This window comes from Eschscholzia californica, unplaced genomic scaffold (genome assembly GCF_041429995.1).
Source record: "Eschscholzia californica isolate CP2 unplaced genomic scaffold, dmEscCali1.0.p SCAF_5, whole genome shotgun sequence".
Lineage (NCBI taxonomy): Eukaryota > Viridiplantae > Streptophyta > Magnoliopsida > Ranunculales > Papaveraceae > Eschscholzia > Eschscholzia californica.
This window is the reverse complement of record NW_028238472.1, coordinates 48,783,705-48,896,480: the sequence shown is the minus strand read 5'-3', so window position 1 is coordinate 48,896,480 and position 112,776 is coordinate 48,783,705. Positions and strand designations below refer to the sequence as shown.

General features: G+C 36.4%; 10 protein-coding genes and 2 pseudogenes across 16 annotated transcripts; 5 read left to right on the top strand and 7 right to left on the bottom strand.

Moving 5' to 3' along the window:
- Positions 1–5,111: 5,111 nt before the first annotated feature.
- LOC147540052 (uncharacterized) lies at positions 5,112–8,707 on the bottom strand. The gene is made up of 6 exons (XM_086641343.1): positions 8,393–8,707; positions 8,248–8,301; positions 6,684–6,837; positions 6,292–6,389; positions 6,140–6,205; positions 5,112–5,469 (listed from the first exon to the last, which is right to left on the bottom strand). The coding sequence occupies exons 1-6, from the start codon at positions 8,513–8,515 to the stop codon at positions 5,428–5,430; spliced, it is 537 nt and encodes a 178-aa protein (XP_086497469.1). The 5' UTR covers positions 8,516–8,707; the 3' UTR covers positions 5,112–5,427.
- Positions 8,708–10,547: 1,840 nt separating this feature from the next.
- On the top strand, positions 10,548–13,337 carry LOC147540051 (uncharacterized). Its single transcript, XM_086643310.1, has 3 exons — positions 10,548–12,141; positions 12,220–12,310; positions 12,772–13,337. The coding sequence occupies exons 1-3, from the start codon at positions 10,694–10,696 to the stop codon at positions 13,294–13,296; spliced, it is 2,064 nt and encodes a 687-aa protein (XP_086499436.1). The 5' UTR covers positions 10,548–10,693; the 3' UTR covers positions 13,297–13,337.
- A 7,668-nt stretch (positions 13,338–21,005) lies between these two features.
- On the bottom strand, positions 21,006–22,607 carry LOC147540050 (RTF2 RING-finger protein). Its single transcript, XM_086639433.1, has one exon. It carries the CDS (start codon positions 22,330–22,332, stop codon positions 21,193–21,195), a length of 1,140 nt encoding a protein of 379 aa, XP_086495559.1. The 5' UTR covers positions 22,333–22,607; the 3' UTR covers positions 21,006–21,192.
- A 2,313-nt stretch (positions 22,608–24,920) lies between these two features.
- On the bottom strand, positions 24,921–70,406 carry LOC147540046 (Vps51/Vps67 family (components of vesicular transport) protein). The gene is made up of 21 exons (XM_086639428.1): positions 70,310–70,406; positions 34,548–34,912; positions 33,330–33,469; positions 32,591–32,645; positions 32,386–32,493; positions 31,978–32,076; positions 31,752–31,829; positions 31,418–31,495; positions 30,898–31,068; positions 29,908–30,008; positions 29,720–29,787; positions 28,867–28,940; positions 28,361–28,427; positions 27,720–27,835; positions 27,066–27,332; positions 26,839–26,955; positions 26,554–26,625; positions 26,410–26,460; positions 25,969–26,196; positions 25,708–25,884; positions 24,921–25,303 (listed from the first exon to the last, which is right to left on the bottom strand). The coding sequence occupies exons 2-21, from the start codon at positions 34,728–34,730 to the stop codon at positions 25,178–25,180; spliced, it is 2,376 nt and encodes a 791-aa protein (XP_086495554.1). The 5' UTR covers positions 34,731–34,912; positions 70,310–70,406; the 3' UTR covers positions 24,921–25,177.
- Positions 38,922–53,553, bottom strand: LOC147540049 (Tetratricopeptide repeat (TPR)-like superfamily protein). The gene is made up of 24 exons (XM_086639426.1): positions 53,047–53,553; positions 52,660–52,841; positions 52,486–52,547; positions 51,673–51,765; positions 49,406–49,478; positions 48,635–49,060; positions 48,463–48,527; positions 47,870–48,001; positions 47,733–47,774; positions 47,129–47,653; positions 46,713–46,867; positions 45,913–46,435; positions 45,442–45,504; positions 45,241–45,342; positions 44,417–44,737; positions 44,244–44,336; positions 44,055–44,156; positions 43,867–43,971; positions 43,220–43,353; positions 42,761–42,944; positions 42,522–42,653; positions 42,309–42,421; positions 41,621–41,702; positions 38,922–41,494 (listed from the first exon to the last, which is right to left on the bottom strand). The coding sequence occupies exons 2-24, from the start codon at positions 52,727–52,729 to the stop codon at positions 39,377–39,379; spliced, it is 5,715 nt and encodes a 1,904-aa protein (XP_086495552.1). The 5' UTR covers positions 52,730–52,841; positions 53,047–53,553; the 3' UTR covers positions 38,922–39,376.
- On the top strand, positions 56,240–56,972 carry LOC147540048 (SKP1-like protein 1A pseudogene; annotated as a pseudogene). Its single transcript, XR_015224969.1, has one exon. The product of XR_015224969.1 is annotated as an SKP1-like protein 1A pseudogene (transcript).
- On the bottom strand, positions 57,819–63,256 carry LOC147540047 (uncharacterized). Of its 3 annotated transcripts, none has more exons than XM_086639430.1 (13): positions 63,013–63,256; positions 62,765–62,907; positions 62,564–62,669; positions 62,402–62,477; positions 61,958–62,054; positions 61,678–61,780; positions 61,424–61,557; positions 60,538–60,712; positions 60,299–60,453; positions 59,367–59,576; positions 58,932–59,279; positions 58,690–58,816; positions 57,819–58,312 (listed from the first exon to the last, which is right to left on the bottom strand). In XM_086639430.1, exons 2-13 carry the CDS (start codon positions 62,876–62,878, stop codon positions 58,161–58,163), a joined length of 1,797 nt encoding a protein of 598 aa, XP_086495556.1. In that variant the 5' UTR covers positions 62,879–62,907; positions 63,013–63,256; the 3' UTR covers positions 57,819–58,160. The 3 variants fall into 3 exon arrangements, with proteins under 3 accessions (XP_086495556.1, XP_086495557.1, XP_086495555.1); XM_086639431.1 differs by having other exon boundaries at positions 62,992–63,199; XM_086639429.1 differs by having other exon boundaries at positions 62,765–63,245.
- Positions 70,407–70,898: 492 nt separating the features above from the next.
- LOC147540045 (SKP1-like protein 1A pseudogene) lies at positions 70,899–71,374 on the top strand (annotated as a pseudogene).
- A 7,681-nt stretch (positions 71,375–79,055) lies between these two features.
- Positions 79,056–84,828, top strand: LOC147540044 (SKP1-like protein 1A). 3 transcript variants are annotated; one of them, XM_086644097.1, is made up of 2 exons: positions 79,056–79,225; positions 84,525–84,828. In XM_086644097.1, the coding sequence occupies exons 1-2, from the start codon at positions 79,056–79,058 to the stop codon at positions 84,826–84,828; spliced, it is 474 nt and encodes a 157-aa protein (XP_086500223.1). The 3 variants fall into 3 exon arrangements, with proteins under 3 accessions (XP_086500223.1, XP_086500221.1, XP_086500224.1); XM_086644095.1 differs by having other exon boundaries at positions 79,056–79,250; positions 84,547–84,828; XM_086644098.1 differs by having other exon boundaries at positions 79,056–79,289; positions 84,598–84,828.
- Positions 84,829–85,632: 804 nt separating this feature from the next.
- TLP8 (tubby like protein 8) lies at positions 85,633–88,757 on the bottom strand. Its single transcript, XM_086639425.1, has 9 exons — positions 88,023–88,757; positions 87,796–87,910; positions 87,475–87,651; positions 87,310–87,365; positions 87,117–87,213; positions 86,695–86,784; positions 86,503–86,595; positions 86,270–86,337; positions 85,633–85,950 (listed from the first exon to the last, which is right to left on the bottom strand). Exons 1-9 carry the CDS (start codon positions 88,520–88,522, stop codon positions 85,875–85,877), a joined length of 1,272 nt encoding a protein of 423 aa, XP_086495551.1. The 5' UTR covers positions 88,523–88,757; the 3' UTR covers positions 85,633–85,874.
- Positions 88,758–93,261: 4,504 nt separating this feature from the next.
- LOC147540042 (nuclear protein) lies at positions 93,262–95,943 on the top strand. The gene is made up of 5 exons (XM_086638755.1): positions 93,262–93,684; positions 94,174–94,391; positions 94,508–94,636; positions 95,289–95,420; positions 95,628–95,943. Exons 1-5 carry the CDS (start codon positions 93,378–93,380, stop codon positions 95,739–95,741), a joined length of 900 nt encoding a protein of 299 aa, XP_086494881.1. The 5' UTR covers positions 93,262–93,377; the 3' UTR covers positions 95,742–95,943.
- Positions 95,944–96,682: 739 nt separating this feature from the next.
- Positions 96,683–109,833, bottom strand: LOC147540041 (nudix hydrolase 3-like). 2 transcript variants are annotated; one of them, XM_086638754.1, is made up of 22 exons: positions 109,616–109,833; positions 109,120–109,299; positions 107,908–108,123; positions 107,431–107,732; positions 105,992–107,035; positions 105,478–105,605; positions 105,158–105,239; positions 104,639–104,725; positions 103,961–104,067; positions 102,901–103,072; positions 102,287–102,510; positions 102,101–102,182; positions 101,144–101,209; positions 100,537–100,614; positions 100,359–100,454; positions 99,354–99,460; positions 99,052–99,220; positions 98,858–98,941; positions 98,555–98,649; positions 98,378–98,468; positions 97,614–97,760; positions 96,683–96,939 (listed from the first exon to the last, which is right to left on the bottom strand). In XM_086638754.1, exons 5-22 carry the CDS (start codon positions 106,208–106,210, stop codon positions 96,874–96,876), a joined length of 2,100 nt encoding a protein of 699 aa, XP_086494880.1. In that variant the 5' UTR covers positions 106,211–107,035; positions 107,431–107,732; positions 107,908–108,123; positions 109,120–109,299; positions 109,616–109,833; the 3' UTR covers positions 96,683–96,873. The 2 variants fall into 2 exon arrangements, with proteins under 2 accessions (XP_086494880.1, XP_086494879.1); XM_086638753.1 differs by lacking the exon at positions 107,431–107,732 and having other exon boundaries at positions 105,992–106,088; positions 108,046–108,123.
- Between the last annotated feature and the right edge of the window lie 2,943 nt (positions 109,834–112,776).

The following is a 112,776-nucleotide window of genomic DNA, read 5'->3' as shown; positions in this document are numbered from 1 at the left end:
AAGCTCGACCAACTCCCCTAATTAAATGAGATACCACTGACAATAAAGGAAAAAAAGGTCAGGCAAACATTTAACCGGAACATATAACTCGCCTAGTATTCCTGGTTTATTCAAGTCATTAGATAAAGTTTGAGTTATATTTTTTGTTAGATGCAAGGTTTAGCTTTTGGTTAGTTTTGGCGTGACAATTTATAATAGTCTTACAAGTTACCAAAACCTTAGTAAACGTCTACCGCTAAAAGCAATTTATAGATACACGTGATTAGTATTAAGTTTTTTTTTTGTTGAGAAAATTAGTATTAAGTTGGTCCAATAGAAAGCATGTGTTACAAGTTACATATAAATGTACTAGTAAAATGGTAAATAAATTATACGTTCTTTCATTAAAATATAATTTTCCTAATTACTTGTTATGATGACTCTAATGTCCGATCAGTCTGTTTTTTAAAGTTTCCATCGTGGGTTTCTGCATAATTCTTCCAATTTTTCCTTCCTCAAGCTCTCTAGAAACCCAAGCACTCTTGATCTTTTGTAGCCCGAAAGGACATATTGTGACATTATGTACTTATAAGAACCTGACTTCGCCTTGATTTTCACCCCTACTACCTTTGTACGAGACCACTTGAAAGGAAAGTTCCTTTCGCCACTACTTCGTGCAAAATTAAAACCTTACATTTCTGTAACAAAGTTGGTTAGATAGGCGGTGAAAATTGGTACGACGGACAATCTGGGGGCCAAAATAACTAGTGGTCATATTGGAGGGCCAAAATGAAAATAACACGAAAAGTTGAAATTAGGGAGAAATTAGAAGGCATTTACCTACCTCGCCTACTACTGTGGAGCCCACAACCAACCACTTTGATGACGAATTTCCGCCCACTTTGTTGATCCAGGAAAGAAAGAAAACTACCATTCCAAATTTCTCCATTGACCTAATTTAATGTGGTAACCTAAAGCCATTCATTTCTAGATGAAAGTTCAACTCTCTCCCCCACATTCTTTCCATTTTTTTCTCATATCACATTTCTAGATGAAAGTTCAACTTTTTTTTTTTTTTTTTTTTTGTCGAAAGATGAAAGTTCAACTCTCTCCCCCATATTCTTTCATTTTTTTCTCATATCTTCATTATTTATAGTAATTTATTTGGAGAGGAAAATTTGAGAAACTTACGAAATTGAAAATAAACTAAGAGGAGTTAATAATGAGAAGTCCAATTCTTTTTTGTCGCCAAAATAAAATTGATGTTCTGCTTTTATTTATGATCGTATATTTTATTCTCACATCACCAACTATTGTTGCTATGAGAAAAGTTTGGGAGATTTTGTGTTTATCCCATCACATGACGTGTCTAATATGTGTGATGTATATAATTGTAATAATTCATAAAAAGACTTAAAGGGTCCTTTGATACGCGAGAAAATATATGGGTAAGAAAACGACTTTCTTTCCCATTAGAAAGAAAAGGGATTTCTTACCTCAAAGTCATATTTTAGGTGTTTGATAAGATGGTAAGAAAAAGTAAGAAAAAGAGGGCCTTTAGACAAATGTTTATTAATTATGTTTTATTTATTAATTAGGCCTTTAACCAATCTATTATATAAAACAGAAGGAAAAACGATGACAAGGATAAACGTCCTTTTTTAATAAGGGATATTGTCTAGAAGCCCTTCTCAAAATTTAAAATATAGTCTTTCGTCGAAATAAAGTTACCTATTTAAAAAACAATAATCGTTTCCTTCTTAGAAATAAATAACTAATTTAAGAAAAAAAGAAACAAAATAAATTTCAAGAGTTAAAAATAGAAATTAAAATCTCTCTCTCAATAAAATAATAACTAATTTAAGAGAAAGGAAACAAAAAAGTAATACAAAAAAATAATAACTAATAAAAATCTCACTCTCTCAATAAAATATAACAATAAATTTCGTATCATTGATTGATACAAGTGTCCGTGCCCTAAGACACGGGGATATACCCTAGTATATAAATATTATGCCTTTAAGGGGGCCTTTAGAATCTAAGGGGGGGATGCCTATAGAATTTAGGGGGGTGGTTTGTAAGCAACTGTTTGTTAATTAGGTTTTATTTATTAATTGGGCCTTTAATCAATATATAAATGTTAGGCATTTAAGGGGTGCCTTTAAAATTTTAAGGGGTTGCCTAGTAGAATTTCAGCTTATTTATTAATTCTGTTTTATTTATTAATTGGACAGAGATGAACAGAGAGAATTACGGTAGGAGAGAAATAGAGAGAGAAAGTTACGGGAGGAGAGAGTTTTGAGAGGAGGGAGAGAGTGAGAAATCAACTTTCCCATCTAAAAGGTGGAAAAAAAATTAGACCATTTGCACACTTTTTTTTCCCATGAAATTGATTTTCTTACCCAAAGTGACCAACCAAACAACGGAAAACTGATTTTTCTGAGAAAACGACTTTCTTACTCACATTTTCACACGTATCAAACGGACCCTACGTAAAAAAAATGAGATTATAAAGTACATAGTGAGATTTTGGTCTAATAATAAATTTTGATGTGCAACCCCACAGACATCTCTTCATAGTTCTCAATTAATTATTTGGATAAAAGTCATTGTCTACGTATAGTTTATCATCTCCCATATTTTTTTTGATACTCTCATCTCTCATATTCAGGGGCGGCCTAGGCCCAAACTGTTTGTATTAGATATAATTATAACTAAAATGTCTACAAGAATTGAGCAATAGCGTAGTGGTTAAGATGTTTAGTAATATGGTAGCGGTCCAGTGTTCGATCTCTCCTAAAGACATTATAAATATTTTTAATGTTCAATTTTGTTTATATAGTAAAGAGGCCACATTTCTTAGTTTGGCTTTAGGCCTCGATAACGATTGGGCCGGCCGTGACCATATTATATGTACTCCTGGATGATTTTGAATTTTTACATAGTTCTCTTTACTTTAGAATGGCTACTAACAAGTAACAAATACTAGTCGATTGTCAATAAATGAAAAATTATCTTGACGTGCTCGTGTTTGGATTCTAATCATTGTAATTAAAAACAATTGAGTCTTGATCCAAAATTGTTAAATCCAAAGAAGCAACCGATTCAGTTAAATAAAGCATATTAGAGAACCAAACCACACTAAACCAAACATAAGAGTATTCAGGATCTGTAAATATTTATTTATATTATATGGAGTAACATGTTATTATATCACAGTATCTAAAAGGACTACTAACTGATTTATTTCTTTGGAATCAAACCTTTCTATTCTTTCATTATCATAGTCGGCTAACCTAAATGAGTCAAGGGTACATGGCTTAGACCCACTTAGCCATATCCAGCTCCGAATTGGGTAGATAGATTTTCACTCCAGCTAGGATTAGTAGGGCCCAAGTTAGACCAATTTATTTCAACTCTATCTGGATTCATGGGTCACAGAACCAGTTTGTTGAATGTCTAAGGTCAATAATCGAAGTAATCTTATCCTGTACATAAATGTTCAGTCTGTTACATATCCACTTCATTGTGGGAATTGCTAGAACTTGGACATTTAATTTGTTTTTTCTTTTTCTTTTTTTGTTGAACTGGACATTTAATTTGTTATCATGGATATTTTTAGATATAAATGAGGTAACAAATTTAAAACGAAATAAAAAAGATTTACCGTTCGCTAACAGGATCATTACGTTTAGGATCATTTGATGATCGTGACAAAATACAGGAGTGAAGAGTTCAAACAACAAAATAGGGGCTATTGAAGAACTAACTTAATAATTCATATAAAAATGATTTCTCTAAGTATTAATGTTAACATGATGATGAATTTAAAATAACCTAAAGATTAATTAATTTTTTCGATTGACATAATACCAACTTAAGGTTGGAGAAAGCCCTGAAAGCCCTGAAAGCGGCTATTGGACATGTTCATCCCAGTTTGAGCATTTTACTTCTTTGATTGTATTTCATAGTATAAAATAAAGAATCAAAGTGTAATCTTCTTTACTGTCCAACTTTGTCGGGTAGCATTTTAACCTAATTAGTTGGTCCTCATTTTGCTCTATTAAGTTCATAATGTTCTCAAAGTAGTTAGTAAAGAATTAATATGAGAGTTCAATTAAGAATACCATAAAAGTTAATTAGGAGTAAGTCTTAAGTCAATTTTATGATCTCATTTTGCACGTATTTTTTTGTTTTTAACTAAAATTTAACAACATGATACCTTAAAAAGAGTAAAAAATTAGTCAAGTTAAAGTGAGTAAATGGGAGAGCCATACTTTTTTTTGGAAGTCGACTACGATCTACGTTAGTCGTTACAATTGACATTGATACATTTCGATAACCGCTCACTCAACTCAAACAAGACCGGGTCTATACCCCAACTAGACAATGGCCTATACATAAACACCTTTGAACCACTGGACTACCAACTGTTGACGGGAAAGCCATACTTAATCATAAGAAAAACTAAGGAAGTAATTAGTCAAGATAGTGACCTAAGCCCATCCCACCAACTATCTCACCAACCCTTATCCAACTTAAGCTTTTGTCAGTTCTATTTTGAATGCATCACCAACTCTATAAATTGGATTAATTCAATTTTGGCCCCCCAAAATATGTCTTACACACTAAAATAGCCCTCTAAATATGTCTAGCTCCTAAAGTGGTTCATTTTTTAATTTACCTTCGTTGACTTTAATACTAGTTGATATATCTTTCCTTTTTCTTTATCTTTCTTTTCAAAAGTAATCCCCTCTTCAAATGCTATATCTCTTTCTTTGAACCTTTCAATTTTTTAGTAAATATGGTACTTCATTCGGTCGTGATTGTCATATACACCTTAATTTCGAACTCAATTTGGAAAGTAAATAAAATATGTGAAGGAGAAACAGTAGTTGTCCTCAAATAAGCTACCAACGTGGTCCACTCACATCTCAATTATTAATATAATGCTCTGATAGGACAATCATGAATCATCCACCAAATTTTGATTCATGTCTCCTTCGGAATCAAAGATACAGGATATTTCAGGCCTAAATCAAAAACTTCAAAATTGGGTTTGAAATTATAACACTTATGAGACCAATTAGATCTCATTTAACCTAGTCAAAATCGAAATACATCTCAGTAAAAAGCTAAAACTTTTAAAATCTTAACTAAGAAAAAGAGAATCCAAGTACATGGATATATCATTGAAGGAAAGAAGACTACTAAATTATCATATGAAAGAAGGGCAAACTCATTTGTTCTCTTACAAAAATAGAGTATCGTCACAGAAGCAGGCGAAGAAAAGTTTAGCGAAGAAACAAAACCTGTCATGACAAGATACTTCCATTCTTCAAGGTTATCAACTAACTAAGCAGACAACTGTTGATTCAGCTCCTCCATATTAACCTTCGTCTATAGGCAGGTAATACAATTTTTAGAACTAACAAGTCGCCAACATCATTAACGGAACAGAGGAACCCCTCCACCGGAGTATTCAACCTCCTTTAAAGTAAAAAAAAGAGAGAATGTCAAAATTCATAACTGTCAGATCTCACAAACTAAAATCTAAAGAATACTTAGAAGCAACTACACTTGCTTGTTCAGAAAAGAACCAGGTTATTGGATGTCTAAAAACCAACACTTACACTCTTAATATAAGAATACGGTGTTGCTGTGGATTATTATGAGTAACATAGCGACTTTCAAGAACTAAAGAGTGACCATTTAATCTCTAGATCACAATTCACAAATAAATGCGTAATTGACTATTATTTGTTCATAAAACCATTCAACGGCAAATAATGTTTTTCTTTTTCAACTAATTTGACAGATACTGAGTTATGTTCTTTCGATATGTTCATTCATAAGTAGACTAACAATATCATTTAAGGTCTAATCAAATGAGAAAGTTTAAGAAGTTAGATATCTGTCATCGTTGTTCTCCAAATGAAAATGACAAAAAACAAAGACCTATTTTCTTTTAAAGGGTTTCATATTTAAAGCAAGCTTCCAATTACACAGAATAATAATATATAATAACATAAAGAAACCCTTTGGTAATACTGCATGAATAAATACGGATGGGTAAACAAAAATGTAGCCTTTTCGCGAGTTCTCGACGAGGATAACAATTAAAAAGACACCTCACAAAATCAGGAATTATTTTTTTTACCTGAGCAGGAGGTAAAGAGGAAACCCAATCTGATGCATGAGTTGGAAGCAAGCCCAATGTGTTGAGCTGTCAAGACAACAATGTTCAGATTAAGATACTCGAAAACCAACGATTTATACAATATAATTACAAGGTTAACAGGATTATCTCACCTTCCAGATACCCAAGGCTAGACCAGCCAAATTCAGGGCGATGAAGACTAATTTAGGTGCCAGAAGATCTACTTTAGAATCCTTGTATGGTTCGAAAACTGCAAATCAATGTTAACACGTGTGTAAGAGATAGCTCGAAACCATGTTTTTCTTCTCAGTTTGTTTTGAATGACTAACCAAATCAATGACGAACGGAAATAATTCTTGCTTTGGTGGCAACTAAGAAAAATTATTTTTGACTCTAAATAAGAGAATACCCTTTTAGAACCTATGATATTTACTCTTCCCTTCACAGTTTTTAAAATAAGATAGTTAAATAGATTTAGATTGCAAGACATATGAAATTGAAACTGTAGCAGAAGATAATCGAAACTAGATGGTCCAAACCACACCTTTTCCCACGCCTTGAAGTGCACTAAGGGGCTGGAAGAGTGCTGAAAATGTGATGCCAATACTGAACAAATGAACTGTGCTTCCTGCCATCCACATCATGAATCCCATCATAAACAAATTCTTAACAGGAGCCTGGGCCACTTCCCATGCTTTCTGTCAAGGATGGAAGAGGAAATGATGTCAAAAGATGAAGTTTTAGGGCTGAAGTCAAACATACGAAGTATGGAAATAAAAAGATACATGATCCATTCAAATCTTATATATATCAACATAACTGCATAATCAACCACGAAACACACCCACAAAAAGGTATAACTTATCACTAGAGTTCCAACTGAAACTATGACGAACTAAAAAAAAGTGATCCCTCCTTTTTAACAACATAATTGCATAATCAACAATAAATCAGATTGCAGACCTTATTTATGATCTACTTGAGCTCAATAAAGTTAATAATACACAAGTAGAAGGCTCTGCAGATCAACCATTAAAGTGTTATCCTTCCACAAATTTCCAATCACACTCGTTCTTTCTGGTTTTTTATTCCTACATCAGAATACCAGATATGCCACTAAAAAGTATTCAATCAACCTTCTCAAAGGAGGAGACCACATGTTGCACTAAGTAGTATATTACGTAAACATGTTGGACTAAATTTCACTTTGGAACTGGCTAACTACAGTTACGGGCCAACAACCCTTGGCTCAAGTGGTAAGAGGTAAGTCTTCCAACTTAAAGGTCAAGGGTTCGAGGCACACGCTTACCAATTAAAAAAAAACTACAATTACAGATTAACGGATGTCGCGCTTCATAAATGCTTAAATTTGAGTAAGAAAAATAGTATTTAAGATGCAAAGAGAGAAAAAGAGCGAAATATATACAAATCTCTCTCTAAACTCTTAGTTAAACCCTCATTTCTATAAGATCATTTTCGGCGATTAGTCACAAAAATCGTTGTTATAAAGACTTAAAGATAGCTAGAAGTCATAGATATAATCAAGAATTCAGTTCATCAAATCAATTTCTACTCCTAGTCTAAGTTTAATCAAATGAATTTAGTCATTGACCTAGTCATAATGAACTCCAAAAAGTACTAAAACCTATGAACTTCATTCTTCATTCATGTGCTTTGCCAAAAGAGAACTAAGGGGAGGACTTAAAAGATTTCACCAAGGGTGAAGGTAGCCATGGCCTCTCCCGACCCATTTATAGTTCCGTCACTGGGTGAGACACATCAGTAAAGAGGAATACTACGATGAAACCTGATCACTACAATTTAGTATTTTTCATTACTAAAGTATCTAACCAACCCTAATGTTGGTTTTTTTTGGCAAAACCCATCAATTTCTACACTTTTATGACTTTTTTAACCTACAGAATAGCAGATTTAGTCTTCTACTTTGATTGGTATAAACCCTAATTACTATATACAAATACAATAACAGCAAAAAAATCTCACATTAATAGACATTAACAATAACAAAATTTGAATCGAGCTTCTAAAAGAAGAAAATGTAAGATCAAACAGCAGAAAGGAAGAAAAGAAATCTGAGAGTCAATTACCTGAGATTTCCAATTCGCTTCGGCGTTCTTTTGTCGAGTAACAGCTGATTCATCCTACAATCAAAAAACCGAATTTAACGAAAACATCAAATCTGATTACACTTAAAAGTTGTAAGATTTGAATCGAATAAAACAAGAGAGAAACCTGATCTGTGGAAGATGGAGAGTAACCAAGAGGATCAGGTATATCACGGAAAGAAGAGTGAGATGAATTTTCAGTGAAGTCGATCGCCCATCTCCGATTAACTATGCCTTTACCTTTTTCCATCTCTCTCTCTTCGTTTCTGTCTCTGTTTTTTTTTCAGGTTTTTTTCTGGTCAAAATAATATTTACAGAATCGGCTGTTATCAAAAAAAAAAATCGGCTGTTATCGCGCCACAATACCGGTTTAGGTCGAAAAGCATGAACTGTTTTCACGGGCAAACTCATTATCTCAAAAAACGGTCCTTCTAGTGGAATTGCACTTTTCAGTAAGGACTTCAAACTATTTGTTCTTTTTTGGGTTATTTAGTGAATAGACCCCAGTTATTTACCTATATTAGGGGTCCACCCCCAAAACGATAATGCTTTAGGGGTTACCCCCCATTCTCTACTTTTCCGTCTAAAGCCCGTTAAGTGGCGAGCGTGCCAGTCACGTGAGAATTTACTGACGATCTTGCCCTCCTCCAAATCAACGGTGTAAGTTTTAATTTCTTTATTTAATGTTTTCAAGTTTATCAACTACCCATATTTGGGTGAAAACGCGGGAATCACAAAACACAACTTCGACCAACTTCGACCCTTCGAAAACCCTAGATTTTTTTTGTTCGATTTCAATCAAAAATCGAAATAGATTGAAAGGGTTTGATGATATCTTCTTCCTAGCTCGTTCTCACCTCTGATTTCTCTCTCTACAACGATTCCTGAAGCTCGATAGTCCCTAATGGCAGAAGGTTCTTCACGAAGTGGGTTGTAAGTATCCTAAACCTAACTTGATGGTTTGTAAGTATCCATGAATCCATGAATTGTTAGTAGTAATTGTCTATTATGTTACACAAATATTAGGGTTTTTCGTTTAACATATAATTTTGTTAGTAGTGTTTAATGTTACACAGATATTAGGGTTTTTCGTTTAACATATAAGTTTGTTAGTAGTATTTAGTGTTTAATGTTACACAAATATTAGGGTTTGTTAGTAGTAACAGAGTTATGTTGTTAGCTTTCAATGTTTAACATAGGGTTTGTTAGTAGTAACAGTACTGTGTTGAATCTCTGTTAATTTCATTGTTAACAGAGACTTGAATTTCTGTTGAGTTTCATACATAATGTGATTTGTTTCAATCTCTATTAGGTTTCATTGTTATGGTGACTTGAATTTCAATGTGATTTCTGTTAGGGACCCTTTCTGTTAATGTGATTTCAAACAATCTCTGTTATCTTTCATTGTTAAGGAGACTTGAATTTCTGTTGAGTTTCATACATAATGTGATTTGTTTCAATCTCTATTAGGTTTCATTGTTATGGTGACTTGAATTTCAATGTGATTTCTGTTAATGTGATTTCAAACAATCTCTATTATCTTTCATTGTTAATGTGACTTGAATTTCTGTGGGTGGCTTTCATTGTTAATGTGATTTGTTTCAATCTCTATGAATTTCAATTAACCAGGCCTATGACAGAGCTTGGTTTTAAACCTCTTGTGGTACATTATGATGGTAATTGGAGGGTTAATCAGAAGTCATCAAAGTGGACTTGTGAAGACTATTTGAGGGGTAAGATTGCTCTGTTTGAAAAGGTTGATGGTGATGAACTGAATTTAATTGATTTGGCAAAAGGTATGGGGGAAAGAGACAAAGATTTAGTAGGGCATAGCATGGTGTTCTTCTACTTGAGAAAGGGAAAGAAGCACACTATTGAAAAAGAGTTTGATTTGCTGAAATGGTGGACAGAGGGTGATATAGATGAATGTGGAAGGGCCCAATTGTTCCTAGATCATACTCCACCCTTGAAGACACCAAAGAAGAAGGGTAAACAGATTGCTTCTGAGGATGGTCCAGAGTCTGATGATCCTTTTAATGAAGAGTTAGATGATATTCCAAATCTTGATGGGATAGATCCTATGGATGAAAACAACAATGAGTTTGAGATTCTTCTTTCTCAAACTTTTCCTACTGTTGTCATGTCTGCACCTCAAGTCCCTCAAGAGCCTCAAACTGAGGGAATACCAATTGAGTTAGATGATATTTTAGTGGAAGAAGAGTACTTTAGCTACAACTCATCAAGTGATGATGAGTATGACCCAACCAAAGACAGTGAACAGGATAGGTCAGATTCTGATGTTGAGGTAGTTGAACCACCATCTGGGGAGTTCAGTGACTTTGTCAAAGAATCCACCAATCTTTACAGTGAACAGGAGTCTTTAGAACATCAAAAGTCTGAGTTGCCAAGGGGTGTGATTACTGAAGGCATGAAGTGGGAAAATATAGTTGAAGCAAGGAAGTTCTTAAGAAGGTTTGTTGTTCTCAATAGATTTGAGTATAAGTACATAAAAAATGAGGATTACAGGTTGAGGGCTAAGTGTGTTAATGCAGATACTGGATGTCCTTGGTTCTTTTATGCTAGGAGAAGTCCAAAAGATAACTTCTCAGTGGTCTTGAAACAAATTGAGAACACACATACTTGTGAACATAACTCCAAATTGAAGAACAAGATGGCAAGATGTAGTTTTGTAGCAGAAGAGTTAGAGGATACTATTAGGGCACAACAGAGAAAGAACTTTAATCCTAAGAACATTATAGATGCTGTTTGGAAGGAGTTTGTTGTTAACATTAGCTATTGGACAGCTTGGAGAGCTAGAGCTATAGCTCTAGAGAGGATATATGGCAATTATGAAGATGGATATAAAATGGCACCAGCTATGTGTATGAGCTTGTTGCTTGCAAATCCTGGTAGTGTGGCTACTTGTGCAAGGCATGACATTGATCACAGATTCAAGAATTGTTGTATTGCATTTAGACCTTTTTTAGATGGTTTTGTCAAAGGTTGTAGACCTGTTATTGGATTGGATGGTTGTTTTTTGAAAGGGAAATATGGTGGGGTATGCTTGGCTGCAACTGCTTTGGATGGGAACAATGGTCTTTATCCACTTGCCATCTACATTTGTAACTCAGAGAATTTTGAAAATTGGTATGAATTCCTTAGGCAGATTGGTGACCATGTCAAAATGCATCCAAATCTTATCACTTTCATCTCTGATAGGCAAAAAGGTTTAATAGAGGCTGTTTCACAGATATTTCCTAACAACCCACATAGATTCTGTTTTAGACACATGTACAAGAACTTTAAGAAGACATTTGGTGGTGACCATCTCATGAATTTAGCTTGGTCTGCAGCAAAGGCATATAAGAAAGAGGACTACCAAAAGTGGGCTGATACAATGAAGAAAGATGATCAAAAAGCTTACCAATGGTTGCACAGAGTTGATGTTAGTTCATGGTCTAGGGCCTTCTTTGATCATAGAACAAAATGTGAGCATATTTCCAACAATTTTTCAGAGAGCTTAAACAGTTGGATTACAGATCTCAGAGATTTGCCCTTGTCATCTATGATTGACAAGTTTCATCTGATGTTGATGTCCTTGTTGTATGAGAGAAGGAAGATAGCTAGAACATGGGATCCAAATGGTATTGTTCCTAGAGCTCAAAGGGTGATAGATGGTTTTAAGAAGAGTATGAATAAGTTTAGGATTCAGGGAGCAAGTGATTATCTATTCAATGTGTATGAAGTGAATACTCCAAATAGATGGACAGTTAACTTGACTAATTTGAGTTGCTCTTGTTGTGTATGGGACTTAACTGGCATCCCTTGTATGCATGCTGTTCCTATCATTTTGCAAACAAGGATACCATGGGCAGAGTGAGTCTATCTTGTTTATGTTTGTTTCTCTCTTATTTGCCATTAAGATACTAATGTTATGAATGTTGTATTATCTAGGTTTTGCAGTCCTTTTCATAAAGTAAGCACTTATTTGGAGGCTTATAGTGGATTTATCACCCCCATGAAACAAATGCAATATTGGGGGGAAGTAAGTATACTAACTTTATCCATTTCATATTCATTTTAACTCAGAGAATTCATTTCATACACTTTGAGACACTTTACTGATTTCATACTTGAGACACTTTGAGACACTTTACTGATTTCATACTTGAGACACTTTGAGACACTTTACTGATTTCATACTTGAAACACTTTGAAACACTTTAAGACACTTTACTGATTTCATACTTGAGACACTTTGAGACACTTTACTGATTTCATACTTGAAACACTTTGAAACACTTTAAGACACTTTGAGACACTTTACTGATTTCATACTTGAGACACTTTGAGACACTTTACTGATTTCATACTTGAAACACTTTGAAACACTTTAAGACACTTTACTGATTTCATACTTGAAACACTTTGAAACACTTTAAGACACTTTACTGATTTCATATTCATATTTGAATTCATTTCATACTCACTTTACTCATTTCATAGTCAGCATATGAGGTTCTACCCCCTATCATACTAAGGCCTGCTGGGAGACCAAAGAAACAGAGGAGAAGAGATGCTGATGAAGGACCTTCACAGCCAAAACCAAAGAAAAGGTGCAGCAAATGTTTGGGGTTTGGTCACAACAGCAGGACCTGCAAGGGAGCACCAAAGTCAGGAGCAAGAGCACCAAAGCCAGGAGCAAGAGCACCAAAGTCAGGAGCAAGAGCACCAAAGTCAGGAGCAAGAGCACCACAGGCAACTACTTCACAACCAACTGCTTCACAACCAACTGCTTCACAACTACCTTCTTCACAAGCTGGGTCTTCACAACCACCAATTTCCCAACCATCATCTTCACAAGCTGGGTCTTCACAACCACCAATTTCCCAACCATCATCTTCACAACCTACTGTTAGGGCTGCAGGCACCAGTGGAGGACCTTTGACATTCTTTGGAAGGAGCCCAACTAGACCACATAGTCAAGTGTTTAAGCCATCCAAATTGGTACCAAAGAGAAAAGGAAAGTAAGTCTGACATTTGACCTTCTTAATTTGTGATGCAAATGGGTATGAACATCTTAGTATTTTGTTTAGCTTTTTTGGGTATATGGTATATGGTACATATGGTACATATGGTACATATGGTATGAACATCAAAGTATTTTGTCTAGCTTTTTGGGTATATGGGTATATGTTATTTCAAAACAGTATGGTATTATGTCTAGTTTATATGGGTATATGGTATATCCAAACAGGAAACTTTAGTACTCTGTTTCTTTTGGAAGTGTTTGAATGGATGATGAAACTACTTACATTACAATTCTTAAATGTGTTTGATACATCTCTTACATTTCATTCATGACTTTCTTACATTACAATTCTTAAATGTGTTACAAAAATCTTCTAAAGTAGTATTGATTACAATCTGAGTTTGGGTAGAAGAACTTGGTTGGTTTGAAGGTTTCTTATTCATTGGGCAATACTTCTTCCAATGACCAGGATCACCACATCCATAGCATCCCACTGTTAAATGTTGTTTTACATGATGTTTTCCAGACAGAAAGAGAGGTATTGCTTCATCTAGCCATTGAAAGCTATCACATTTCAAGTATTGGCACCTCAAATACTTCCTTCCAGGGTTCTTTGATGTGCTTGACACCATAACTTTTCGAATGCCATCACATTTTGCATTTGTGCATGATGAATACATAAATGGACATTTGAAGGCTTCATGTGATTTCACCTCACAAATTTGGCAGCTCATCTCCTGTGAAAACTTGAATATTATGACATTTAGAGAAGGACCCCCACTGTAAAATAACTATTTAGGGAAGGACCCCCAAAATAGAAGATCAAAAATGGCTTACCTGGTTCGCTTCTTCACTTTTAACACCTCCTCCCATCGTTTTAGCACTGTCTTTCGTTAATTTGGAGTAAGAAATTGTTATAAACCCTCAACCAAAAGATCTATTTATAAAGAGGATTGGGCCTCTTTCATTCGACCGTTGGGAAAGATTTGGTCAGTTCTGGTACAAATTTCAAACGGTCTTGAAGAGGGCAAAATCGTCAAAACAAACACATGTGACTGGCACGCTCGCCACTTAACGGGATTTAGACGGAAAAGTAGAGAATGGGGGGTAACCCCTAAAGCATTATCGTTTTGGGGGTGGATCCCTAATATAGGTAAATAACTGGGGTTCATTCACTAAATAACCCTTCTTTTTTTTTTGAGTACATTGAAGATAAATAAGTTACAAAGTCCCCCTATTTCAAGATTTAAATATTGTGGACTGAACATGAAGGTGCGAGATAGTGGGCGTCTTGATTGTAATTTCTACGACAGTAGGAGAGGTGCATGTGCCGGTTGTTCGTGCGTTCTTGAAAACTGTTAATTTCATTGTAAAGTCACCAAGAAATATCAGGATCGTCGTATGATAAGAGATCGACTAATATCCTAGAGTCCCCTTTGAGTATAAATAACTCCAGAAAAAAATTCACTCCACTCCAAAACCTTAAAAATTCACTGTGTAGAGTAGAGATCGGCTCTAACCTTAGGGGTTTAGTTTCAAGAACTCTTCTGTTTGAATTCCCGGCTTTGGCGACATAAGAGGCTTCTGTTACATATACGAAACACTAACCTTGATCTTAACGACTTTTTAAAGGCAATGTGTATTTTTGTTGAAGGCATTATGTTTATCTCCCAACACTTGGTCAAAACCAGTTGACCCACTAAAGTTAGAGGCAATGCTCTTCTTCATTCTTACAATGCCCATCTTCCTTACTCAAATTTTTTTGTGGGCGAACTAGAGTCTAGAGATGAAGCGGCAATCAAACAGAGTTGATGAACTAACAACACCAGACGATGAAAAGATGAAGAAAGTAAAAATCCTTGCAACAGAAGAAGAAGAGAAGGGAACAAGGTTTACAAATCTCAATGAAGATCTGTTGTTCAAGATACTAAAACACGTTGGTTCAATGTCTTTAGCTAAAGCGGCATGTGTTAATAAGCAATGGCGCATTGCACAAGATGAAAGATTATGAGAGATGATTTGTTCTCGACGCTGGTCTAAAAATTGCTCACCCGGAAATTAGAAATTCAGATCTTTCGTTTTGGATCGTGGTGACGCTGGTCTAAAAATTGCTCACCTGGAAATTAGAAATTCAGATCTTTCGTTTTGGATCGTGGTGGGTTTCGTCATCTTCACTCACTATGTCTCCGACCCAAACTAAAACCTTCTCGTCTTTGTCTTCGTCTTCTTCTTTGGCATCTGCTTCGGTGACATCCACACACCCACGAATTCGGGGAAAGATAAATATTTCTCTATCTCTTCTTTCTACTAGGTATTATGAGAATAAAGATAAATATTTCAAAATGAAAAGATATTAATTAGACTAGTATTAGTAGATGAATTAAATAATTAATTACGGTTTAATTTAGTTTTTATAGTGGATTCGATCTGAATTTTGTTTGGTGTTATATTTCAAATGTAATTTCTTTCTCAATTGATTCTTGTGTTTCTAATGTTGTGGATACATTTTTTGAATTTTGGGTTGAACCGTTGAAGGTCGTTAGCAGGAGGTTGTCGACTCTGACAATCTTTTGCCTTACAACCAAATTGCTTTTAACCATTTACGGAATCGCTTTTACTGAGATTGCATGTAATGACTTTAGGCTCTTTTACTGTGGTGACTACTTTGCTACACTAGTTCCAACATTTTGTTTCATCCACATGATCTTTTTTTATGTGGGTTCTATCTCAATATTTCAAAATTCAACTTCTAGATTTTTGTCCATATAGTGGAAAAGATGTATATGTACTATAAAATTGGAGATGTGTTGTAAGAAATTCGTCTTTTATCTGCTTTGTATGGACGTAAAGATGCAATATGTGTTTTATATTCTTTAATGAAATACACATTTGTTTTGTACTAAGAAGAAATATACGTAGCAACACCGGAGAAATGAAATTTAAGATGAGAGATGGGCCGGTTTTAAGTTAAGTATTATTAAAAAAAACAAAAAGAGAAAGGTATTCTATCATTCAACTCGACCATCATACATATTCAGAAAAGCTTTGTGTGAAACTGGAACCACTAACCATGTCGTTTATAAACTTCAAGCTAAAACCTTAACTATTGAGCGGAGAAGAGTGAGAGGAATTTTCAGTGAAGTCGATCGCCCATCGCCCATCTTCGTTTCTGTTTTTTTGTTTCAGGTTTTTTTTTGGTCAAAATAATATTTACAGAATCGGATATTATCGCATCACAATACCAGTTTAGGTCGAAAAAAAAAGAATTGTTTTTATGGGCAAACCATTATCTCAAAAAACGATCCTTCTAGTAAAATAACAGTTTTTCATTAAGGACTTCATGTGACGGCCCAAGCCCAACAGTTACCGATATTGTCATCCCTTTCGCCACCAGCCTCACAGGGATGGTATGAGGTTTTGTTCGTGGGGAGAGCACTCCCAGCTCCCCCAAAAAGCCTCGGCACTTACCAAGTTTGAGATACACCTATAGCCCAGGCTCCAAACACTCTCATGAGCGATGCGAGACTATCACAATCCCCCACCCTCAGCGAAGAGCCGTCCTCGATTCTGATATCAACTATGACGCTCCAAGCCCAACAGTTATCGATATTGTCCTCCCTTTCTGCACCACCCTCGCACGGATGGTAGGAGGTTTTGTTCTTGGTGAGAGCACTCCCAGCTCCCCCAAAATGCCTCGACACTAACCAAGCTTGAGCATACACCTATAGTCCAGGCTCCGGACACTCTCATGAGCGATGTGAGACTATCACACTTCAACTACTTGTTCTTTTTTTTTTTGAAATTAACAATACATTGAAGATAATTAAGTTACAAAGTCCCCCTATTTCAAGATTTAAATATTGTGGACTAAACATGAAGATGCGAGATAGTGGCGTCTTGATCGCAATTTTTACGGCAGTAGGAGAGGAGCACGTGCCGGTTGTTCGTGTGTTCTTGAAAACCGTTGATCTCATTATAAAGTCGCCAAGAAACCGTAAGATAAGAGATCGACTAATATCCTAGAGTCCTCTTCAGTTTGAATTCCCGGCTTTGGCGGCACAAAAGATCTCTGTTACCTAAACGAACCACCAACCTTGATCTTAACGACTTTTTAAAGGCAATGTGTATTATTGTTAAAGGCATTATGTTTGTCTCCCAAGACTTGGTCAAAATTAGTTGACCCAGTATAGTTAGAGGCAATGCCTATCTTCCTTCATCGTCTGGTGTTGTTAGTTCGTCAAATAAAACATCTCACTTTTGAGATTTGTAAACCATGTTCCTTTCTCTTCTTCTTATTCTGCTGCAAGGATTTTTACTTTCTTCAGCTTTTCATCGTCTGGTGTTGTTAGTTCGTCAACTCTATTTGATTGCCGCTTCATCTCTAGAGGCAAGGGACGTCGAAAGAAGGGGCGACATTGCAGAGTCATGTGGTAGACACTCAGACTGAAAGCTAGATGCCCAGGTACTAGAGTGCACTTGAAGATGACAGTGGTCAATGAGAGTCTCAATGAACAAGCAACCCGAGGAGGCAGAACGTGAAGTACAGAGGCACAAGGGTCTGGTTAAGTGGGGAGTGACATTGGAGACGAGTTGCTTAGCGATGATAACATTGCAAGCACATGGCAAAATATACCGTAGTAAGGCGTGTGGCGTGCGGTAGCGTCCAGATGTTAACTCGGGGTGAAGGCAGTGGTTGCCGAGGTACCAGAGTGATGAATTGTATCGCAGTAAGTGTACTGTGATGCGCATGACAAGATTGGTCACGAACAGAGGCGAAAGGTGACAATCGAGATGCCAACTCGTGGTGAAGCTGAAAAGGTGAGGTACCAGAGTAAAGGAACGACAAAAGCTGCAACGGAGAGACGAACCAGTGAGGGAACCAACATTTGAGGCTATAGGACAACACGAGGATGGATGGATGGTGGAGAAGGGCCATTATCCTATCGCATCGGAGGATGCATAAGATTGAGTTAATCCTGAGAGATGCCTGTGCGACGAGACTGCGTATAGTTGAGTTTCTACCCGACGAGACGGGTTAGTTTTGCACGAAGGTGTTATGCCGAGGAGACGAAAGGTGTTGTGGTAGCATTAGAATTTAGGCAGAAGATTGAAGGTGTACTCTGAAGTTGTCGATGAGGGCATTCGGCAAAGCTAGTGGGGGAACCTGTCACGACCACATATTCTTGGAGAAGTTTAGGTCGTGACGTGTGCTAGGATGGCACGAGCAAGCATATAGGTCGGAGGGCTGAAGACGAGGTCGAAGAGGGTCAAAAGCTTCCTTATGCCATGCACGGAAGGTGTCCGGTGAATTCAAGTCTGGAACAGGGACGAGAACGTCATTTATACGAACAAGTATGCCCGGTGGAAAGACTGATGTTTCCTTGTGGAAATAGGCAAAACACGAATTTTTCTACTATAGGAGGGGGTGGTTTCCCTTCCTCATATGCATCCTGCATATGGCAAGACCTCGTGGATGAGACGCTCGCCCATCTTAACAAGTGTGCACGGAAGTGAGGATCTCTGTGACGCAACACCCGACCTAGCATATGTCAGAGGACATGATGCATGGGTTCCTTGTCATAAGAAACGACATGGGACAGTACCTGGAGATAGGATACTGTGGGTTCTCTTGGGAGTGGGATTTCATGCGCTCGAGCCGAGTTGGGTCGTGCTACTTGCTATCCTCTACCATTGGGACGATTGAGCTATTCAAGGGTCCGACCTTGATGTGCTATGTTGGGCAGACATGAGCTAAGATAGCTTGTGGCACGACGAATACTCTTATGCCCAATGTCCGGATGGAAGTCGTGATATATGTGCATCGGATGTTTGAGACTAGATATGTGGCTTGGGGTGCTTGGCACTACTTTTGGTATCCTTTATGGTGGGCGAGAGTCTAGGACTCAAGAAACCGTTATACAGGACGGCACGAGCTATGCTCGAGTGTTGGGACACTATAGTGTCATGCCGCAACATTGGCGAGGCCAAGATGATTTGATGGTCGATATACTCCGAGATGTTCGGGAACGCTGGCTACGTACTAGGTGAGAGTGTATTGACCCATAATTCGTTAGGATTTGTTATTCCGCACTTCGGCCCGTGTGTTTTGAAAGTATTATGTCGGGTCGACCGAACGGTCCGTGACACTAGACGTCTAAGCATTTTTAGATGGGACAATTTTGAATGCACCACCACTTCTTTTAGCCTCGACAAGAATAGGTGATGGACTACTATTGCCACAAAACCTTCAAAAGAAATTAAGTTCTTCCTTCCATCACCACCACAAAGAGCATTACTCTCCTTTTCTCCCTCCCTCTCTCTCTACTAAGAACCAGCCTCCCTTCTCCATTCTACCCCATAAGTTCTTCCCTATCTTCCACCACCAACACAACGTGCATCTCTCTATAAAAAATCAGCCTCCCTCTTCTCCCCCATTCAGATGAAGGGATTTCTAAATTTGGTAACCTTCGACAATGAGATTCCTTTGTCTTGGGTTTCCATACAAACGAAACTCTAGATAACGAGAATTAGGGAAAGAGATGGGCAAGAAAGAGAGATGGGCAAGAAAGAGAGATGGGATAAAGATAGCTGGTGGTGGTAGTGGTCGACCAAAAGTGGTGGTGAGAGGAAAAGAGGAAGAAGAATTTATAAGAACTTTTTGAAGACCGTCGGCTAGCAATCTGCTCGCCACCCTTGAGAAGAAGTGGCAAGTGGGGATAGGCCTGGGGGCATCCAACTTGTTGAATTTGGATTTCCCAAACCCAAGTCTTGGATGCCCCTAAACCCAATAATGAACAAAAATCACCAACATTCAAGCATGTCAAAACAACAAGTTACAAGCACAAAAGGATTTGTTAAAGAATAGATAACCATAACTATGAATAGTTCACTTATAACTCTACCTATTCATATCCTAATATCTATCTAACCCATGCATTCTGAACTTTTTCTTTTCCTTTTGTTAGGACTGTTACAGAATTATCTAATTTTCCCCTTACAAGAATTAACCAAAGAAAGAAGCAAATAAAACCTTGTTTTCAATAATTCACCTTGGTTGGATCAGATTCTGTCCATACTCCCAACTTATTTCCAAGGAGCAGAAAACTTTCTCAAACTAGTTTTGATTACCATTATATAATCTAAGTCAGAATCGAAGTGGTGCCTTTACCACATATAGTAGACCGAAGCAATCCTCAGGAGTCTAACGTTACTAGATACTCTCCTCCCTTTGCATACCATGTACTTGATTTTCCGTACTTTTGGGTAGATTCGCAATCCAATAACCCAAAATTAGCGAACTGTCTTAATTAACCTAAAATCTTAGTGAAAATCTATCAATTCGACTAGTTGGGTAGCTAACTACAATAAATAAAATGATAATTTAGTTGCTAGAATGTAAGTTTTGTAGAGAAAGAATGTCTGCAAGTAGGTTTATCTATTATAAATGAAATGGTGCATCATAAAGAATATATATTGTCTAGGGAAATACTTCAAAACATAGTGCAAGCCAAAATGGCGTATTAAAGATGTATACCCTTAGCGTACCCGATATTCACATGGTAGCACACCACGTACCGGTACCCGTACGAGCGTTCCACACAGTAACATTGATTCTAATTACATTCTCATAAACCACTAAACAATAACAATCTAAATTCAATAAGCAATGATTCAAATTGCTGCAAAAGTTAAGTATGACAGATTCATGTTTAAACCATAAGAGAATTAATAACATTTCAGTGAAGAAGAATTCAACACATTCAAACTCAAGTTAAGATACAACCACAAGATTCGAAGAATATGATTTGATTTCACAACATTTAAACAAGGCTTGCAAATTAAACTCGAATGCTATAACTTTAAGAGAAAAAACAAGTAAAAGGCAATAGACGAAATCAGTTTCTACCAAGTGGAAGAGATCTGCACATATAAGTTTCTTTGAAATCTGATTTCTTCGACGAAGTAAAGATAGAAGCATATACCTCTTTTGTAGCATTAGCTGGTGCAGTATCAGAAGCTTTAAATCGTTTCTTCAACGAACCAGAACTTTTCGTCGTCTCCTTCGCCGAAGAACCCACATTTGTTGTAATCTTCCCATTTACTTCTTTTTTACCCAAATTAACATCTACATCTTTCTCACTGATCCCATGTTTCATCCCACTCAATCTGGTAGAAGAGTCAATTTCAATACCAATATTATTAACATCCAACCCATTTTTCACCTTCTTCTTCTCCTTCTTCTCCCTCAATTTCGCCTTCTCCATTTCCATTCTTTCCTTCAATTCTTCTACTTCTTCCACAGACCCATTAATCACAATCTTATCGAACTCCGAAAATTCTTTGTGACAAACAAGACAGGTAGAAGATTTAACTTCTTTCAAAGCTTTTGCACTCAAAATATGCCCACAAGTCTTCAAAGCAAAGAACTTGTACTTACCATTAAACTCAACCCCTGAAATTGGACACTGAAACTTAGTTTCAGAGTTAATTTCATCCCTCGAATTCTTCGACTTAAATGATAGCTGAATTGGAATCATATCCTTTAAACCCCTAATATGACCAAATTCTTTAGGTAATTTCTTCCCCAATAGAGCCTCAACTAAGGGTTCCTTGTTAAACAAATTCCCAATTCGATCAATAACACAAGGGGGTTTCAGAGGTTCGGATGAAAGTGAACAAGTAGTCCATCTAGATAACCTAGTTTCATTAGGATCAGCTTTATCAGGTTTTTTAACAGCGTACATATTAAGATAACAATCACGAGATTCAGCACAAGTTGAACCGCCATCACCACCACCACCAGAAACCCTAATTCGAAGAACTAAATTGGAAAAGGGTTTGACTTGTAAACTAGAAAGAGTAGAAGTATCTCGAAGGGGTTTTCCATGGAATGAGAAGTAAAGAGAATCTAGGGTTTGTGATGGTATGGTAGTAGGGAGAAAATTGAGTTTGAGATTATGAAAAGTTAGGTTAGGATTTACCATTAGGGCTTTAGATGGGAGTTGAAGATCTGGGGATTCAACGAAGATCTGCATATTGATCTTTTTGCCTTTCTGCTTGTTTCTTCTCTTTCTCTCTCTATCTGGTAGAAGAAATCAGAAACCTTTTTATGAAGGAAACGTGAAGCTAGAGAAGGACTTGAGACAATCAACCGACCTGAAGAGAAGAAGCAACAAAAAGAGAGAGAGAGAATTACCCTTTGGTGGATATCCTGTTAAGCCCACGAGATCTTCGGATCGAGTCTCGGTTGAAGTACTGTAGTAGATGTTGTCGAACTTTAGGCTCTTTGTTGTCAGGCTTTAGACTCTTTGTTGTCAAATCCTCTTTAATTATTGGTTTAATAGGGGGCTAACAACGGGTAGTCCAATTCCGGAAAGCGGAAGTTTCAGGTTTGATCTCATGGAAGTGCAAATCCAGGAATATTGAACTTGTGTATAAATAAAGTAGTTTCTATAGCCTTTAGGCCATTTGATTTTGCCGGATTTTAGACCAGTAGTAATTCGACAGTTACCGTGTTGATCACATCGTATCGATATATCAATGCCTTTGTAAAGGCACACGCTATTGGCGCCTCCAGTTTAAAAGAGTCTCTCAACATTTAGAAAATGGTCACAAATATTTCTAATAAGAACAAACACTCTCAACACATCTTCGTCGTTGGACACCCACTTTGCAACACATAAATTACAGGTTAAATTTTATGAAGTGAAAATCCAAGATTTAATAAATTTTAATATAAATAAAGTAGAGGTAAATTAGATGGATTTTAAACACCTTAAGATGACGTTCAAGGACATATTCATATAGTCTTTAGGACAAAATCAGACAATCATATTGCTTATTTATTCATGAATCTTGATGTGTCTTTTTGTATTATCTCTTCACGATGTATCAATATCTTATAACGATGACTCTTGTAGTCAATTTTCTAAAAATAAAACATCTCACTTTTGTGTTTGACTAGAAACGGGTGGGTTAGAGCAGATTCGTTTTAAGAAAAAAATGCCTCAGATATTATCTCAACATTAAATGCTTCAAAGAACTTTTCCACAGATATTCGAATTTGAGAGAAACAAAGTTTGTGAGTTCAAGATGCAACACAGAGATAGAGAAGAGGAAAGCAGAAAAATTGATGGTGATTTTGAGGTGATGATGTTCTGAGGTGGTGGTGGTTGGAGGCAGGAGCGAGCCCACATAGGGGCACGTGCCCCACGACCCTAATGTGACTCGTATGTGTTAAATTGCACTTGTCACTATATTATATATCTATAGTTTCACTTTTTAAATAGAATTCTTCTCTAGCTCAAGTGATGAAATGTTTGGATTACAATGTGGAGGTTTTGGGATTGACCCACACACAACTCTTTTTTTTTCCTGAATTTTCACTACTTACACTTTTTTCCTAGAAAGTCTACTATTTACGTTAGTTGAAAGTATTGTTTGGTTTAAGATGACTTGCTTATTGAAAATACTTTATAAAGTGCATGTTTGGTCTAAAATTGGGTCTTATAAATTGAACTAATTCAATTTTGGCCTCCTCAAAGTGACCAACTTAATAAAACGACTTCGTAGAGATGATGAGTTTTCTAAGTAACTTCCTTAATTTTGATTTTGTTTGATTTTTCAGTGACTTGTATTTTGGACTTCAAGATTGTTTTGTTACACGTTTGTTATAGTAAATATGTTATTAGAAAGAAAAGTTTATCTTTATTTTTTCCCATTACGATCACTTGCTCTTCATCATCTCCACCATCGTTTTCTTAATCTTCACCACTATCTCTTCATCCTCTCCTTTGTTTTTTATTTTGATATTTTTTGGGAATGCAGTTGGGGGAAAGATCCCCAAACCATGTTGATGAGAAAATTAGAGATTACTTGTTGTACGTCAAAATTACCATGGAATATCTAAACTATAAACAAAATTTTGTTGAAAATTTTGTTTTTTGATTCTAACCCTGATCGTATACTATGGAATTCTTTCACTAACTATAACAAGAAAATGCCCCCACTCATAAAATTGTCTGGCATCGCCACTACTTGGAGGTCAGGGTCATAGCATTTTCTAACATATGCCTGTAGGAGGCATATAAATTTTCTAACATATGCCTGTAGGAGGCATATTACAACATAAGTTGTTTTTTTAGGATGGTCCCAAGGATCTTTATATCCCTTGGGGCGAATTATAGTGCTCATCTAAATTCATGATGTAATACATATTATAATCAAGATTTTTTAATGTCATTCAAATGTAATTACTCTTGGAATCCAATTTGAAAATAAAAATATAAACAATTTTTATTTTTCGATCGAGATTCGAGAAACACTGAAATTAGTTTAAGCATTGAGAGGACTTCAATTGTTTAAAATAGAAATAAGTTCACCTGGACCGAGTTGAGCCACTCAAAACCTTTTTTTTTTTTTTTGAAACCACTCAAAACCTTTGTTCAAAGAAAAGATTGTGGGTTAAATAGGATAATGGTTTTCAATTTAATTTCTGGGTGACTTCTTTCGTGGGACGAAAACTAATCTCAATGCAAATTTAACCTGAAATATTCAGTTTTCGATTAAATATGGTTGAATGGGGAACCAAAAATATGGATTGACAATATTGTATAAAAACACATTTGTTAATATTACCGACGGACTTAACTGAATTGTGGAAAATTGAACATGAGTATTATATCCTACAAATACAAGTATTGAACATGGATATTGAACGAATTCAGTATTTTATCGATCTTTTGAACCAATCTGTTCAAGTATGATCCTTCATTTTGATGAAATTTCGAGAGATATCGAACACAAAGAAACATTTATATCTGTTAGTAACAAATGATGTTTTCGATTTGGTAATTAACAATGTCACCTGTCTTGGTTTGTTTATGAAGACATTGGGCTGTTATTCTGTTCTCTGCTCTTAGCCATCTTAGCTTGTATAAGTTTGTCTAGTATAGCCGGCTCCAGAGGAATCGGGTCGAGACACCTCTCAGCAGTGGAAACGGTTACCTGCGTATATACAGAACAAGTCACTCTATAATGTCTTCGACTTTTTTTCATCAACACTTCGTCCCATATTGACTTCCCGTAATTGGGTTACAAGTAGCACCTTTGTTTTATATATTGGCTACTGGTCGTAAGACCTTTTGGGTGGAATTCACGCCTAGGCTAGTCATGTGGGGAAGCCTGGGGTTGTCTAGTGTTAGGCCGGCTGGCCCAAGGCAAAAAAGCATCTAGTAGCATATGATACAGAGCTAAGTTGGTCACTGCGGCATATATCAGGCTAAGTTGGTCACTGTAGTGCCTAAATTAGGGAAAATGTGGCTGGTATTGGGAGGGATATAACATCAATTAGTACAGGACTAAATAAACAATTATTTTGATATTTAATAAAGAAAAAAGAACTTTTTTACCTCATCCAGCAAGAAGTCAATGGCAGCCTCATCTTCAACAATTTCTTTCAAGGGAGTTCTCAAAAACTGAAGGTCCAACTGAATTTGCTGAAATCCGCTTCTGTTGAAGGTCTGGAGACGAACAAATTCTTGCAAGCTTTTGAGGCTAAGCTTCACCATAGTTGAGACAACTGATTCCTGCAAACTCATGAGCAAATTCAGTCACTTGATTCCTTCTGATGAATACTTACCTCTAGTAGCATTATAGAAGTTAATTAGTACCTGGGTGTATTCAACTTTAGTGAAAATTTCCATTTTTTGCTTGAACAACTTTGCGAGATGGGTCTCCAGAAGTTGGCTTCTAGCCCGTTGAGCATTTGATCGGACAGTTTTATCTTCACGTAAAGTATTGCTGCGGGATGAAGCCGTGCTCCCATTGCTGTCAGACCGACGGTGTTTCCTAGGCCCTCCAGGTAGAATCTGCTTTACTTCATTCCTTATGCCTTCGAGCTAAAATGAAGATAAGTAAGAAAAAGGTTGTCACCGTTACATTTAGCTTAAAACCAACGATGATATCTTGATTATGCAATATAAAGTTTACGACTTTACGCAGTAGTCAACAAGCGTAAGAAGCGAAGAACGGAGTGAAAATAGCAAAATCACAATTTCATCCATGGGATTGGGAAAGCATCTCTACAACGATAAAAAGAAAGATTTGCAAACCTCTTGAAGAAGTAAATCAACAAACATGTGAACTTCTCGGGGCTCCTTGTGCTGAAATATTTGTCCACCACTAAGGTCAGAAAAGGTTACAAGTTTCACTAGCAATTCAATATTTCAAGAAAGAAAAATACAGAAAATACTTGCCTTGATCCAGTTAGGGGTTGTGAACCTTTTCCTTAGAAGAACTGATATTTTCTGAGTTTTCATATTTATGTACTGCATGAAGGAAGAATCAATTTAAACTTCTAGTATGACCAACTACTCTCCAGCCGCCAAAACCCACAACCATCTTTGAATAGATGAGACCTCTCATGGACCAATGGTTATGGGCTCTGGCGAGAAAAAGTGAAAGAAAGTGTAGAAGTAATTATACCCCAAGGAAAAATATATTAAAAAGTAATGAATAGAAGAAATTGGTTCTGTTCTTACAAGATGGAGAAACTTTTCGCCGGCTGCTCGAAATATGCGACAGATTTCGCCAGGAACAAATGCGGGTCCTTGTTCATAACGTCGATGCCCACCACCAGAGAAAGAAGCAGCTATTTCCTGATAAAACAAAGATGAGAACTTCTAGGTAACATAAAATCTAGGGAAGGAGCATTTGACCTTCTAGCTAATGCACAAAAAGAAACGAAAATAATCCACTAACTTCTTACCTCAGTAATTCTAGGAATAGCGCTTTGTTCTATAAATACAGCGAGCTGAGCTAGCACAAGAACTAATCCAGCAAGCACCTTCTCTCCTTTTGTTCCATCTTCTGAGCCTTGATTTTGACTAGTTGAAATAATGCCTCCTGAAATTCGAATGAAGTGATCATCAAGCTGCCTGAAGAAACTCTGGAAGCCCTCTTGCACCCAATCAATTATTAAGTCTCTTAGCTTCACTAGTAACTCTAGATTATCTTCAAGAAGCTGCCGAAATCCCTGGAGTGCATAATAAAGAAGGAAATCGAAGGAAATGTGAGTGCACATTATTTAACCGAAGGCCAATTTAGCAGATGAACAAGTTTGAACAAATAATGATAAAAAAACATGTTTAGAGAGTATACTATTACAAATTCAACCTAATTCGTAGTGAAATGGGAAAACTGATGTAATGACCATGTTGCAGTAACAAATGTTGACTGCTTGAAGTATAAGTTGCCATGTAATTTCCATTTCTGCTTCCTAGTTTACTACGTTGAAAGAAGTCCTTAACGTTTTTAAGAGGATCATGTATTGGTTTTTGGGAGGATCATCCATTGGACTATCTCCAGTTGGGCCACACAGGCCAGTGTAGGTACAGTGCAAAAGCTACCATCATGTGTTTACCAGTAAGACATCCATGCTTCCCTGAATCACTGTCTTTTTACTGCTGTCCAAGGCAACCTGCAATGAACACTCCTCTGTCCCTTCCTTTGGCTTGGTGTGTACTCTCATGAGGGCCTCTGTGGATTTAAGCAACAGCTCAAGTTAATATTAAATGTGTTCTAACAAAAAATGTGTCATATGAGACATACTTGGACACGGAAATGGATACACAAGTGAAAAGTACTGATCCAATTGACTTTATTCATTAAACGTTTAAATAAACCTATCATCAATATCTTCCATGGTAAATTGATCAATGTGAGATGATCTTTTTCCTGCAAGTTGTTGAGACACTCCTTATGGGGTCAGCAGGGAGATGACAGTACAATACGGTGCCTAGTTGAGGAAATGGTCTAATCATCATGCGTACCATCCAACTAAGTTCTGTTGTGACTGCGCAAGAAGTTCTGAAATGATGTTTTTTCACTGAAGATGATTCGTGTCGTGAGTAGAGTGTTGTTACATCTCCACGCGACCCCCAATAGACCACGTCATTACATAAACAAATGTCTGAATAAGACAAGGCACATCTAAACTATTTTCCTAGATTTGCTAGCATCGATTTCGACGAACCGCAAATATTTGAATAAATGAATAATCACCTGAAATATCTTGTAGAAGATGCGAGAATGCAATTGCAACATATTGCTTGGTAATATCTTGGGCAGCCTGAAAAGACACAAGTTCATTAGCATAATATCATCAACATATAGTGTTTACATTATGTTGTGTTGTATTCGCTAATTTCCGTCCGATGTTAAAATATTTGATCTTAACCCAGTAAAAACATTATAATCATAACCTAGACTTTTGTTATAGAAATGGAAAATAGTTGAAATCTAGATATGAAACACGATTTCAGATTTAAGGGGAAGGTCATATTGTTACAACAATTCCAACATAAATCAATAGGCAGTGAGTTCAAATATTCACTTAATAAACAAGCAAATAAAACTAAAGAGAAGCAATAACGACATAAAATCTGTATAAAGGAAAATTTGAAACTATAGTCTGAATTATTGAGCATAAAACCAAATGTTAATAAATATAATTTTGAACTGTGTAGAGCTAGTTATCAAGAAACCATGAGTAAAAAATTGTACAAGACCTGTAAAGAAAATTTTGGGAGATCAGCCTCGGATAATACTTCATCCATTTGTGTAACATTCTCCCAAAAAACTCCTGCAACCATCCAACATAAGACGATATCATGAAATAACACTAAATACTAGTTGAAAAAGTAAGGAGAGAGAGAAGATGAATGTAGCAAAATGTTTAGCATAGTCTTTCAGATGATGATGCAGGCGGAAGAACTTTTAGAATGAAAACCGTCAAAAGTAAAGTGAGCTAGTCAGCTAGATTGCATTGCATAATAAAAATTGAAAATAAACACATTATCATTTTCACACAAAATTGAAATCACTAAGCAATAAGCATAGATAGCGTGTGATTCACTTGGAACATTTTCTTTTTTATAAATCTTGTACTCTTCTGCATTTTGAATTAATTTATATTCTCCGCCTCTCCAGTACGTCTATTCTTCTATTATTCAAAAAAATTCTAAACAAGACCATAGCAATCAACTACCAAATTCTCTTATAAGAAAATACTTGCTCACTTGACCACATGAGAGCATTTAGAGTCTCCGTATATAAGCTTACAAGAGACCAAACTGGAAAGCAAACATTTCATACATTTTTAATTAATTCTTCATGACGCGTTTGTGTGCTGTGGGAAGGCAAGTAAAGTTGGTTACAAGAGTTTCAGTAATTGTGCCAGACCAAAGCTATACCAATACATGTCTGCATAAATAAAGAAAACCAAACGGAGTTGCTCTAATTTGTCAGAAAAATAAGACCGGAGTACCGGACTGGATCTATATGGAACTAGTTTATAAGTGAACATCAACAATTATGTCCAACTGACGATGAAATACTAATTATATGAAACAAGGTACTCACGAAGCATCGCCAATAGATCTTCTGAAGTAACGTTCTTCTCTAATCGATGTTGAATGGTCTTTGAGTGCCTTTTGGAAGCAAACGTCAAAATGATAAGCACAAAGCAGTGAGGCTCATAAACATTGTTGTCGAATAGACAAACAAATATTATATGAGGAAAAAAATAATATAATCAGCTATGGCGATACCTGGTAAATAGTTCTTTTGCAAGTTTAATGAGCTGCCCCTCTGAGTCTGGAAATATAACTCTATAAGCACGAACTGCTTCTGCAAAATCATGCATGGTGGCCTAAATAGAAACATAAAGTTAGATGATCCATTACCCTGACAATAACCTAGGTGTCTATTTAAGAGATAATGAACTCAAAGCTTTGATAATGTGATAGTGCGAACTATGCCAATGAAATGATACAGCAGAATAATAGAAATATGTTTGTTAAAGTTGAAATACAAGGCAGAAAGTTAATGCTAGTAGTAACTAGTAAGTTTATCGGCCAAAAGTTACCACAATGCCCTGTAAGGATTAAAGTGTGGTATTACAAACCAGGTCCTATTCATAATAAGGATACTATTGATTATGACATATATGCATATTAAATGCAAGTCAATGATTATGCCACTCAGTTAGTTCTTGGGTCTAGTTATCACCCATGGAATAGACTCCAGATTGTATTACAGCGTCAGCTGATGTAAAAGAATAAGTAAAGGCGGAGTTCAGCTACTCATTGTTAGTTTACTAGAGTTTTTATTTTTTGGATAATAGTTTACTAGAGTTTGTCATTGTTAGTTACGGCAAACGCAGATGTGAAGTTAGACTAGACGTTGTAAGGGATGGAAATGTCAATTGTGGTGGAAATGTAAATTTGGGCTAACAAAACCAATTTGTAGCTACGACCAAGACCAAGAACCACATAATTATGGAAGAGGGCCTTTTCTTTAGACTCTTAGTTTCTCTTTCGGTAGTGCTATTAAGTTATCTTATCGTCGAAGATTTTTTTTTTGAGAACGTCCATTAACCACCTTAATACATTTCGTGACATTAGTTGTTGAAGAAGACCAATTTGACTCTTCAATCTCTTTAATGTGTAGTCATATACACACTGAAAGAACATATACAGACAGGTCCCACCAAAACTAATTTTCCAGATGGAGTTGATCATATTAGGAAGAAATCCTACCTTGTGCATATGGGCATCAGTTGGTACAACAGAAACCACGTCGGAAACTTTTTCAAGTTTAATCGTTTGTCCAGCATCTAAATCAGTAGTCTCTACCCCGCTAGCGACAAGCTGGAGGTCCATGACAAAGTGCTCTAACTTTTGAAGCAGTTTTGTCTTCAAGCTGTCTACCTGTTTAGATAAGAGAAGAGATAAATTATCTTCTACATGGAAAAACTCAGAAACTGTACAAAGAGGATCTGAGGAGAGTACGAAAAAAGTTCCCAATGATGCAGCAACCAAATCCGTACCTTCGAATTCAATAGTCTTCCGAGGATTTTTTTTTTTTGAAAAAAAAATTTAAATTACACGAGATGTTCAAGCAAGTTAGTTTAGTATGTACCATATATTGATATTCTAGCAGCTTCTTTTATGTATTTTGATAATAAAATCGACTGGCCCAAGAACAATCTATCAATAACAAATGTTCATATTAACCATGTCTAAATATGTGTTAATAGCAGAAAAGTAAATTACCTACCGGAAAGTCCAACTGCTTAAGAAGCAATACAGCTTCTGATCTCGCTTCCGTAGGTTCTGAATCTGAAAAAAGTTTTTCCTGAGACCAACAAAGAGTCAAATGAGATCCCTCAATGAGCGAAACAAGAAATAAGGATACAGAGGTTTAGCTAACACTAGATGCATTATTCATGTCTTGAGTTGGGTGGATAAAACTTATAAGTGCTTTGCTGATCAAATCAAAAGTATGAGACTGTTGCAATTTTCTAAAACTATTCAAAATTCAAATAAATAGTGTATGCTTGTTGAAAAACCTTTAACCCAACACTAGCTAAAGAAGAAGATGGCTTTCTTACCTGCAGATTTTTTATAATAACGCTCATTGCTTCTTCAGATGCCCTTTTACAATCCTGGAAGGATGAATCACCATATGCCTATATGGAATAGTAGCACCATGCATGTGAGAACCAGTGCCATAATCTTGAGAATAACATCATTAAGATTTCAACAACAAAAGAAAATAAAAATAAAAAAATAAAGGAAATGACATGAAAAAGAGAAGGGCCAATCAGAGGAACTAACCTTAAAAATTGGCATCGCTCCAGTATAAAACTTAACTGCATCTACATAAGCTTCTTGCTTGATACACTTTGCAAGTCGAGTAGGAAGATCATATATGAACTGCTCTTTTCCACAGAAAGATGAAATTTTGGCTAGTATGCATGAGTAACATTCTTAAAGTTACATAAACTATATGACATTAGAGAAGTTTTACCAATCCAAATTAAGTGTTTCACGTGTTACTATTCTTTTTTTACTCCACTTATTTTTTTTAAAGGTCTCTTTTCCATCATGAAATACAATTTTGTTCCAGAAAGGCAGAAACCCCAAAAATAGTTCAAATATTGCTGCACTTATCTAATGACTGTTTTCAGGTTCCTTAATCTAGACGACAAGCTAAAAAATAAAATGATTGGGTTAATTTGATACCTGAACTTTCCGCAGAAGATTACGGGTACGATGAAGTTTCTCAATATGCTCTCGCTTTTCAAAAAGAGAAGTATTAACCACACCGCTTTTCGATTGGACGGACACAATCTGTATTATGAGAAGATGACTGGTAAATGTTTATTTTTAATCAAGATAATCAACCAACCCAGTTATTTAAGGAGGAAGGTGGTAATTGTCTGAACACCTTTTCTAGGAGCTGCTCCATGTTAACTTCCATACCCACAATGTTATTTTTCATCCTGCAGAGAAAGGAAACAAACTATTGTCCATGTTTATGTAGTATAAACTATTTATGTGACATACATTTACCAGTATCTCATTAAAAAACACTCTAGAAACGCCAACGAGGTGAAGCATGTGTTATAACTATTAGTCAGAGGGTTAGCAACATACAAGCAAGGGTCTCTAATGTCAGCCTAGCAAGGAGTTGTCATGGATACACGTGACACTCACTTCTTAGTGCTATGGTGAAATATGGACATTAACCCACACCTCCAAAAGACTTCTAGTTCTGGTACCAGGTTAACAATCAATTACTGTAAAAATTCAAAGACATTAAAAGAAAGTGACATGTATGAGAAGGTTAGGGTGAATCTGCTAGGAGTTGAGGCACACATACATAGACTGTACACACCGACAACTATCTCATGATCAAATCACATTTAGGGTCGGGACTATTCAGGCAGTTAGAAAACAATTTACTTCATAGTATATGTTGACTCCCACAACTATATTACAAGGGATATTCATAGATTTGTTGAATTTAGTGTAGTGAAGAGTGGGAGAAGAAAGGAGAGCTACAGATGTTAAACGCATAGTACTATAGCACAATCTATAGTTTTTAACTTCAATATGTTTGTAAAGCTTACAAGTAAAATTTCGGAATCCGTCATAAGAAAACGACTAATTTGTAACGTTAATACCTCTTAATCGTTTCAGTCGCACTAATAAACTTGTTATAGTTTTCGTATACCAGCATTTGCAAATCAGTATCAAGATTTTTTATTTCAGCAGCCATCTGAACATGCCTCTGAAGAAGGCCTTCCAAGTTCGACTTTTGAATCTGTAAATCGAGAGTAAATAAATGAACAAGCTTACCATTGAGAGATATAAACTCAGATAAACAGTTATTCCTAATAGTCCACTGACAAAACGACAAACACCAACAAATTATATCATCTGAGTAAGTGCCTCCCTATTCAGAGTGAAATCCCTGTGTGATAAAACTTGTATTCACTCTATTTGACAACTCCAGTAGAACAAAGTCCTTAGATCCTTATCTTCAACATATTGAAGTCTAACAAGTCAAATTTCTTTCTTTCCTTACCATCCAAAACATGGCATTTCGAATTGCTCTGCAAATGTCTGAACCTCTCATTTGTTAAGCTTTTAGGCATCCAACTCAAAATCAACTGGCAACGAGTGGAGAGGACCTAGATATTGTACTTGCGCGTCCAAAACCACATTTCTTGATTATAGTAGTGGGCCTATTCTTGCACGTCCGCTGACGTGGCTTCTTTCAGCCTATTTGACACGTGTCTTGTTGGGTAATGTGGAGCATGTTTGGTCGCTAGGACTATCATCTCGGGGTCTAGCTCTGATACCATGTTAAGTTTATCACCATCCAACTCAAAACCAATTGGCGATAAATTATCCCACTATCAAAATATATAGGAAATTTTAAGTATCAAATTCAACTATACGAAGTCGCCTCAATATCACCTAAAGTCACCCAGCTAAAACCGAAAGTCTCTGCATACAACCTCATAATTCCCAAACTTATGGGAAGTGTACTAAAATGTGTGTATGCTTAACCTTTCTGAACTCATTTAACCACTAATCAACATGATCTTTGAAATTACACTTAAAAGTTCACAATGGCAAGGGTAATCAAACCCTTCCTTTTAATATCAAAATGTGATCCGTATCAAATATAGTTCTTCATAATCTCTTTATCAAAATAAAAAAAATTTAAGAACCCCAAAAACAAAATTAGCACAAAAGGGGATCCAAATTTGAGGGAAGAGTTTAACAAAGATGATACTAATTAATATGAAATTGGACTGAAAACCCACTAAATTAATCAAATTATAAAGAAGAAATTCAATAAATTGATAGAGAAAAAAGATAGATGAGCGTACTAAGAGGTTCATGTACTGATCTGGATCGAAGAAAGGAGAATTGATGGCATCGAGAGAAGGTTGTTTAGGAGTAGAAGAAGTTGCAGAAGTAGTAGATGAAGGATCAGGAGCGTAGAAGCTTGATAACAGATCTCTCATTCTCTTCGCTTTGTCGTCTAACGGTGGTACATCGTCGACTGCCATTTTTTCTGGTCGTTAACCTCTCTCTCTCTCTCTCTCTCTCTCTCTCTCTCTCTCTCTCTCCAGAGAGCAGAATGAACAGCTAGTAAATGCAGATTTTCCAAGTAAGATCTCTCAAGACAGGTGATATTGGCACTTAGTATATAGATTAGGGGCACCATCCAATTTAGCATATAAGTATATAACTACAAGTATACAACTTATACAAAGATGTGCATTAATTTGATTTAATTAGTTTGACATATTTAGATAAAACCCTGTTCCGTCAACAATTGGTTGCCCAAGTAGTCCAATGTGTTGACATCAACTCCTAAATTCTGAAGGTCTCAGGTTCGATTTCCAGAGAAAGTGGTTTCCATGGTTTATTGAACTTGGGTTATTAAGGTATAAATAATGTTGTTGGGCTTTAGGCCATAGTTAAGTCGGGCTATAGGCCCGTTCTCTGTAAGAGTTTGAATTCGGCAGTTTCGTGCTTATCACATCTTTGATGTATCAATACCAATGTAATGACTATCATATATCGTAGTCAATTTCCACAAAAAAAAGAACCCATTCCAAATCTTGCCTTCCCCCACCACCCTCTCTCATGTCGATTTACCACCACTGTCGTCCAGCTTTCTCTCATCTTTGTTTTTTTTTCTCTGTCTCTCGTGGTCGAATCACCACGAGATGTAAAGTAACCAACTCGTGATCAGTCAGTAGGCCACGAGATGTTCGTGGGCGGTCCAGCGGTCTTGACTGACCATAAAACCCTCGGTCGAGTGTTATATAACCTTCGAGGAGGGGTTCAGTGGAGAGAGAGACATAAATACGGTAGTGGTTGGAAGTGGTGATTGTTGAAGGTGTTGGTGGTGGGACGGGAGGAAGATTGGAAAATATAAGGGTCACCTCACCTGTGATTGCAATCTGTCAACCCTTGTGTAGTGGTGGCCAACGGGCCGTGCCGTGCCGGCACGGCCCGTTTGGCAGCCGTGGCGTGTCAGACACGCCACGACCACGCCAGGCACGGCTTGAGCTGTGCCGTTCCGTTCCGTGCCCAGACCACAAAGGTCTGGGCACAGAAACGGCCCATGGGAACGGCCCAGCCGTTCCCGTGGCGTTTCCGTGGCCGTTCCGTAGCGTTCCCGTAGTCGTTCTCGTAGCCGTTCCCGTGGCTCCGACCCATTCAGAAATATTTTTTTTACTTGTCAAAAAAAGTAATAAAAGAAACATTACATTTTTTTTCAAGTAAAAAATTGTGATGTACAAAAGCTTTAGAATTTATGTCATATCTTTGTTTATTTTATTGAAAAAGAGTTGTATAAAGATTTTCCACATTTACTTTGTATTTTGTGGTTTAGGTGTGGGACTATCTTTACCACTTTATTGGTTTATTTTTTGGAAAAAAAGTTTTAGTTTGTTTCAAAAAAAAAAAATCTAAGTAAAAAAAATAAAGTAAAACCTCTTTTGTTAAATTCAAATATTACTTTTTTTTTAAGTATTACTTCTTTTTTAATTCAAGTATTACTTTTTTTAATGTTTTTTCTTTTTGTAATATAAAGTAGTTGTCCTGAAAATCTAACAATTTGTAAACACATTAGAATATTAGTACACCCTAAGTAATTTTTAAAAATCCAAATAACTAAATTGGGCCGTTGCTAGCGTGTCGTTGTTGCCGTTTCCGTTCCGTGTCGTTCCGTGCCCACGGGCCGTGCCGTGTACGATCCGTTCCGTGTCGTTCCTGCGTGTCTAACGGGCCGTGTTTAACGGGTCTAGGGCTCTAAAATTCCAGCCCCGACACGGCACGCCACGGAACGGACCGTTCCGTGCCGTTCCGTGTCCTCAAATAAACGGGCCATGCCGGTCCGTTTACGTGTCGGCACGGCCCGTTGGCCACCACTACCCTTGTGGGTGTGAAGAAGAAGGTGGGATGAAATCTAGGGGCATCCGAAAAAATTTCACCAAAACCTCTACCTATTTTTTTTGGCCGCGGCTTTGGGGCATAAAGAATAATCTCCGGGGAATAAATTCTCTAGGGAATCCATGTTTTTCTGTACATTCTCGAGGAAATATTATTTTTTAACCAAAAGTTAACTTGATCAAACATTGCCCCCTAATCTTCATCCTCTCCATCACCATCACCACCACAACTTTTCACTACCACCCTTTTGACTACCATTTCCTCCTCTTCTCTCTCCTTTCTTCTCCTCTCTCACTTACGGATACTCTCTCTCTCTCTATTGATCTCCCTATCTATGTCTCTCGATCTCTCATTGTTTCTCTCTCAATCTTTCATTGTTTCTCTCTCAATCTTTCATTGTTTCTTGATCGATATCTCATTGTTTTTTTCTCCCTCTCTCACATAAAGACACTGTTCCGGCGAAGGGAATACAGACACTGTTCCGGCGAAGGGAAGTGTTCCCTTCGCCAAAACCAGACCTCGAGGAGGGTTTTTGGCGAAACCCTTCGAGTATTTCGTGACCACGAAACATTTCGTGGACACAAAACCTTTTGTGACCCTGACTATTTCGTGACTGCAAAACGTTTCGTGGCCACGAACTCTGTGATCTCCACAGACAGATCTATACATACTGCAAGAGAGAAAGAGAACAAGAAAGAGGCTGCGAGAAAGAGAGATAAAGACGGCGACAGAAAAAAAAGAAAAATTAATCTACAAAGAGATATGTATACAACGAGAGGGATGAGAGTGATCTACAATGAAAGAGAGAAAGAACTAGGGTGAGAACGACATAGATAGTCAGTGAGAGTGAAAAAGATGATGAGAATGAAAGAGAGGACGAAAGGGAAAGAGAGAGAGAGGACGAGAGAGAGATGAAGATTAGGGATCAATGTTTGATGAAGTCAATTTTTGGATTAAAAGAGAAAAATGTCCTCTAAATCAATTTTTATTGACTAATTTTTTATTCCTCGGAGAATTTTCTTTATTCCCCAAAACCGCGGCCTTTTTTTTTTCGGAAGTCGGGGTTAAAGGGAACTCTACCTATTTGGTAGCCATTCACTAACCAAAGTGAGAATTTTTTTCCCACCAAATCAAAACAGATTATGGTTTTGATTTGAGTACTGAACAACTATTAAAAATACAAAACACCAACTAATAAAATCGGGATTATTGGGTGGTGACTTCTACGTCTTTCTTTGCATATGGACGTGTAATATTTTGGTTTGGACTTCAACTTTGTTCTAAGAGTTCGATAACTTTTTATGGCAAAATAGATATTTGAAGATGGGGAAGAGGGACTTTTGTCTAAATTGACTCGAAGGTCATGGTTGACGTGCGAGAATGGAATTTGATTCCTAGGAATTGCATTCCCATAAAGTTGTTCTTGAGAATCATATTATTTTAGTTTTATGTTTGGTTTGACAATAATAGGAACTCCATTTCTAACTTGGCGTTTTGTTCTTATAGGAATAAGAATGTAAATTTTTGTAAAAATCTTGCTATATTTTTTACTTAAACTTCATGAATTATACGTCAACTTTGTTATATATTTTAGACGATATTCTCTATTCAAATTTGTAGATACGAAATAGTAGCTTGAGACACCAATTTAAGTAGTATTTACAAGATTTATTTAAAATAAATAAAAGACTTGCCAAAAAAAATTATCTTTTTAAACGTTATGAAATCGGTTGGAATGAACAAAGAACGAGAGAGAAGAAAAAACTAGAGGGAGAGAGAGTGACGTTCGACCGAGAGAGAGAGAGGGTGAGAGCTGCTATGGTGGTATCTAAAACCCTAGGTTTTTAACTTTTAGTTGTGATATTATATGAAGGACGAGGGTGAATGGGAATCATAAACCCACCCCCCTCCCTAGGTTTGTTATTACCCCTTTTAGAAGGAATCCCATTCTCACAAGAATAGATTTCCCCTGCATTCCTGCGAGCAAAACAATAATCAAGATCCTGATTCAAGGGAATCACATTCCATTCCAACATGATTTCCGCACGTCAAACATGGCCGAAATGGTTATTGTGCCTCTAACTTGAATAAGTTAGACTCAGAACAGTCAGATTCAGAAAAGTCAAAATCAGAAAAGTCATATTCAGAGGAGGCAGACTCCTCACTCCAGCTACTGAAATTCAAACAATAAGAAAGAAAAAAAAGGACTCCACTAACATTAATTATTGCGACCTTAATCACAAATTGATATAGGTAAAACATATTTCAAAATACTAGAGAAGATAGATGTCAAATTAATGATAAAATGCATAGTTAGCTAAGAATTCATTAAAATTTCTAACCAAGTACTAAATGATAAAATACTGTTTTATTGTTTACTTGGATACCCAAGAACAAATCAAATACTAAAAGAGAATGATAACCAAGGAAAGGAAACCTGATTTGGGGACCTCCTTGAGTTCTTTTCATCAGTTGATTCCTTACCAGCATTGGCTTTAACCTTCTTACCAACTTGTTTCCTTTCTTGTTCATGGTTCTACACTTCTACTGAAAGATGCTTTCGCTTCTACTCGATAAAAGATACTCGATCGGCATTTCTTATCAGAAAATTTGCCAGGAAAGAATCGAAACAACTTTCTCGTTCGGTATTTACCCACTACAAACTGTTGAGTCGCTCCTATGTTACTCTCTGCAAACGAACTCTAAGTTACCTTTCTTGCATTGGAAAGTAAAGGTGTTATCGTCTTGTTTAACTCTTTACTTCCGCAACTTCTGGTTCGCTCTCAGTGAAGTTATTTACTTCAGCAACTTCTGCCTCGCTATCGCTGTAATCTCCCCAACACTTCTTAGACTTCTTTTCGGTTGTCACATTCTTGTTACTCCCATTATCTATAACAAGATCATCAGAAACAACTACAGTTGGTATTTGTTCCGTGTTGGAATTATTAGTCTGTTGGCTCTGTTCGGAAGTGTTGTCTTCCTCTTCTATTGGCTCTGCTTTCTTAGCTTCATCATCTTCCTTCATGTCTGTCGAAGGATTTTCAGTAGAAGCATTTTCTATCCCGGCAAGATTGACAGGGACAAGTGGTGGAGATGAAATTAGACTCGCAGGAGATGATGTAATGCTCGTTTCAGACTCGGGCAAACCATTTGGTTGTACAGGCAAACCATTATCAGGAGATACTGAACCACCGTGGGGAGATGCTGGAAAACCATTAGGAGAGACGGGGAACCCATTAGATACCCATGGTTGGCCGGGTACAAACTCAGCTGCATGTGGATTCATTATTATTCTAGGTGGGATTAAGTGATTGATATCCGCAGTTGTATGTTCACCATTCTGGATAACAGCCTTGCTTCGCGGTACACGATTTCCTGATCTGTAACCGCCCGAAAGCCGAGGACCATATGGAACCCTTGTTGTTGCTGACTGATGTGGGGATTTTCGAAGAGGATTAACTGCCAACATTGGGGGAATGTTCACTGGTGGAGGCAAAATTCCTACATGATCTTTGAATCCTGATGCAGGTACAGAACCAAAAACAGGAATCATAGATGGGTTATATGGAGGTGCAGCTGCGGAGAGTTTCCTGTTCATCTCTTTACGAGCTTCAACTTCATCTTGCTTTTCTCTTTCAGTTGGCAATGGTTTGTCATCTTTACCTTCATTTGGACAACTTTGTGAATCTTCACCTTCTTCAATCACATTTTCCTTGACAATTGCTGCATCTTCCTCTACTATCAAACTTGAATCTGCTTGGGGAATAGATTCAGGATCCGAGTGGATAGGAGCTTTTACAGGGCATTCCACTGAAATTATGCTACCTTCTGTACCAGGAGCTTTCGATTCAGAAGAAATGGTGGTGGAAGCTGATTTTTTCAAACAATCAGAATCCTCAGCCTGTGAAGTCGCAACTTCCACAGAATCTGTTTCTTTTTCTTCAGTAGTAGAACCATTCTTCGTTCCTGTTGAAGTTTTAGCGGTAGTACTATTATCTTCCGTTCCTTTCTTGTCAACTAGAGGAATCTTCACCTCCTCAACTGAAACGGAAGGTTGCCTCTCTCGTTCACTTAGGCGCTGAACCTCTTTCTCCTCTCCATCCTCACTCGCCTCTTGAACTTGAATTGATTTTGTTCCTGTTATTCCCATGCTGACCTGTGGATTCTGATCACTAGGAATTGACTGTTGTTCAACCACGGCTTTTGCTATCGTCCCAGGTGGAGCCAAAGCCACTTCTTTGTAGGATAGAAGTTTACCAGCTGAATGAACAATTACTGGACTTGTCAGAGGGATAGATTTAGGAGCTTGGTTGGTGGAAGGACTAGTCGGAATTGACTTTGGAGTAGCAGATTTCTCTGCCCAATTTGCTGTGGTTCCGGTGTTATTGGGCTTCTGGCTGAAACTTGAGCTCTTAACCAATTTTTTTTGTGTAGGAAGAGGAGCAGAGGCAGCAGAAGGAGTAGCTTCATTTGGAGAAGTCCGTGGAGATGGAAAGTTTGCGGGCTTTCCTCTATATCTTGCAGATTCTGGGAGATTCAGGGAATTTGTGTTGAGCTTCGCTAAGCTTGGCCTTCTTGAACCAGAAGGCTTGCGAGTTGCCGCTGAACGACCCTTTGGAACAGCTTCTTGCCATCCTCCTTCGTTGGAGGTATCATCCTCTACCAGGTCATCTTGCTGGTCTAAAGTGAATGCTTCTACTAGATTAACAATGGGTTTTTCATCTTTATGTTCAATAGGTAAAGCTTCAGTCTTGTTTTCTTTGTCACTTGAGGTCTCTGTCACAGGGTAAGCAGGTGTTGAAGTTTCATCGTGATACTCGTTATCTGCAACTGTTTCCAATTGGTTTTGACCTGGTTTACCTTTGATCTGTAGCAAAATAGGAGTAAAAAATTTTCAATTCATATTTTTGAGAAAAATAAAGACAAGAAAATGAAGATCGCCAATTACATAATCTGCTATGGTTCCATGGATGAAAGTTAATAATATTAATACCTTAGCATTTCCTTGCTTCTTCTGACTGTCCCTTCCTTTCATATCTGCATCGGGATTTATATAATCCAGGAGGTCTGATACACTGGTCCAAAAAGAAAATCAATATCAAATATCGACAAGAAACATACAAGGTTTAGTTCGAAACCTAAAGACTAGAAAGTTCTCTGATAATTCTATCTGCAATATTATCGATAGTACCACTTGGTTTCACACTGAGACGAACTAGAGGAACAAGTACTTTCTATAATACCTCGATTATTAGCCAAAGAATAATAAGAAGTTACAAGAAAACTAAGGAAAACATCCAATAAGAAAGCATAAACACCAACTTACAAAGTGGCGCATCCGTATATGAACATTCCAATATATTGATCTTCGATTAAGTAAAGATTTGGAATAAGCAAAATATGTATGAGTAAGAATTGAGTCACCAGTATTGATGTTGAGGTAGGATATATTAATGAACTGACAGCAGATTAAGCGATTAAGATTTATGTGCTATTGACCCAAAAAAGACGAGCAGGAAATTGAGCCGAGGACCCAAGCCTAAGAAAATGTTGACATGTCTTTTCGACTAAGACCAATAGGAAATTGAGTTTCCAGCCAAAAGGATTGTGGTCCTATCTGGTGGCCTGCGGAGTTTTGCCAATTTACCGGAAAAGAAATCACTTTGTATTATGATCATTACCTCAGATGACCTTTGCTAGCAATAGAAGTATCTGGTTTTGGAGTACCATTCCGTGCAGCTTCTTGCTGTTCTAAGGCCTTAGACTCAAAGTACTCTAGCCAAGCAGCAGCGTCCTATATGAAGATATTCAACTTTATACATAAGCCTGACGAACAATTGATAGTATAACTTCATTTTTGGTTAATTATCTTCTCTTTAGAATAGATTGATTACCTGTGTCCGTAGATCCTCCTTTCCAAGTTTGGCCTGCAGAATCTGTAGAGTGGTCTGTTCATGTTGAACACTTAATGTGTAGGCTTCCATCAATGATAGAGCAATTGCAATAGCATGATAACTAGCAGCAGTCTGAAATAAAATTCAAAAGTTTTATATTATGTCTCCTAGATAGAGTTTATCAAGAGAGTAGTGTAGCATCTTGTATATGCGTGTGTTGACTGTTGAGGGAGAGAGACCTGTATATGATCAGCTCCAAGCAGTCTTTGGTTACACTTGAGAGCCTCGTGTAGGTATCTAAGTGCAACATGGACATTTCCCAAGCCTTCTTCCATCATAGCAACATTAATATAAGTGGCAGCGGTATTTGGATGAGAGGGTCCACAAGTTAAGTGTAAGAGATATAATGCCCGGTTCACATACCTGAAAATGAGATAAACAAGGTTAACTAATAATATATATATACTTGGTCACTGGGCCTTAATTGAAGTGACTGTCCAAGGTTCCAAATAGTTCAAAAGTCGAATCTTTAGTAGCATTCCTTTTTCGATCTTACTTCGAGACCAAGTTTTTACCCACATCTGTGGTCGACACAATTGGTTTCCATGATTCCCTTTTGTGAATAGTTCTTACCCCTCATGCGGCATTCAAATTACAAAAAATCTTCAATGTAAATTACCACAAATAGAGAAACTTACTTCAACGCCAGTTCGGTGTGTTGAAGCCGATAGTAGAAGACAGCAAGATCCCCGTAACTTTTCATCGTATCTGGATGGTCGAGACCAAGCTCTCTCTCATTAATATCTAAAGCCTTTTGTTGGTATATTGTGGCCTGAGATAACATCAAAATGTAGAATGAATTGATATGCATGTTGTACAAAAAGGATAGCCTCTTGGAGGATTTAAAGAGGGTCATCAACTCGAAGAACTGTTAGGTTTACGGACATCAAACACAAACCCAATCAGCAATGAGTGGAGAGATCCTGGAGATATTCTTAGTCTAGAGACTTCTCTGTCCACGTGGGACTACTCTCGCATGCCTTCCCCTACCTCACATGTGGTGTTCTTTGAGTGTATGACATATCTTTTTATTGGGTGGTGGAGCACGTGTGACCGTTGGGCCTATCACGTGTGGGCCTAGCCCGGATACCATATTAGGATTGTGAACATCCAACTCAAGACGTATTGTCGATGAGAGGAGAGGTCCTAGACATTATTTTTTTGGCCTTCGGACTTCCAATTCTCTATAGGGACTATTCTCACAGGAACCATCCCTTGAATTAGATACTTCGGGAATGTTTCAACAAATCATGTAGATGTTTGAATCTCTAGTCATAACAAATACCTGGTTAAAGTCACCGGTATGGTAGAGGACCACAGCCAAAAGGCTATAGGCTCCAGCTGTCATTCGATGGTAAGGACCACATACAGCTACAAGCTTAGCGAGTGCCTTCAAAGTTCAAATTAAAAATTTAGGGGGTTGTTTATTGAAATTCAATGGTATAATTTGAAGTAAATAGCAGATTTAGATACCTTGGTGCCATAATTAACAGCATCCTCTAGTTTGCCTTTATCTAGAGAAGTCTTCGATGATTCCAACAATGTACGCCCATCTGCAGATGAGCACGCTACATGCTGTAGCGAAGTATACCATATGTCAAAGCTTCTTTTGAAGTGTAAAATCCTAGTTAGGGTTTAGTGTAAGTAACCAAATCAAGTTACCTTATATACAGGGATCATGCTAATAATATCTGATTTTCTGAAAGGAAATGGACTATCCATATCATAGTCCCTAGGAACAAGCTCAAGTCCAACCTGCTTATCAGAGAGTTCTACTCAAATTCAAGAAACTCAAGAAGATACCGAACTTGTAACATCAAGGTCAGTGTGTATACCTTGTGACAAAGCCCACGAAGAATGGCAAACTTTCTCAAATCCTGGCAATTCTCATTGTCCCACTGCCAACCAAACCTCTTCAAAAGGAAGGTCTCTACCCACTTCCATTTCAAATTACTATCCTCAGTGATTTCAGCATCAGCATTTTCAATTGATGGCGTTCCTAGAAAGATGTTCAAGCATGAAGCCACCGACCCAGCCAAGTCATCCATGCTAGGAACTGCTGCTACAACTGCTTGAATTATGTGCTTATAGGCTCGAACAACCATCTCATGTATACAGAGTGATTGCACATGAGGGAGCTTGTCCGCAAGTTCAACCTAGTGAGGTAGAAGATAAAGGACAAATATTAGATCAAACCATTAAATGAACAAGCTTTTCTATTGTTTAAATTAACTACACCCCAAGAGTACCCAAGTTCTCATCGGTATTGTCATTTTTTTCTTCAAACATGGATGTAAGTTTTTATTATGTGCATTCTTCGTGCATACTGTTTAATTAATTTATTCCATTGGAAGGTCTAAATTCTGTTAACTGCAATCAATGGGATGCTTTTTACTTAGAAATACTATTAGGGAGTCAAAACAGCAGCAAGTTAAATTTCAAATATTGTTGCCAATAATAACCAGATTTGAGTATCTGATAATACTTTTTAGAGAAATCATTAGGTAAATGTGGGTTAGCTGACTAATTTTAGGACTTTAAACTTTTGATAGCTTCAGCCTTTTGAAGTTTCGCAAACTTTTTGTGCTTCTTTGTTAGCAGTAAGAATGCAAAGAGACAGAAAAGGTATAATATAGACGGAAGTATAAGATTATTTTACCACACGTCCCAAGGAACACATCTGCAATCCCCTGGTATGCATAAAATCTGTCAATGTCCTTCCATCAACTGGAGAAAGTTCAAGGGAACCAAAATCTGCAACCTGATCGAAGTCGAAGCGATACTTAGTTAAAATAAGAGGTCTATGGAAAACATTAGAACCAAGAGACAGATTAATATCGAGATCGAGGTTAATTTTTACCAGTTTAGGAAGCGCAGTTTCAGCATAATAAGTCTGTGCCATCTCTATCAACTCATCAGGAGTCTGCAAATTGTCAACATGCATAAAATTTGGTATTACTGACAAATTTTCTCTGTTTACTATTAGTTTTTGTTTTTCGACAATCAAGTTTGAAATAAAACAGCTTCCCGAAACATCCCTTGAGTTACTTCCTATTAACTGCTTCTAAAAGCAATTGCTTAAATTCTCAAATGAGAAGGAAGAAAAAACAGTTGCTTACAAAAAAAAACACCTTTTCTATTCTTACCAAAAACTCTCATACACAAAATTATGGTAGTACTTATCCATTCAAGAAAGCAATCCCAAAGAAAGCCTAATAAACTTTTGCATGTAAGTATAGTCCGGACATGGACATATTTACTAAATAAGAACTATTAGCAACAACAGTATCTCCATATAGGCCCCGCTGTTTTTATGGAAACTATGACATACCTTAAGGTGTAGACCAGTTTCAGATTCTTTCAGATGTAAAAATGCTTCTTCTGAAAGAATCTTCCTCAGAATCGTTTCTTTTTCAACTTCTTGTTTTTCTTGATTCTTCTTATCAGCATTATCTAATGCATTGCTCACATCGGAACCATTACAAGAAATGTTTTCCTTGTCTTGTTCCATTTTGTTGCTCTTGTTGTCTGTTTTCTTCTTGATTTCCTTTAAGAGTCCACCTTGCTTCCCAAGACCTTTGACAACTGGCTCTATTTTTTCTTCGTCGGATTTCTTAGACTCTGTCTTCCCTGAAGCTTGATTTTGCAAATGTTGCACCCAGCAAGCTCCTAACTCCCATCTGATAGATTTCCGATGTTGTGTTGGTTCTCCTTGCAACTTTTCTAGACTCTCCCCTATTACTTTCCTCACTAAAGATCTAGCAGTCTGTAAGTCTTCCGAATCCGTACCCAGCACACGTTGAACTCCGGAAAAAGATTGAGGTGAAGATGACTTGTGCAATAGCATTCTCAAGCTGAGATGTGATTATAAGAAAAACAATTATCAACAACCAACCCATATTAGTACACGCTTGTGACATGAATACTCAGATACTTGTAAGATTCTCAAAGTCACTCTTTATAGATCATCCTCTGGTAAGCCCTACCAAGAATTCCATTACACATCTTAAGTAAGATGGTTTTACTCAGTCAGGTACTTACCAGAGACAATGACTGGAAATTTTTTTAACAATTGAGTTGTTTTGGATTCTCAGTTGGTTAAGAAACCACTCAAAGTTCCCCTTTAATTACCTATTGACATTCAACGCATTGGCACCTCCCATGGGCTGCTCCATGATATTGATGTCCTGGGGAAGACTCCCATCACGATTATTCTCGACTGGAACCTTCACTATAGCTGTGTAGCCACAATGTCTGACAACCACAACGCCTAAAGTAGCAGTATCCTGCAAGATTACTAGTTTGATGCTTCAGGTTAACATGATCTGCTTTGATTCGTTAAATTAAGATTTTCTGATACAAATAGACCTGGAATCAGCCTGTGTCAGACTCACGAGTCAGACTACAAAAACAAACATTCTGAATACTGATTCGAGTCATTTAAAACATTGAGTCAGATTTCAGAACTGAATTTTATTAAAAAAATTTAACACAACATAAGACTTCCAACCATTAAACATTTGGAGAAGGATAAACCTTTTACTTACATGAACTGTGGCACTTTCATCTGCAGTGATCCCTTTCAGTAAGTTTCGCTGAGATAGATCCTTTGGTGACAATCCCAGTGTCTGACTTCCATCATTTTTACCATCTAACTTTTTGCTTGCATCAGGTGTGTCTCTTGTTATGGTTATCCTTAGGTCCCCAATTTGTTCCTTGTGCAAGATGGGATCAGTGGTACTATTTTCAGAGGACATATTGTTGTCTATGAGATGTTGAATTGATGTAACAGCTTTAAGAACTGAAACATCGACAAAAAGACTGTGGAGTAAGAAAGCTTTTCGGTCACGGATTTGTCGCTCCTCGGCTGTCTTACAAGGCATAGAAGCCAAAATTGAGAATTCTCTTGCCCATTGCCTGTTATCATGTTTCCCTTCTCTTCCTTGACCACCTCCATTTCCTCCCCAACTTTCATCCTCGGCAGGAAGCGGGGGGAAAATAGATGGACTATCAGCAACAACAGGAGGGACAAGCCACGTGTTTGCACGAAACCCATAAGGAAGATTTCCAAACTGAAATGAAACAGACATAATTATAGAACTATAAGAGCAACAAATTTCAATTCACAAGTGGTAGACTCAATTTGTTCACCTTGTTGTGCTCGACGAACGCTTTCATGAGCGACTTGTAAGCCTGCAGGACAGATAAACTTAAAACACAACTATGGTTTAAAGGAAAGGAAAAGAAAACAAGGATGAGCAGAACAGTAAAATAAATATGAAACCAACCGCATCGAAATTCCGGCTGGTCTGCTGCAGCAAACTGACAAGGGAATGACTACAAAGAAGACGCTTCCCAGCAGGGAAAAACCCTTTGCGGGAAGCAACGATGGTAACTGGCTTTCCATTACATACTCGAACCTGCAAAAACAACAAACACTTATTCCCATCATAACATGAAGAACACGTAAGCTGTCAGTAATAACTACTTGCTTAAAAAATCTAACTCTTAAAACTGACCAAATGAATAACCTAACCTATTTAAAAGTTCATCATCCTTCACTTTGTGGGGGTTATTCCAACATTATTGTTATTTACAGATGTTATAATTCTATGTCTAACAAACACTCTAAAAGCTCAAACATGAATCATATATAACACAAAGGGGTCTCCTGACATGTGCCCTAATTCATAACAAGTCAAAGTTCAACTTCCATCAGTAATTATACTGATTTCCCATATTTCAATTGAAAAATGGAAACAAATTAGGACTAAGAAAACCCTAAAACTGTTACCAATCATACTACACCACAAACTACAATTTGCATGGATTTCTAATCAAACAATATAACCTAAAAGTAATTGAGAAAAGAAATACCCACATCAATTTGAAAGAAATCATCACCGGTCTTGTCCTCCAGAAATGGACGAGAAGATCTTCGAATATCTAAAACAAGAAAAAAGAAACCCACAAACAGAATCAATCAAAACAGAAAACCCTAATTCCAATTTTGTAACTGAAAGCAATAAAATCAAAAGAAAAGAAAAACCCACATTGAATTGGAGGTGTTAACTGTGAAGATGAGAAGAAATCGTAGAATTGACCGAGCTTCAGTGGAGGACACATAGAAACAATATCTCCTTTCTCCATTGCTTCCTTCGCTGCATCAGCAGCAACCGAAGCAGAAACTGGTTTCCCATCTTTCTTGTTACCTTTAGTGGAAGAACTTGATTTCTTGGTTCCATTTTTAGGGCTTAAATTCTGTTCATCACTTCCGTTCTTCTCTGTGACTGATTCACTTGTTTGTTCCTCCCCATCATTCGAATTGGAATCCTTTGAAATGGGTTCTTTCTGATTTGCTTTTCCGCCATTTTTGGAAAAGGAAGAAGATGAAGTAGGAGAAGTGAAGCAGGTTGTACAAGCTACGATATCGAGAAGTCGACGGATATGATCGACGGCGAGTTCCTCGGTGTAATCCTCTGCGAAATGGCGGGAAAGATAAAATAACATGAGTGAACATTACCTACCTCATAGGGTTCTCGGGTCGGGTCAGGCGGGCAGGTGGTAATAAAGCTTGCTAGAACCCGCTCAAGCCCGTTACAAACCTTAGGGTTAGTAGGCTTAGTCCGGCCCGGGTAGGGTATCGGGGTTAAGACCGGTCGTACCAAGCTGGGCTAAAATAGTATCGGGCAGGATTGGTCCTTTGGGCCATATAATTCAACCGGTCCGACTAAGCTCGCTAAACCCTTGAAATTGTCACACAAAGTTAAAAATATCGTTTTTCTTACATCAAGAACTTTGCTTTCAGTTATCAATTTTATTACCTTCACTTATAGATAAAAAATGAGGTTTCAGAGTGACAACTTCAACACTGTCTTTCAGTCTTGTTCCTCGCACCTATTTGAATATAGGAAAAGAATTTGTTAACCATAACTTATTTCAAAATTGAAATTTTAGGCTTGACTTTAATATTCATTTTGCCAAAATCACTTTTTATAATCACCATATTTTTCATTATAACCACAACAAAATATACATATTCTCTCGAACAAAAAACAACAACATATACATATTGCACAATTGAACATATTCGGAATAAATTTCTAAAATAACAAATTTTATCAGGTACATTTCAATAATTGGCTAATCTTTGTTGGGTTTATACAATGGTTGGGCCCATTTGGGTGATTCCATGATTGGGCCCATTACCATCTAATAATTAATTGAGAGTGAGCCTCATCCACTCACTACTAGTCAAGACTATTTGTCTTCTAGTTAGCACATGGGTGGGCTCCACCTCTAGAAGGAAGATGGCATTCAAAGCTTTCTTTCTCTAGACAATTAATGTCCCACATCTCTCAACTAGTGAAACTAAAGGTGTCTTATAATAAGTTGTTTGACAACTCATTGTAAAGCACATGGTGGTGTAGAGAAGGCTCCCACACGCGCGCGCACACATGTGAGGCATTTGGGCTTTTAACCAATTTGGACTCTTTGGGCTATTTGGGCTATTTGGGCTTATGGGCTTATGGGCCTTTGGGCTGTGGGCCGTGAGCCCGCGTGCTCGGGAGCTTAGGAGCTTATAGTGAAAAGACTCTTTTGCCACGAAGAGTAGTTTTACTCAAACTCGGATTTTGACTAAGTCGGTGGGATTAACCTAATCAGTATTTGAGTATATCGCTAACTGATTTCGTAGGGTTAATCAGTTTCCGAGTTTATCTCCCACTTCCTTAACTTCTCTACCACGTTTCCTAGGCGGTTAGGGTTTTCTCAGAGGCTATATATACCGGCCGAAATCAAGAGAGAAAACACAACTCATTATCGGCTATCTTCTTCTTTCTGATTGTTCAAGTTTTCGAGTTCTGTTATCTCCATTACTGTCTCTGTTAGTGCAGACAGAGGAAGTAAGTTGTGGTCAATCCTTGGGGAGTGATCGGAATCAAGTAATTAGCACCCTGGTTACTCCGAAATCACTTTCAAGACAGTGGCCTCCATACCACGACACAGTGAATAAGTTCTTTTCTACCCAACAGTTCCATTCATCTACCCCATATTTCCAACAATCTTTAAACATCATAAAACTAAAATAATATATCATTGCTCTACAAACCAATAAAGAGATATTTCGTTAGGGAAATATTGTCTTTATAAAGAAAAGTTGATTGCTTATTTGTGTTTGCATTTTGGTGTATATTGTAAGGGTGCGATTTTAGCTTGTAGCTTACAACCTAGTTCGTTTTGTTCAGGTTCGTCACAGGCCATAGCCAGTTAGCCACACGTAGTCGGAAACATGGAAAGGGTATTATGTGCCTAGCCTGCTAAGTAAAAGGGCTGGACTCGGATGCAACCAAGCTACATACTAATTTCTACCCATAGGAAACTTGGTTAGGCCCGAGTCCCACCTATATTTCCTTGTCCACTTTGGACCACCTATGATACTGAAATTTAGCACTATAATTTCCTAGAAAAATTGAATTTGATTTTCTTTTTTTTTAAACGGAGAAATTGAATTTGTTGATATTGATTGTTCCCAACCTACTTCTTTCCCTTGATTTGGTGGTCCACCAACAAAGAATTTTTCGTTCTTTTTTAGGATTCAACCGAACTTTGAGTACAAGTACTCAAAAGGTGTATTTAAGTGCTCAATTTCGGTCACTAATAAATAGTTGTACATTATTACTTTTTCATCCATGTAGTTATATAGTTGAGAACTTTCCATAAAAATTGAAAAAAATTTACAAATAAAATGCAGAAGTGAAAAGTAATCACGACCATAGAAAAATAATCCTCCCTCCGTACAAGTAAAGAGACTTTACACACCCATTTTAGAGCAGTGTCTCTCAAAAGTTGAGTAGTTATAATGGGTTCAAGAGTTACTTCTCATTTTACTTTATTGTTTGAAAATTTTTTGTTTTTGTCGCATGATTGTTGTATGATGAGAAAAGACGAGGTAGGATGAAGGAGTTAAAATTAATAAATAAAAAAAACATAGTCGAACCACCTAACAACCACTCTTGACTCTTGTTAAGATACTTGTGATATCAATACGACGAGTAAAATATAGAAAAAAAAAATGTTGGGAGAGTAGTACCTCGTGAGATAATGAATAGTTGGTAATGTGACATGTATCCACATGAACTCCTAGAAGTTTTCGTACGTCCAATATCTTATCGGTTGAAATTCCCTGCAACCCCTAGCAATTATTAAAACTCTCCATTTCTCACCCAAAACACACTTGTATATGTTTATTACAAGTGTATTTTAATAATATATAATCATTATATCTTAATTTAGTGAAAATATAAATTGCTTCCTTGTTATAATAAAAAGGAAATACTTGGCATTTTTTGAGCTTCTTTTTTAATAATAGGATAGGATGTCATAGATATATATGACCACATTAAAAGAGTTTAAGCAACTTACATTAAAAGGCCGTGTAAATTTTCTTACTCATTATGTAGTAAAGTCCAAATAAGTAGTACTACTCTCCTACTAGAGATTTCTCTATGTCCCACTAAAATTGTTGTTTAGTGATTATAATCATCACATAATAAGAAAATTTTCTATAAATAGAAAGAATGAAATTGGTCAGAAATGATAGGAAAAATAGTGGATTCGCTAACCTTCATAGAGTACGTTCTTAACTTTTAAGTAGAATTAGTCCTTCAGAAAAAATATATTGTATAAAACTTCGACCAGAATTCAACATGTAAGACTAGATTTAACTCAATTTTTATTTTAGTTTATTGTTTAGGCAAATACATGTAAAACTTTAATATTTTTCGGGGGCTGGTTGATGAAAATATTTGTGAGGCAACAAGAGGATGAAATAGAAAATGCAAAGAGAAAGTGTGGGTTGGGGGGCGTAATAAGCACCAAAGGCGTAAGTTAACAAGAATGGTACCTTAAGCGTGAGCTGAGAGTAATCCGGAGTCTCAACTGTAATATCAAGCACACTGGGCAAAACTGTTTCACAATATCAAAATTTGGGTGTTAATTTGCAAGACACAAAGAGAATGAATGTTAGAGAGAGAGAAAATTTATAAAGAGAGAAAGTTTCTAGAGATTCTTATTAAACCTTTCTCTTCCTTTTTCTTCTTCTCTCCTTTTGATTTATGAGGTTTTGATTTTCCATTCTTTGGAGCCATTTCGCATTAACCCCCCAAAAAAAAGACTATCAAATTGAAACTAAAATTATAATTTTTTTTTTTTTTTTTTTGTAACGAAATGTGCTCTTAATTAAACTTGATTATTGGATATCTGCAAACAAGAAAGGAATTCGAATTAGGAATCAGAATAGAGATAATTTGCTAAAAAGGAATATTCAATCAAGAAATTAGGAGTAAGCCAACGACCCTTAATTGGAGTGGTAAGAGGTTTAGTCTTCCACGTCAGAGGCTAAACACAATTCAAAAAAAGAATAATTGGGAATAAAATTAACCAAGTTAGAACTAACTATTTGTACCTCTGAGAATCAGAATTAATGGAGATTATTGATATACATATTTAAGATGACCTTGTTGGAGTACTTCTAGAGAGACTGAGCTAGATTGGGGGAGAGAGAAGAAGAAGAGGAAATTGAGTCTTGGGAGTGGGGTTAGGAAGGTAGAGAGAGAGAAAGAGAATGTGGGTTGTGTGTAATAGAGAAAGAGAGGTAAGAAAGAGGAGATTTTAGAGAGAGAAAGAGTGAGAGAGAGATTTTAGAGAGAGAGAGAGTGAGAGAGAGATTTTAGAGAGAGAGAGAGAGTGAATGGATGAATAGAGATAGGGGGATAAGGTAAGGAAATTCCTCTACCCGTTCCTTATACTAGAGAATGGAAGTGAAACAATTTTAGGCCTCTCGTTTTTAGGCTAAACAGATTAAATCTCATTTTTATCTCTCTAGCTATTTAGCTTCATTTCAATCTCCTAACTCAAGACAAAAATGTGCAGCAACATTTTCCCAATACACCATACTTATTTGATTTTTTCCTACTTCACATTTTATTGAATATTTATAGTAATTGGAAATGGGCCTCTTTAAGTGATTTACCTATTAAAAAAAACTCAATTTGATTCCATAAATAAAATTGTAATTTATAATGCACTAATTCGAGCCAAGGCCAATTAGACTTGCCAATTAGAATTTTGTTTAAAAAAAAACATGTATCTCCTCTCTTTATACATGTTTATAAAATTATAATTTTATCATAATTTTCTATTCTGAAACCGTTTCATATTACAGAAAGTGTCTTTTTACCGACGAATGGAAACCGTCAATTGCAACAATTCTTTTTGATAAATATATATACACTTCACAAATTACATGACATAAGTTTGAGGTATCCTTATGCTCAAGATTCATTGTGTATAAAACAATAAAGGACTTCCATAAAGATTGAACTACAATGTCAGTGGGAATTTCAAACACAGTCAATAATTACAAGGGCACTCATAAAATTTATTCTTCTCATCTCAAATACAAGTAGATCCTTCCAACACAAAGAAAAGTACAAGTAGATCAAATATAATGGGTGCCTACAAATTTAAAATTTTCTAGTTGGTTGGGTTTGTACAAGTAGATCAAATAAGGGACATTTTAAATGCACTCACCATATCTGTTACATACACACATCAAAGACTAAACATCTTACCAATCCAACCAAGAATCGTTGGCTCTAAAATTTTCAATTACAATGTCGGGCTCCTAATACCAATCTAATGTTTAATTTTAAGGTATTAGCTCAAAATATAGCAATTAATAATATCATTAAAATTATTAAATAATTATAACAACTAATAAAGCTTACAAAAAATATGTTTATTTATAGGACAGTTAATGTTAATTTGTTGCCAAGTTCTCATTAAAATATTCTTGCACCAAATCCTCATGAAGAGCAAGTTGTATAGGAGTAGTGAGTTCGACGTTTCAAAAAAAACAAAAATTTCTTTGAACTCATCATTCGCTAAATCAACTCGAGGACTCATATTTAACATATAAAAAAGCTATCATTAATTAGTGCTAAGATTAGCCATTGAATAGGAAAAAATGGATAAGTATGAAAGAGAGAGAACAAATGAAAGAGAAGATATAGTAGGATGAAGAAGGAAATGGTGTGCATCCCCTTTAAATAGGAGATCCACTCCGATTTGCCCGTTGCATGGTCCCCAAACTAGTCGTTGAGAACCCCAACGACTATTTTAAGAGTTGGGAGAGGCTCCCTGATTGGAGCTCCCAGGCTGGGACTCTCAAATTTTGAATTTTGGGAACCCCAACCCCAAAATTGGGCTTACATATGACGAAAAAGAAATTATGCGCCACGAAATGTGGCAGGGGAAGGTAATCAAGAACGCCCTTGAGGGTCAAGAGGGAAAAGCCTCTTGCTTCAGGCCCCCACGAGAGAATTACGTAAAGAAAGTAAGGGGGGACTGGTTTTTTGCTCTTTATACACATATTTACAAGAATGAACAAGTAACTTACCTTAGATGAGATGGCAGAAAGCAAGTTAATATTTACAAACAACCCAAGTTTGACACCAAACTAGACTTTTTTTTAAATTATATTTTCCTTTTAATCTTACTTTAATTACGCTACTTAACTTGGAAGTTATGAGTAGTGTGAAACATTATAGATAGTTCGAGAGACATTAATCGTTCATTACACATATATGGTATGTTTAATATTTTGTTTTTTCGTCGATTACTTTGTGATTATGAACTCAAATGTTTTTATAGATGCAACATTTTATATAACAAAACTATTTTTTGAAGCCCCACTACTGTGACCTTAAGCAGTTAAGCTCAATACCAAGCTGAACCAAGTTAATTTGACCTCAACTGGACAATCCAACCCCAGTCGACTCTAACATTAAGGTCGATTGAAGGCTTCCCAACATGACCGTTGGGAGCAAAGGGTCATGTTGGGCTTCATCCTAGCCGTTGGATATGATCCAACGACTAGGATTTTCTCCGATTCTTTTTATTTTTTTAATGTAATTAATTCTATTTTTTAAAACTTTAATTAGTTTTTTTTTCTCTTTAACAAAAACTCACACATTAATAATTAAAATACATCCCACCAACGTGTTGGTCTCCGAATAATTTTTCAACCTTGAAAAAAAAATATTATTTCGAAAATAGTTCAAACATGTGTTTTTTTACATAAATAAAATCAAACATGTTTTTCGCACATCGGCACACCCACAAAAGTTCATACACGCGTTTCCCACCTGCACAAATTTTAGGCCTACAGAGAGGCTGGGATTGGAGTTGAATTTTTGAGGCTGAACTGAAGTTGAAAATTTTGGATAAAAAAGTGGTTTTTTCTGCCAAAGACAGGTTAGGGTTGGAATTACTCTAAGAGAAGGTCAAAGTCTATCATATCGAAAAATAAGACGCCAAATACTGGTCAAAGTCTATCATATTGAAAAATAAGAGGCCAAATACGAAACTAGTAAGATACTAAGGATCCAAATAGTAATTAAGAGGAAAGATTATCTCTGGGGAATAGTGAATAGGTCGGTGGAGTCTGGATGGAGGGTTGACGTTGGTAGTTAGGTTCGGAAAACAGTCTTGTACTAGGATTTGGAAAGAGCCTAAATTTAGCAACTACTATTACCACCGCCATTACCAACAAAACTTATAAATAGGGTTTCCCCCTCTCCCTCTTCAGTTATACTGATAAGTTTTCAATCACTAAACACTTCAAGGCTAAGTTCAACTTCTTCCTTTAAATATCAGTTTTTCTTTGTTCTATATAATCTCTCTGTTATAATGTCGAAGAAGTTAATAAGTTTGAGAAGTTCTGATGAAGAAATTTTTGAGATTGAAGAGGCCATTATTGCTCAACAATCTGAAACCCTTAAACATATGATCGACGATGATTGTACAGATGGTTTCATCCCTCTGCCTAATGTCAATAGCAAGATCTTAGCAAAGGTGATTGAATACTGTAAGAAACACTACTCTGAAGATGATAATAATAAGAATGTCAATGAAGATGTGAAGAATTGGGATGCTGAATTTGTGAAGGTTGACGATGCTACTTTGATGGAACTTATATTTGCTGCAAATTATCTTGCTATTAAGAATTTGATGGATTTGACATGTCAGACGGTAGCCGACATGATAAAAGATAAATCAGTGGAAGATGTAAGAGCGTTTTTCAACATCGAGAATGACTACACCCCAGAGGAAGAAGATGAGATCCGAAAGGAGAACGCATGGGCTTTCGAATAGTTTTCACATAGTTTCGTTCCTTTCTTTTTTTTAGTATATTTCGTTTTTGTTTTTGGTTTTGGTTTTTGTTTTCGGTACTGTCCGTAGATAGTCTTTTTCCTATGTCACCATTGGAAATATTGAAGCCAGTTTGATTTGATAAATTCCATGGAAATAAACTTCTACTTTATTAGATGTCTTCTCTGTTTTTATACAAAATACAATTGAGAATTACTTTCTATCTTCATTATTCAAATTCCATGCATTAATCAAACTCCCAACTAATATAAACACACCTTCAATAATCAAGATGTTAATTAAGTTTTACTCTTAAAAGAAAACAATTAAACAACCTACAACATTTTACTTAATTTACTCCATAAGAGGTTGGACTCAAAACTCAAAGTTTATGTCATAGTTCACTTTAGTCCATTAACAGAATTTAAGTAGATTTAGTTCTAAGATCGTTGTCGGTCGTTGACTTTTAAGTACAGCTCCACCACGCTTTCTGAAAACAAATTTGTATTGATTCTAGTCCACAATTTACCAACAATCATTAAATTTTTGTTTTCATAACTCTTTAATAAAAGATCGCCCCAATGAACTCGTGAAGATATTGGAGCATCAAACTCAAAACCAATTAGTCCCAAGTACAACGGACTAGACATTGTGTGCCTGTGTGGGGCTATTCTCACAAGAGTTGTGCATGATTATTGTGTTAATGTCTATCTTGGTGTTCCAATTCCTTACGAACTTGTAATGGGGGGATGAATGTGAAGTTCAACTATCAATTACTCACTCTCTATAGTGATCGTTCTCTCATCTCTCTCAACAAAAAAGATAAATGAAGGAGCTGATGAGGTCTAGAACCTCCAAATCGCAGATGGGGGCAAATCCTAACCTTAAAATCTCAATTTGCGGGTGAAGCAATATGTGAAAATTCGGAACCATAATACACTCATCCCTAATTTGTAGAACAATTGTAGAACAAACCCGAACCCCAAAATTGTGATTTGAAGTGGAGAAGATGAGAAAACTCCATTTCTTTGTACCTCGCCAAACATAACATCTGATTTCCCATTAGAATTTTTTTTTCCTCCGACATGATTACAGGTTATTACAGATAGAAATGAAGGGAACAAACAAAAAAGTACATAACTTATAGTTGCCAAAATTATTGCCATTATACCCTTTCCCATTTTGAAGTTATTTGAGAAGATAATTAACCGATTGCTTTCCTACATGGATTGGGGGAAAGGTCTCTAAACAACATTTTGTTTGATCCATAAAGAAGAAAACCAAATAACTTACCAAGTAGATATATACTTGGGTTCTTCTTCCCTTTCTTCAGGTGAGGGTATAGATAGATATGAAGCGAGGTGATTAATGCCTGAAGTGCCTCACATTGGTGAAGACAAGAGAAACACCATATTTGTCGCAACAGTCTATCGCATCTCCATCTCTAATACTACCTCCTGGTTCGGCGATCACTCCTATCCCGTTCTCACATGCTTCCTCCACTGCATCTTTCCAAGCTGACATAAATGGTAAACGACAAATCACAAGAGTCAAGACTAATTTAAAAAAATAGTAATCGATATATCAGAGCTTCAAGATGAAAATAGACTTGACTCTATAAAATGTTATAGAGTCAAGACTAGAACCAAAAAATCTAACCAAGCATTTTCATTTCCAACCAGCAGATTATGTCAAATAAAGTCTGCAAGTAGAGTAGAAATCTAGGATTCAAAATTTTCACCTAAAGCAGGTCTTAGCAATTTGCGGAAGTACCAATAATGATGCTCACATGATCGAAAACGACATTAAGTAGAGTAGAAATCTAGGACTCAAATTTTACTTGAGATAAAAATCATTAGTTTATGTGGAATAGTTATAGAAGTAGAACCATTACCGAAGGGGAAGAAAGCATCACTGGCAAGAGCTGCTCCTTTAGCCTCCTCTCCAGCTTTCCTGAAAGCTATTCTCAAACTCTCTAAACGGTTTGGTTGCCCACTGCCCATACCTAACATGCAATTGTTCTACCAAAACAAAGAAAATGTTAAGGACCAACCAAAAGTAAGCTGAGAAAACATGTTTTCATCAGGTATATATTCAAGGGCTGAGGTTTAACCAAGATATAGGAAAAGAACTGACCTTAGCAATAACGATAGCATTGCTCTTAACATGCTTAACACAGAGCCATGCAAACTTGGCATCGGAGAGTTCACTTTCTGTTGGAGTTCTTTTAGATACTGCTTTAAAGTCAATTTCTTGTGGGGTTAAATCGTCGGAGTCCTGAGCTAGCCAACCCCCACCAACTTGTCTGAGGGAGAGTTTTCCCTTCTCATTCTTGCTTGCTTCAAGAATCCTTAAAGTCTTAGACTTTCCACGAAGAATCTCAAGACCCTTCTTTGAATACTTTGGAGCAACCACAATCTCATAAAACATTCTTGTTTCGCCATCTGTTGGACTCCTAAATTCTCGGATTTCCTTTGCAAGATCCTGCACATTCATAATGGATAAACATGGAGTACATGAAAATGAAGTACATGAAGATCACATTCTTTCGTTTTTCCTTCAATTACTTGCCTCGTCGACTTCTGTGTTGAAAGCAACTATCCCACCAAATGCACTGACTGGATCTGCTCTCACGGCTAGCCTATATGCTTCAAGGATGTCGTCTCTTGATGCCACACCACAAGGATTGGTATGCTTTACAACAACACAAGTTGGGGTTGGAAATTCGGATACGCAGTTCCAAGCTGCATCCGCATCTAGATAGTTGTTATAAGACATTTCCTAGCAAAATAACAAAAGGGCTATACGATGGGATTTCAAGCACAATGAGCTTCAAATAAGTAAAAAACACTCATACGAGAAAACAATATGCACTTTGGAAAGACCCCCACTGTCGAGAGGCAAAACCAAAAGACTACAAAGATCAAACCACTAGAACGTTTCTGAGATGGGTATACAAGAATGTCCCATAACTATCAGAAGAATATAGGATAATATTTTCTTGATACACAGAGAAGCATCTAAACTCGTCAGGCCACTTATACACAAAATATTACTTTGGAGCTGATTTCTTCAGAAGAGGAACTATTTAAGTGTATCCTTAACACAACAACAATCCAATGTCTTCGTCAACAGCCTAAACTCATAGTTATTGCAGATTATATGAAATACTAGTTATCTGTTGGATAAACTAGAAATGTTAAACGATTTCCAACCAGAACTCAAATATATATGAGAGATGCCAAATTTCTTAATAGAGCTGGAGCATACCCTTTGTCGATTCAAAATTCAAAATAAACTAGAAATGTTTACTGAATCTAAAAATCTAGTCGAACAGAAGTACAAACTATTCACTCCAACTTCAAAGTTCAAATGCACTTTTTGTTTGGTATGTAAGAAGAGTGTATAACTATTAAAATATTGTACAGGGCAATACCTATAGCACAGGACAAAATAATTTGAACTTCTCATGACAGATAAAGTAAATAAGTCTAGCTGTGCACCTTTCCATGATGCTGAATAGCAGTTGCAATACCTCCACCTTTAACCTCAGAAAGACTCTTGTCGACGTAAAATGCAGCTTTTTGGTGAGGATTTTCACCATAACGAAGATTACTTTTGAGTGAAAGAGGCACTGTGAAGCTAGGAGGAAATTTTTCTACAGACAGAAACAGGATCTAATTAACATACTCTTAAATGTACAGAACATGCTTGATTTGGAGTAGAAAGAGAAATTTACTACCTCCTGTCTGCTTGAATAACCACTCTGAAACAGCTGAATCATAAGAAGAACAATGCTGAAATGCCTTCCAAGCAAGTTTCCTTCGGAATTGCTGGTCATCCTGGTTTCCTTTTAGATATTCCAGGAGCGCAGGATAGTCCTCGGAGTCAACGACAACCAATACATCCTTGTGGTTCTGTTTAAAATTTAGGATAATTTCAATTACAAAGTTTCTATTCCGAAAATTAATAGAGATGCTCAGTATTAAAAAAAAATGCATATGATAAGCATCGAAATGCAAGATCTCACAAAATACCAGCAAAAAATTGTCAAATCGGGAAATTCAATTATTAAAGAGTCCTCGGGAGGGCTGCGCCTCACAACCAGCTTGATAATCACATAATATAACCTATCCTCAGTCACTTGTGAACCAGGAAATGATCCATTTTTAGGTGATTGTTAAACTGGGTAATATTGAGTTTAAATTAATCTAGCTTTAGGACTACGTGCAACAGATATCACATGACAATTGTAGTTTCAGTCTGAACCTGTACCAAAACCAGGGTAGGAACGAACGCCAGCCCGTCTGAGTTGCTCCCGAGTGAATCGGGAGAACTCCGCTTTTATTTAATGAAAAATATAATCTCTCTAACCCACAATTCTCTCTATGATCAAGTTGAGTGATTAATGGTCTGATTGGGACCTTATTCTATAGGAGAACAAACCCTGCCTTTGAGGTTACCTCCTATTCAAAAAACGAAGGACCGGCAAATTGGGTGTCATCTATCAGCTTGGTTCCCAAAGGTCTGAAAAGATTGAACCATATCTACTATTCAAAAAACGATAACGACCGGTATATTGAAAGTTACTGTTCTCATACAATACACAAGATGAAAACTTATCGAACCTTTGCTGCAGCTCTAATCATGGTCGGCCCACCAATATCAATGTTCTCGATTCCATCCTCAAATGTAATTTCACTGCTTGAAGAAACTTTGTCATAGAAAGGATACAAGTTCACCACCACTATATCAAATGTCTCTGTTGGAAACAGTGTTAAAACAACAATCAGATGAACAGATTTTTGTCTAGGACAAACACAACTACATCTCTGAGTAAAATAAATTATTAAAATCTACAATAACTAAAATAGTAACTCACCTATTCCATGTTTAGCTAGAGCTTCCATGTGATGCCTCTGGTCTCTTCTAGCAAGAATACCGGCGTGTACATTAGGATGTAAAGTCTTTACACGACCATCAAGCTGTAAAGTTAATAATATTCATAAAGGATAACAGTTACTACAGAGAAATTCTTCAGAGCTCTGGGTAAAATATTAGTCGGAAATAGTTAATATGTCAAGAAACAAGAAAATTTGGAGTTTTAAGAATAACTGCATAAAAAGAAAAAAAAAAAACTATTGTTCATATCAAGTTCTTACCATTTCAGGAAAGGAAGTAAGTTGCTCAACTTTAGTTACTGAAACTCCAGCTTCTTCCAAAGCAGACGATGTTCCTCCAGTTGAAACGATAGTATATCTAAACATTACCACATAACAAAATATTACCTTGATATACCAAGAAACTTTAATACAAATCACCACCTTAGCGAACCCATCTCAATTAACTACCAACAGGTTAATTATTTAGAACTGATAAGTTTGTGGCCATCCAACTCAAAACCAATTGGCAATGAGTGGAGAGGACCTATACTTTATATTCTTGGTTGCTAGTTACCCATTCTCCCATGTGGGACTATTCTCACACGCCCCCTCACGTATGGCGTTCTTTAGCCTAACATGTGTCTTACTTACGGCAAGAAAGAGTTTTAAGGAGCAAAGACTAGGGCATTTTATACGGAGAAGTATTTAGCATTCTGCACTCACCCTAAATCCTGAAGTCCATTGCCAAGTAGAGCGAGGTTCCGCTTGTCAGACAGTGAGATCAATGCTTGTTTGTTGCCTACAAAATTATGAAGGTTTGTCATCATCTTATTTCTTTCCAGAAAGTTAAACAAAAAAGTTATTATCTGAAGAAAGGTAAAGTACCATCTATCAACCGTTGAGAAGTCGCCTTTGGTGTTGATAATATGTCAGCCTCAGCTGCCATTGCTCTAACTGGACTAAAGTTATTTCTATAAAACAACAAAGGAACCTGGCAATAGATTGAACCCAAAAAAATTAAATGGGAAAACTACCCAAAACCATATAAAATGAGAAAAACAAATACTATATGAAGTTGAATTTTACCTTTGGAGATGAGTAAGAGTTAGGTTTACAAGAATTGAAGAGCTGAAGAGCACAGAATCTGTTAGTGTAAATAGGATGAGAAGTGTTTGCAGTGGTTGCAGCAACACCAAACATTCTTCTATTCCTCAGGAACGAGATTTGAGCTTGAAATCGAGTGAGGAAAGAAAAGTGAGAAAATCGCACTGAAATATTATGAACTAAATCATCCAAGTCACAGAGACACAGACAGTAGAAAGAGAGAGACTTACGAGAGAGGGTGAGAAATGAGAGAAGGGGGGGGGGGGGCAGAGACTTGACAAAGGTATAGAGAAGAAGAGTTGCTGACTTAGGTTTTGAAGGGTTTTATGGGGTGGATTTTTTGGGATGGAATTGGGGTGGAAATTTCCAATCAGGGGTGGATGTACATCCATTGGTAACCGATTTTTTTGGGCCAATTCAAAGACCAAACTGAAGGTTCGACTCTCTCAACAATAAAAAAAAAAAAGGTCGCGGCTTTGGGGAATAAAGAAAATTCTCCGGGGAATAAAGACTTTTCTTAAAACTAGTCAAATAAGATTGACTTTTTATGTTTATTTTTATTGCTAAGGGGCTTCCAATTTTAGAAGATGCTATAAAAAAAGACTCCTCCATCTCATCACCTCTCTCTGCCACTTCATCTTCTCGACACCTCATCATCTTCTCCGGCGAAAGTCGTCGGCCGGCCAATTTTCCGGCCGGCGACCTTCAAAAAAAAAAAAAAAACAAATCTGTTTATTATGAGGAAGCCACTGTTTAGAGCAAGATGAATTCTTTGATTGAACTTTAAAATAAATACGTATAGAAGAACAAGTTGAATATAAATAGGTCAATTTCTCCATCCCTATTGATCTTCATTTTCAATTTCAACACATTCCCATAAAAAGGCCAACCCTAAAGGAATTTAACACATGAGATGAAAATTTTGAGGACTTACCAATGTTCCTGCATTTCCCAAAATTGGGCAAGAACCCTCGTTCCTGAAGTAACTTATATGCACTACCAACAAGCTTCATATCATCAGCATTCAAGCAAGCATCTAGCACTTCCCAATCCCTCCTATCCCGCTGCAAGAAGCTCAAGTGATCAAAATTATCATCACCATTTCCAGCACGAATCGAAGGAGGAAGAGAAGCAGAAGTTTGTTGAAATTGAAGGTTTTGTTCGAGAATTCCTGGAACTATCTCGCTCTAGGAATTCTCAGCCATAAACTTCTGCTCATGGTGCCGCAAGGACTCTGGTTCCTATTTCTTAAGGAAACTTCTTATGCTAAATCATGATGAATCTTTTCAAGACATCAGTTCAGAATAGTTGTTTAAAGACCTTTGTGAGAACATATCTGGCACGAACAGACCTTCTCTCTCTCTAGATCTGTTCTAGAGAGAGAGAGAAAAGAAAAGAAAAAATTTAGAGAGAGAGAGAGGAGAGGGAAATTTTTTTTTTAAAAAAATATATGTTTGAAGATCGCCGGCCGGAAAATTGTCCGGCCGGCGACTTTCGTCGGAGAAGATGATGAGGTGTCGAGAAGATGAAGTGGCAGAGAGAGGTGATGAGATGGAGGAGAACTTTCAAAATAATGTATTTTGTATTCCCCATAAAAATTTATTCCCCGGAGAATTCTCAAAAAAATTTGGATTCCCTCGAGAATTTATTCCCCGGAGAATTTTCTTTATTCCCCAAAGTCGCGGCCAAAAAAAAAGGGTTCGACTTAGAAACCTAATAAAATTCGCATACCTATTTCAGTCCACTCACAATTTGAAGCTACTCTTCAAACTCACCGTTACACAAGTTTTGCATTAAGAAGAATAAATTTCTGTTTATTATCTAAACCCTTCAAAATTGGAAGCGAGATAACAGTTCGAAAACCTAACAAAATTCTAACTTTGTGATGTAAAAGATCCATCACCATACAAGGAGAGAGGGTGAAGAGGATAAGAATAAGTACAATACAAAGTCAACATGATTCATTTTTGATCGATTACAACTTAAAGCACACGAAGTTAAAAATCATTAAAGTGCAATACTAAGGTGCTATTTGTTTTTTTAACTTAGCAGATCTGAAATCTGAATTGAGATCCAATTCAGATTTCAGATGTTTGATTTTTAATTTAAGGAAATCTGAAAACTTGGTTGAATTGGGTGCTTGCCTGAATGGACTGAAAAAAAACTCATTTATTTCAGACTTCAAAACAAGTCTAAAACCAAAGCCCAACTGCTGAAATATAAAAAAATGACGTTTATGCCCCTGTCATTTAGAAAAATCATGTCTCACTTTTCATCACCACAAAACCACCCCACCATAAAACCACCATCACCATAAAACCAGCACCACCATAAAACCGCCACCACCACAAAACCGTCATCATAAAATCATGTCTCACTTTTCATCAGATTATTTTGGTTTAATGTTTGGTTCGACTAGGAATAGGGATTCCATTCGCGATGGATTCCTAACTTGTTGTTTGGTTTGTGTAGGAATAGGAATGTAATTTTTTACGAAAGTCCTGTTATATCCTTTACTTAAACTACATAAATCATAGGTCAACTTTGTTATATATATTTTAATTAGTATTGTCTATTCAAATTTATAGATATGAAATAGTAACGTAATACACTAATTTAAGTTGTATTTAAAGATTTATTTAAAATAAATAAGGTCTCGACTAATTTTTTAAACGTTATGAAATCGATTTTTAATGAACAAAGAGCAAGAGAGAAGAAAAAAAAAAAGCAGAGATATGGAGAGAGGGGGAGAGAGTTATATTCGAGCGAGAGGGTGGGAGAGAGAGAGTGCGTGTGTTGCTATGATGGTGGTTGAAACCCTAAGTTTTTAATTTTTATAGTAAAAATATTATATGAGAATGACGATTTTAATATTAGTCATTCTAATATTTTATCAAGGATTATTTTGTCCAGAAATATTAAATCAAATCCATTTCCGGGAATAGGAATCACAAACCCACCCCCTCCCTGAGTTTGTTATTATCCCATTTGGAGGGAATCACATTCCTCCATGAATAGGATTCTCCCTGTATTCTCGCGAGCCAAACAGTAGTCGGGAATGTGATTCCCAGGAATCACATTCCATTCCCACGCGATTCCCGCGTGCCACACATGGCCTTATGATTTTAAATAATGGGGTAGCTGGTTTTATTACAATAACTCCATTGAAAATTTTAACTTCGATTAGTCCCACATTGCCGATTTAAAATATAGGAGGCTATAGTTTGCACTTAAAGTTGGCTTGGTTGGGATTGCCTATCCACTAAAAATTGGGTACAAATACTTAGCCATAGAGTAACCCGCTTCCCGATTTACCCGGACCCGTAAAGCCCGATCAAATTAATGGGTATGGGCCGGCTTGGGCAGAATTATTTAGAGAAGTACCCAACCGATCCGCCCGGCTACCCTAATAGCCAAGAACTTAATCTACCCGGCCCGTCCGAGCCCGATGCAAGTCTACTCGTGGGCGTCCACACCCTCCCGATTACCACTCCTAGACCGCCGGCAGGCGAAGGGTTCCCCCTTTCCCACCCACCCAGATAGAGAGAGGAGGAGAGAGAAAATGAGAGGAAAGAGAGAGTGAAACATTATCCTATTAAACACACATTGTCTTTAATCAAACTACAGAATGCCTGTAAAATTTTTGGACATTGTCTATAAAATCTTAAAGAAAAAACACTTTTTCTTCACAAAATAATTATTTTGACTAACTATATGTTTTTTCCACAAAACCCGTTTTCTTCAAAAATCCGTTTTTTCTTTCAAAACCGGTTTTCTAACAATTTTTTTTTCCAAAAATCGATTTTCCTAACCCTTTTAAAAAAACTCGTTTTTCCCCGAATAAATTTTTTCGAAAACCCATTTTTCTCAGAAATGTATTCTTTTCAAAACCACTTTATTCTTTCAATACATGTAGTTTTTGAAAATAAGTTTTTTGAAGAACTCGTTTTTCCCGAAATTTTTTTCTTCAGAAACTCGCTTTTGGAAAGAAAAAGTAATAAATTCCGAAAACACGATTTCGTAAAAAAAGGTATTTAAGATTTTTTTTTTCTTTCAAAAATCATCATTTTTTCAACTTATAAACTTCAAGAATCATCATTTATTAGGTGTGTATTTATTTTTATATGAGATTATTAGAGTCCTCGAGACATTTAAGTTTAAGACAAAAATTTGAACTACTCTTTGGTCTACTATATGAAATGTGAATCTCTAAATCTGTTATCAGGAGGGTCAAAGACAACGAGATTGAAACAAAAACTAGCCATTGCTCATCATAGACAACCGAACTGACCGTTAGAGGTTACATTAGCTCATAATTCTAAAGGCTTATTATGCAACTAATCTCAAGGATTCAATTTTCAACACAAACTTAGGCCTAAATTTGTGAATTAGATTATATTTTAGAGTCAAAATTCTAACAGTATGGTCTAAAAGAATTGTGAGGTCTTTGATCGTACAACACCCCTTAGTTAGGGTTGCGTTTCTTAGTGTTTAGAGTTTAGGGTTTAGGATTGTGGGCGGTTGTTGAATTCCAAATCTAGGGTGTCAAAGCGGAAAACATCCTTATAAAAAGTACTAATAGAACAAGAATTGATTAAATCAAAACCTTACTTATTTCCCATCTTAACTAAAGAGAACAATAATATATCAACGCACTAAAATGTGATATTTTTAAGCCTTATAGAAAACAAAACTAAAAAAGAAACACTAAAACAAAAGCAAGAAAACAATAAGAAAACCATTTCAAAGCCCAATGGTTATATATGTTTTCGGACCTCAGCTTCTTCCTCCAGAGTGTAGACATTCTCGATGTTGAACAAACGCTCGTACTTCTTCCACTGATTTATCTTTTATCATGTCGACTACCGTTTGACATGTCAAATCCATCAAATTCTTAATATCAAGATAACTTCCTAACCCTTTCACATTCATCAATCAAAGGCATTGACCCTTTCACATTCATCAATCCATTCACTATAAACATCTATGGGCTCAGTCAAGGCGTTGATGGTTGTGCTGAAGCTCTCTTGGCAAATCCAGCATACAGCTTCCCCAATCAAATTCTTCATATCAATTAGACATTCAACACTACTTCCATGGTTACAGAAGGGACAAGTGAAAACTGTATCAAGCTTTTCCATTCGTTTCTTTGTAACTGGCTTCGCTCTAGACTTTCTTTTTCCCATAGCTCAGAACAACAACGAAATTCTCAAAAGATGATATATAGATATCCCCAAGCAGAAACCCTCTGTTTGTTTTTTCACGAAGAGAAACAGAGGGGGGAAACCCTATTTATAAGTTTGGTAATGGAGGTAGTAATAGTAGTTTCTAAAATTAATGGTCTTTCCAAGACTGCTTTCCTAAACCAAAAAATAGAAACCTAACTACCAACCTGAATGAATCCCCTTCCCACCTATTCTCGTTTGGGCCCCTGTAATATTACTAATTTCTTACTTGTCTCCAAAATTTCAAAATATGGGTTTTGACTATTTCTCTTTAAGGTTCTCATCAAAGCCCTTAAAAAAAATATGCTTCCCAAATTGCCCTTCTAATTTAACTCCAACATTTGCAATCAATTGAAACTAGGAACTTTCAACAAAAAAAAAAAATTGAAACTAGGAAGTATATTAAAAGAAAAAAATTCAAACTAGGAAGAAGAATTTAAGTTTCCTACTGTATTTAATGGTAATTGTGTTGGTGAGAAAACATAGTGTTTACTGTGAGGTATTCGATCGTACAACACCCCTTAGAGGGTGTTTGATTTTTGCACTTATTAAGTGATTTTCACTTATTAAGTGCGGGCCGGTAATTTTAGGTCGTTTGTTTTTTTTCACTTAATAAGTGAAAATCACTTCTAAGTGGTGGCAAAGTAAGTGCAAAATAGTAAGCTCCAAATTGGAGATTATTTTTCTGCACTTACAAAGTAAGTGCTAAAAATGACATTTATATCCTTCTCCTAATATTGTAATTACCAATATAATTTTAACTAAGAAGAAAATTTTAAACAATCGATAAATACAAAATCTTTTTATCACTTCCGCTATGACACTTCTCTATCTTCACTCATCCTTCATCTAAGTTTTCCTCCTACATTTTTTTAACATCTCTTCCTTCACTAATCATGGAACACTCAAACTCCATGATACAACTAAGTTCTTTCACCTTCATAATTCTTAATTATTTACGATTAGTATTTTTGACATAGCATTCGTAAACCGCAATTCTCTTTTACCTAAACTAACGAACTTATTACGAATTAGTATGAAATGCTAATGTGTAAATACATTAAGGTTAGAACAGACAATTTTTCATTTTTATAACATTTAGATTTAATATAAAAATTATAATCAAGCACTTAGAACCGATGAAAAACAAACGTCATAGCACTTACATTTGATATCACTTATTTCCCATCTTAACTAAAGAGAACAAATTTAATCAAAAAAAAACTAAAGAGAACAATAATCTACCAACACTTGATCACTTGCTATTGTGATATTGGAAGGTGTACTTGTGTTATAGTGAAGGAAACTTCACTAGATGGAATCAGTGGAGGTTCTGTCTATTCACTTTACGGGGGATGTGTTTTAAGTCCAAAATCGCATGATCAATGAGTCTAGAGACCAAAGATAATCTGAAATAGAAAATAAATCCACTCAAAGTAAATTACATGTCTATCCTCTCATTCTCTTTTACTACCTAACCTATCCTAAGTTAAAAAAAAAACCTAAAATAAAATATACCATAATATTTAGAGATTCATTAAATGATTTCCTCAAAAACAAACTTTCCTTCCAGAAAAATAGTTGCCTTTACCGTTTAGCAGAATACTTTCTTTTATATTTCTATTAGAATTGGGCAAAAGCAAACCGAAGAGAGAGAGAGCATCGTCACTTTCTAATATATGAACTAGGTTTTGATTTCATTCATCATCGACGTCCAAATTAAACCGAGTGAAAAAGGTGAAAGCATCGAGTGGGAGAGAGAGATAATCGATTTATGGTTTCATTCATCATCTACAGTAGTGAAGAGTAAGAAAAAACAAACGTTAAAATAAAATGTTAAAAATGTTGTTAGACTCGATAAGATTCTACCAGCATAGAATTTTATTAGAATCAACCTATTGTAACAAATTCATATCAGATGGTAACAGAATCAAGAAAATGCTAGTAAAATACTGAAAATGTAACAAAAAACAATTTCACATAATATATTTTAATTACTAAAAAGTATTTGTTAACCTATTGTAACAAATTCATAAGATGCTAGAAACATATTCTTGCTTTTTAAACTACTGTATTCAAATTTATTCAACCGATGCTAATAGAATGTAAAAATTGCTATTAGAATCAATAAGATGCTAGCCAAATAGTATTTGCTTTTTAAATTGCTATTAGAAACAATAATATATGAATTACATGTAAACGTCGTGCTTTCTCACCAACACAATTACCATTGAATATAGGAGAAAACTTTAATTCTTCTTCTTAGTTTCAATTGATCCCAAATGTTTTAATTCGAGTTAACTTGGCCACTCCTCTTAAGCCCATGAGGTTGTGGCATCGAGTCTCGGTGGAAGCAGTTTGCCATCAAAATTCATCCCATGTAATCTAGACAATATATAGTAAATAATATAATAATTCGTCGGGCTTTAGGCCTCTTTCATTATGGTTTAAATTAGGCGGTTATCGTGCTCACCACATCTTCATGATGTATTAATGCCTTGTAACAACTAACGTAGATGGTAGACGATTTCTCGAAAAACAAAAAAAAATTTGGAGGCCAAGTAAGAAATTAGTAATATTATAGGGGCCCAAACAAGAATTAGGAGGAAACGAGAATAGGCGGCGAGAGCCCCAGAGGCCAGAGGATTCAAGTTGGGAGTTAGTTTCTATTTTGGTTTAGGAAAGCAGTCTTGTACTAGGATTTGGGGGAAAGACCATTAGTTTAGAAACTACTATTACCACCGCCATTACCAACAAAACTTATAAATAGGGTTTTCCCCTCTCTCTTCAGTTATACTGATAAAAGTTTTCAATCACTAAAAACTTCAAGGTTAAGTACAAGTTCTTCCTTTCAATATCAGTTTTCTCTGTTCTATAATCTCTCTGTTAGAATGTCGAAGAAAGTAATAAGCTTGAGAAGTTCTGATGAAGAAATTTTTGAGATTGAAGAGGCCATTATTGCTCAACAATCTGAAACCCTTAAACATATGATCGATGATGATTGCACTGATGGTTTCATCCCTTTGCCTAATGTCAATAGCAAGATCTTAGCAAAGGTGATTGAATACTGTAAGAAACACTACTCTGAAGATGAAGATAATAATAAGAATGTCAATGAAGAAGTGAAGAAGTGAAGAAGTGGGATGCTGAATTTGTGAAGGTTGACGATGCTACTATGTTCGAACTTATACTTGCTGCAAATTATCTTGCGATCAAGAATTTGATGGATTTGACATGTCAGACGGTAGCCGACATGATAAAAGATAAATCAGTGGAATATGTAAGAGCGTTGTTCAACATCGAGAATGACTACACCCCAGAGGAAGAAGATGAGATCCGAAAGCAGAACGCATGGGCTTTCCAATAGTTTTCTTATTGTATTCTTGCTTAATTTTGTTTTAGTATTTTTCTTTTTTAGTTTTGTTTTCTACTATAAGAATTAAAAATATCACAATAGCAAGTGATTAAGATGGGAAATATGTAAAGTTTTTAGTTAATAAATTCTTGTTTTAGTATACTTTTACTTCACCAATTGTATTCTCTTCTTTGGTACTAGTTACAATCGAGATCGGAACGAAGTATAGCTGCACTTTAAAGTTTTCATTAACGTCAAGTTCTAGTCACTAGTCCTCAATCAACTAACTGGCTTCCGTTTTCGAGTTTGACACTTAACTCATTGAGCAAGACTACAATGTTTTTTATTTGAATCAATTTATACTGTCGTAAGTTATTAATTTTACATGAGATGTGCTCTAAACAAGATCATAATCATCAAACTTGAAGAATTTAGTCATATTAAGTCAAATTCATGAAATGGGCATAATTTTTTTAGCTAGTTGGAAGAGTATATCAATAAGGAAGTGCAGTTTTTGTGAAATAGGCATATTTAGTCAAATTCATGAATTTAGTCAAATTCATGAATTTAGTCATATTAAGTTAAATTCATGAAATGGCTCATCAAATTTCGTACATAGTTCAAGTGAAGAAGAAGCGAAGATACGGAAGGAGAACCAATGGGCATTCGAATAGTTTCTTATTGTTTTCGTGCTTTTGTTTTCAGTAATATTTGTTTTTGTTTAGGTAGGAATTCTAGATATGATAAATTACTTCATATCTTGATCAATCAAATTCCATGCATTAATCAAACCCTCAACTCCACATCAACCCATCTTCAATAATCAAAATCTCAAATAACACAATGTTTCAGACTATCATCTCAAAAATACAAAAATTGGTAATCCTTCTTTTGAACAACACTCCACTCTTTTCTCCACTTTGTAATCACACACATCATAAAACAAAAAAATGTCATCAAAATGGTGACAGGTAGAAGCTCATCGTGTGATCCAGGAGGAATCAAACAGTACAACAAAGCTTCGAGTCGATGGATGAAAGAAAGTAAGATTATCATTCACTTTCATTAACCACAAAACAATTACAAAGATTGAATTATATAGTTCATCAATCTAGAGAGAGAGAGAGTCAGTTATAAGTTTGTTAAGACTAATTACATCTTAACTAACATTAACTAACAGTTAACCAACCTAACTAACTAATTATACACACACATACTATTGGCACATGTGATAGAGAGTAAACAGAGTGTAAACTAATTCAGTTAAGCTTCTTCTCTTCTTCTTTCGTATCTTCTCTATCTTCTTCTCTCTTACACCCCCCCTCAAACTCATGTTTCGAAAGAGGAACAAACATGAGTTTGTCTCGAATTGACTGGAGAGTGGAGAACAGAACTCCCTTGGTAAGAATATCAGCTAAATTGTCCTCAGATGCCACAAACTTAACCTCAAGTTTCTCTTGTAACACTAAATCTCGAATAAAGTGAAAATCTATATCCACATGTTTGGTTCTAGCATGAAGAACAGGATTAGAGGCTAGGTATTTTGCACCCATATTATCACAGAAGATAGTCATTGGCATCTGTACTTCAACATGAAGTTCCTTTAGCAAATAAGAAATCCATAACATTTCAGATATAGCCAAGGAAAGAGCTCTATACTCTGCTTCTGTAGAAGACCTTGAAACCACCATTTGCTTCTTAGAAGACCAGCAAATGAGAGTAGAACCCAGAAAAACACAGTAACCACTTGTGGATCTCCTAGAATCTGGGCAACTGCCCCAATCTGAATCAGAATATCCAGACAAGGAAGAGATATCACCAGGGACAATGCTTATACCAGCACCAATTGTTCCTTTTAAATATCTTAAGACCTTCTTTAGCAGTATGAGATGAGTGGTGCTAGGCTCCTGCATAAATTGAGCAAGATAGTTCACAGCAAAGGCAATATCTGGCCTTGTCATGGTTGCATACTGAAGCCCTCCAACTATACTCCTATAGAAAAGTGGATTTTCAATTGGTTCCCCATCAAACTTAGAAACTCTCTTTCCATGAGACACTGGTATTAAACTTGGTTTACTATCCTGCAACTCAGACTTATGAAGAAGCTCAGAGATATATTTTGTCTGAGTCAATTCAAGATAGGAACCATGAGAATGAACTTCTATGCCCAAAAAGTAATGGAGTGCACCCAATTGTTTCATAGCAAATTCATGTCCCAAATCAGTCACTAACTTTTTCATTAAGAACTCACTTGAGCCAGTGAGAATAATATCATCAACATAGAGGAGAAATATAAGAATCTGGCCATTTAGATAAAACACAAACATGGAAGTGTCTGATGAGCTTCTCTTGAAACCCCATTGATGCAGATAAGATGCTATTCTTGTAAACCAAGCTCTTGGAGCTTGCTTAAGGCCATAGAGGGACTTGTGGAGCTGACAGACATGAGAAGGAAATTGAGGATCCTCAAAACCAGCTGGTTGTCTCATATAAACCACTTCACTCAAATCACCATGGAGGAAAGCATTCGACACATCAAGTTGTTGTATATACCACTTATGAGTCATAGCTAAGGTAAGGGTAACTCTCACAGTTTGAATTTTCACAACAGGGCTAAAAGTTTCTTGATAGTCTATACCTTCTTGTTGGGTATACCCCTGAGCAACCAACCTTGCTTTATATCTTTCAAGAGACCCATCTGAATTGTACTTGACCTTAAAAACCCATTTACATCCTAAGACATTCATAGAAGGTAACCTAGGTGTCAAGGACCATGTCTTGTTTTGAACTAGAGCCTCATATTCAGATTTCATAGCCTGAACCCAATTCTTATCCTGAGAAGCAACCTTATAGGTCTTGGGTTCAGGAATTGAAGAGATGGCAGCAATGTAGGAAGCATGAAATGCATGAGGAGTAGTAAAATGTGAGACATGATCAGGAATTCCCTTAGGCTTAACTATCCCACTTTTAAGTCTAGTTGGCATAGAATGCTGATTAGTGAGAATAGGAGGAGCAACCTCTGAAAGAGAAGGTTCCAATAAAGCATTGGAAGGTTCTAATGAATCATGGGAAGGTTCTTGTGGTTCATAAGATGGATTAGGGGAAGAAGATATAGCAGAGGATATCTCCTGGTCATTTTGAGGATAGCTACTGTGATAAGAGGGTATAGAGGTATTTGAACTTTTGGTAAGCAGAGGCAGTTGAAAAATTTGATAAGTAGTAGTGTGATCTTGGGTTTGTGAAGGAGTATGTACAGTAATGTCAGCAAAAGGGAAGGAAGACTCATCAAATATAACATGTCTAGACACATATTCCTTATGAGATGACATATCCAAGCATTTGTATCCCTTATGAGTTGTACTATAGCCTATAAACACACATTTAACAGACCTAGGGGACAGTTTATCATGTTTCACATTTCCCAAATATGGATAACACAAGGAGCCAAATACCTTAAGCATTGAATAGTCAGGACTTTTATTGAACAAAACTTCATAAGGTGTAGAATAGGAAAGTACCTTAGTTGGGGTTCTGTTTATGATATAGCTTGCTGTGTCATAAGCATGAAACCAGAAACTTTTGGGCATTGAAGCTTGGAATAGCAAGGAATTCCCAACTGATGTAATCTGCCTATTCTTCCTCTCAGCAGCTCCATTCTGCTCAGGTGTATAGGGACAGGAACTTCTAAGGAGTATACCACACTTGGTTAAGTGAGCTTTGAAGTCTCCTTTTGATAGTTCAGGAGCACCATCACTTTGAAATATCTTGATGGATGTGGAGAATAGCCTTTCATAGTGTCTTTGAAAGGTTTGAAAGCAACCCAAACTTTCAGACCTGAGCTTAAGAGGATATATCCAAAAGAACTTGCTAAAGTCATTCATGAATAGGATATAATACCTTATCCCAGACTTTGTTGTTACAGGTGATGGCCCCCAAATATCACAGTAGATAAGCTGTAGTGGACCAGAGGAGGTACTATCTGAGGTATAAAATGGTAGCTTATGACTCTTACTCAGTTGGCAAGAGTTACATAAGGACATGAAGTCTCTTGAGCTTAGTTTTATTCTTTTCTCTTTTTCCCAGCTCAAGATGATATCCTTTGAAGGATGTCCTAGTCTATTGTGCCAGGTTTGAGCAGATGCTGTCACAGAATAGGCTTCCTCAATGGTATCTTTAGGTTTTTCATAAGGGTTTAGTGTGAGATCAATACTATAAATGTTGTTTATCATAGGTCCATCAGCAAGGACCTCTTTAGACCACAAGTCTCTAACTAGAAACCCCCATGGTAAGAACTCAACACTGCAGAAATTCTCTTTTGTGAATTTTGAAATGGAAAGCAAATTCCTTTGGATAGTTGGTACATGAAGTACCTTTTTGAGCTGAAAAGAGGCTGAACCAGAACTCACATTTGCCTCTCCTGTGTTGGATATAGATAATGACTTCCCATTTCCTATCATGACCCCATTTGTACCCTTGTAAGGCTCACTGACATTGAGGTTCCCTTTGCTATAAGTCATATGACTACTAGCTCCTGTGTCAGCAATCCATTTGCTATCATTCGTATTTTGACAAGATGTGTTTGCTGCATAGGCTACCTCTTGATTGTCATCACAGTAGACAAGATGAGCTTGATCTTCTTCTTCTTCATCTTGTTGTGTCAAAAACCCATCTTCATCCTCATCCTCCTCTTCTAATTCTTGCAAATGAAGATTTGCAAAATTTCTTTGAGGTAACTTGTTTGAGGATGATGGCTCAGAGAAATCCTTAAACCTCATCCTACATTGCCTTGCTGTGTGACCCCATTTGTAGCAAATACCACAAGGTATAGTAGTATAATCAAAGAACACATTTCTTGGTTGAGATGAAGATGATATTTGTTTTTGACTTTGTCTGAATTGATTTCTCTGTTGAAACCCATCTGAATTTTGGGTTTGATTTGGGTATCTGTAAGAGGGTTTTGTTGGGTTTCTTGGTTGGTATTTTTCCACAAAATAGGACTCATTTTCATCATTCATGTCTTGTTCTTTTAACCAGACTTCATGATGAGTTAATCTACTTCTGAGTTCTCCAAAACTCAATGTTCCTTCTCTATTTTGAATTGTGATAACAAACTGTGAATATTCTTTACCTAATCCTTGTAAAGCTATTCTTGTTAATTCAACATCACTAACCCTATCATTTACTGCTACAAGAGAATCAGCTAGGGTTTTAATCATACTTAAGTATTCAGAGATGGAAGATGTACCTTTCTTGATGGTTTGTAGTTTATGCCTCAATGATGACTTCTTGGCTTCGAATTCTTGAAGATAAATTTGTTCTAAATATCTCCAGATGTCTCTTGCTGTTTTCAAACCCAGAATATCTGATGCTATAGATTGATTTATTGTAGCTTTGATGAATGATTTTACAAAACTGTCATTCTTTCTCCATTGAAGATAGGTAGGATTCACTATGTCTCTTCCTTCAACCACAGTCAATTGTGGTGGTTCTTCATAAGTTCCATCGATATAGCACATAAGATCATTACCAATTAATGCATTTTCGATTTGATCTTTCCAAATTAAAAAGTTAGAACCATCCAATTTTGTTGAAATCAGACTGGTTATGTTAGCATTGTAAGAAATTTGACCTGGATTAGGGTTCATAATTGGAGGATTGTTGATGATTTCTGGTTGTTCCATGAAATGAGATCAATCTCTGATTCTATGATGCAGAAGATGATCTCTTAGTTGCGAATTAGAAAGACTGAATACTCCGATTCTTTGATGGCGGAAGTTTCAGCTCCTTTTGATCGATTTTGGTCTCGTCCCAATTTTAGGGTTTCTTGAATCAATTTTGATCTTCAACTCTTAGGGCTCTGGTACCATGAAAGAAAGTAAGATTATCATTCACTTTCATTAACCACAAAACAATTACAAAGATTGAATTATATAGTTCATCAATCTAGAGAGAGAGAGAGTCGGTTATAAGTTTGTTAAGACTAATTACATCTTAACTAACATTAACTAACAGTTAACCAACCTAACTAACTAATTATACACACACATACTATTGGCACATGTGATAGAGAGTAAACAGAGTGTAAACTAATTCAGTTAAGCTTCTTCTCTTCTTCTTTCGTATCTTCTCTATCTTCTTCTCTCTTACACCAAACATATACAGAAAGCTTGATAGGCAGTTAACGGATATCTGCATTAAAAATAACAACAATAGTTCCTTAAAGTTTTCCTTCAAAAATATGATGTCAAATTCTTTCTAAGATAGTGTTATTTTTCAAGTTTGGATACGAAATAATTGGTGTATCTGACTTGTCTAAGCGGCAGTCTGAAACTGATTTTTTTATCTATTTGAATCAGACTTGATATATGTCTGAAAACGAAACAAGTTAGACTCAAACAAGTCAAATTGATTGATTAAATATAAATCCTCACCTATAGTCCATGACATATTTCGACCACCCTACTCTTCCAAGCTGCAGAATCAATTGCCTTCCATTTTCCTAATTCAAATAGTAACATGTTAGATTCTTTTGTATAATACCCGAAGTTCAGTAACAAAATCGAACTTCCTTTCCTCCATTATAGGTGGGTTGAATTGATGTCATATTCCAGTTTAGTCCATCCAAACGAGACAAGAAACGATAAGTAAATTTTTACCTCCATTGTTAACTGGAAATTCTTCGCCTAACCAACATTTTTACGTTCCGAATCTTACCCTATAATTGAAAAAAACGATAATAGGCATGTGGTTTTACACATACTGACAGAACTTTGCGACCAAGTTCCGAACCTAACCAACATTTGCCACTGTATCAGATGTTGAGTAAATTTATAAATGAAAATGGGGCGAGTAGTCTTTAGTCTACCTGAGTTGTATTCTTCGACTGCGAAGATTGATGTTTGGGTATCCATGCCCTCAAGCTTCTATAGCTTCCTGTACATGTAGTAATGGTAGGCACAAATCTGTCTACACCGAAAAAAACTCAAATCAATGTGGTGAAGCTACTATGAAGATAACACTATAAAGGAAACAAAATGGAAAATTCGATTGCTTACGCTACAACAGCTAGTAGAAGTTTGGATTGGTTCTTTAGAGAATCTAGTGGGTTTCCCTGCAATCAAATATATCATTCAGAAAACTAAGTATTATAAATTGGTGGTAGTCTCTCGAAAATATAATCTAATTAACTCATTTAGTACTAAGTTTGTAGTGAAAATTGAACCTTATCCCATATATGATATTCTGAACCCATGAAATTAGCACTTATATTTCCCAAGAAGCTTTCATCTCTGAGCCAACGTAAACTCCGATCGTCCATTTGGCCGTTTTTGCTGCTCGCCATTTTTGTTATATGCACTCACATCGCCTCCAATTTGAACAAAAAATACAGTTGATGTGAGTGCATATAACAGAAACTGTGAGTGCATTTAAATTTTCCCATATTACTGGGTCGGTGGGGCCATACGATAATCAGGAGGAAACGAGAATAAGGGGCAAAAGGATTTAGGTTGGTGGTTAGGTTTCTATTTTGGTTTGGGAAATCAGTCTTGTACTAGGATTTGGAAAGACCCTTAATTTAGAAACTACCATTACTAACCGCCATCACCAACAAAACTTATAAATAGGGTTTCCCCCTTCTCTCTTCAGCTATACAAACCAGTCTTGTTCTCTGTTCTACAATCTCTCTGTTATAATGTCGAAGAAGTTAATAAGCTTGAGAAGTTCTGATGAAGAAATTTTTGAGATTGAAGAGGCCATTATTGCTCAACAATCTGAAACTCTTAAACATATGATCGACGATGATTGTACTGATGGTTTCATCCCTCTGCCTAATGTCAATAGCAAGATCTTAGCAAAGGTGATCGAATATGTTAGGAAAAATAACTTAATTAACTTGTTCAGGAATATGAAGATAAACGATGTGAAAGTAAAAGTAGAGACACCAAGATTATTTAACGTGGCAAAAAACCCCTCCAAACTAGAAGGTAAAAAACCACGGGACCTAGTCCAGAAATCTTCCACTATAATTAAATAATGGGTTACACAATTCTTCAAGATGTGTAGAAACACTCTTGGACAACTCTTCACCAAACCTATGGTGGATAAACTGAACAAAGAAACAAAGAAATAAAATCTCTTACTCCTTAGGATTTGAACAAATCCTAGATTACTAAAGGTTGAAGAAGATAACCACAAACTAAATTGCTTCACAAGATTAATAATCTTCTTTTCTTCAAACCAATATTCTGCTCTTTCAATCTCTCTTGAAAGAACCACTTCAGAAATCTCTCTTTCTCTGACTTCTCTTTGTTCTGGAAGTTGTTGTGTATCATCTCTTCCCTTTCATTCCCTATTTATAATAATAAATAAGGAGGTTTACCAATAGAAATAGGAATTCCTTTTTAGGCTTGAAAAAATAGAAACTTCTATATTTTCCCCAAACAAGGAATAAGGGAAATCCTATTCCAACTAGGAGTCCTTTAATTATAAGGAGGGACCCCAACAAACTCCCCCTCCCGACTTATGAAGAGGGACCTACCATCCCCAAACCTGCAACACTGCTACATAGCTCATGTTTGCCTTTGGGTAATGGTTTTGTCATCATATCTGAACCATTGTCTTCAGTATGGATTTTCTCGATCTTCAACACCTTTTCTTCAAGAACATCTTGGATCCACTGGTATCTCACATTTATATGCTTGGACTTGGAATGGAAACTAGAATTCTTACTGAGGTGGATGGCACTCTGACTGTCGCAATGAATAACATAATTATCTTGTTTCATACCAAGTTCTTCTAACAGTCTCTTCATCCATAACATCTCCTTGCAACATTCTGTAATGGCAATATATTCTGCCTCTGTAGTAGATAAAGCTACACACTTTTGTAATTTAGATTGCCATGACACTGCTCCCCCTGAAAATGTAAATAAGTAGCCTGATGTAGACCTTTTAGAGTCTACATCTCCTGCCATGTCTGCATCTGTGTAACCAACTAATACTGGCTTATCATTACCAAAACATATACGAGCTTTAGACGTACCTCTAAGATACTTCAGAATCCACTTCACTGCTAACCAATGCTCTTTGCCTGGATTAGCAAGAAATCTGCTTACTACTCCAACTGCAAATGCAATGTCCGGTCTTGTACACACCATTGCATACATCAAGCTTCATACAGCTGAAGCATAAGGAATTTTCTCCATTTCTTCTTTCTCACTTCTAGTTGATGGACACTGATCACGAGTCAACTTGAAGTGACTGGCTAATGAACAACTCACTGGTTTTGTCTTGTCCATATTGAACCTTTCTAGAACCTTCTCAATGTATCTTTCTTGTGATAGCCAAAGTTTTCCAGCTTTCCTATCACGAGAGATATGCATGCCAAGAATTTGTTTTGCTGGACCCAAGTCTTTCATATCGAAATACTTGTTTAGTTCCTTCTTTAACCTGCTAATTTTATTAGCATCCTGACCAACAATCAACATATCATCAACATAGAGTAGAAGTATAATCAAATCTCCATCAGGAAATTTATGAACGAAAACACAATGATCTGAAGCCGTCCTGTGATACCCTTGATCCTTCATGAATGATTCAAACTTTTTGTACCACTGTCTTGGTGCTTGTTTCAGCCCATATAAACTCTTCTCTAACTTACAAACCAAGTGTTCCTTACCTTTAACTTCAAACCCTGTTGGTTGTTCCATATACACATCTTCCTCCAAGTCACCATGAAGGAAAGCGGTCTTGACATCTAGTTGTTCAATTTCTAGGTTCATACTTGCAGCCAATCCCAATACTAACCGTATCGAGGACATCTTCACCACCGGAGAGAAAATCTCATCAAAATCAATACCCTTCTTCTGCCCAAATCCTTTCACCACTAGGCGTGCCTTATACCGTGGTTGTGAATTTCTTTCTTCGGTTTTGATTTTGAAAACCCACTTATTTTTAAGAATTTTATTATTCTTAGGTTTTTCAACCAACTTAAAAGTGTTGTTCTTATGCAATGATTCAATCTCATCTTGCATAGCTTTCAACCACTCCTTCTTGTGTTCATCATCTAGGGCTTCTTCATAACACTGTGGTTCTCCACTATCTGTAACCATCACATACTCGTGTGGAGGATACTTGGTAGATGGTGCTCTATCTCTAGTCGATCTTCTCAATTCAGCTGGTGGTTCATGTTGAACTTCCATTTCCTGCTCAACATCATCACCCATAGGAACATCTTCATGAGCTTCATCTTCATGATTTTGTTCTTCACCTGCATTATCATGCATAACCTTAGAAGAGATATGTGGATCTAGATCAATGAGATCATTACTATGATTCTCATGCTTCTCAACTTTCCCAAAGTCCTCAATAGTTTGATTTTCAAGAAAGACCACATCTCTACTTCTAATAATCTTCTTATCGACTGGATCCCATAACCTGTATCCGAACTTCTCATCTGCATACCCTAAAAAGATGCATTGCTTGGCTTTATCATCAAGCTTTGCTCTTTGATCTTTAGGTATATGCACAAAAGCCCTGCAACCAAACACCCTTAAGTGTTCATAACTGACTTCTTTCCCAGCCCACACTCTCTCAGCTACATCTCCATCTAATGGTGCTGAAGGTGATAAATTAATCAGATAACATGCAGTACGCATTGCTTCACCCCAGAAGCTTTTAGGCAGCTTTGCTTCTGAGAGCATACATCTGATCCTCTCCACAATAGTGCGGTTCATGCGTTCTGCTACACCATTTTGTTGTGGAGTTTTGGGAACTGTTTGTTCATGTCGAATACCATGGGTTTTGCAATACTCTTCAAACGACCCGATGTATTCTCCTCCATTGTCAGTGCGAATGCACTTCAATGATTTTCCTGTCTCCCGTTCTACCATGTTGTGGAAATTCTTGAAAACTGCAAGTACCTGATCTTTGGTCTTTATGGCATATGCCCAAACTTTCCTGGAAGCATCATCTATAAAAGTAACAAAATACAAAGCACCACCAAGTGTTTTGACCTTTAAAGGTCCACAAACGTCAGAATAAACGAGCTCCAAAACACTGGATTTTCTTTCAGACGCATTCCTTTGAAAGGAAACTCTATGTTGCTTTCCTACTAAACAATGAGAACAAGTGTTTAAATTTATACCTTTTATGTTCGATAAGTCTTGTCGTTTAGCAAGGATTTGAAGTCCTTTCTCGCTCATGTGCCCGAGTCTTCTATGCCAAAGATCAGTGGAAGAATCTTTTTCAACTGCATTCAATTCTCCTTTACACAGTTTTACTTGAGTCCTGTATAAAGTACAACACTTCTTCCCTTTTGCTATCACCATTGACCCTTTTGTGAGCTTCCACTTTCCATCACCAAAGTGACTGTGGTACCCTTCATCATCTAATACTCCGGTAGAGATTAGGTTATATCGAAGATCTGGTATATGTCTCACGTTCTTAAGAATCAATGTACTCCCTGTGCTCGTCTCAATTTTCACTTCTCCAATTCCTACGATTTTTGAGAAACCTAAGTTTCCCATCCTGACTTTGCCAAGGTCACCAGTTCTGTAAGAGTTAAAGAAATCCTTACATGGAATAGCATGATACGAAGCACCTGAGTCAACCAACCATGTTGTTTCTGGTTCTGACTCAGCCATACTTAAGCAAGTGTCTCCACAACCTGAGAGTAAGATAATGTCATCACTTGAGGCAACTGCCGCAACATTATCTTGTTTTTCATCATCCTTTTTATTTTCCTTCTTTGTTTTCTTGCAATCACTCTTGTAATGACCCATTTTTCCACAACCAAAACATCTAACTTCTTTCTTTGGTTTTGATCTCCCCCTTGACTTATCACGGTTATGAGGTTTTCTACTTTTACCTCTCCCCCGTCTTTCTGTAACAAGTGCCTCTGAATGAGACTCGTCTGACGATGATTTCCTTCTTGTTTCTTCATTCAACAAACTACCTGTTACGTGATTCATACGCATTATGCCATCAGGAGCAGAATTGCTAAGAGACACCACCAATGTCTCCCAACTATCTGGTAAAGAATTTAGAAGAAGTAAGGCCTGCAACTCATCATCCAAAACTAACTTCATTGCAGAATGCTGGTTTACTAGACTTTTCATCTCATTCAAGTGTTGAGCAATTGAGGTTCCTTCTTTATATTGTAATTTTCCTAGCTTTCTGAACAAGTAAGCCTTTTTGGCAGCTGTCTTCTGATCATACAATTCTTCTAATTTCCTCCATAGACTATAAGCGGAAGTCTCCGTCGATACATGATGAAAAACACTGGGTTCTACCCATTGTCGAATAAATCCAACAACCTTACGATCTAATACCTTCCAGTCTTCTTCATCTATCTTCATCGGTTTTGTACCGTGATTTTCAATGGGTGCAGCTAGGTCTTTGCAGTATAACAAATCTTCCATTTTTGCTTTCCACATCAAGTAGTTTTCTCCATCTAAACTAATCATACGATTAGTATTCACTTCCATATTTCTGAACAATAAATTCAACCTTAGCTCTGGTACCACTTGTTAGGAAAAATAACCTAATTAACTTGTTCAGGAATATGAAGATAAACGATGTGAAAGTAAAAGTAGAGACACCAAGATTATTTAACGTGGCAAAAAACCCCTCCAAACTAGAAGGTAAAAAACCACGGGACCTAGTCCAGAAATCTTCCACTATAATTAAATAATGGGTTACACAATTCTTCAAGATGTGTAGAAACACTCTTGGACAACTCTTCACCAAACCTATGGTGGATAAACTGAACAAAGAAACAAAGAAATAAAATCTCTTACTCCTTAGGATTTGAACAAATCCTAGATTACTAAAGGTTGAAGAAGATAACCACAAACTAAATTGCTTCACAAGATTAATAATCTTCTTTTCTTCAAACCAATATTCTGCTCTTTCAATCTCTCTTGAAAGAACCACTTCAGAAATCTCTCTTTCTCTGACTTCTCTTTGTTCTGGAAGTTGTTGTGTATCATCTCTTCCCTTTCATTCCCTATTTATAATAATAAATAAGGAGGTTTACCAATAGAAATAGGAATTCCTTTTTAGGCTTGAAAAAATAGAAACTTCTATATTTTCCCCAAACAAGGAATAAGGGAAATCCTATTCCAACTAGGAGTCCTTTAATTATAAGGAGGGACCCCAACAGAATACTGTAAGAAACACTACTCATCTGAAGATGATAATAATAATAATACGAATGTCAATGAAGATGTAAAGAATTGGGATGCTGAATTTGTGAAGGTTGATGATGCTACTTTGTTCGAACTTATACTTGCTGCAAATTATCTTGCGATCAAGAATTTAATGGATTTGACATGTCAGACGGTAGCCGACATGATAAAAGATAAATCGGTCGAAGATGTAAGAGCATTATTCAATATCAAGAACGACTACACTCCCGAGGAAGAGAAAGAGGTTCGGAAGCAGAACGCCTGGGCATTCGAATAGTTTTCTTATTGTTCTCTTGCTTTTGTTTTAGTATTTTTATTTTATTTTGTTTTAGTGTTGGTATATTAATGTTCTCTTTAGTTAAGATGGGAAATAAGTAAGGTTTTGATTTAATTAAGTTCATGGAAATCTACATTTACTTCACCAACTGTATTCTCTTCTTTGATACTAGTTATAATTGAGATCAAACATCACCCATCATCCCCTTTGACACCCTAGAATTAGATTTTCGCGCTCACAATCCTAAACCATAAACCTAGACACTAAACTTCACAAGGACTTCACAGTCCACGCTACCATTGGCCGAGCAAAACTTTGCCCCGGACTTCTAATTCAGACACTATGTTAAGTTTAATACTTTGCCCTCAATCAACCAACTAGCCTCTACTTCCAATATCCAAAGGATGAAAGGAAGACTACCAAACAAAGTTCGGAAAGAAATCCTCCATAAGAAAGCTCAAAACAAGATCATAATCATCAAAACTATTAGAATGCCCATTGGTTCTCCTTCCTTATCTCCGCTTCTTCTTCACTTGAACTATGTATGAAATTTGATGAGCCAGATTCATCTTTTTGTGTTGAGCTCTGGACGATTAGAAAATGAAGAGAGGATCTTAATAAGGCCAACACGCGGGTTTTTTCTGATTCTTAAATTGCACCTTCTTATTGATATATACTCTTCCAACTAGCTAACAAAAATTATTGTTTTCTTGCCTTTGTTTTCAGTAATATCACAATATTAAGTAATAAAGTGTTGGTAGAACATTGATTTCGGAAGTTAAGATTGATAAATTACTTCATATCTTGATCAATCAAATCCCATGCATTAATAAAACCCTCAAATCAACATCAACCCATCTTCAATAATCAAAATCTCAAATAACACAATGTTTCAAATTATCATCCCAAAAATACAAAAATGGTAATCTTTCTTTTGAACAACACTCCACTCTTTTCTCCACTTTGTAATCACGCACACCATAAAACAAAAAAAATGTCATCAAAATGGTGACAGGTAGAAATTCGTCATATGATCCGGGAAAGAATCAAACAGTACAGCAGAGCTTCGAGTCGATGGATGCCAAACATATACAGAAAGCTTGATAGGCAGTTAATGGATATCTGCATTAAAATAACAACAATAGTTCCTTAAGATTTTCCTTCAAAAATACGATGTCAAGCTCTTTCTAAGGTAGCGTTGCTTTCCAAATATGGATACGAAATAATTCAAGAAAGATTCATGCTTGCTTGTTAACTAGTTGGTGTGTCTGACTCGTCTAAATGGCGGTCTGAAACTGTTTCTTTTATGTATTTGAGCCAGGCTTGAAATATGTCTGAATAAGAGACAACTATTTGAAATTACTTGCAAAGACTATTGTGCCCCAGAACGAAACAAGTGACTCAAACGAGTCAAATTGATTGATTAAATATAAAGTCTCACCTATAGTCCATGACATATTTCGACCTCCCTACTCTTCCAAGCTGCAGAATCGATTGCCTTCCATTTTCCTAATTCAAATAGTAACATGTTAGATTGTTTTGTATAATACCCGAAGTTAAGTAACAAAATTGAACTTCCTTTCCTCCATTATAGGTTGGGTTCGAAGTCAAAATGATGTCATACTCCAGTTTAGTCCATCCGAACGAGACAAGAAACGATATGTAAATTTTTACCTCCATTGTTAGCTGGAAATTCTTTGCCGATCGTTGAATTTTAAGTCCAACTTTACTTCGCTCTCTGAAATCTAATTCGTATTGATTCGAAAACTGAAAAGATCACAAAAACAAAACATGAATAAATTTACAAAATGGGATGAAACTATGTATACATATATGCACACATATTGAAAGAAATGTCATGCTTACATTATTGTAGTTTGGAATTCTTGAGATAAGTTGATGAGCATTACTCATTTTACCCTCCCAGTCTTTTGGAAGTCCCTTGGTATGTTGAATCTAGATACAACGATGTTATTAGCGATTGACGATCTTAATATTTCTTGGTTCTTACTGATGTTTAATGTCAATATAGTTGGATATAAAATGAGATAATAAGATATGTGTATAGCCCACTGAAATTGGGCGGGAACATGTGGGTCTTTCCATAACGGATGCCACGTTCCGAGTCTTGCTCTATAATTGAAAACAAAAAACGATAACACGACATGTGGTTTTACACATACTGACAGAACTTTGCGCACAAGTTTGGAACCTAACCAACATTTGCCACTGTATCAGATGTTGAGTCAATTTATAAATGAAAATGGGGCAAGTAGTCTTTAGTCTACCTGAGTTGTATTCTTCGACTGTGAAGATTGGTGTTTGGGTATCCATGCTCTTAAACTTCTATAGCTTCCTGTGCATGTAGTAATGGTAGGCACAAATCTGGCGAAATAAGACACAAAAAAATAACTCAATCAATGTGGTCAAGGAAGCTATTACATTATGAGGTACCAAAATGAGATATTCGAATTGGCTTACGCTACGACAGCTAGTAGAAGTTTGGATTGGTTCTTTAGAGAATCTAGTGGGTTTCCCTGCAATCAAATAAATCATTTAGAAAACCAAGTACTATAAATTTGTGGTCCTCTCGAAAATATAATCTAATTCATAAATTTAGTCCTAAGTTTGTGGTGAAAATTGAACCTTATCCCATATATGATATTTTGAACCCATGAAATTAGCACTTATATTTCCCAAGAAGCTTTCATCTGAGTTACACAATAAGCCCTTGGAATTCTGAGCTAACGTAAACTCCGATCGTCCATTTGGCCGTCTATGATGAGCAATGGCTAGTTTTCGATCTTGGCGTCCTTGACCCTCCTGTCGGCGAATTTAGAGTTTCCGATTTGATTAGAACTACATCATTAAAATTTAGTCCAAAAGTCTTGTGGGTCTAATGAGCTATTTTGTACACAAATATGAAACAAAGAATGAAAATAACCCAAATAAGTTGAGAGATTTTACATTGGTGTAAAGTGAATAGAAAGAACCTCCATTGATTCCATCTAGTGATGTTTCCTTCACTATAACACAAGTACACCTTCCAATATCCAAAGGAAGAGGTCTACACAACAAAGACCTAGAAAAAAAACCCACCATAAGAAAGTTCAAAACAAGATCATAATTATCAAATATAAAGAAATTAGTCATTTTGAATCAAATTCATGAAATGGGTATACAAAATTTTTTACCTAGTTGGAAGAGTATACCAAGAAGAAGCAGGAGCAGCTTCCGAATCCGAAAAATCCCACATATTAGCCTTATTAAGATTTTCACTTTCATTCTCTAATGGATCCCAAAGTTTCAACCCAAAAGTTGAATCAGGCTCATTAAATTTCATACATAGTTGAAGTGAAGTAGGTTTCAAGGTCTTATTTTTAGAACCCAATGAAGAACAAGAGTTAGATTTTTGATATTCAAACTGTTTTTCCTTGGCAGAAGAAGAAGACCCATTGTTAATAACACCAAGAGGAACAACATTCTCTTTGTTTCTAGGAACAGATCTCTCTTTTTTCTTGGTGTTTGGTACTGCATTTTCCTTGTTGTCTGATTGATTTATTAGGGTTTGTTTGATGGGGTCAATATCTTTAACAGTGTTGGTTTGGTTGTTTTTTAGCTCATTTAAGGGATTTAGATAGAGTGAGTTGTAAGAAGATTGGTTTAAAGCTGATGATTTCTTCAACCCAGTCATGGTTGAGATGGTGGGGTTTGAATTTAAATCTCTGGGTTGGGATATTTTTAGGTATTTGAGAATTGTAGAGAGAATGGCATTCTGGGTCGATGCTTGAAATGGATTTTGAATGAGGGTTTCTCTGCTCTTCAGATATATGTTGTTGAGAGTGTTTATAAATTTCCAGAGAGAGAGAGAGAGAAAGTAAAGAAGAGAGAGAAAGAGAGGGAAGCCTTTCAAATTTGAATGAGTTGGGTGGAACTTGGAAGTTTGTCGGGAGGTTCAATACTGTTTTGATACTGAATGCTGTATCAATATTTGATACACAAGGACGGATGCTTAAAGATTTCATGTGGGTCCCATACCTCTTTGTTGCAAATAACGCTATTCCACGTGTTCTAATAAAGAAGTCTATTTATCAAAAGTTTGATGAAATTTTATGTTATATTAGATTTCAAAGAGAAGTACGGAATAACCAAGGGTAAGGCCCCGTTTGGATCAGCTTAAAATAAGCTAAAAGCTGGCTTTTAGCTTATGTAAAGCGCTTTTCGAGATAGAGTGGCGTTTGGATACAAAAAGCTGTAGCTTTTTTTAAGCCGAAAAAGCCCATTTTTCCTGAGAAGCAGAAGCCATAAATTTATGGCTTCTGCTTTTGGCTTTCTCGGGAAGCCACACGGACGGACGTACGAACCAGTTTTGGAACTTTCTTTTAAATTTTTTTTAATCAAAGATAGGGCAAACCAACAGAAACCCATCTTCCTCACCAAAAAAAAAAAGAAAAATAGAAACTCATCTCTCTTTCATCTTCTTCTCCTCCACATGTTAGGGTTGGAGAAAAACTTTCTAAATCAAAAGCGGATTGAAATTGATCTTTGAAGGATACAAGATGTAAGTAGTCATAACTATAATCATATTATGTTGGTATGAATGTTGGATTCAACTCTGTTTGTCCTCTGTTTTATCTATATATATACCTTCTTTTTAGAGAGAGAAAGCCTTTTTGTAGAGATAAAAGATGTAAAAATTACTGTGTTAAAAATTCTACCAAGTATCTTGATACTTGATTGCTTTATTTGTATAAATTTAGGAACCTAATAGATGGATACTATACATAATTATTTTGATATAGTTTAAGAATGATTCTTAAACTATTTAAATACACAGTGATTTATTAGTTTTTAGGACATGTGGAATATAATGTTGAATTTTATTTACTGTAAGAAATTTTATATATTTTTTGAACATTTTATGAGTATATATATAGAAGAAACTATGGAAGCTGAAAAGAGTGAATAGGAGTTGCCTTCATCATTGATGACTCTTCCTTATAGGAAAATTGAATAAGATAAATTCCACTAATATTCTTAAGACATTGGCAGGTTTTTCTAGTGTAATCATATTATGAGAATGACGCCGTTGAGTTAGATTACGATAATGAAGACGAGCGCGAAAAGGTTGTGATGAAGCACAATCAATCGGCAACAACAACAAATGTATACGAACGTTATTCGAGGTTTAATAGCTGACAACATTGCCAATGTAAATGACATGAATGATATGATTAAATTGCTACATTTTTACTCTTAAATATAATGTGATACTGACGAACCCGCATTTAGCTTTTTTTTACCAAATGTTACATAATAGCTTTTGCGGATGAGAAAGCGCTTTTATTTTGTCATACCAAACAATCGTGATAGCTTATTATAAATCGCTTTTGTTTAAGCTCTGATAAAAAAGCTATTGAAATAAGCTATATGTGTTCCCAAATGAGGCCTAACTATTGAAATTTTGAGTTTTTAACTTATTTTTATGAATGAGACAATGAGTTTATATGCTCACCTATTAAGAGTGATTATGACTACAACTTCATTTAAATAAAGTAGAGCTATTTCACACCATGTCCGCCCAGTCTCCCGACTAAAAATCTGGACCAGCCACGTCACCCGACTGAAAACGTCACCCCACTGAGATTCAGTCGGGAGACTGGCCCGTCAGACCATCATTATTTTTCACAAAAAGAAGAAAAAAATGGGTAGCTTTCAACCTTAACTGTGTCGGTCTAGTTATCAATGTGACTTTCAATTTTCTTCAACTACTTATAAATTTGTTAGTGGATACAGTATTAATCCAAAACCTAAAACTCTATTGTATTCTAATTTACTCATCTATAAGTTCTTACAATAAGATAAGATTCGAATTATCTCAGAAATATAGAGTAGTTTTGGAGTCTTAATTTGCATATCTGAAAGGATGCTCCGTTGAACTTACACTCAATTTCGCTATTTCTAAATCAACACTAATTACAACTTGTTATTATTTCAACTTTTGGCTTTATTATAAAATTTTGAAGATTTAAAAAAAAAATCAAGATTGTACTTGATGGATTTCATAATGAATTATTAAATTTTAAAATGGGGGGTCAGTTTTTATTAGATCATTATGATATCAAGTAAGGTTGAAAAGATTAGGTACAAAATCAAACAAGTAAAGAAAAGGAAAAGAGACAGAATTGGTGGGAAGTGAGTGATTTCCCACTGATGGGGGGGTTGACCCAGTGTCCTAGTACTCTTGGAACAGACCAGCTTTCAATAAGTGAAGCTCACCTCACGAGATTCATTCATTATTGAGGGTTCGAATTTTGTTGTAAAACCTGCAAATTATAATCTTACTATATTAATACTATGTATGGAGTATTATTTAAATACAACTTTTGAGGTAGTTTCAAATGGCACTTTTTGTGCTTTTCTCATTCTTCTCTCTTTGTCTTTAACTGTGGAGCTCCTTCTAAGTTGTTTCTACTGGGAACAAGGGTTTGGTTGCAATTGGATTTTTTTTCGTAACAATCTAACCCATTTCTTTCGACCCAATTGACTATATTATGTTAGAAGGTAGTCATAATTTAAGAACCTAAAAACACAAATTAAATTTTTTGGTCGATTGTCTTCATTTTCTTCATCATCTGTCACAACCGCTCCCACCACCTCTTTCCCTATGAATTATGAAACCTTCTGTACGAGGTGGAGAATGGTAAGAAGTGGTTTGTAATGTGCTCATAGGCGGTTTTGAAACCAATTGGTAGGCGGTGTTTAGCATCAAATTGAGGCGGTTTATTGAAACCAAATTGTGGCGGTTTGAAACTAAATTGAGTCGGTTTTTGGTTTCAATTGGAGTCGGTTTCAAATTGGTTTCAAATCACCCGCTTATATATTATATAAATAGGGGAGCACATCAATCATCAACCACAACAACACAAAACAACTCAAGAGCAATTACTCATTGAGTGAGAGCTAGAGAGAGTGAGCAAGTGAGAGAGATTTTGTTCATAGTTTTGAGCGGTTTTTAATTTCTCGGTCGTCGAAGATTTAGTATAGAAGGTTAATTTCTATACGGTACCATCTTGGGACGAACTTGCGGGTTGTGTGAGTCGTCTTCATCTATCCTTCAATAAAGATTTCTTGTTCGCCCGAGGACGTAGGCTTTAAAGCCGAACCTCGTTAATTCTGCTTGCATATTTAGTTTTGGCTTAGCTTTTCGATTATCTTCGTAGTCGGAACAATTTCTAGGATAAGTTCGACAGCTTCCGCGATTTTTAGTACTAACACCTTCAAAGAGAGAGTTCTGACAGACGAAGATTAAAAGAAAGAGATGGTGGGAGTCGACATTGATGGTAGTCAACGGTGGTATTGGTGATGATGGGGGTGGGAATCCTGCACGGTACCTGATCTAGAATGCATGAGCTCGGAGAATTACAATACGCCACTGCTAATTGTTGTGGTTGTATTGCCTCTAGAAAAGCTTCTCAGTTATTAGGCCTCAAGTATAAAGCCAAACTTATTTGATAACCCTTAGATAGGACTTACGAGGAGTGGTAGCCTGAGACTGGAATGATGAGGAGGAAGAAAGAAAAATATGGATAATGTGTCACGAGAAATGTTGTTTGGCCCGAGTTGGCCGGCCGACTCTGACCCTAGTTCTGACTTGGCCGGTCAGCTTGGACCAAAAGGCATTTCTGTTATGAGAGAAAAGAAATTTAACCTTTATTTAAGTTAGGTCCCTATTTTTGTCCATAACGATAAGGAAGATGAGAGAAAGGCTCGTGAGAAACTTAAAGCTCGATTAACATTCAAAAACGAGAAGAACTGAACAAAGAGAAGGAACGAAGTGAAGAAGGAGGATGTAGGGTTTTGTTGTTAGGGTTTATCATCATTTCTTCCTCCTTCGAGCAGTACTGACAAGTGACAACTTTGATGGTGTCCAATCCAACTGTATATGTTTTTCGTATCTTTATATTTTCATTAAAAAAAAAATTTGACGGTGTCGAGTTTGCACGACCCGAGCCCACCCATTACATTCATTTATCTTTAGCTAACCAGAACTTCAAGGTCCAGATTATAGGTACTCATGGGTGCTCGAATCCGATCCAATTCTTACCCGTAATAGCTACAATGGGAAAAGAAAATTTAAATTCCAATATTCGTTAACGTTCACCCTATCTCAATGGTATAGGACTCAACTTTTAAGTGCGGCTAGAATCTTGTACACATGTGGATGAAGCAACAGATTCGGTCGTACCACTGGTAAAGTTTGTAAGACCACCACTGATCCTGAAAGAGAATGAATGGAAAAAAACAAGCTAGAACCGTCAGGTTGATGTTTGAAGTAGCCCGATAAAATTATTTGGGCCGGGATCGGGCAATATTAGTGGCAACCCGGAAACCCGCCCCAGCACATAATACCAGACAAAACGATAGAATTGAAGATAGAACATAAGCTTGAAACGGGTGGCTATGAAAAATCATCTCCATCACTAATTGCCCTAATTCAATCCTGAATAAAACAATGTCAATCCCATCATCAAAGATACATCAAAATCATGGCAGTCTTTACTAGTAGCTCTTTCTTAAGATACCCTTTTACCAAATCCACCAGTAGAATAAGAGAAATTAGGGTTAGGGCAAAATCATCAATAACAATGTCAACCACTGCCACTGTTCCTCCAGCTATAATTGTTGGTGGTGGACGTGTAGGAAGAGCTTTAGAGAGTATGGGTAATGGTAGTGATTTGATAATCAAGAGAGGTGAATCAGTGCCTGTGGATTTCTCAGGTCCTATTTTAGTTTGTACTAGAAATGATGATTTAGAACAAGTTCTTCAATCTACTCCTCAATCAAGATGGAACGGTACTCCTAATCTTTATTTTTCAATCAAATTATTAGTTAATTTGTAGAATTGGTGTTCATTTAGATTCTTGGAATTTGTTTTCTTTTACTGTTTATAGGAAAAGATTGTACTTTTAACAATTTTGATTTGAGTAGAGAGATAGAACTTAGAAGATTAGGGTAACGGTGAGTGTTAGAAGAGTCCCACGACCATAGAATATAATATCTAGGTCTTCTCTAGTTCCAATTAGGTAACTTAACATGGTGTCAGAACTGGGTACAGACTACCCAACAGTCACGTGCTCCACACCGTCCTACGAAAACACATGTTAGAACATTACAAATAAGGGGGTGTGAGAATAGTCCCACGTAGGAAAATGAGGGACTATTCTATTGTTTCGAGTTGGACGACAACAAACTTTAACAGAGAGAGTGAGGACATTTTCTAAGTCATTATCAACTTCTATTGTTTTGTTTACTGTGACACAATCCGACTTAAAATTCGAGCAGATTTGGTGTTTTTCCAGAATGGGATGCTCGAGCCATGGCTTCAAAGTAAAGGCCTAAACGACGCAGAGCAAGTCTTGGCCTATTTTGCAGTCTCAAAGCTTGGAGAACCACCCATTGATGGTAAGACAGATACTGATCCAGAAGGATTAACAGCTGCTTATGGGAAATGGGCATCTGCAGTAGCTGCAAGATTGCATGCTGGAGGCTTATCTTGCAAGGCAAATCCTTGGTGCCATATTTGATTTGACCTGTTAGATACATACCATGATTTTAAAGATCAATTAGACTTCGAGTGAAACAATTGTGTTTCAATCTTTCGGGTGATTGATTCCAGGTTCTTGAGAAGGAAGCGTTTCAGAAACAAATGTTAGAGAAGTTGATATGGATCAGTTCTTTCATGCTTGTTGGAGCTCTTCATCCCGGAGCAACTGTGGGTGCAGTTGAGAAAGAGCATCGAGATGAGGTACGTCCACTACTAAGACATAAATTGGGTATCGACCAATTTATTATGAAGTCTTTATATATTACCAGTCTATTTATGACTTGTGTTTGATATTGTTTTCGTATCCGTGGGAAGAAGTGGGTTCTAAAGAAATCCACTACTTTCAATCGTTCCATTACAATTGTGTTTCCATAGTGATAGAAGTGTGGGCCTATACTGTGAAAAATGTGGTTTTTAAACACTTCCGTGTAATACACTTCTCTGCTTCCCCCCACGGCGTGAAAATGAAAACACTTCATTGAGATACATTTCCTTGCTGTAAAGCACAACCATAGTTAAAATTGGAAAGGTACGGCAACTGTAGGAAATGTGAGCAAATTACCATAGCTTCCACTTATCCAGATGTGGGCATGGTTAAGACCCAAAGAGGCCTGGAGTTCCACTATGATACGTTGCGGGAGCTTATCCGTTGAGGTCGAAGAAAACCAGAAATAGCAACAAATTGGTATGGACGATATCTGATCTATAATGTCTTCTAGGTTTTGAATGATCCAGTCAAACCATTTACGACCCTACCCATCTAATCCTTTTACCTGTATAACCGCTCGATGATGAAATTTTATGCGAGGAAGCCGTAACTAATTGCCATAATTTACCTTATTTTTGCTTGCAGGTTTCTAAACTCATTGCAGAACTGGCATCTGCAGCAGCAGCAGAAAAGGGGTTAGTGTTTGAAGATGCTATGGATGAAAGGCTCTGTGCTTACTCGAGAGCCGTCGCTCACTTCCCAACTGCTGTTAAAGAGGTAAAATCTGCACCCTCCCTCAACTCTTGATAGCCAAGTGACTCAAGAGTCACTTTGCTGGAAACTCGGTCTAATTTCACTCGACCCACTGGCGAGTTCAAGTAACCCGGGAGTTACTTCCTAGTCCAACCACTTAGGTTTACGCCAACAGGACTTCTGCGTGTTAGTTTCTCACCTTTGAACCATTGATCAACGATGTATGTACAGTTTAAATGGAGGAATGGTTGGTTTTATTCACTTAGCCAAAAAGCCGTGGCAGAAGGCAAGCCCGATCCGTGTCCATTACACACATCATGGCTCAAGGAACTGAAGATTGTCTGAAGATAATTTCAACAAAGCAAGTTTTGCCTTCGGTCTAAATATATGACCTGAAATTGTTGCTGGAAAGAGTAACTAAATGATCGTTATTTTCGAAGTAGTATTCATGACATGTAATTTATTGACTGGAAGTTCTTGAGTAATGATTTGTTCTAGTTGTTAAGTTGGTAAGATCAAATTCTAATAATCAGCAAACACGTTTTATAATCTATGGACACTATTCATTTCCTAACTTTCTTTTTTTTCTTTTCGAGAATTCGGTTACGATCTACGTTAGTCGTTACAAGGCATTGATACACCATGAAGATGTTATAAGCACGACAACCGCCAAATTTAAACCCCGAATGAGAGAGGACTAAAACCCAACAACATGACAGAGCCTAAAGTCCGACAAATTTATTAACTTATTTACATTATTTATAGCCTAAATTATATGGGATAAATCTTGATGGCAAACTGCTTCCATCGAGACTCGATCTCACGACCTCATGGGCTTAAGAGAGGTGGACAACCACTCCACGCTGGTGGACCATTTTCTAACTTATTGCTCACATTATCGGAACCAATTTTTACCATTCACACATGGGGTTATTCACACATCATCCAAATCCATTTTTACTAGTCACACAAACAAGTTAGTAACACAATCCACCATTCCTCCTTCTACTCTGTCGGGCAACTCACCAACAATCACCACCACCTCTCTCTCTTACCAGTCGTTTCTTAACCCTACAACTACAGCGCCGCCACCAGGGGTCAAAGGTACTATTGTATCTGGAGGGATAGGGTTTCTCGAAAAAAAAATTTGCCGACCAAAATTTGAGATGAAAGTTGTGCGTAAAATTATCAAGAAAAATGTAATAATATGCAAAGAAATGGACTGAAGTGTAGTTATCCCATAGCCCATTCTGTTGTGCAAGTAAAGAGCAAGAAAAATAACATTCCTAATCAAAGGTTCTGGTAGTTAGGATTATTAAGAAAAGGAAACTGCAAGTTCACATAATTGTGGATTTTTTTCTGTATCAAATGTATTAAGCTACAATCACATCAGAAACTAAATCCACGTATGTCGGTATCAATGGGACATTAAAGACCTTAATATGTTTACTGGAGTAAGCAAGCAAAAAAAGCAAGGTCAAATGTGGTTTTGAGACATTACTTTATCAGCGATATCGAAGATAGGTGCTATATCGACTGGTACCTGAAAGAAAAAAAAAAAAAAAAAAAAAAAAAAGAGGACTATGAAGATCATATAAAGGAAATAAGACGACCATCCACATTATTGTCAACTGCAGGAAAGCAGTAATTTTGTATATGAAGATAAGTTATTGTCCAAGTACGGAAAAGGTTTTGACATGGTCTTTTGCTTGATAAATATGGCTTTAAGATGTTAAGTCATGACTTTGAATGGGTCAGTAAGACGGTAACGTTGGTAAGTTTTCAATCTGAATAGTTTGCAATGGACACATGACAGAAGCAAACCGATATTAAATGTACAATTACAAGTCTAGAAATGCTTGGCTATTAAACCATATATTATGCTTACAGATACATTTTTTCTCTATCAATGAAGTTGGGGTAGTGAGTTGGATCAAGTTCAGACTTATCCAAGTGATGGAACTCAGAGCTTCTCCGTTTTTCATCTTCTTTGATTTTTTATATCAACCTCTGGACTACATTTTATTTTTTCATATACAGGAGTATATATTTACATGAACTATAAACCGCTTTGCGAAATTTGGCCAAGTGACTCGAGGCCAGGGTCAGCCAACTACTTAGCTTTGCACGCAAATAGGACAGTCATTAAAAATTTCTCATTTATAATAGGACTCCAGAGTTACTCGATTAGTTGCAATTAAAATAGATCGTTCTTACCTGAACTTTTTCTAGTTTATCCATCGCAGTTCGGAGAGTGTCTGTCATTTCACAGTACTGCTGAAGAAGTGAACAAGCTGCAGCTTTGTCACCTTTTGCTTGGATTGTTAGTATCTCCCTGCTTAAGCTCTCAACAGCCCCTTCAACCTATAAAACATTTTCTTTGTTTGCTTTATGAAGTTCATTTTGGAAAAAAGTCTTGAAAAGCGGGTGATTTGCGGAAACAAGAACATTTTCCCGAGAAAAAAGTATTAGGTAAGAAAATTTGATTTTCCCCAAACACCCACCACCACTTCTTCTCTTCACGCCAGCAAGGGTTGCCGGTAGACTGCCTTCACTGGTAACCCTAAATCTTTTTTTCTTCCTCCTCTCCTCCCACCAATACCCGTCGGCCGGCCACCACCACCTCTAATTCTCTCTCTTTCTTTCTCCAACTGAAACTTAGTATTTTAGGTTTCAGTTCAATTTGAAACCCATGGGGTTTCAGTCGGGGTCGAGAGAGAGGGAAAGACGGACAATGGTGGTGGTGGGAGAAGAGGGGGGAGAAGCTTTTTTTTTAAGGGTCGCCAGAGATGGAGGTTTGCCAGCAAGGCAGCGACCATGCTGGAGTGAAAAGAAGAAGAGGTGGTGGGTGTTTGAGGGAAACAAAAGTGAACACAAACTTTTTTTTCCACCCCAATTTTTTTTTCTTTGGAAACTGTTTATGCTTCCCTAAAATAACCCACCTTGTGAAAAGGGAAAAGAACAAATGAACACTATGTTACCTTGTTGAAATCGACAGCAAATGACCCATCTGAGTGTAAAACAAAGGCTCCTTTTTCAAATAAATAGTTGAACTGTAGAGCTTGTCCTTTTCTGATTTACAACAGTAAAATTTTAATAAGAAAACATACCATTGACGCTAATTAGCATAATAAACTAAAAAGAAAACAATTAATTACCCATGGGCTTCTTCTAAGCCAAAACGTATTGATCGGAAGCATCCCGCTAGAAAAGAAACATACATAGACTTTATCAAGCTTTTCGAGAGCAACTCCTGGAAGAGAAATTGAGAAAATTATTCGAAAAGGTTGCAAGAAAAAAAGAAGAATGAGTTCTTATGCTAAAATTACAAAGATTAAACATGACCGATAAATGTGAAGTTGATACTCACGAAAACGTCAAAAAGACTACGTAAAATGGCATTTTAGATTTTAGAATGAAACCTACTTCCTTATGTTTTAGCTAGACGAGAAGTTATTAACCTGGTTGATTAGAAATTTCAGTGCCCAGAGACCGACGATATCTGCTTTTGCTTCTTCTAAAGCTGAGTGGACTTCTTGAAGTTCCTTTTCATATGATTAGAGGAATACATGTCAGAAATGTGCAGCGAAGTGTTACTGAGACCAAACCAGGAGAAACAACTTTGAAACAGAATCAAAGCATAACTTCATCTCACCAATCTCACAGTGGATTTTTGACCGTTCGGAAGTGTTATTGTATGGGGTCCAATCCCGTGGCAGCACTCATGGCAAATTGTATGAGTGAAAAAAGAATCAAAATCTACAAGTTCCTTCTGCTCCTCCGTAATACATACTGCAGCTATAGGTTGAAGGATATGTTTGAACCTAGTAAGGATAAACAATCACGGTGATTAGATTGTGCTCTCAACTGCTTACTGGATCCACTAAAACAGGAAAATAGAAGTCTTAGAATGTAAGGAGTAAAAATTGATATAAAAATAGAAAAGATAGAGAGTACTTGGCCTCTGAGACATTCTTGAGCATGACCATTGAAGTTCCACGCTCATTTACTATTCGTTCATCATTTGGCAAATTGAAGGCAACAGTTTGGGGACCCTTCACATCCTGACAACGGAGTCAAATTTATCAATCTCTATCAAATATAAGAACTGTCCGTTTATATTTTTAAATTTTAACAAGTAAATGAGAACTAAGTTATCTATTAACTTTGCCCATTTGTATTTTTCGTGACAAACTGGAATGTGTGCCTTAGATAATGATATAATGTTTCTAACAAGAACTGTAGCCTTTCACGCACGTGCGATGAAAGACTGTAACATATGTATGTGTGTGTGTGTATTTATAAGAGTTTGATTGCTCCAATAATACCCAGCAGCTCAAAAATAATGGGGTTAATTCCAATTTGGCCCCAAGACCATATTTTCGTCAGTCAACTTTAAGAGTCAAATTGTTCCCTTTACCCTTTCTTTCAACAATACTTCCCCCTTGTCTAACAGTGGAGAGAGAGAGAGAGAGGATAATAAGATGAACAGCGGAGAGTGGGAGAGGTGAAGATGTTAGGGCAGTGGTGGTAGTGGAGGAGAGGAAAAAGAATAGAGAGAAAAAAAGTAAAAGAATTGATGAAAAACGCACGCAAATGGCCGTTCGGTCATAGGTCGATGATTATTTTTCGTCGAGTAAGGAAAAAGAAAAGGACTAGTAAGAAATATTCTTGGGAGAAAGGGTAAAATGGGAAAGAAAAAATTGATTGTTAAAGTTGATTAACGGAAATATGGTATTGGGGTCTATTTTGGAATGCTGGACAAGTAAGGGGGGAAATTTTATAGTCGGTCACAGATTGGGCGTTAAATCGTAATTAATCCAAAACAAATATGGTCACCTCCAAATTCTCGTGTTGAGGGTCATGTAATATACCTTTTAGAACTGTGGATCCTTATACTTTTTAAGTGTGGAACAAGTCTAGCTAATCCTGCTGATCCTAGAGTATGGTAAGAAAACTCACCCCGGCATTATAAAGAAGTCGAATTACACGGATAGGAGCAGCAACCACATCCTTTGATTTGTATATATCATCCAGTGGAAGATTTTGTTCCAAGACCTATTTAGATAACATAACTATGAGACGAACTACATGTATGAATATTACGAAAAGGGGGTTAAGTTACAGATAAAACAAATACCTGCAAATGGTCACCAAAAAGCTTAAGCTGAGAGGTTGATTCGTCATCTCTGACTCCAATAAATGCTTCAAATGTAGCCTAGCAATATGTAGTGCAACAATTAAGTTCCATACTAGAAATAAAACTAGATCAGAGATGCAGAAGAAAATAAATATGCACTCTAATCAGGTTTGTAGCTAAAAAGACGGAAATGTTTGAAGCATAGAGAGATTTAAAGCAGTAAAACTGTAGCAGTTTAAATAGCTATGTTACATCATCGGTTTCCAAGAGCAGAAAGTTCCTTAGATACTACTTTTCGTTTGCCAAACTCAAAATTAAACCAAAAGTAGTTGAAACTTATCATTTAAAACCAACATCTAAGATTAAGATTGTTTTAGTTTGAATGACACCTTCATAACCTTACTTAGTTTCATGTTTATTGCAAAGAAAATAAACTTTGATTATGAATCGGCTCTCATGAAGATTAAGTTGCGCAATTCTATGACCAAGCGAAATGGAAAGATATATGTATGTGTGTGTGTGTGTGTGTGTGTGTGCGCGTGTGCATGTGTGCATGTGTGCGCGTGCCCAAAATAACGTAAGAAAGTAATTTCTGTATAAGCTATACCTTGTATCCAAAAAGTGCATCTTCATATGTTTCATATGGGCCAATTGTGACATCCAATTTGGAATCCTTGCAAATAAAACATGCACCATAAAATATGTCAGTTGTGAAATGCCAGAATAATAACCAAGAAGAGAAGTTAGTTTAAAACATTGCAGAATCTACAAATTGATTGTATGTAGAGCTAATTGAAGCTCTATAAACTAGACTACATAACTAAAGCATTATAAAGATAAAAAAAAAAAGTGACATAACAAACAGAAAAAAGCAACCGAATGTTTTAGTTTATTTCAATGACTGAATCAAGAGAACAAACTAAATCAATACTTATAGGCGTTTGAATTGGAGCCGTGGAAAGTACCTAAAGGACCCCTAACTCAATTTAAAACTTATAAACAAGTCTTTAGACTCTTAACTGGACTCCACATCTATCATAACTTTATAAATTGGACCCTTCTCTTATCCTTTAGGATACTTGCTAAACCAAATAATAAACACTAATCTGCTACTTACCTCCTAACAGACTCGATAACTAGGAAAAGCCTTGCAATCTGCTCTAGCACATCACATTGTAGAATTTGGTTCGCAATATTAACAAGTCACAGGTTCCAACTTAACAGGTATATACATTTTCCAGCATTTGCCGGAAAAGAAATTAATGGATTTATTAAAAGCAGTTGAGGTGAAATCAGAGAGACTAAGACATGGGAATTATTAACCATCAAATTAGACTTTGAGAAGAAGATGTTGGAAAGAATAGATAGTCAACTTTATACTAGACCACCACTGTGATGCTAAATGCCTGAAAGATAACATCAATGTGCGCATCACACGGTTGAAAAATCGGTAAGTACCTGAGCATGCAAAAATTTCTAGCTATAATACTCAACGATTTTGCCAGCGAAAATCACCTAAACTGAGAACACAACGAAAATTCAAGTGCATGTGAAATTTACTAACCAGCTCCATCCAAGCTATGTCAGATTCATAGTAGTCATTTGAGAGAAAAGCATCAGCTTTAGTTTTCAGCAACCTCTTTAAACTATAAAAAAGATTATTGAGGTTATCACAATCCATGAAAAGTTCATCAAGTTGATATGTTTTAACTGCACAAAATTATTCTATGCCGAACCAAAAAGTACCTACCTAGGACAGTCAGACACCTCTCCTGCTTTATGCAATAGCTCAGCAGCTTTTGTAAGAAATGGCTTATACTCTTCAGAAAATGGTACAATGTAAAGATCATCTTGTTTACTATTATCACTTGCATTTTCTAACAACAATTCACTGTGCCTTCGAATAACACTGAAGAATCCAGTCGCAGCTTCTTGTTGATCGGCCTTTAAATTGCTCCTCCATGACTCAAATTCCTTCAACAAATAGAGACAGATATGACTGATTTCCAAAAAAATAACAAAAGAAAGCACCACGTAAAATTATATATATATTCAAGTAGGAAGGACAAATAAGATCCCTAAAGACATACTGGATATTTTCCTATGTTTTGTCCTTATCTTAACTGTTTGATTCAGTTTATATCACCAGTTAGCATAAACACTGCGAAACAAATTAACAATTGAAATGCTGTAATGGTTTTACATGCGTCTGAGAAAAGGCAAAAGAAGACACTGCTTACTATATAAGAAGGAAATGATACTCTGAACGCTTGTTCAATCTAATGTGTAGATAACTATTTATGGAACTAGATGACGGTACTCAAAATTTTCTCAAGTAAGCAAGGGAAAATATTCATGCATTACCTTTTTGTCCATATCTGGAGGATAGAAATTTGCGCCGCATGGTTTGAGCATTGGAAATGCTGCTCTGTACTCAAGACCCTTCCACCCCTGTATGTGCTTTGTGGAATCCCCAAGCAACTTTATGGCAGAGTCTGCAGTCGTCAAAAATGCTTCGTTTTCATCAAGTGAGGACCTGTTACAAGAAAAGGATTTGGAAGAGAACTGAGTGCAAGGCCATCAGGCTTACAATTACAAAGGGCAAAACAGAAAAAGAAGAAATTGAAGAAGCTCATGCTAACAAGGAAAACTAGCTTTCTGGGTGTTTTTCTTTCCGGTTAGCCCAGTTTTACAAATGCATTTTCAGACTACTTGTAAGTTGTAAGACAAATAAAAAGTGTTTCAGGGACTGGGTCTCCTAGAGTTAGTTAGGCTCCGGAGTCCTGATTGATGGAATAAATGGGACATATAAGGGCTTTCTTTTGGGATAAACTGTTGCTTCTTCATAGTTTATACAGAAAACGCGTTAACCTAGACTAGTGTTTTATTGGTCCTAACATACACGTGTGCTAGTTCAGACAAGATGTATATAAATTATCTCAAAATTTAGCGACTGAAGTGATTGGAGTACAGCAGAGTGTCGGATACGAATATTTATATCTAATTATGTTCAAGAAGCAAAAAAAATACTAAAAAGAAATATCCATGCTAAAGTTCAAACCATATACAGTTTGTCTAACAACGTTAATCAGGTGGAGTGCACAATTCCGGAAATAAACAAATGAAGAATAACACCTTATAGGTTTCTAGATTTTATAAGTTGTGGTTTTCGTTTTTTACTTCAGCTCTAACTTAGTTGATTGCTTTCATTTTAATTTCAGTGCAGCAAAAGAGAATAACGATAAGTTGATCCAATATGAACTATACAAATGATAGATCACTAAATTACAGCAAAATATTGAATCAGTAGTTCGCTATACAAAATAACTAAGGCTCACTACTTTAAATCAGAACAAATACTGTACAAGCAACCCTATTCATTAGAGGGAAAATAGATAAGCGAGAAAATAGAACAAGTTATTACCAAGCACTCTTATTGATCGAATAATACAACCATTTCAACTTGTCCAAGTTCGATATATTTGACCGCTCCTTCAGCCAATCTCTCAGTGTTGGGTTGCTGTACCAAACCTATAAAAGAACCAAAAGCATCACTATACATAATTTAATTTACTAGACTGCTTGTGCTGAAATGTTGTGCCAATGACTGAGAGTAAGAGAAAGATTTGGAATTTGATCCAACATGGAGTCACTTGGTGTATTTGGAAGGCGAGGAACAAAGCTATCTTCAAAGACGGTTGAATGAATGTGGAAAATGTCAAATTAGCTGCATTTCCTTTTCTATTTCTGTGGTCTAACCTTGTAAGTGTAAGCATTGGCCTTCTTTAGCGTATCATCGTGATTTTATCCTCAACTGGGAACATATCATAAATACGTTTCATTCACGTATTCTGGGCGTAGGGATTTCTCTGCTTACAGTTGTTTGTACCTCGTTTATTTCCTAACTATCTTTTGTTAAACAGTATTTTCTTCCCTTCAAAAAAAGAAAATTTAATATACTAATAAGTAGCTACAGCCACTAATCCTTGAGGGGAACCATATAAATGTTGCTTTTCAAGAAAAGGGCACTATATTGACAAACGTAGATCAAAAAATTCATGAAACACATGGGTATATTCAGTACTCAGAAAGTGGTATAAACCTGTAAATAAAAGATTTCATCAATAACTTTTGCCGCTTTAATAAGGAGGATAAGAGCTTTTCTGTCGGCTTCAGTAAGACCAGTTAACTGTACAAAAGAAAATTCAACCCAAGGTTAGACAAACTTAAGTAAATAACATAAACAAGTTAGTAAATCACAATCCTGTAACCATTAAAACAAGCTGCCGCAATCTACCTTACCAGCTCAATCACTAAATAGAAATCTGTATTACATAGTATCCAACTATGACTTTTCATACTACATAAAAAGGCTTATGATGCAGGACCATCACGGGAGAAAAAATTGTAACAAGGTTGCAAGAAAGAATTGTAACAGGATCACATAACATTTCAAGAATCAAGATAATGTAAGTTATCAAATTAACTATGGAGAAACACAGCAAGATTAACAGAATGGAGATTACGAATAGCGATGAAACTGCCTAAATAATGAGAAGATTGCCATCAAATACCCCATTGGTTACAACAGTCAGCTTTAATGCAAGAAAAAGTCATTCACCTCTGCACCCAATGAAATAGGAGCATATCGATCAAGTTGCTTCTGTAGGGACAGAATTCGTCCTTCTGTGTCGCCTTTATACCTTCACAGAGGTTTGTACAAAAAAGGGTAAGCTGTAAGCATACACCATAACTTATCAAGTGGAAGTTTTAATACTAAACTTGGTGAGTTTGAAAAAACGTCATAATAGAACAGTTAAGTTATCATACACATGTCAATATGCAATTTGTCAAACCCTCGAGTTGATTCACACATTTACAACTTACAAGTCAGCATGTAGAACAAAGCAGTATTCCTTATAATATTTCTAGCTACTTTACCTATTGGACAGAATATCGAACAACTGACAATATTTCCCAGCATAAGGGACATAGTCAGCATCTCCTTTTGCAAGTATATTTCTGTATTCCTCCCATGAGATATACTTAACAGCAGAAACTTCTGTTTCCTACAAAACATAAACAAAACAAGTGCAGTTTACTTCAGGCCTTGAAGATTACGAGATGAAATCAACCTATATGCTAAATCTAACTGAAAACAGACAAATGCAACACTAAGCTGAGCTCTTGAGTGATTCTGTAGATAGAACAAGAGGAGATATTTGGGATAAATAACTGACAAAACCCAGCTCACCAACATGAAAGATATATTCGCCAAGGATGAAATTTTTTTCTAACTTCCATGTGGTATTCAGACTTATATAGGGAATCTAGGTAATACACAAGAGAGTGAGACGTTAAGTTTATTCTACGTGGTATTCAGCCAAGCATGATACATGCGGGTTACATCACATGACAGAAATCATATTAAGTAATGACCAATTAACATTCTCACCTGAAGGGTAAAAGCCTCCAGTGGAATTGGATCTCGAGTTGTTACAAGATATACATCATCAAATTCATTGTTGATAAACTTCCCATTGTTTTGAACACTGCAATCATTAAAACAAATATCTTGAATGTCAACGTAAATGGATTGTTCAGGAAGAAGAGTATAGTACCAATAACAGGTTAGTCTGTAAGAGTAATATACATGTAAAATTGAATATAACATATTCCATTGGAAACTGGGATGAACTAAAGCGATTCAATCAGTAAAAACTAGAAACTAGGAAGTAATAGACAGTTTGACAACATAAGATACAACTATTTTAAGCTATACATAATAAGAGTGCTAACAATAACTATGGAACGTTGGAAGAAATAATGAAATGGAAGAACCTAAGTGATGTAACACCTGCTTCAATACCAGCCATATTTTCCTTAATTTAGGCATCACTTAAGATCACTAGCCTAGTTCAACAAGGTACAAGGTTTTTCTTAGGCATGGGACTGCCTAGAGGCTTCCCGTCTGGACAATCTAGGTGCCAAATCCACCCAAAAGGCCTAGTCGATAAGACAAGGTGTTATTTTATAACCAAGATCTGGAGGGTCTTCTTACTCGATATGGGACTAAGGGCCTTAAACATGAAACTTCCATTTCTCATCATCTAGTATAAAATCAGAAAGTAACATATTATTGTCAATCAAGAAAGAAAATCATAAAAAACTCAACAACAGTCTTATTAATATTCTTCAATGCCGTCGCTTTTCCTTTTCATAGATTGGTACAAACAGTTTCCTTCTTTCAAGTACTATTTTAATTAATAAATGAACTCCGTAGTCAACTACTACAAAATTTTAAATTTTTTACTCCATTATGTAGCATATGCTAAAGAGTAAAGAGCAAATGACATGAAGTTATCCAGGTAAGGTTAATTTTATTCTATAAAGTACAATCCATAACAAGGCTAATGCTGTAAGTAGCAACTCTCAACCCATGCTTTGACGTACCAAGTCTTAACCCATCTTTGAAGTATTAAGGGTTAACACAAATTGCCTGATGGCATAACAAGGACAGAAACTTCAATCAAGCAAAGGAAAAGGAAACTAATTTTCCTCTGGAGCTCCGGGATATCTTGCACTGCTGCGAATGGGTGGTTTTACTGCCAAATTGGTAGTATGTTCTGGCATCATTACCAGCCCAAAATATCTTTTAATGCCAAAAGTTTATATTACATTTGTAATGGCAATTGGAATGATATTAACTCCTATTTATTCATTATCAATGTTTTTTTTTTGAAAATTAGAATGAATGTATTAGAGAAAGAAAACTATATTCATTATCAATGTTAGCCAGATGTTTCTATGGATACAAGCAATTTAATACCCCAAACTATTCTTTTTTGGATTATGGACCACGAGAACTATTTGATTTAATCAACATCTTTCTACTGTAATAGGTATTGGTACTGGATTTCATTCTCTTATTATCAGTTGACAAGGTTGAAGCTATTTTATCAAACCAACTCTAGTCCAGCTCTTCAAGAACTTCTGAAGTTCTTCTTCCATCTCCAAAAAGCATTGATCGAGCTCCATGTGCTAAACCCAGTGACGTACAACTGCTGACCCAACCGAATCATTTTTTTTCTACAAACTAAATAAAGATAGAAGTGCAGCAACTTAACACTGCAAAGAGGTCATCGAACAGTTTTCTACCTCAAAATAGCAATATATATTAAATACCAACTTGCAATCTCAATAGGTATGCAGCAGTCAGGGTATTAAGAATAGCAATATAGCATTACCACCTTTTACTTGTTACCTTAGCAGTCATATTAGCAACTCTCACAAGACGAAATCTCCAGCTACCTTCCTCCATTTTTACTAAAATCTCAATTAGGAAGCTCTCTAACTGAAAATCACACATACAAATTTAAACCTAGTAACCTACCACATCTATCACTTGTTGTTTGTTTTCTTTTTTGAGGGTATCCTATAATAGGCAAACAATGAAGCAAACAAATATATGGAATAAACATCAGCAGTCAAGAGAAGGGTATTACAAACCATTGCTGAAGGTAAACAAATATTAATTCAAACGCATCCTTTGGAAGAGTGATACCGAGCTCTTCATGAAGTTCCCTCCTGGCAAGAAGGAAAAAAAATGAAATTAAAGAAGCACTAAATGGCAAAATAAACTTTAAACCAGAAGTACTTAAGAAAATTACATCCCTTTCTTTTGTGTAGTTAGATAAGGAAATATATACATGAGAAAAGGGATTCATACGCACTATAAATTAGTCACAATATTGTAAAATATAAAACCAGCTAGCTAAGGTCAAACTTCAAATCTTTAATCAACCCAAGTTATCATTGTTAAATTTGTGGTCATCCAACTCAAAACCAATTGGCTATGAGTGGAGAGGACCTATACTTTATATTCTTGGTTGCTATAGTTACCCAGAAGCAACCAAGAATATAAAGTATAGGTCCTCTCCACTCATTGCCAATTGGTTTTGAGTTGGATGGCCACAAACTTAACATGGTATCAGAGCTAGGCCCCACACGTGATAGGCTTAAAAGCCACACGTGCTCCACGTCACCCTTAAAAAAAACACACGTGTTAGGCTCAAAGAACGCCACACGTGAGGGGGCGTGTGAGAATAGTCCCACATGGGAGAATGGGTAACTATAGCAACCAAGAATATAAAGTATAGGTCCTCTCCACTCATTGCCAATTGGTTTTGAGTTGGATGGCCACAAACTTAACAATCATTTCCTCACAAAGTTTCATCTAATAAAGAAGTTCTAAGACTAAAAGGTTCAATCCTTGAGAAAAAGAAATTCCATCATAATGACATAAATGAGAACCCCAAATCAGTATCACAACTTAGTTGAGCTAGGTATCCATACCACGTAAAGAAAACTACAATAAGCGTAAAAAATAGCATGCGAAACAGAACAAGTCACATATAAAATGTTCAAAGAAAATGCTATACAAATTAACATTGAAATATTTGGCCACAATTCGCTCCTCTTAGAAGTGATAGATTATGTAGCAGCGAAGCTCATGCTTCCTCAAAAAACAAATAAATATCTACTAAGAACTAGTATCCTAATGCAATTGAACGTTTCAACTACCTAGCTGTCAGAAATGAAGAATCTCCAGCACTGATATGGCCAGCGCTCGATATATCCCACATGCCGGGGAAAGAATCCTTGTTGTCAACACGACGCTGAAGAAGCAACTCTTGAGTACTCTCAGCAAAAATCCATACATGAACAGCTCCATGATAATCCCCATCTCTATGTACTTGTGACCTAAACAATCAAATGGAGACATCACTTACTAGATAAACAAAATATTTACAAATTTACATATCTAATAATAAAATAAAACCACAAAACAAGATATGTCTCTTGAATGAGAATCTTACTTTACCAAATGATCCAATCCTTTAAAATGGTAATATCGATAACATTGTTATTAGGTTTGGAATAAACAAACGAAACTCCATGAGACAACAAAGAGCAGAAAGTAATTTAATCTTATGAACAAATTAGCAGTCCTAAAAACAACCAAATCGAAATAAAATTAAGTTTCTATAATTAAACAGAGAGAGGAAACGAAGTTGACCTTGGCTTAGTGATTCCGGTTTTCTGACCAGTTTCCGTGAGAACGTCGAAGAGTTCTTCAGCCATGATTGATGATACGAAATACTAAATCAGACTGATGTATCTTCGTTTTATATCAAGTTTTCAATAGACGCCCACTACCTTCTCTTCCTTCATCCGAATTAAAGCTCCCCCTAGTAGAGTTCCAGCTAAATTGGTTGTGGTGAACTATATAACATACTCCTAACTAGGGGTGGGATTTTGGTCGGGAAACCCGGAATCCGCCCACGACCGCCCGAGTCCGAAGCGTCCGTGACCGTCCGTTGTCCGAATCGGTCCGTACCCGCCTGACCGAAAGAGCTTAAGCGGGCGGACGCGGGCATAGGTCCTTACCCGGTGGTCCGACCGAATCCGCCCACTTATATTGTTTGCCGACCGAATCCGTCTATACCCGTTCGTTTATCCTACCCGTTATACCCGCTCGCCTATATAATTGATTTTAAGCCTTTAGTTTTGTAGGATTAGCTACAACCGTTAGATTTCAAGAGTAAAAATATTATTAGTGTTTAAAGGTCGAATTGTAGTTTTTTTTTTGTTGAGAATACAAGAAGAAAGGACTAAGAACTAAAAGATTGAACTGCCTCCTGGAAAGCCTGTTCCGAGATCCACATCCAGTTTCCTTCATGTGTGCGTCCCCACTTAGCTAGTTGATCTGCTCTGGTGTTACCTTCCTCGAAATGAATGAGTAGTCCACTTCTACTAAGTCGCTCGCAAGCTGATAAATGATCTTCAAAAGGTTTTCTGATTGTCAACGTATCGACGAGTCTTCTTGACGTAATTTCCTTATAATGTTAAGATTATCACTCTCTATCTGGATGTGTGTGATCTAGTTGACGTTGGCCCACTGCAACGCCTTAATTATTGCCCAACATTCACATTCATCCGCATTCTGCCCCCTAATATTATATGCTGCTGCTGCTACAAATTCTGATTGATCATCTTGCATTAAACAACCTACACCAGCCGTTGACCTTGATAACTGCAATAAAGGAAGCATCAACGTTGACCTTGATAAATGCTTTCATAGGCTGAGTAGTCTGACTAGTGATATCCAACTGCTCGTTGTTTTGATGTCTCATAATGGTTGGTGGGGTGTCCCTAATTCTGTTTATCATCATCTCGTGAGTAGTAATAATATGCGAGAAGCATTTATCGCACCTGGCCTTCCATATATTCCATAGAATGTTTGCAAACAGAACCTTTAAATCTTCGTCTATGTCCTTCCAAGTAATAATCCATTCCTGCAGACTATGTATGTTTTCAGAAATAATATTAAACATAAACCAAACTGATTTAGCAAAACCACAATGTAGAAGTACATGGTTCATAGTTTCCCGATCGTTACAAAATTCGCAATCATATATACCACCAATAAACTTTCCTATTTTGTGCCTGACTGGTAAACTATTAGTACAACATTTCCACACAAATAGTTTGATTCTGGGAATGGTTGGCAACTCCTATATGAATTTCCATTCTTTAGTTTCATACGGGTACCTCTCAGTACGTAAATGGTAGTACATGGATTTGATAGTGAAGTTACCCGATTTGGTTAAAGACCATCTAGCTGTATCCGTCTGGTGTACCTGCAGATTAATACTCAATATTACATTGCATATGTTTTCGTTAAAGTATTGAGATAAAATATTCGTATTCCAATGGATTTGATAGTGAAGTTACCTAAACATAAAAAAAATCTCTCATCTCTCTCTCTCTAAACACTCTGGCGAAGGAAACCCCTTCGCTGGAGTGTTGAGAGAATAGGGAAAGGAGAGTTTCCTTTTATGTAGAAAGTCGCCGGCCGAAAAATTTTCCGGTCGGCGACCTAGTCGGAGAAGGGAGGTGTGGTGGAAAGAGAGAGATGAGGTGGAAATAACTTAGTTTTTAATTATTTTTATTTTGATAAATATATATAAGAAGGGTAATCATGATATTTCTTTCAAAAAAGGGGGTCATATCTGAATTTATGAAAAATAGGGGGTCATAAAAGAAGCTGGTCACAAAGTAGGGGGCCAAATAAGAATTAACTCATTTGTTTTTGCTAAAAAATTAGTTTGCAAAAATGTTTTGTATTTTGTCTTTTGCATTTACCAAACACAGATTGCCACTAAAAGTTTGGCTAAAGCATTTTTCGATTTGTCTTGTAAAGAAACAAACGGTTTCCACATTTTTTGTTTTGCTTCTGACAAAAACATTTAGACTAATGCATTTTTTAATTTGTCTTTTGCAAAACTTAAAATATTATGCATAATTATTCTTTGTATTTGACGAACCCATTAACGAACAAATAATATTTTGACTAATGCACCATATATATTGGTAATAACATTATTATATATGTTATCAATATTTTATTAGAAGTCAAGACGTTATTGCACATGTTGTCAACAGTTTGTAACAACATAACTATATATGTTGACAACAGTTTATAACAACATATTTATATATGTTGTCAACATAGAAGGGTAAAAAGGAGATTATGGAAAAAATAAAATTGTCTTGTTAACAACATAATATACATGTCGTCAACAGGTTAAATTTTTTTTAAAAATGGTTTCTTTTTTACAATAATATTTTTTAGTGGGTTTTTTCCTATTTAGTCTCATATTTGAGTTTTTCTTGCATTCTTTCTTTAAAAATCTTGTGTGCCCATATAACTTCATCTTTTATTTTATTTTTATTTTTTTGAGAATTCGACTATGGTCTACGTTAGTCGTTACAAGGCATTGATGCATCATGGAGATGTAATGAGCACGATTACCGCCTAATTTAAACTGAGAATGAAAGAGGCCTAAAGCCCGACAAATTATTACATTATTCATAGCCTAAATTACATAGGATAAATCTAGATGGCAACTGCTTCCACCGAGACTCGATTCCACGACCTCATGGTCTTAAGAGGGGTGTCCATCCGTTACACCAAAGGGTGGTGGACAACTTCATCTTTATAATAGGCTACTTGTGTCAATGCGCTTGGGCATGGCCTGGATATCATAAAGCTAGGCCTGGTCCATACGTATTTCGTTCATACTAGAAAAGGGAAATTTATTCCCTCGCCATTTTTGTTACATACACTCACATCTAAGTTATTTTTTGTTCAAAATCATAGGAGATGTGAGTGTG

Coding starts and splice junctions, on each gene's coding strand:
- LOC147540052 (XM_086641343.1), bottom strand. CDS start 8,515: ATGGAAAAAGGTAAAGGCATAGTTAATCGGAGATGGGCGATCGACTTC. Junction 8,302..8,392: donor CTCCATCTTCCACAGATCAG/GTTTCTCTCTTG, acceptor TTTTGATTGTAG/GATGAATCAGCTGTTACTCG. Junction 6,390..6,683: donor ACTTCAAGGCGTGGGAAAAG/GTGTGGTTTGGA, acceptor ATTGATTTGCAG/TTTTCGAACCATACAAGGAT.
- LOC147540046 (XM_086639428.1), bottom strand. CDS start 34,730: ATGGCAGTCGACGATGTACCACCGTTAGACGACAAAGCGAAGAGAATG. Junction 31,069..31,417: donor TTAAGCAGTTGGACTTTCCG/GTAGGTAATTTA, acceptor TTATCTAAACAG/GTAGACAGCTTGAAGACAAA. Junction 28,428..28,866: donor TCCCAAAATTTTCTTTACAG/GTCTTGTACAAT, acceptor GTGTCTTTTCAG/GCTGCCCAAGATATTACCAA.
- LOC147540049 (XM_086639426.1), bottom strand. CDS start 52,729: ATGGCTCCAAAGAATGGAAAATCAAAACCTCATAAATCAAAAGGAGAG. Junction 44,738..45,240: donor TGTGTTCCTTGGGACGTGTG/GTAAAATAATCT, acceptor CTACCTCACTAG/GTTGAACTTGCGGACAAGCT. Junction 41,495..41,620: donor AGAAGCAAGGAAATGCTAAG/GTATTAATATTA, acceptor ATTTTGCTACAG/ATCAAAGGTAAACCAGGTCA.
- LOC147540051 (XM_086643310.1), top strand. CDS start 10,694: ATGAAGTGGGAAAATATAGTTGAAGCAAGGAAGTTCTTAAGAAGGTTT. Junction 12,142..12,219: donor ACAAGGATACCATGGGCAGA/GTGAGTCTATCT, acceptor TGTATTATCTAG/GTTTTGCAGTCCTTTTCATA. Junction 12,311..12,771: donor AAATGCAATATTGGGGGGAA/GTAAGTATACTA, acceptor CTCATTTCATAG/TCAGCATATGAGGTTCTACC.
- LOC147540050 (XM_086639433.1), bottom strand. CDS start 22,332: ATGCAGATCTTCGTTGAATCCCCAGATCTTCAACTCCCATCTAAAGCC.
- LOC147540047 (XM_086639430.1), bottom strand. CDS start 62,878: ATGTTTGGTGTTGCTGCAACCACTGCAAACACTTCTCATCCTATTTAC. Junction 62,055..62,401: donor AATGGACTTCAGGATTTAGG/GTGAGTGCAGAA, acceptor GGTAATGTTTAG/ATATACTATCGTTTCAACTG. Junction 61,558..61,677: donor TCTAGCTAAACATGGAATAG/GTGAGTTACTAT, acceptor TGTTTCCAACAG/AGACATTTGATATAGTGGTG.
- TLP8 (XM_086639425.1), bottom strand. CDS start 88,522: ATGACTGGGTTGAAGAAATCATCAGCTTTAAACCAATCTTCTTACAAC. Junction 87,366..87,474: donor AATATCATATATGGGATAAG/GTTCAATTTTCA, acceptor ATTTGATTGCAG/GGAAACCCACTAGATTCTCT. Junction 86,596..86,694: donor GAATTCCAAACTACAATAAT/GTAAGCATGACA, acceptor TGATCTTTTCAG/TTTTCGAATCAATACGAATT.
- LOC147540042 (XM_086638755.1), top strand. CDS start 93,378: ATGGCAGTCTTTACTAGTAGCTCTTTCTTAAGATACCCTTTTACCAAA. Junction 93,685..94,173: donor TCCTCAATCAAGATGGAACG/GTACTCCTAATC, acceptor AAATTCGAGCAG/ATTTGGTGTTTTTCCAGAAT. Junction 94,392..94,507: donor CTGGAGGCTTATCTTGCAAG/GCAAATCCTTGG, acceptor GATTGATTCCAG/GTTCTTGAGAAGGAAGCGTT.
- LOC147540041 (XM_086638753.1), bottom strand. CDS start 109,680: ATGGCTGAAGAACTCTTCGACGTTCTCACGGAAACTGGTCAGAAAACC. Junction 102,183..102,286: donor GAGGTGTCTGACTGTCCTAG/GTAGGTACTTTT, acceptor TCTTTTTTATAG/TTTAAAGAGGTTGCTGAAAA. Junction 100,615..101,143: donor ATGCACTTTTTGGATACAAG/GTATAGCTTATA, acceptor ACATATTGCTAG/GCTACATTTGAAGCATTTAT.
- LOC147540044 (XM_086644095.1), top strand. CDS start 79,056: ATGTCGAAGAAGTTAATAAGCTTGAGAAGTTCTGATGAAGAAATTTTT. Junction 79,251..84,546: donor ATGTTAGGAAAAATAACTTA/ATTAACTTGTTC, acceptor AAGAAACACTAC/TCATCTGAAGATGATAATAA.